Source organism: Cryptomeria japonica, chromosome 5, assembly GCF_030272615.1.
Source record: "Cryptomeria japonica chromosome 5, Sugi_1.0, whole genome shotgun sequence".
In the NCBI taxonomy this organism is placed as follows: domain Eukaryota; kingdom Viridiplantae; phylum Streptophyta; class Pinopsida; order Cupressales; family Cupressaceae; genus Cryptomeria; species Cryptomeria japonica.
The window spans coordinates 608,491,725-608,635,903 of NC_081409.1; the positions used below are offsets into that span (position 1 = coordinate 608,491,725).

The 144,179-nt window shown below is 35.4% G+C and overlaps 1 protein-coding gene across 1 annotated transcript; it reads right to left on the reverse strand.

Moving 5' to 3' along the window:
• Positions 1-2,825: 2,825 nt before the first annotated feature.
• LOC131875992 (uncharacterized) lies at positions 2,826-97,987 on the reverse strand. Its single transcript, XM_059220747.1, has 3 exons — positions 97,759-97,987; positions 77,005-77,244; positions 2,826-3,064 (listed from the first exon to the last, which is right to left on the reverse strand). Exons 1-3 carry the CDS (start codon positions 97,985-97,987, stop codon positions 2,826-2,828), a joined length of 708 nt encoding a protein of 235 aa, XP_059076730.1.
• Between the last annotated feature and the right edge of the window lie 46,192 nt (positions 97,988-144,179).

Here is a 144,179-nt window from a genome sequence, read left to right on the forward strand (position 1 = left end):
ATCAAAATGTTGTCATTATCAACCTTAAAATATAGATTACTGTCAAGAGTACCTTTACAAAATCCCAAATTCATCAAATATTTGTCCAATCTAGCATACAAGCTTTAGGGGCTCGCTTAAGTCCATACAGTGCATTCTTCAATCTGCATACCATCTCTCCTTCATCTGATAATGAAAATCCTTCTGATTGTTCAATTTAAACTTCCTCCTCAAGATCACCATTCAAAAATGCTGACTTGACATCCATCTGATATACTTTGAAATTGTTGTAAGTAGTGTATACAAGCCGCAATCTAATAGCTTCAATTCTATCTACCAGAGCAAAAGTCTCCTCATAATCAATAACTTCCATTTGAGAACATCCTTTACACACCAATATTTCTTTGTTTCTTACCACTTCACTGACTTCATTCAGTGTATTCCAAAATGACCATTTAGTACCAATCATATTCTTGCCTTTAGGTCATGAAACAAGCTCCCATGTGTAATTCTTCTCAATCTAATTCAAATCTTCCTCCATATCTTTTATCTAATTATCATCCTTAGAAGATTCAACAACATCTTTAGGTTCAATCTTGGAAATCAGGCATACCTTTTCAGTAACAATCCTTCTCCTAGTCATCACACCTTTATTTTTATCACCAATAATTTGATTTTATGAATGATTCAATCTCACATACCTCGAAGTCTTTTGATTGTTTTGATTCTTAGGTTCTTGAACTTCTTCACCAACAACAACAATATCTGGAGTAACTATCTCTACCAGAGCATTATGCTTTAGGATCGCATTCTTGCGGGAATTGAAATAACATCCTGATCATCAAACTCATATCTGTATGCTTTGATCTGATTTCCATGACATTCATCAACCTTCACATTTGCACTTTCCACTATCTTCTGCAACCTCTTATTGTAACATCGATAGGGCTTTCTCTAAGTAGAATATCCCAAAAAGATTCCTTTATCACATCTTGCATCAAACTTTCCTATATCCTCATCTCTTTTGGTATAACATTTACTTCCAAAAATTCTGAAATATCTAACTATATGAAAATGAGCAAACCATAACTCATAAGCAGTCTTACCGATATCACCTTTTATATGCACCTGTTTTAATGTGTAAACAACAATGCTAATAACTTCTCTCTAAAAGGTTCATGAAACATCTCCTTCAATCAACAAGTCCTGGAAGCATCCGAAATGGTTTTGTTCTTTCTTTCAACAACTCCATTCTGTTCAGAGGTTCTAGGAGTAGATAATTGTCTTTTAATTCCATTCCTTTTACAAAATGAATCAAAGTCATCGGATGTGAATTCTTGTCCTCTATCAGATCTTAGGCATTTCAACTTCAATCCTATCTCAGTCTCCACCTTAGCTTTGAATATGTTGAATTTCTCCAATGCTTTTTATTTCTCCCTTAGAAAGGTAACCCATGTCATTCTAAAGTAGTCATCAATCACCAACATGAAATACCTATCACCCTGCATTCTTCTCACTCTTGTAGGACCACAAAAATCAGTATGAACAAGATCTAATAATCCATTAGATATATACAACTTAGTCTTGTCACTTCTGGTGAAGTGTCTTCCGGTTATGATAAGTTTCCATCAATGACAACACCATCATTTCTCACTAGAGTGTAGAATGCCAACAATCTCCCCCTTTGGCATTGATGGCAACACTCATGAGAAAAATCCAAAAATCTATCCCAAAAAGTGAAGTCCGAAATTTATCCAAAATTTTACCAAAAATGTATGCTCCCCCTATGCAGATGATCTCCTCTGATAACCATTTTTCTTTTTCCTACTACTCCCCCTTTGACATCAATGACAAAGTTTGTCAAAATTGTCAAATGAGTGCAGTTTTTAGCTTGAACTTTGTAACCGGTTGGTTACAATCTGGAATAAGTTTGCTAAGACCAAATTCAAGCTTTGAATAAACCTATTACTGTCCTTCATAGCTTCCTCAATTCTCTGAATTGTACCAGTGAGATTATGCATTTGTTCTTCTGGTGTCTTTTGACCTTGAATTAGTGCCTTAGAGATTTCTTTCCTTAGAGAGATAAGGTTATCTAACTTAGGACTTAGTTTGCACTTAAGCTCTCTGGCTTTTCCCTTTATCCTTTCCTTCTCTTTCTCTAACTTCTCCAGTTTTTCTTCAAATCCAACAATTTCTTTCTCAGTAACTGATATAGGTTTAGATGAACCAATGATATTATCAACTATATCATCTATCTCCTTTTGTACTGTGCTTATTTTCTTACTAATGTCAACTGTCAACAAATTTGTCTTGCAAGTATCTCTATACAGTTTCTTGTACTCCAAAGTTGTCTTATTCAATGCCGGTAAAAGTGAATTGATGTGTTCTCTGCACTTGTTTATTGCTTCCTCAAAGAATTTTACTTTTTCTTTTTCCATTTTCTCCTTGAATGTTTCCTCATTTATTTGATCAATTGTTAGTATATTACCAGTACTATATTTAGACAATGTGTCTAACTGACTCAAAGAATCCTTATTATCTACATTGCATTTGGGTGCAATCATCTTAGGAATAGGAATTGTGTCATCAAATGCCTTATAGGCCAATGCATTACAATCTGCTATTTTCTTTATTGAATCCAAAAGTACTTCAATCACATTGGTGGGTCTAAAATTTGTCAGTGAAGTACTGGATGTCTGCCCAACTAACTTTACAATCTCAATGCTTTCAATGTGAGTAACTACTTTGCTTTTCTCGACCTCTGGTGGGTCAGTCTGTGTTTGCATTTCCACTAGCAAAGGTTTTAGTTTCTCTGTGGTTACCGGTTTCATTATCTCAATGTGTCCCTATGACTCTGTCGGTTTCTCTGCTTGTTTTACTATGTTATCTACTACCGGTATCTCCATTGGTTTTTCTTTATTCTCTGCTGTCGGTATCTTAGTTACTGTCTCTGCAGGTTTCTCTATGCTTGCATTGGTATTGTTAGTAACCATTTCACTAACCAAGGGTTCCTCTGAATGCTCAGTTTGCTTTGCTTGTACCCCAATCTCAATGTGTTCTGCCTGTGTTCCAACCTCAATATTATCTGCAGTTGCTCAATGTTTTCAATGTTAGCAATATTATTTTTCTCTGTTCTTTCCTTATCAACTACACTGTTAACCTCCTGAGTGTCTATGTTCATAGTGTACAAAATTTCAGACTCAGGGTTTGTATCCTCATGTGGTGTATCCACATTCTTAGTAGCCAATGTACTATCAGTCTATACCGGTGGAGTAACCGAAGGTGGTGGTAGGTTATCAATTACTTAATTGTTTGGTAGTCAACCTACCTTGCCTTTCCCCTTGTCTCTATCCTTTTGATAAACCTTGAAAGTTTTCTTAGGTCTGTTCAACTCTTTCTATTTTTCCTTCTTAACAAAGAAGATATCCCACTTGTCAGTTGTTTCTTCTAAAATTTCATTAACCCTACCAGCCATTAGGCTCACATGCCGATGTTCGCTTGAAAAAACTGACCTATTAGCTTCACTGATCAATTCATCAATTTCTTCAACAGATTTGACCAGATGTACAACTAGAAGTTTCTCAATTTTAATTTTCTTATCTAGCTCCATAATTGCTAACCTCTTAGGATCTAACCGCCTATATAATTCACTAGGCAAATCATCTACAACTTCTAATAACACTTTCTTATATATGTCAAGATGTAGGATGATGCTATTCTCTTTACTTTCTTTCTCTTCATTAGTGAATGTATCATATACTTTTCTCACATTGGATAAGTTGCCATCATCAATTATTTCATTCAGTAAGTTGTCCAATGGTGGTGTAACTTGTTGCTACTTTTTCTTCTTTGGTGTCAATTTCTTTTCCAGTGGTCTCATTGCTTGTTGTTTCTGCCTTGTTGTTCTTGTTTTCTTGGGAGGAGGAGAGGGCACTGGTGAGGTTTTTCTCTTCCTATCAACTCTTTTAAACTCAACAGGAATTTCACTGTCAGAGGATGTACCAACCAGTGAGAGATGTGCCTCTGGTTGTAATCCTTCTAAGTCACTTTCCTTTATTCTTGTTATGTTCATGATGTTTTCTTTTATTTCCTTAACTTTTTTTGATGCATTTCTTATGTATTTTTCTCTTCTCTTTCTCTGTTTTAATGTCTGTATACCACTTTCTATTGTTTGTACATTTCCAAAAACCTTTTCTTTCGGTTCTCTAGGGGCTTCTAATAGGGATTTTGCATAAGTTTCAATGATATTTACATTTGCCTCATACCCCATTTCTGTTACCCATACAGATCTAGGAATAACTGCCTCCATCCATATCTCATCCTTCTTGATTACAAAACATATTTCCTTCTCATATTTATCTACAATACTTTGTGGTAATCTCTCTCTTGTTTTCATTTTTGCTTTGAATGTTTTGAAATACTCTGTTATATTGTTATCCTTATCAATGCCCATACCAGTGAAGATTTCTAACAGTTGTTTGCCTACCGGTATATCATAACCAAAGTCTTTCTTACCAATACCGGGAACCTCTTTTGTGAGATACAACATCAAACATACCAAGAGATTGGCAAAATGAAAAGTACCTTTCTTGTCTCCTTTGATCTTTGTCAGATTATCTATTAACTCATCCTTTAACCACTCACATACATCTATCTTTTCATCACTATTGACCATATCATATGCACTTTTAATACAAAGACTGGAAACCGAGTTGAGTCAGTTTGTATGTGTGGTTTTATAGCCTAAGATCATGCTTATAAATCTGACATTCTCATCTTTAACATCATTAGCTCTCAGGGATCTGCTATCATAGGTTGCTCCTGTTAATGTCATCACTGTGTTATTAGGAACCTTTTTAGTTATATCTGGCCTGCTACAGGTGGAGGGTAAACCAGTCACTGCCCTAACTACTTCTCTGGTGATTTTACAAATAGAATCTAGCCAAAAGAATTCTCCATGATATCTGGTAATGACAATTCTTACTACCTCAAGAAAATTAGGGATGTCCAAGATTTCCACAAAACCTAAAGTTTTAATAACCTTGTGTTCGGGTTTTACATTTCCATTTTCATCACAAATAACAGTTTTAAACATTTTCAATATTTCTTTTGAACCTAATTCCTCAATATGGCAATGAATATAAATTCTAGGGTCTTCAGCATATGCAACACCTTTTGGAATTTTTGAAAAAGCTCCTAGGGAATCATCCTATTTCTCTATCTCAGGGATAATCTTAAAAATGGGTCTAGGGGTGTTTAACTACTTCCACAATAGTAGGGTTTGTAATAAATTCTGGAGCAAAGGAGGAAGCCATTGATAAATACCTTAATCTTCCTGATAATGGTGTAGGTCTCGGGGACAACTGAGAGGGGGGGGGGTGAATCAATTGTCCAATAAATTCAAACCAAAATCTTATTAACCAATTTATTGCTTAATACCGGTAAGACAGTTAATTGTGCTGGTAAACAATGTTAACAGGAAATGCTATACCGGTAAGAATTAATGCATGAAACATAAGCACAAAGTCAATCACAACACATGACACAAATATTTGTACATGGAAACCCTGTAAGGGGAAAAACCACAGTGGGAAACTTCACCCACAATCAGATGATACTACTGTAGATAGTAAGTGTACAAAGAGGGGTCTGCACATGCAGAAAGGCCAACTGCCTAGAGCTCATTGCTCAAGCACAAATGAGAGTCACACTGACTACAGTTGGATGGTTAAATCCAATGAGAATGTACTGCACAAAATAGCATCTTCATATGCTGGATTCAGTACCGGTGTAATGCTGATATGCTTCTACAAAAACCTAGCTTCACCTTCAATTGATGTCTTCGTGTATACCTCTACTTAATCTCGCATATACCTTCTTACAATTCTTTTCCACATTCCACATCTGATCTTACAAATAAGATCTTACATTTATACCATACCCTAAGACCAATTTTAGTAGGTCGGCTCTACAAGATATTACAATAAATTTTTTTACAAATAATACAATATCTGATGCAATAACCGATTGAACATGTTGGCTTTAATGCATTTACAACAATAATAAATCATCTCCATAGTGTGCCATGCTGATTTGGAAAAGATAAACCTGCCGATGTAACCCTAGATAACCTGGACCTATTTGCCGGTAAAAGCAAATATGCAAATAAGAATATACCAATGATATTACTTCAAGGAAAAGTGTCCACATGATGTCTTCGACATTACCAAGTGTCTTCCATGTCATTGTATGTACCGGTGTACATTATATCCTGCCGGTTAACCATATACCGGTGATTGTTTGAGCATTTTACTGATTACCGGTGAATGTTGCTGGATCTCCAAAGTAGGTGTATTTAGCAGGTGTTGACATCAATGACAAAACCATACCAAAATACCAACAAATTGTTTGAGTGCTTGAAATAAATTACTTCACTTCTTCGCTTTGGATGCCTTCACTCAGATTTTGCACTCTCAGGAAGTTTGAATGCTCGGTGAATTGAAAAAGAGGGAAAATCACTAATTTATAATGTCTTTTCCTCCAACAACCGCAATAAATGCTCGCCAGTTAAATGAAACTTAACACATCTACGGGTAGAGAAGAAGTCCATCTTCTCACCATCAACCGAGGGTAAACTTGCATGATTTTCAACTTGCTGCAATACCCCCAAGGGTTACTTTTCAATTGGATGAAGAATCTCTTGCTGGTGGAGTAATACTATGTTCTACCGATGAAGGAATAGTCTCATCAACATTCCGATCTCTCTTTCTAATCCATTGTCTTGAAAATTATTGGTTTACCTCATCAACCTTCTCTTTGCCTTTCAAACTGGGTCCTTTATTGTTTGCCGGTGAAGTCTTGCTTCTACAAAATTTTGCAATATGTCCAATCTTGTTAGAAGCATAACAAGTCACATTGTTTTTCTGAATAACCTTTCCATATCCTATGCTGGTTTGTGTTCTACATTGATTAGATAAGTGCCCAAATCTTCCACAAACATAACATCTTACATTCATTTTGCAATTTTTTGAATTGTGACCAATTTTGTTGCATTTGGAACATTGACCGGTGGGTGCATTAATGTTTTGATTGTTTCTAGATCTACATCATTTTTCTTTATGACCATACTTGTTACAGTTAAAGCATTTCCCATTAAATTTGTAAGCATTAGGTTGTCTTACCGATTTACTGTGATCATGATTGTTTGCAGTACCGAAACTTTCTCCAACTTCAAATCCAAGTCCATAAGTATCTCCATTAGGTTTCTGACTTTTATGCATACCATCAAGTTCCTCTGAACTTTTCTTGAATTTCTCTTTATGTAGATTTGCAGTAGCCAGCTCATTTTCCAGAAATCCCTTTTGTCTCATAAGTTCAGTTTTATCATGTTCCATGTGAATCAAACCTATCTTTAACATATCATTTTCATGACTGAGTCTTAGATTTTCATTTCCAGCATCATTGAGTCTCCTAGTCGAGTCATCTTCATTCTTCTTTTTGTCTTCAATATCTTTACAAAATCTCATAGTCATGTCTTGCATTTCATTCCTTAAAGTCATATTTTCTTGCCTCATCTTGCTTACAAGATCATTAAGAGTTTCCTTTTCATCATCATTACTCTGCATCTTCTCATGAAGTTCTTTTCTCTTATTTTTGGCAATAGTGAGATTTTCTTGAAGTCCTTGAATGAATTCCTATGTAGTCCTTAGATCATCTTCAAGTTTGATATTTTTCAACTTCTCTACATCATAGTCCACAAGAGCTCCTTCTAATTGCTTTCTTAAGTTCTCAATCTATACCGGTGTCTTAATCTTCCTCAAGTTGTTAGACTTTTGAAAATAGAGGACTAGGATCTAATACCAATTGTTAGGATTGATGATAGTCCCAAAGATATTGAGAGGGGGGGGGTGGGTGAATCAGTATCTAACTGGTTAACAGATTCTTTAACCTTATTAAGTATTTTGCATTCCAAAATAGTGTACCGGTAACAAGAATTAGTGCAGTAAATATGAACAGTAAAGACAACATAGAAAACACACCATAACACAAGATGTTTAATGAGGAAACCCGACGTGGGAAAAACCTCGGTGGGATTTGTGACCCACAATATTCACTTACTGTCTAATGAATGGATATTACTTACAAGAGGGGCCTACACATGCATGAAGACCAACTGCCTAGAGCTCACTACTCAATCACAAAAAGAAAGTCTCACTGACTTACAAAATGGATTATGAAAATCCAATATAATGTACTGCTATGCTAGGTTCAGTACCGGTTTAAGCTCATACAATAACCATAAACCTTATACAAAATCTGCCTTAATATTCGCTCATCACTTCTACCATCTATGTCCATCCATCACTATTACAAATGATTTACAAAATCTCATACATATATGAGTCTTATTATAATATGCCATTTCGGCTTTACAAAAAGATATTTACAATTAAATACAATAAACAAAACTTTATTCTTGTCAGCTGGAGTGCCGGTATACATTGTTGTCGCTGCCAGTGAAGTGTCTGCCGGTGCCGATGACTGCCAGTGCTGGTAAGTTGCCATCAATGACAACACCATCATTTCTCACTAGAGTATAGAATGCCAACATTTTTTTCCAACTGCCATTCTTTACATACCGAATTAGAAGGCTTCACAACCTTAGTCAAATATCTAACAAATTGAGTAGAACTTATTCTTATCATGCAGTAAAAATGAACATGACACATCCTCCTATGCCATAACTAGCTTTCATCAATCTAAGCAATCAACTTTTCTCACCCAACATTCAAGTCAAAGATATTACCTTTTGTCTTTGTCCCTAATGCAATCTCTATACCGGAGGCATTTAGAATCTTGCATTTACCATTCTTGAATTGCAAATCATATCCCTTATCAACCATTTATCAAACACTCAAAATATTATGCTTCAATCCTTCAACATATAGGACATCATCAGTATTATGCTTACCATCAAAGGACATCGAACCTCTACCATAAATCACACAAGATTTATCACTCAAATCTTATTATAGCACCATCATACCTTTCCATATTCACAAATTTTCTTTTATCACCTATCATATGATGTGAACAACAAATTTCAATTACCTATTCATCTTACTCTTCAATCTTAGTAGCCAAATATTTCTCCTCAATGCACCTTGTAGAATTCACTGGTACCGGATCATCTTCCTTGATAGTAATAAATACAAATTTATCTTTCAAATTCCCATTCTCAGATTCCTCATCTGTCACACCTCCATCGGTAGAATAATAACATCTCTTTTGATATATTTACTTCTGATTAGGCTTATAGGGATTATCATACATATCATGCTTCTCATATCTATCATTCTTATCAAATCTATCATGCTTATCATTCTTATCATATCTTGACATTCTTTCAGGACACCTAGAAGAAAAATGTCCTATCTTATTACAAGAGAAACATTTCAAAGGCAACTTTCCATCATACTTACCAGTTCCCTTAGGCAATCTCTGAGCAATAAGTGCTTCAAGCTCATCCAACTCTTTTTCTTGTTCTTCCATCTCTCTCATATCTCTTTCATATCTTGAAACTCTAGATGAACTCTCTCCCAGATCATACTTCTACTTCCCGAATACATAGGCTTTAAATGCAGTCTCAGATTTACCATGTGATTCGCCAAATTTACTCAGCTCAAATGCAGCAAGCTTCCTAGCCAACATGTCTCTTGTTATAGTAGTCACACTTCGGATCTCATCAATAGCAACTGTAGTCACACAAATCTATCCATTTTAATTAAATGAATATTTCGTATTTATTTGATTAAAAATCCACTAGCCACCAATTAATTAAATTAATATTTAATTAATTTATCCCCAAACATTCTTCTATTAATTAAATAAATTATTCAATTTATTTTAATTAATTCATTAAACCAAATACAAATCAATTAAATAAATAAAATCAATTTATTTAATTAAAATCCCCCTTTTCCTCTTTTAAATAAATTAACATTTATTTAAATCATTTTAAAACCCCCCCCACTTGCATTTTCCTACAAATGCAACTTGCACATTTATTGAAATAAATGAATTTTTATTTTAAATAAAATCCTATTTTCCCTCACCCACCAAATCCACTTGCAAAATCTAATCCTCTTCTAGATTCTTCTAACCCCTTCCTAATTAGCCTAATCCATCCCCTAAATATTGTCACATTCCTAAGCAAAATGGAGTCACTTCTCAAAGCCTCAAAGTCTTTGATAACCATTAAAGGCTTTCAACCTTCAACCACTTAATTCCTCAAAGTCTTTGATAACCATTGAAGGCTTCCAACTTTCAACCACTTAATCCCCAAAGTCTCCAATAACCATTAATGGTTAATTCAACCCTCCCACATGGTTAAAACATTTGTTTTGACTCAATCTCTACCCAACCCAAGGGTCTCATCAAGCATTTAATGCTTTGACCATGATTATCTCTTAATCATTTGCACAAAGGTTTATCCTTGCATTAACTCCTAATCCAGTGGGTAATCCTAATTTAGGCTTGACTCTTAGCCTTTAGATAACCATGAGGTCTTCTCAGGCCTTTAATGCCTCCAACCTCTTCTCTCAACCCAATCTTGTGTTGACACTTGTCACTATTTTATTGGTGCCAATTGTGCACATGGATCCCCAACTTTCAAGCTTGACCCTTGATTAAACCTTTCAATCCTGGCCATCCATTGCTCCATTTTTCCTATAAATAGAGCCCATTCTTTCATAATCCAGATCCTGAAAACTTGTAAGCATTTAGACTATAGCCATTTTAGAGACCATTTAGCATAGCATAACTAAATCTTGTCTTTTTGGTAAAATCAATCATTTTAGCATTAAAAATAGCTTTTCATTTCATGTTTGGAGCTATATTACAAATCTCAATCCTCCATAAGCATCCATAGTGCAAAAAGCTGCTGAGAGCTACACTATTTTGGAACTTGGAGAGGAGAGGAACAAGGGAGAAGAAGCTAAGGCCATGCTAAGAGGCAGTTGGAGATGTCTCATGATCATTTGTTCTATTTATTAGATATATTTAGCATGTCTCTTTTAGTGTCTCTTTTGGAATGCCTTCATGTGTTTGGTTTTTGATTGATTAACTCTAACGTCTTGTGTGTTTTGTGTTGTTGATCATAAACTAACATTGTGTCATTTAGGAGGGCATCAACAACAACTTTATCTTGTAAGGAGGCAATAATCTCAACATCTTAGCAACAATTTCATCTTCTTCAAGATTTTCATCGGCACATCTGATATTCATAACAAGTTCATTTATTTTAGCCATAAAGGATGTTATGTTCTCATCTTCTCCCATCTTCAATGTCTCATACTTTCCTTTCAAACTCTGCAACTTAGCAACTTTAACTTGTGCATCTCCTTCATACAAGGTCTCTAACGTTTTCTAGATCTAATGTATAGTTTGAAGTCCCATCACATTAGTCATCTTTGAATTAGTTAAGGCACTCATCAATGCTTCCTTAGCTCTTATGTTATATTCAACATCCTTGATCTCAGCAGCAGTAATCGGACCATTCCAAGGAACATTGTAGACATTCTTTGTAAACTTCCAATAATATTCTCCAATACACTTCAAATGAATTTCCATCTTATACTTTTATACAATGTTGTTAGATAGATGAAATAATCGGAAGACAACTAAGAGGGGGGGGTGAATTAGTTGTCTTAGATTATTGGAACATTAAGCAATTAAAAATTTAATACCGGAACCCAATGGATCAATACCGGAATGCATAAACCAATTACCAAAATAGCAGATAAACCAATTAAGCATAAACAATAATCAGAGAATAAATAACATCCACATGACACCAAGATTTGTACGTGGAAACCCGGTAACGGGAAAAACCATGGTGGGAAGCCTACCCACAGTCAAATAATACTTCTGTTGTAAGTATGTGAATTACAATTGAGGGGCTTGCACTTGTAGGATGGCCAAAATCCAAGAGTGCATTGGTCATCACAAAAGGAGTCTCACTGACTACATAGAAATCTAGACTACAATTCAGAAGAAAGAATGAACTGCAAAGACAACATCTCCTATGCCTGAGTACAGTTTCAATTAAGCTCAATGCTGGAGGACTAAATCCTCTTACATAAACCTAACTTGATCACCAATGATAGACCAAATCATTTGCTTGAATGATTATTACATTATTCTCTCACTACTTATCTATGTCCTTACCACCTCTAATCTACAATGAGATCTTACATCACATATATACAAACCCTCAACCACAAACAATAAGGTCGGCCACCAGACAATAAAAAATTATATAAATACAAAATTTGTCGGCCATAGACCAAACAAATAATATCCAACCCATAAGACATCCCAAGAACATATCGAGAAGTCCAATCCACACATTACATTAAGTCGGTCCATAACCTAGATAAACCGGGACCCAATTTAGGTCCATATACGCTAAGGAAACGATCCCAATCAACCAAATCTCAAAAATGATCACCATTAGCATCCTGAATCTCCATTAGAAGTCACACCAACACCACTTATGCATAACATCAAAGATCTTCAATAAAGCTCTGCCGGTGAAACCCTCACCGAAACAACGAACTAAGATTTCTAGCATACAGGATAGCATCTGATCACTAGAACAAGACCAACCGACTGAACATGAATCTAAGTAGCATGAATAAGTCAATTCCATAACCTAGAAATACTAGGGCATATCGGATCTAATCCAACTAGAAACCAAACAATCTACTGAGACTAGAAGGGTGTTGGTAAAGCAACCAAAATAGCTGGTGTTGCCATCAATGAAAAACCATCAATGCAACACAATCAATTACTCCAAATGGCCAAAAATCTCCCCCTTTAGCATTGATGGAAACACTAGAGGTGAACAACATACAAGTGCTAAGAAATGCCAAACAAATCTCCCCAATGGAAGATAACCAACAATGTCCCATGCAAAGATATTGAAATGAAGTTTTGAAACAAGGACCGAACTCCTCCCGTGAATGATATCTCTGTAAAGCTTCACATATATCTCTCCCCCTTTGACATCAATGCTATAAATCTAACAAAATTATCAAAGGAAAAACCAAAAACCACTGAATCACAAGGCTAACTACTCCCCTTGAGTAGTAGCATCCCCACATCAATCTAGAATGAATGATATATCTGATAATGCATCCTGGACTGATGCCAAAAAGAATCAATCGATTTTCTACCGGAGGGGCATAAACCCCTAATCTATCTTTGAGGTACTCAAATGATTTTTTAGGCAAAGGTTTATTTAAAATATCTACAATCTTCTCTTTGACCTCATTCTCTTCCACCTTCTCCTTCAAAAAGTTATACTTGTTAGATATGTTCTTTGTCTTAGAATGAAATATCAGATTCTTTGATATGTCAATAGCAACAAAGTTATCACAGTGAATAACTACCAGTCCAATGCAATGCACTTTAATGTCCTTCAACATTTGCTTCATCCATAGAACCTATGTATAGTTAGTAGCAGTAGCAACATACTCAGCTTCAGCAGTAGATAAAGAAGTACATGATTGTTTCTTGTTGATCCATGAAACCAACTTCTTTCCAAGAAAGAAAGCTCCATCAAAAGTGCTTTTCCGGTCATCAACATCACCAACCCAATCTGCATCTATATATGCACATATAGTAAAGTCATCATCCTTAGGGTACCACAAACCATATTCAAAAGTACCTTGTAAGTATCTAAAAATTCTTTTCACAACACTCTCTGTTGGCATGATTGGCATAATTGACGCAGATGAGTTGATGACGGTACCGATACAAGAATGATGATGACATAATCAGTTATTTGTGTTGTCATTGATGCCAACCTATGTCAATTAATGTTTGATGATGGTTATAGATGAAATTTGATGTTTGAATTGTTGGATAAGTAATTTGGTCTACCAAATTTAGAATTTGTAAGTTTGACAAGGTTTACCGACAAGATTGAGAATTAGGACTTCAACCAGTAAAAGCAAAGATTTTGATGGAATCGGTAAATCAGTGATGGTTGGAAACTTGTGGTTTGAGACATAAGCTTTTATGATGGATTTGTGTATGTGACTAGAACATCATCCTATGTTGATTACCGGAAGGCATGTTTTGAAATTCTAATGGAGTTGTGCTAGGGTTTTAGTAGGGTTTTAGGACCGGTGATGAATTCACTCAATAGGTGATTTTCGTGATGGGCTGTGAATAATCAACAGTTAATATTGCATTGTAATTTGTTTTAATGATTTGTATATTTATCTCTTATGATATGTATTGTATATTCAAGATGTAATTAGTTTTTTATGGCTGACTTAGTTTTTATGGCTATTTAGGGCAATGCAACTGATGTTTTATGTGTCGGTGGCATTAGGAGAATGAGTTAAGCCATCCCAAAGAAGATAGAGATCTGCTTGAGTGTTACAGATTGTGAAGCATAACTATGATAATATGATGAAACTATAAGGATCCGGTCAACTATTGAGAGGGGGGGTGAATCAGTAGATAGAAAAAAAATGAAACTTTCACCAAACTTAATTCCAACTTAGAAACAACTTGCTAAACTAACTGGTTGAGACATTGTATCAAAAAATGCAACTGCACTCTCAAAATTTACCAGTTGACCAAACACATCAATGATACAATGTAACAGATTTGAAACTCACATACCATTTAACCAAAACATTAAACCACTTTAACAACATTAGGAATAGCTCATTTCAGATCATTTACGGTTATCTAAACATATCTAAGTGGATTTACCAGTTAATCATATCAACCATACCAAAAACATCCACAAAATCATTCACCACTTGACACAATGACTTTACACATGGAAACCCAAATGAGAAAAACCCTGGTGGGGATGAATACCAACAAGTATTTTGAACTCTTCTAGAGTTCACCCTATTAGGAGACAAGCCTTGTTAGAAGCTTATTTAATAATGTCTTGTTAAGAACAAATCCAATTAGGGACCACCCGGTTAAGGGATTGACTACAATACCCTATTAAAAGCAGTACCTTGTTAGGAGTAACCTCGGTAGAGGATTTAAAATCCAAGCTAATGGATCACTTGGTTAGAGGATTTAAACAACACCAAGCTTGTTAAAGCTTACCTTGTTAAGGGATTTAACAGTTGTAATGGTTAGAGAACAACAAGTTCTTTTTCGATCTGGAAATATCAGTGCCTTGCTTAATCAAATCCTTTTTTGCTCCTATCTACCTTCACAACATTCAACAGACACTCCTTCTGGTTTGACAACAATCACACTACCACACTTAACCAAATTTCCAACACAATTACAAATAACTCATCGACCTTAAATACAAATACAATAGGTCGATAACACAACACAAAACCTACAAATATCACAGAGATTACAAACATATCGGTTCAATCATAACCGTTAGATTACATAGAAACCAACTACACATTGTTCTAGACAACTTCAACTACTCCTAGATCACCACACATTGGATCGTATAGCTCATCACACTTTTTCCACTTCAAGCTATGCATTTTCTCATTCCTAAGATAAATAGTTATCTTCACACGCTAAAACCACTTTCAAACTCATCACGTGCATCATGCATACGTGGTATCTTCATCTCCGATCATCATTTGATCATAGATCATCAAACCGATTCTTCAAGATTCATCGGTTAGGGTTCTTCTTATCAACAGGTTAGTGTTATCAGTTAATCACTTTTCTTCAATAACAATATCAATACCAACTTCATTCACTTCTTTACTACTGGTTGCACTATATCTCCATTACCGGTTGCTATTGACATCAGTGCAATCTTCATGCAATGCCAACAATCTCCCCCTTTGGCATTGATGGTAATACAAATATCAATACCCTTTGATTGTGATGATTGAGAGTAAAACACATACATGGGTATAGGAATCCTAGTTTACATTTTTCCCACATACTCTCCTTCAATTGTATCCCCATGTCTTCAGCTGGTAACTGGCTATTCGGTCATATACAATTATTCTCCCCCTTTGACAACAATGCCAAAGTGAAGGTTAACCATTCCATTCTTCACCGATCTACAACTAGTTTCTCGCCCTGTGGAGTAGCTCCACTCTACACCAATCCATCTTCAAGATTTACAATAAGCTCTAGGACTGATGTCTTCCACATCTTTTTAATTGTCTTCATGTAGGGGTACAACTGCTAACTTACCTCTAAGATACTCAAATATAGCCTTAGGTAGAGGATTAGTAAAGATATCTGCTAGTTGTTCTTTAGTAGATACATGCTCTAATGTCACATCTTTACTTTTCACTTTGTCTCTCAAGAAATGATACTTAAGCTCAATATTCTTTGTCCTAGCATGCAACACTAGGTTCTTAGAAATGTTTATCGCATTGGTGTTATCACAGAAAAATCCTTACTGGTTCTGATATCTTCAACTTGATACCAACCAAAATATGTTTCATCTAGATTGCTTGGGGACAATTCATATATGTTGCAACATATTCAGCTTCTATAGCTAATTGAGAGATAAAACTCTGTTTATTGTTGCTCCAAGTTATTAGTCTTCCTCCAAGAAATAATGCTCCTCTAGTTGTACTCTTCCTATCATCAACATTGTCTGTTTAGTCTGCATCTGTATAGACTTTTAAATCAAAGTCTTCTGCATATGGATACCATAATCCATAATCAATTATGTCTTTCAGATATCTGAAAATTCTTTTGGTCACTACGATGTGTGTCTCCTTTGGGCTTTTCTGAAATCTGGCAACCAATCCTACTGCATGAGCAATGTTCGGTTTGCTGTGGATAACATAATGTAGTTTGCATATCATGGAACTATACTCCTTTTCATCAACTGATGCAAAATCATCCTCCTTAGACAATTTACAGCCTGTAACCATTGGTGTTCCAACTAGTTTACATTGTCCCATTCCAAAAGTCTTCAACGCTTTTTTCACATATTTGGACTGTGTGATGAAAATACCTTTCTTCATCTATTGGATTTGCAGACGTATGAATTTTTTTATTTAGCTACCAGTGACATCTCTAACTCATTCTTCATCTCATTAGCAAAATCATGACACATATCATCAACAAATACCTCGCTTACCAGTATGTTATCTCCTTGTGACTTGAGATCTATGTTACTATCTTCACTGGTTCTCTGAAAACCTATCTTGACCAAGTAAGAGTTTAATCTTTCATACCATGTTCTTGGTGCTTGCTTCAATCCATACAATGCCTTATGTAATTTTCACACCATGTCCTTTTCTACAGTTAAAGCATAACCATCTGGTTGTTCAATGTAGAATTCTTCTTCCAATACTCAATTTAGGAATGCTGACTTAACATCCATCTGATATACTTTGAATCCTCTATATGCCACAAATAAAAGTATAGTTCTTAATCCTTCCAATCTTGCAATTGGTGAAAATGTCTCACCATAGTCTTCACCTTATTCTTGTGCACATCCTTTGTATACCAGTCTGGCTTTATTTCTGATCACTACTCCATCTTTATTCAGTTTATTTCTGAATACCCATTTTGTACCTATTACATTCTTGTTCTCTGGTCTAGATACTAGTGACCAAGTATTGTTCTTCTCTATTTGGTCAATTTATTCTTCCATAGCCTTGATCCAATCTTCATCTGCAAATGCTTCTTTTGCAGTTCTAGGATCAATGGTGGAAATCATACAAGAGTTCTCTCTAAGCCTTGTTCTTGTTAGCACACCTACATTCATGTCTCCAATAATCTATTTTGGGGCTATGATTGAGCCTAACATACCTTGGAATGACATGATCTTGATTTCCAAGCTCTTCTTCTTCTTCACTTTTTTCTTCTTTTGTTGGACCTCCCTGTTCCAGTTGAACTGGGGCTTCTCTGTTATGTTCTTCAACTTCAAGCTTCACTAGTTCTGGTTCCAAAAATAGTGTGTAAGGTTCTTCTTCTTCCTTCTCCTCACTGGTTTCTCTTGATTTCTCAGAAACTCATCAACTCGTACATTAACACTTTCAATGATCTTCTTGGTTCGGTTGTTGTAACACTTGTAAGATTTTCTCTTGGTGGAGTAACCAAGAAATATGCCTTCATCACTCTTGGAATCAAACTTACCAACATAATCACTTCTTTTGATAAAACATCTGCTACCAAAGATCCTAAAGTAACTGATATTAGGTGATCTGCCATACCAGTACTCATGGGGAGTTTTATCCTTACCTCTTTTAACTGGTATCTGGTTCATTGTGTAAACAATCGTGCTGACAGCTTCTCTCCAAAATGTCTTAGCTATACCTCCTTGAATTATCATATTCCTAGCAACTTGAACAACTAACCAGTTGTTCCTTTCTATAATACCATTTTGTTATGGTGTCCTAGATGCAGAAGTTTGCCTCTTAATTCCACTGTCTTCACAGTATCTAGTGAAATCCATGACGTAAATTCACCACCTTGATCAGTTCTTAAGCACTTTATCTTCTTTCCACTTTCATTTTCAACTAAGGCTCCGAATGCCTTAAACTTGCTAAATGCTTCTGTCTTATCTTTCAAGAATGTGACCCACATCATCCTTGAGCAGTGATTGGTAAATATCACAAATTACCAATGACCTTGAATATTTTAGGATTCCCAAAGATACTGAGAGGGGGGGGGGGGGTTGAATCAGTATCTGACAGGTTATATAATTTTCTCAACTTATAACATGAAAAATATATTAAAATCGTGTACTGGTAAACTAGAAATAATATAACAAATAAGAATAACAACCATAACATGAAAAGCACACCATAACACAATATTTCACGAGGAAACCCGGTGTGGGAAAAACCTCGGTGGGATTTGTGACCCATAATATTCACTTATTGGCCAATAAGAGAATATTACTGCTTACAATAGGGGCCTGCACATGCAGGAAGGCCAAGTGCCTAGAGCTCACTGCTCAGTTACAAAAGAAGTCACACTGACTTACAAAAATGGATTATACAAATCCAATGTCTTGTATTGCTACAGATTAGCATCTGCTATGCCAGATTCAGTACCGGTTTAAGCTCTGCTACATACATAAACCCTTAACCTAATAATTCACACATTAGGTCTGCTAAATTCCTTTTATCAATCGCCTATTAAATATCTACAATGATCTCATATATATATGAGTCATATTACAATCCGCCATGTCGGCTTACAAAATATTTTACAATTAATTACAAAATATGTCTATACAAAATTGTTGTCGGCCAAGATGTCGGTATTCTTTCTTTTTGGTGCCGGTGTTCTGTATACCGGTATAGAGTCTGTCGGTGTGGTGCCTGTGTTTGCCGGCCAGTATCATATGATTGTAAGGTTGCCATCAATGGCAATACCTTCAATCACCTACAATTTCTCATTGGAGTGTGCATTTGCCAACAATCTCCCCCTTTGGCATTGATGGCAACACTCATGAGAAAAATCCAAAAAGAATATATCCAACAATGGTTTGCCAAAATTGTCTTATCAAAACTGTGTGCCCAAAAATGTGTGCTCCCCCTGAGCTGACAATGTCCTATTCTGATCATTTTTCTCACCACACTACTCCCCCTTTGACATCAATGGCAAAGGTTGTCATTCGTTGTCAGTGGAGTGTGGTTCCTGCCTATATTTTTGTAACCGGTGGGTTACAATCTGAAATATATCTGCCAAAACCAGATTTAAACTGTCGCTAAATCTTTTGCTTTCCTGTAATGCCTCTTTTGTTCTCTGAAATGTATCAGTGAGTATGTGCATTTTCTCTTTCGGTGTCTTAAGTCTGGGAACCAGTTCCTCAAAAATTTATTTTCTTAAAGAAATGAGGTAGTCTAGTTTTGGACCAAGTTTACATTTTAAGCTCTTTGCCTTATGCTTAACTTTCTCTTTGTCCTTTTCTAACTTATCAATTTTCTCTTCTAGATCTACAATTTTCTTTTCTATCTCCAAAAATGAATTGGATGTACCTATCAGATTGTCAGCAACATTGTTTATTTCAGTTTGAGTTATGCTGATCTCTGAATCTATATCCTGTGTCAAGATGTCTATTTTGCAAGTATCCCTGTACATTTTCTTAAAATCCAAAATTGTTTTTCCTAGATCCGGTAATAAGGTGTCCATTTTCTCCTTGTTCTTCTTCACAATTTCCTCAAAGAATTTCTCTTTTTCCTTAATCATTCTCTCCTTAAATGTGTCCTCATTTATTTGATCAACTATCAAAATGTTGTCGGTGATGAATTTAAACAATGTATCTAGTTGACCTAAAGAATCCTTATTATTTACAATGCATTTTGGTGCTATCAATTTAAGAATAGGGATTGTATCATCTATAGCCTTATAGGGTTGTGCATTGCACTCTGTGATCTTATTTATTGAATCCAATAAGACCTTTGTTACATTTGTAGGCCGGAATTCTGACATTGAAGTACCAAATGTCTGCCCAACTGCTTTCACAATATCCATGCTACCGGTTGTAGTAATCACCTTGCATGATTCGACCTCTGGTAGGTTAGTCTATGTTTGCATTTCTACTAGCAAAGGTTTAGGCTTTTCACTTTTAGCCGATGGCACTGTCTTTGTCTGAACTTGTGTCTCAACCTGTTTCTGTTCTAGTTTCTCCATCTATGTCTCAAAGGGTTTCTTTGAGCTCTCAACAATTCGTTTCTCTGTCTGTGTCTCAGAGGGTTTCTCAGATGTAGTCTTTGTATGCACTTCTGGTTTCTCAGTTTTTACCTCTACACTGTCCATTTCCGGTTCTCCTGATTGTTTTTTAGTTTTATCTACTAGTTCTTCTAATGTTTTACCAATGGTGTCCTCTACCGGTTGCTCTGTTAGAGTAGGTTTTTCTGTGCTCATTTTTAAAGTGTTATTAACCTCAACCTCAACATCTGTAGCTGGTGACTCAGTAGTCACTTCTTCCTTGTTATCATCAGTGGTTTCTCTATCAACCACAATATTTACTTCATGTGTGTCTATATTTACAGTGTACAAAATTTTGGACTCAAGATTAGTATCCTCTAGTGGAGTCTCCATACTCTTAGTGGCCGGTTGACCATCTGTAGTATGTGCCGGTGGAGTATTAGTAAGAGATGGGAGCACATTATCAGTTATTTTAAGGCTTGGAGGTCCACCTACATTACCTTTTCCCTTATCCCTTTCCTTTTGGTATACTCTGATAGTCTTGGGTCTTAGTAACTCTTCCTGTTTCTCTTTTTCTACAAAGAATATGTCCCATGCATTTGTTGTTTCCTCAAAGACTTCATTCACTCCACCTGGCATCAGTGCTACATGCCAGTGAGCGGTTGAAAACACTGTCCGGTTAGCCTCACTGATTAATTTGTCTATTTCATCAGGCGAGTTAACTGGATGCACTGCAAGTAATTTTTCAATTTTTATTTTCTTATCCAGCTCAACAATGGCTACCCTTCTGGCTTCTAATCTTCTATACAAATCATTTGGTATTTCATCAATAATTTCCATCAAGAATTTCTTGGAAATGTCCACGTGTAAAATTACACTGTTCTCTATGCTTTCTTTGTCATTAGTAGATAGTGCGTTGTACAGTTTTCTAACGTTTTTCAACTTTCCATCTTCAGTTATTTCACTTAAGAGTTTATCTAGTGGAGCAATATCTTGTTTTACCTTCTTCTTCTTCTTCTTCTTCTTAGGAGTTAACTTCTTCACTGGAGGCCTCACTGCCTGTTGCTTTTGTCTTGTTTTTCTAGGAGTGGGTGAGGGTACCAGTGAGTGTTTTCTTTTCCTTTCTACCCTTTTGAATACCATTGGCATATCAGTCTCAGAGGAATTTCCAACCAGTGAAAGATGAGCTTCCAGTTGAAGTCCTTCCGACTCACTTTCTTTTATACTAGTTTGTTTCAAAACATCTTCCTTAATTGCCTTTGCTTGTCAGGTTCCTTTCCTTACTATTTCTTCAACCTTCTTAACCCTTTTTCTTGACTGAATTCCACTTTCAATTGTTTCTGCATTTCCAAAGACTTTCTCAGTGGGTTCCTTTGGTGCTTCAAGGAGGGATTTTGCATAAGTTTCTATGATATTATCATCTGTTTCATAGCCCATTTCAGTTACCCAGATAGTTCTAGGGACAACTACCTCCATCTAGATTTCATCTTTCTTGATTACAAAACATATTTCCTTCTGATATTTATCTACAATTGCCTGTGACAGTCTTAGTCTTTTTTTCATTCGAGCCTTCAATGCTTGAAAATGCTCATTTGTGTTTTTCTCTCTGTCTTCTCCCATATTGTTTAATAAATCCAATAGTTGCTTTCCTACCAGTATATCAAAGCCAAAATCTCTTCTACCAATACCGGGTACTTTCTTAGTAATGTACAACATTAGGCAAACAAGCAAATTTCCAAATCTAAAGGTTCCTTTCTTATCTCCTTTAATCTTCTTTAGATTGTCTATCAATTCATCTTTGAGCCATTCACACACATCTATTCTAGCATTATCATTTACCATGTCATATGCACTTTTGATACATAGGCTAGAAACTGAGTTCAACCTATTTGCATGTGTGGCTTTGTAACTTAAGATCATACTGATAAATCTGACATTGATGTCGTTTACATCATTTACCCTTAGAGATCTTTTGTCAAAAGTTGCACCGGTTAGTTTCATCACTGTGTCATTTGGGACCTTCTTTGTTCTGTCAGGCCTGCTACCGGTGGAAGGTAACCCTGTTACTGCTTTTACTGGTTCTTTGGTGATCTTATGGATGGAATCCAACCAAAATAATTCGCCATGGACTCTCCTTAGAACTATTCTTATTACATCTTTGGGAAAATCAAGAATGCTAAGAATATCCACAAAGCCTAGGGTTTCTATTATCTTGTGTTCCGACTTGACATTACCATCTACATCACAAATCACAGACCTATACATGTTTTTTAATCTCATCATCACCTAATTCCTCTATATGACAATGTATGTATATCCTAGGGTCTTCAACATATACTACTCCCTTAGGAATTTGAGAGAATGCACCTATGCTATCATCTTTCTTCGCTATTTCAGGAACCATTTTGAAAACAGGTCTAGGGCACTTAATAACCTCAATCAAAATAGGGTTTACAATAAATTTAGGAGTGGATGAAGAAGCCATACTTATAAATACCTCAATCTGCCTTAAGGATGAATGCTTGGATGAACTGCTTCACTTTTTCGCTAAGGATGTCTTTGCTTTGAAATTTTTGCGCTCTTGAAGATTTGAATGCTTGGTGAATGAAAAAGGAGCCAAAACACTTGCTTTATAATGTTATTTTCTCCAACTACCACATTTAATGCTTGTCGATTTAAGTCACAACTTAACTCATCTGCCGGTATAGAAGTAATTTGACTTCTTACCATCAACCGAGGGTATAATAGCATGTTTTTCAATTTGTTGCTAAACCCCCAAAGGATTTTCCTTCAGTTAGATGAGGAGTCTCCTGCTGGTGGAGTGTTACTCTGTTCTACCGGTGGAGGAGTATTCCCATTAAAATTTTGATCTGACTTTCTGATCCATTGTTTTGAGAATTCTTGCTTTACCTCTTCAACCTTTTCTTTACCCTTCAAACTAGGACCTTTGTTATTTGCCGATGATGCCTTACTTCTACAAAATTTTGCAATATGTCCAATTTTGTTACAAGTATAACAAGTCACATTGTTTTTCTGAATAGCTTTCCCATATCCTATGACGGTTTGTGTTCTGCATTGATTAGATAGGTTTCCAAATCTTCTACAAACATAACATCTTACATTTATTCTGCAATTTTCTAAATTATGACCAACTTTGTTGCATTTAGAACATTGACCGGTGGGTGTATTAGTGTTCTGATAATTTCTAGATCTACACTGATTTGCTCTATGACCATACTTGTTATAGTTAAAGTATTTCCCATTACATTTGTAAGCATTAGGTTGTCTTACCGGTTTAATATGATCATGATTGTTTTCAGTACCAGAGCTTTCACCAATTTCAAAGCCAAGGCCATTTGTATCACCATTAGGTTTCTGATCCTTCAGCATGTCAACAAGCTCTTCTGAAATTTTCTTGAATTTCTCTTTGTGTTGATTTGCAGTAGTCAGTTCATTCTCCAAGATTCCTTTCTGTCTCATGAGTTTAGTTATGTCATTTTTTGTATGCATTAGATCTGTCTTCAACATATCATTTTCATGATGGAGTCTTGTGTTTTCATTTCTAGCACCATTCAGTCTTCTAACCAAGTCTTCTCCATTCTTCTTCCGATTTCCAGTTTCTTTGCAAAATCTCATAGTCATATCTTGCATCTCATTCTTCATTGTAGTGTTTTCTTGCCTTAGCTTGTTCACCAGATCATTAAGAGTTTCCTTTTCATCTTCCTCATTTTGCATCTTCTCACAAAGTTCTCTTCTTTTATTTCTTGCTATAGTGTAATTTTCTTGAAGTCCTCGAATGATATCCTGTGCAACCTTCAGATCATCATCAAGTTTTATATTCTTCACCTTTTCTGCATCATAGTTTGAAAGAGTTGTTTCCAATTGCTTTCTCAAGTTTTCCATCTCTACCAGTGACAAGATCTTCCTCAAGCTATTAGGCTTTTGAAAATAGAGGACCAAGCTCTGATACCAATTGTTAGGATTCCCAAAGATACTAAGAGGGTGGGGTGAATCAGTATCTGACCGGTTATATAATTTTCTCAACTTATAACATGAAAAACATATTAAAACTATGTACCGGTAAACCAGAAATAATGCAACAAATAAGAATAACAACCACAACATGAAAAACACACCATAACACAATATTTCACTAGGAAACTCGGTGTGGGAAAACCTCGGTGGGATTTGTGACCCATAATATTCACTTACTGGCTAATAAGAGAATATTACTACTTACAATAGGGGCCTGCACATGCAGGAAGGCCAAGTGCCTAGAGCTCACTGCTCAGTTACAAAAGAAGTCACACTGACTTGCAAAAATGGATTATACAAATCCAATGTCTTGTACTGCTTCAGATCAACATTTGCTATGCCAGATTCAGTACTGGTTTAAGCTTTGCTACACAAATAAACCCTTAACCTAATAATTCACACATTAGGTCTGTTATATTCCTTTTATCAATTGCCTATTAAATGATCTACAATGATCTCATACATATATTAGTCATATTACAATCCACCATGTTGGCTTACAAAATATTTTACAATTAATTAGAAAATATGTTTATACAAAATTGTTGTCGGCCAAGATGTTGATATTCTTCCTTTTCGATGTCGGTGTTCTGTATGCAGGTGTAGAGTCTGTCGGTGCAGTGTCTGTGTCTTCCTACTGGTATTATATGATTGTAAGGTTGCCATCAATGAAAATACCTTCAATCACCTACAATTTCTCATTGGAGTGTGCATTTGCCAACATAATACTCCTAGTCCTCATTGGTCAACAAAGGTCGGTATGAACCAAATCTAGCAAATGTTCTGCTAAGAAATATTTGTTCTTGAAGGGCTGAGGATGTCATTTTCCCTAACTGACATTCCTTGCAGAAAGCATTCACTAGTTTTTCCAACTATGGCAAACCTCTTACTAATTTGGACTTATTGACTTTTACAATGTTATCTAAATTTACGTGATAGAGTCTTCGATGCCAAAGCCAACTATCTTCTACTTTTGCAATTAAACAACTGTTGACTTTAGAGCTTAAATGAAACAAGTTACCTTTGGGTCTATTTCCCAGTTGCAATCAGCTCACCTTTGCTTCCATAAATTAGACTCCATTCTTGAATTCCAGTGGGTAACCTTTTTCATTGAGATGAGGGACACTCAAAAGATTGTGTTTCAGTCCTTCAACCCAATAGACATCATTTGCATTGCTTTTACCATTCAAAGAGATGGATCCTTTTCCTTTCACCATGCAGGGTGAGTCATTCACAAATCTCACAACACCTCCATTAAACTCTCTCAAATTAAGAAACTTACTCCGGTCACCAGTCATGTGGTGTGAACAACCATTGTCTATATTCCAGTCATCAAAAGTATCCATGCGAGAGACTAATGCCTTCTAATCTGATATCTCTTCTTTAATAGCAACAAAGACAATGTCCTCATTTGCATCTTCTTTAGATTCTTGATATGTAATTCCTCCATCCATTGCAATAAGACAATCTCTTTTACCTTTACCTTTATAATTCTTGTACTTCTCCTATTTTTGCTCATTATCTCCATTAAGACAGTTAGCAGCAATATGTTCAATCAGGTTACATGCAAAACACTTCAAAGGTAATTTATGTTTGTACTTACTAGTACCTCTGGGTAACCGCTTGGCCAACAATGCTTCAAGCTCAATCATACTATCTTCATCATCTACCTCTTTGTTTGATCTAGACTTATGATTGTAGCTTACCACTTCTCTTCTTTTCCTTACCGGCGGGGTTGAAACTGAGGCTCTAAATGAAGATTTTGATCTCTGAACACTTCCATCAAAACCATTTAATTCAAATGCAGTTAATTTACCAATGATGGAGTCAAGAGTTACCTTTGTTTTATCAATAGACTTGAGTTCCTAAATGGCTATAACTCGGATAGCATAGACCGGTAGAAGGGTTCTGAACACCTTGCTAACAACTATGGTATCCTCCAGTGTACCTCCAACACTTTTGATCTCTTCGACTATCTCCTTGATCCTCTGACCATATTGTTGAATGTTTTCTCTAGTCGCCATCCACATATCATCAAATTTACCTCTCAAACTCTCTTCTTTGAGAATCTTAGCATGCTCATCACCACTATAGATGTCTTCCATTTTCTTCCATACTTCATAGGCAGTCTCCAATCCATGAACATCAACATACTCTAAATCAGACAAGGAACTAATAATGGCCTCCAATGCTTGATTGTTCTCTTGTTTCTCCTTCTTTTGATCATCTGAGAAAATACCACTAGGCAAGTTATATTTAGTAACAACATATGCCCAATATTGACTTCCTAAGCTCTTGATATAGATCTTCATCCTATCACTCTAGATTCTATAGTTTTCCCTATCGAAATTCTGACCTTCTTTCTTCATCATGTTCTCCTAGATATTTTCCTCAAGATGTTAGGCTTAAACACAAGTGGACCTGAAATGCTCTGATACCAATTGATAATATGATGAAACTATAAGGATCCGATCAACTACTGAGAGGGGGCCGAATCATTAGATAGGAAATAAACTAAACTTTCACCAAACTTAATTCCAATTCAGAAACAACTTGCTAAACTAACTGGTTTAGACACTATCAAAAACAACAACTGCACTGTCAAACTTTACTGGTTGACCAAAACATCAATGATACAATGTAACAGATCTAAAACTCACATACCATTTAACCAAAAAATTAAAACACTTTACTAACATCAGTAATAGCTCATTTCAGATCATTTACGGTTATCTAAACATATATAAGTGGATTTACCAATTAATCATATCAACCATATCCAAACACTTCCACAAATTCATTCACCACCCGACACAGTGATTTTTCACGTGGAAACACAAATGCAAAAAACCACGGTGGGGATGAATACCCACAAGTATCTTGAACTCTTCTGAAGTTTTCCTTGTTAGGAGCCAAGCCTTGTTAGCAGCTTATATAATAATGTCCTATTAAGAATGGATCCAGTTAGGGACCACCCAATTAAGAGATTGACTACAATACCCTATTAGGAGTAACCTCGGTAGAGGATCTCAAATCCAAGATAATGGATCACCTGGTTAGAGGATTTAAACAACACCGAGCCTATTAAATCTTACCTAGTTAAGGGATTTGACTATTGTAATGGTTAGAGAACAATAGGTTATTTGCTAATGTGGAAATATTCTTAGTCGGATCCTTTTCTGTTCCTATCTTCCTTCACAACATTCAGTAGACACTCCTTCTGGTTTGGCAAAAATCATAGTACCACACTTAACCAAATTGCCAACACAATTACAAACAACTCATCGACCTTAAATACAAATTCAATAGGTTGGTAACACAACACAAAACCTACAAATCTCATAGAGATTATAAACATATCAGTTCAATCATAACAGTTAGATTGCATAGAAATTAACTACACATTATTCTAGACAACTTCAACCGCTCCTGGATCACTGCACATTGGATCTTGTAGCTCATTATGTGTTTTCCACTTCATGCTATGCATTTTCTCATTCCCAAGATAAACACTTATCTTCACGCGCCAAAACCACTTTGAAACTCATCACGTGCATCATGCATATGTGGCATCTTCATCTTCGATCATCATTTGATCATAGATCATCACAATCGATTCTCCAAGATCCATCAGTTAGAGTTCTGCTTATCAACAGGTTAGGGTTACCGGTTGATCACTCTACTTCAATAACAATACCAATATGGGTTTCCTTCACTGCTTTACTACCAGTTGCACTATATCTCCATTACCAGTTGCTATTGGTATCAATGACAACACTATACTTCATCAATGAAATCTACATGCAATGCCAACAAACTGGATTTGATTTAAAATGTTGAAAGTGCAAAGTTATAGATCATTTTTTACTGTTGTTCCCTAACAGTTATGATAGCATAAATCCCTTAACCGGGTAGGTCCTAACAAGCCTTTTTCATCTAAGTCCCCTAACAGGGTAGATAGCAAAAGAGTGTTTAAATCCTCTAATCAGGTTGATCCTAACAGATCATTAAGCTCCTAGCTAGAGTGATAGGCAAATCCCTTAACCAGGTGACTCCTAATAGGGTCTGCTCCTAACCAGGATAAGCGCCTAACAGGGCATACTTCAAAAGAGTAGAAATTATTGTGGGTACCAATTCCCACCATGGTTTTTCCCATTTGGGTTTCCACATCAAAAATCTTGGTGTTTATATGTGGAATGTTTTTTAATGATGTTTACGTTTACATGCATTATTTCTGAGACACCGGTTATGATATGTCATTTAAATTTTATTAGAGATAATCGGTACTAATAAGAAATGAATAGATAAACAACTTGATTAGATTGATAATATTGATTAGTTGAATAATCAAATTGGTATGACTGATTAAGAGATAAAGATGTTGATAATTATGATAGATGGTTTTAGCAAATTTGATTAAAAGGTTGTTAGATCTGATTGTAGAAGTAAAGATATCTGTTAAGAAGTTTTAGATCTGATTTTAATTGGATTTGAGTTCAAAGTTTAAGTTATTGTTAATACTGATTCATCCCCCCTTCTTAGTATTAACCAGATCTTCATAAGATTAACAATTAGTATTAGAGCTTTGGTCCTCTGTGTGAAAAAAATCTTAACCGCTTGAGGAAAAGATTCTGAGGAAGACAAGATGATGAAGAAAGAGGGTCCGAAATTCAACATGGATAACTATAAGATTTGGAAAGACATAATGCACATATATCTCAAAGGTCTTTGTGCTCAATACTGGAAACATGTTGAAATAACATATGTGGCTCCTACTACTGCTCCCTTGACACCAGATGAACTTAAAGATCAGTAGGAGAACATGAAAGCCTTTGAAGCTATTGTAAGTAATTTATCTAATTTTGAATATATTGATGTTCAATGATTGGAAACCGCACCTAAGGTTTGGGAAAATTAGAATCAATTCATGGAGGAGATGAGCATGTACAAAGAGAAAAAGAGGAAATCTTGATAGGAAAATTTGATGATATGAAAATACAAGAAGGATAAAATATTGCACAGTATGGTTAGACAATTAAAGAAGTTGTTGGTGGTATAAAAGGTGTTGGTGGTAAAATTGATGATGATGTGGTGGTAAGTAAAATTCTCAGAACTCTTCAACCTCAGTATACTATTAGAGTATCAAAAATCCAAGAACTGAGATCCATTTCAAAGGATAAGGTAGTTGTTGACTCTTTGATTGGTAAGCTTACAACCTTTGAGTTAAATAGTTTTGACAATAGTGTGGGAAAATCTACTGAACCTTCTTTTAAAGCTTATCTTACTGGTTCATCTGCTAGAAAAGTAAAGAATGCATGTCTAAGGCATGAGTGCAGATCTAGTCGTGGAGGTAACCGGGAAAGTGAAGACAATGAAGATCAAGTAATGGAACTTGAAGCACTGCTAGCCAAGAGATTTCCAAGAGGGACCAGTAAGTATAAAGGAAAGCTACCTTTAAAGTGTTTCTCTTGTATTAAGATTGGTCATATTTCTACTAACTGCCCTAACACTGATAAGAAAGATAAGTTCATGAAATTCAAAAGGAAAGGCAGAAAAGACTATTATGTTGCGGTGGATGAAGGTGTGACTGATGAAGAATCTGAAGATGAAGATGACAATGAAGAGATTGTGTTTGTAGCTATAAAGGAGGAATTGTTTGATGAGAACGCACTGGTTTCTCATGTAGAAAATAGCAATGGATGGATTATAGACAGTGTTTGTTCACATCATATGATCAGAGATAAGAGTAAGTTCTCAACTCTTAATGAATTTGATGGAGGTGTTCTTAGATTTGGAAATGACTCTCCTTGCATGGTGAAAGGTAAAGGTTCTATTTCTTTGAATGAGAAGAATAATATTAATGATTTTTTTTGGGTTGATGGTCTGAAACATAATTTGTTAAGTGTTGGACAACTCAATGATAAAGGTTATTTGCTTGAGTTTAATGGTGGAATCTGCAGAATTCTTGGAGGAAATGGTGAACTGATTGCTACCAATAAACAAACAAGAGGTAACTTATTTCATTTAAATGCTAATGTCTCTAGTTGTCTAGTTACAAAAATGGAAGATAACTGGTTATGGCACAAGAGATGTTGTCATATGAATTTTGATAACTTGGTGAAGGTAAACAAGTCTAGTGTTGTGAGAGGATTACCACATATTGTTAAATCCGATAATGTGATATGTAAAGACTGTCAAATTGGTAAGATGAACTCTATTTCATTTAAGAGAAAAAAGTGTTCATCTAAAAATATTTTGGATTTGGCTCATACTGATCTTTGTGGTCCTATGAGAACAAAAATTTCATGCTTTTTACCAATAATTATTCTAAGATGATGTGGGTTACATTCCTAAAAGAGAAATCTGAAGCCTTTAGTAAATTTAAAGCATTTAAAGCTCTAGTTGAGAATGAGACCGGTAAAAACTTGAAATGCTTAAGATCTGACTGAGGAGGAGAATTCGCATCTGATGAATTTGTCAAGTATTGTGATGAACAGGGTATCAAGAGATAGATGTCTGCTCCAAGGACACCACAACAAAATGGTGTATAAAAAAGGATGAACAAAACAATTGTTGATGTTGCTAGAACAATGTTATTACAAGGTAATATGCCTAAGATGTTTTGGAGAGAAGTGGTCAGTACTACAGTCTACACATTAAACCGGATACTTACAAAGAAAGATAACAATAAGACACCCTATGAGCTATGGTATTGTAACAATCCTTGTCTTAGTTATTTCAAAATCTTTGGAAGTCAATGTTTTATTAAAAAGGATAACTACACTGGTAAGTTTGATGCAAAATCTGATGAAGGAATATTTCTTGGTTATTCTTCTAAGAGCAAAGCATATAAATGCTATAATAAGAGAACTAAGAGAATTGTTGAAAGTATTAATGTAAAGGTGGATGATTTGTGAAATAAATATGAAGGATCAAGTAGGTTTGAATCTGAAAAAGATAACAATGAAGAAAGACTGGTGATCTTTGAACCATAAGCATAGTATAATGATCAACCAGAAAATGCAGTATTAGGTTCTCAACCGGTAAGTGAGGACAGTGATGAAGAAAGTATTGAATTGATTGGTGAATCAGATGAGGAAGATGCATAACCAACGTAGACTATACCTAGATATGTGAGATTAAATCACTCTCAGGACCAAACAATTGGTGATAAGAATGCAGGTGTGCAGACCAGGAGGAAGTTTAGAGAAAATTCTTGTTTGATCTTTATAGTGGAACCCAAAATAGTTAAGGAAACACTAAAAGACGATAACTGGGTGAAAGCAATGAATGAGGAATTAGATTAAATAGAGAAAAATCAGACATGATCACTTGTTCCTAGACCGAAGGACAAGAATGTGATTGGAACTAAATGGGTCTTCAGGAATAAGTTAAATGAAGATGGAAAAGTGGTAAGAAATAAGGAAAGGTTAGTTTGCAAAGGATATGCACAGGAAGAAGGTCAAGACTATGGTGAAAGTCTTGCACCAATTGCAAGATTGGAAGTAGTAAGGATGTTCCTATCATTTGATGCATATAAGGTATTCAAATTCTACCAAATGGATGTCAGGTAAACCTTTTTGAATGGAATTCTTGAAGAGGAAGTATACACTGAACAATCAGAAATTTTTTCCTTGACCGATGATAAGGACATGGTATGTAAATTGCATAAATATTTGTATGGTCTAAAGCAGGCACCGAGAGAATGGTATGAGAGATTACATGCACATTTGATCAAGACTGGATTCTAGCGTACCAGTGAGGATAGTAATATTTATCAAAAAATGATGGAGACAAGATGCTAATAGCTGAAGTATTTGTAGATGACATATTTTTTGCTGGAAATGATAATATGAATATGGATTTTGCTGATGAGATGAAAAAGGAATTTGAGATGTCTCTGATCGGTGAAATAAAGTTCTTTATTGGATTACATATCCAACAACTAGATGGTGGTATCTTTATCTGTCCAAAAAAGTATATTAAAGAGGTGTTGAAGACTTTTGGCATGGAAGACTGCAAACCGGTAGGAACACCGATGGTAACAGGCTACAAGTTGACAAAGTAAGATGATTCACCTGATGTTAGTGAAAAATAATACAGGTATATGATTGGTAAACTACATTATGTTGTACATAGCAGACCAGACATTTCTCATGTTGTTGGGTTAGTTGAAAGATTCCAAAAAGAGCCCAAAGAAAGTCACTTGATGGCTATTAAGAGGATTTTTTGATATCTTAAAGGAACATTAGACTATGGATTATGGTATCCCTGCAAAGGAGATTTCACTTTATATGTTTTTACTGATGCAAATTGGGTAGGATATGTCGTTGATAGGAAAAGCACAAGAGCTTCTCTACTTGGAGGAAGACTTGTAGCATGGACAAGCAAGAAAAAAACTTGTGTTTCTCAAACTACAACTGAAGTTGAGTATGTTGCTGCATCCATGAATTGCACGCAGGCCATATGGATGAGACATGTTCTAGAAGGATTCAAGATAGATATTTATGAATCATTGACTATCTATTGTGACAATACGAGTGCAATAAATATTTCCAAGAATCATGTACTTCATGCAAGAACCAGGCATATAGATCTGAAGTATCATTTCTTAAGGGAAAGAGTTCAGGAGAAGTAGGTAAAGATGAAGTATACAAAAATTAAAGATCAATTAACTGTTATCTTTACTAAACCCTTTCCAAAGACTACTTTTGAGTTTATCAGAAGTAAATTAGGGGTTATACCCCTACACCAGAAGAACTAAGATGCTGAAGTTGTATCAATAATGTGGATTTCATGTTTATTCTTCACTAAGGATTGATGAAGATGTGGTCTACTCCATAGGGGGAGTGACTCTGATATAGTATGATATGAATTATAGCTTTGATCAGATTGAAGTGAAGTGATACATTTTTGTTTGGCATTTTTTCCAAAGGGGGAGAAGAAAAAGAAATCAAATAATTAGTTATGGGAGAAGAAAAAGAAATTTGATGATCAGGCTTGAGGAGAAGAAAAGAAAGAGAAGACTAGCAGATGCAGAGATCGATAGTTAATGTTCTAAGATGCAGACAATTGGCATATATGATCTCATGATCCTCTAACTATATATCTGATTGGTGTTTCCATCAATGCTAAAGGGGGAGATTGTTGGTATGATTGGCATAACTGATGCAGATGAGTTGATGACTATACCGGTAGAGGAATGATGATGATATGATCAATTATTTGTGTTGTCATTGATGGAAACCTATGTCAATTAATGTTTGATGATGGTTATAGAAGAACTTTGATATCTAACTTGTTGGATAAGTAATTTGTTCTATCGGATTTAGAATTTATAAGTCTGACAAGGTTTACCGACAGGACTGAGAATTAGGACTTCAACTAGTAAAAGCAAAGATTTTGATAGAATCGGTAAATCGCTGATGGTTGGAAACTTGTGGTTTGAGACAATCTTTTATGATGGATTTATGTATGTGACTAGAACCACATCCTATGTTGATTACCGAAAGGCATGCTTTGAAATTTTGATGGAGTTGTGCTAGGGTTTTAGTAGGGTTTTAGGACTAGCGATGAATTCACTCAACTGGTAATGATTTTTATTTGACAGTGATTGGTGGCAAATCTACATGAAGAAGATAACACTACACAACCTGCGTGAATAATTTGAAATGTGTTTTGGCGTGGAAGATGGTATAATTTCTTGGGAATGTGCAAAGTGCTTAGCGAAATGTTCTAAGGGTTTGACTTCTGTACAAATCACATTTTTGTGATGGGTTATGAATAATCAACTATTGATATTGCATTGTAATTTTTTGTAATGATCTGCATATTGATCTCTTATAATTTTTATTGTATATTCAAGATGTAATTAGGTTTTATGACCGACTTAGTTGTTATGGCTATTTAGGGAGACACAAATGATATTTTATGTGTCGGTGGCATTAGGAGAATGAGTTAAGCCACCCGAGAGAATATAGAGATCTACCTGAGTGTTGCAGATTGTGAAGCATAACTGCATCTGATTTAGCAAGCTGAAAGTGCAAAGTTCAAGATCATTTTTCATTGTTGTTCCTTAATAGTTACAACAACATTAATCCCTTAACCGAGTAGGTCCTAATAGGCCTTTGTCATCTAAGTCCCCTAACAGGGCAGTTGACAAAAGAGTGTTTAAATCCTCTAAACAGGTTGATCCTAATAGATCATTAAGCTCCTAGCTGGAGTGTTAGGCAAATCCCTTAACTGGGTGACTCCTAATGGGGTCCGCTCCTAGCCAGGCGTATTGTAAGCTCCTAATAGGGTGTACTTAAAAAGAGTACAAATTATTGTGGGTACCAATTCCCACCATGGTTTTTCCCATTTGGGTTACCACGTCAAAAATCTTGGTGTTTATGTGTGGAATGTTTTTTCATGATGTTTATGTTTACTTGCATTATTTCTGAGACACTGGTTATGATATGTCATTTAAAGTTTATCAAATATTACCGGTACTGATAATAAAGGATTAGATAAAGAACTTGATCAGATTGGTAAGATTGATTAGTTGAATGATCAAATTGGTATGACTGATTCAGAGATAAAGATGTTGATAATTATGATAGGTGGTTTTAGCAAATCTAATTAAAAGGTTGTTAGATCTGATTGTAGAGGTGAAGATATCTATTAAGAAGTTTTAGATCTAATTTTAGTTGGATTTGAGTTCAAAGTTTAAGTTATTGTTGATACTAATTTACCCCCCCTCCCTTTTCAGTATTAACCAGATCTTCATGAGATTAACACTCTCATGATTATCTCTAGGATCACTTTGATATATTGATGCAATACAAACAACATTCATTATGCCAGGCCTAGTCTGAGTCAAATATAGTAGACCTCCAATCACAGACTTGTATCCTGTAGGATTTATCGGTGCAGATACATCTTTCCTTGACAATTTGTCACTGGTAACCATTGGAGTACTTACCGGTTTAGAGTCTTCCATACCAAATCTCTTGAACAATTCTCTAGCATGCTTAGTTTGATAGATGAAAATACCTTTATCAGTCTGACTAATCTGCAAACCTAAGAAAAATTTCATTTCCCCAATCATAGACATTTCAAATTCTTTCTCCATATTTTTAGAAAATTCCATACACAACTTATCTTCACCTCCAAAAATGATGTCATCAACAAAGACCTCAATAATTAGTATATAATCATTAGTCACTTTATAATATAAATTACTATTAGTATTACCTTTAGTGAAACCAAGCTTCAAAATATATTTATCTAACCATGCATACCAAGCTCTAGGTGCCTGTTTCAATCCATATAAAGATTTCCTTAACCTGCAAACCATGTTTTTATCATCTAAAAGTGAAAAACCATTAGGTTGCTCAATATAAACTTCCTCATCAAGATCTCAATTCATAAATGCACACTTAACATCCATCTGATAAACCTTGTAGTTCTTATGAGCATCATTGGCAAGAAATAGTCTTACAACTTCAATCCTAGCTACCGGTGCAAAATTTTTACCATAATCAATTCCTTCCTTCTAGGAATATCCTTTACAAACCAATCTAGCTTTATTCCTTACACCTTGTCCATCCTCATTCAATTTATTCTTAAAAAACCCATTTAGTTCCAATAAAATTCTTATTTTTAGGCCCGAGAAATAAAGTCCATGTGTTATTCTTCTCAATCTGATGTAATTCTTCTTCCATAGCTTTCATCCAACATTTATCTTTACATGCTTCAATTACTCATACCAGTTTAACTTGATAAATTAAACATACCTCATTAGATGCCAATCTTCTTCTTGTCATCACTCCATTGTTTTTATCCCTAATGATCTAATCTTCTAAATGATTCAACCTCACATATCTAGGAGTCTTCTGCTTCTCTGTTCCTATTTCCTGTTCTTTAGTTACTGTTGAATTTTTTGAGACCGCCGGAGTAACTAGCTCAACATTATGTTCCGGTAAAGCTGCTACTGGTTCAGATATAATCATTTCCACTGTCAGTTCTTGCTTGTAAACTCTGATTTGACTTCTATTTAGCTCATCCACCTTGACATTAGTGTTGTCCACAATTCTCTGCAATCTCTTGTTATAACATCTATATGCCTTGCTTTCATTAGAATAACCAAGAAATATTCCTTCATCACATCTAGGATCAAATTTGCCAATGATAACATCTCTTCTGATATAACATTTACTGCCAAAGATTCTTAAATACTTAACTGTAGGTGTATTGCCAAACCATAATTCATAAGGTGTCTTACCGGTTTCTCCTTTGATATGTACTCTTTTGAATGTATAAACGTTTGTGCTCACTGCTTCTCTCTAGTAGATATGAGGTAGATTAGCTTCCATCATCATTGTTGTAGCAACATCCAAGATAGCTATGTTCTTCCTTTCCACAACTCCATTTTGCTGATGTGTCCGTGGAGCAGAAAATTGTCTCCTTATACCATGCCTCTCACAATATTTATTAAACTCACTAGAAGTATCCCAACCAGAAGGAGTAAACTCTCCAGAAGGTCCAAAATTTTCAAGCTCAAAAGCAAATAGTTTCCCAACTAAAGTATCTCTGTTGACAGATACATTAGCCATTGTTCTCAATTGATTAACAACAGTAGCCTTCATTTTGTAAGCCGGTGGTAGGGCTCTTAGTACTTTAGAAACAATTTCATCTTCTCTCAGAGTTCCACCACAACATTGAATTCCCATAACAATCTCATTTACCCTTTCCATGAATGCAGTAATCCTTTCATCTTCTTCCATCTTTAATTTTTCATATCTCACCCGGTAACCATCAAGTTTAGCAATCTTGATAGTAGGGTCACCTTCATTAAGAGTCTCCAACTTGTCCCATATAGCTTTTGCAGTAGATTTCTTAGTTAATCCCATAATTTGTTCATAAGAAAAAGCACACAAGAGGGCTTCTCTTTCTATACAATCATTCTCAAGCTCCTTATCTAGGTTTGCCGGATTAAAAGAAGTTATACCATTCTATGTGATTTCCCAAAATTCCTTGCTGAGACATGTGAGATGAGTCTCCATCTGAATCTTCCATACTCTGTAATTTGTTCCATCAAGCCTAGGAATTTCTCTTCGAAAGATAGCAGCAGATGAACCAGATGAACTTGAATTATTAGTCACCATAGGATCTGATAACTCAATGATGAACCACTAGTACCAAACCGGTACTAAGAGGGGGGGGGTGAATCAGTACAAACACAAATATAGTCCAAAACCGGTTTGACAACAAATACTCCAAATGACTGATAAATAGGGATACCAGTAAAACAGAGTGCAACCGGTAACATCCAGTATAGCTCAATCAGTCATGAACCGGTCACTCAATAATCTTTTCTCTTAGCTCAATACCACATGATCATTATATTCTCATGCATAGACTAGTAAACTTAACCATCAAATCTTCACAATAGTGAGTTCAATATGTTTTATAGACAGGCATAAAACATAGAACCTTCATGTGCTTAACAAATAAAATAGAGCATCACAAGACAAAAGCATTACACATGACACACATATTTTTCACGTGGAAACCCAACTGGGAAAAACCACGATGGGGATGAATACCCACAAGCTACTTTTTGAACTCTTTAGAAGTCCACTCTATTAGGAGCCTTGTTCAGTTAAGGACATTACAATAGGTTTTGGTAGGAACCGATCCTGTTAAAGGATCACCCGGTTAAGGGATACCCGGTTAAGGGTTAAACCCAGTAGGGTCACCTTGTTAGAAGATTTTAAGAACTCAATAGCTGAAAGGATCTCCTAAGCTTCTCTAGCTTCTTAGAACTCATTAGCCTCGAATTACCCAGTTAAGGGATTTGAAACAAGCCGGTTAAGACCACCCGATTTAAGGGATTTTGAGTCAAGCCAGTTAAGGCTACCCTGTTAGGGGATTTTACAATTGTTGAAGTGGTTAGGGATCAATAGGTATTACAATGATCTATTAACAACACTCAATGCTAATGCAGATCCGTTTAGGCTCCTCTTTTCCTTCTGCACATTCACTTTGCAGGTATCTCTCCTCTCCTTTGGTCTGGCAAGAATCACGTATCACTTTCCTTAGATACACACTCACAACTTTTGCCAACAACCTTAGACAGAAACCCAACATCGACCTTATATGAAACATACGGGTCAGTAGCAAAAACCCTAAATCCTAAACCTATTAGGTTGAGCAATTCAAACGGTTCGATCCTGACTGTTGAATCATACTGCGTTAAATGCACCAGTCTTGAATTGATCTCAAGACATTCTCCATTGTCCATTATCCATTGTTTTCATGGCGGCTGATAAACCATCACGCGTTGTCATTGTTTGACAGACTTTGCACATTCCTGAGGTAGATAGGAATAGTCATCTTCATGCAAGATCCTTCACACACATAAAGCTTACGTGGAAACATGATCTATCCTCCATTATACTGCTAACTCATCACACAAAGATCACCGATCGAGTCACACAGACTTGAGGTACTCCAACCAGAAACCCCAAAGTGGAAGCTGCCTACCAATTGGTAGTCATATAGTGCTTCCATGTGCTAGTTCCCATAACTACATGCCGGTTCACTTTGAACAAATATGCCAATTCACTTTGGCATATAAACCGGTTCACACATATGCCGGTTCCTCTCTCTTCACTTATCACATGTGCCGATTCACACTATGTCTCATATTGACATCAATGACAACATACAATATCATTATGTCTTCATGCCGGTTCACATAAGGCTCATGCCGGTTCACATAATGCGAACAGGATCTTCCTCAAGCGGTTAATCTTCTATAGAGAGCACCAGAGCTCTAATACCAATTGTTAGATAGTTCAAATAACCAGAAGACAATTGAGAGGGGGGGGGTGAATCAATTATCTTATATTACTAGAACATTAAGCAATTAAAACTTTAATATCGAAACCTAATAGATTAATATCAAAATGCATAAACCAATTAAGAATACTCAACAATTAGAGAATAAATACCATCCACATGACACCAATATTTGTACGTGGAAAACCCGGTAAAGGGGAAAATCATAGTGGGAAGCCTACCCACAGTTAGATAATACTTGTGCAGTAAGTATGTGAATTACAATTAAGGGGCTTGCACTTGCAGGAAGGTCAACAACCTAGAGCGCACTACTCATCACAAAATGAGTCTCAGTGACTACATAGAAATCCATACTACAATCTGGAAGAAAGAATGAACTACAAAGATAACATCTCCTATGCTTGAGTACAGTTCTGGTTAAGCTCAATACTAGAGGACTAAATCCTCTTACATAAACCCAACTCAATCACCAATGATCGACCAAATCCTCTACCTGAATGATTATTTCATTATTTTCTCATTACTTATCCTGTCCTTACCACCTATGATCTACAATGAGATCTTACATCATATATACAAACCCTCGACCACAAACAATAAGGTCGGCCACTAGACAATAAAACAATTACATGATTACAAAATATGTTAGGCAGAGACCAAACAAATAATATCCAATCCATAAGACATCTCGGAAATGTATCAAGAAGTCCAATCCACATGATAGATTAAGTCAGTCCATAACCTAGATAAATTGGGACCCAATTTAGGTTCATACACGCTAAGGTAATGATCCCAATCAACCAAGTCTTGAGCACAATCACCATTAGCATCTTGAATGTCCATTAGAAACTGCACCATAACCACTTATGTGTAACATCAAAGATCTTCAATAAAGATTTGCCGATGAAACCCTCACCAGAACAACAAACCAAGCTTTCTAGTATATAGGATAACATCCAATCACCATAACAAGACCAACTGACTGATCATTATTCTAAGTAGCATGAATAAGCCAATTCCATAACCTAAACTACCAGATCATACCGGATCTAATCCAACTAGAAACCAAACAATCTACCGGGACCAGAAGGGTGTCGGTAAAGCAATCAAAATAGCTGATGTTGCCATTAATGAAAAAACATCAATGCAACACATAATAAATTCCTCCAAATGACCAGGAGTGTAATTATTTCCATCAAATCTTAGACTCTCTTTCCTAAACACAAAGGTTGCCATCCCAAATCTCCTCAAGCGGTCAAGCTTCTTCTGGAGGATCTAGCTCTGATACCAATTGTTGGCAACAACAATGAAGAAAATTGAGAGGGGGAGGTGAATCAGTTTTCACTCGATTAAAAAATGTAAGCACAATCTCATATCTAATCAATTGTAGAAAGAATAAAGATAAACACAATAACAACAACACACATAACGCCAATATTTTTGACATGAAAAACCTGGTCAAGGGAAAAACCACAGTGCAAACCTACCTACAATGAGATGATACTTTGCAGTAGTATATGTAATTATAACAATGGGGAATGCACATGCATTCAGGCATACTACCTAGAGCTCATTTCTGAAAATACCATGACCTGGAAGGCTACAACCCTTAGGGAAGGTTCACTACCTTACAATGATATTCGAACTACGATCCAATTGAGATGAACTGAAAGAATAGCATTTTCTAATGCTTAATGACAATTTCGGTTAAGCTCAATTGTCTACCATACAACACACTCTTCTCAATACACCACACCGAAAGATGAATTCACTTATTCACACATACACCTCTCTATGACAATGCAAACCCAACAAAGACACCCAATTTACATGAACATAATGTTGGCCATTTGGTGGAGTTGATTATGTGTTAAATTGATGTTTTGTCATTGATGCCAACACTAGCTGTTTGGATGCTTTACCAACACCCTTTTGGGCCCGGTAGGTTAAGTGGTTTCTAGTTAACTTGGATCTGGCATGATCTGGTAGACTTTGGTATAGTCTAATGGTGGAATCAACTTGTTCATGATACTTATACTCATATTTGATCAGTTGGTTTTGGGCTGGTAATAGGATGCTATCCTGCTTACTTAGAAGATTGGTTTTTGGTTTCGATGAGGGTTTCACGGGCAAAGATTTTTAATGGAGATCTTTGAAAAATTACATAAGTGGTGTTGGTGCAACTTATGATGGGGTTTCAGGATGCTGTTGGTGATCATGCTTGAGACTTGGTGGATGGAGATAATTGTTGAAGCATATGGACCTATACTTGGTCCCGATTGGTCTAGGTTATGGACCGACTTTAATGTAACATGTGGATAAGACCTATTGATGTATTTACAAGATGTCTTATGTGTTGATATTTTTTTTTTGGTCTAAGGCCGACATGGTTTGTAATTATGTAATTGGTTTATTGTCTGGTGGTGACCTGATTGTTTATGGTCGAGGGTTTGTATATATAGATGTAAGATCTCATTGTAGATCATCATGGTTAATGTTAGAGGTCATGGTCAAGGAATGTAATGTGCAAATAATGTAATATCATTCAGGTAGAGGAATTGATCGATCATTGGAGATCGAATTGGGTTTATGTACGAGGATTTATTCCTCTGGTATTGACCTTAATGGGAACTCATGTACTCAGGCATAGGAGATGCTATCTTTGGTAGTTCAACACTTCTTCGGATTGTAGTCTGTATTTATATGTAGCTAGTGAGGCTCCTTTTGTGATGAGTAGTACGCTCTAGTTTGTTGGCCTTCCTGCAAGTGCAGGCCCCTCAATTGTAATTCACATACTTACTACAAAAGTATTATTTGACTGTGGGTAGGCTCCCCACCACGGTTTTTCCCTTTACCAAGTTTTCCACATACAAATGTTGGTCTTATGTGGATGACTTTTATTTTGTGATTATTGTTTATGCTTAATTAGTTTAATTGCTATTCTGGTATTAATGTTTTTAGTTTCAATATTAAAGTTTAAATTGATAATGGTTCCTATAATCTGTGACAACTGATTCACCCCGCCCCCCCCTCTTAGTTGTCTTCCCGTTATTTCAACTATCTAACAATTGGTATCAGAGCCTTGGTCCTCTCTGCATAAAGCTTATCCGGTTGGGGAAGATCCTATGGCGACTCACAGATCAAGTTCATCTAGTTCTTTTGAAGCTATCTTTCGAAGGGATATTCTGAGGCTTGATGAAACAAATTACACAGTATGGAAGATTCAGATGGAGACTCATCTGAGATGTCTTGGAAAGGAGATTTTGGAGATCACATAGAATGGTGTCACACCCTATAATCTGGGATCTAGAAATCCTCCTCCAGCAAACCTGGACAAGGAGCTTAAGAATGATTGTAGAGCAAGAGAAGCCCTCTTGTGTGCACTTTCTGATCAACACATAATGGGATTAACCGACAAATCATCTGGAAAGGCTATATGAGACAAGTTGGAGACTCTTAACGAAGGTGACCCTATGGTGAAAATTGTTAAACTTGATGGTTATCGGGTGAGATATGAAAACCTGAAGATGGAAGAAGATGAAAGGATTAATTTATGGAAAGGGTAAATGCGATTGTTATGGGAATTCAATGCTGTGGTGGAACTCTGAGCGAAGATGAAATTGTTTCTAAAGTCCTGAGAGCCCTACCATTGACTTACAAAATGAAGGTTACTGCTATAAATGAGTTGAGAACAATGGCTAATACATCTGTCAACAAAGATACTTTGGTTGGGAAACTATCTGCTTTTGAGCTTGAAGACTGAACCTGCTTTTCATGCATCTACATCTACAACTGGTAAGCAAGACTGGAAAACTTTATATGCAAAGGAGTTGGAATATATCAAAAGAGAAGATGATGAGTTTAAGCAATTTGAAGCACTATTTGCTAGAAGAGTACCTAAAGGACTAGTAGGAAGTAAGTATAAGCACTATTTGCTAGAAGAGTACCTAAAGGACTAGTAGGAAGTAAGTATGAAGGAAAAGCACCTTTTAAATGTTTTGCATGTAATAAGATTGGTCATTTTGCATCTAGATGTCCTGAAATAAATTCAAGATTTGAAGAAAGAGTTAGAAGATAATTAAGCCTAACACTAGATATCAGAACAAGTATAAGTATAAGAAAAATAGAGACAAATCATGCTACATAGCGGATGACGAAGGCATTACTGATTCAGATGATGAACCGACAGAAGACTCTGCTAGTGGATCCAACAATGGGAAGGAATGGGTGTTCCTGGCTATCAAAGAAGATGATTCAATACTGGAAGAGAATGTACTTGAAGAGAAGGCACTTACTGCTAAAATTGAAGGCAAGGATGAATGGGTAATTGATAGTGGTTGTTCACATCATATGACTAGAAATAGAGGGAAGTTTATGTCTTTGCAAGAATTTGATGGTGGTCTAGTTAGATCTGAAGATGACAAAGCATGTATGATCAAAGGAAAATAAACTATATCATTGGATGGTAAGAACAATACTGATAATGTTTATTATGTTGAAGGTTTAAGGTATAATCTTTTGAGTGTAGGACAATTGGTGGATAAGGGATTTCAATTACAATTCAAGGATGGAAAATGCAAAATCATTACCAGATCTAGTTTGGAGATTGCAACCAGTACACAGATAAAAGGTAATATATTTCATTTGAACTCTGGTGAGAAGACATGTTTGATTATACAGATTTATGAGAGTTGGCTATGGCATAAAAGGCCGTGTCATGTGAATTTTGATTGCATTGTGAAGATCAGTTCAACTAAGGCAGTTAGGGATATACCTAAGATTATGAAGCCCTATAATCTGGTATCTAAAGAATGTCAAATGGGTAAATAGGTTAGAACCTCTTTTAGAATTATACAAGATAAATCAAATGATGTTCTTGATCTTATTCATACTGATTTGTGTGGCCCTGCTAGAGTCAAAAGTTTTCACGGCGATAGATATTTCATGCTAATCATTGATGATTATTGTAGAATGATGTGGGTTACATTTTTGAGAGAAAAATCTGAAGCATTTGAAAAGTTTAAAATATTTAAGGATAAAGTGGAAACCAAGACACGATTGAAGATTAAATGTTTGAGATTAGATTATAGTGGAGAATTCGCATCCGGTGAGTTTAATAACTTTTGTGATAAGCATGGTATATGAAGACAATTTTTTGTTGCTTGGATACCTCAGTAGAATGGAGTTGTGGAAAGGAAAAACATAATTATCTTGGATGCTGCTAGAACAATGGTGATAGAAGCTAGTCTACCTCATATCTACTAGAGAGAAGCATTGAGTACAATGGTTTATACATTCAACAAAGTACATATCAAAGGAGAAATCGGTAAGACACCTTATGAGTTATGGTTTGGCAATACACCTACAGTTAAATATTTCAGAATTTTTGGTAGTAAATGTTATATCAGGAGAGATGATATTATTGGGAAATTTGATCCTAGATGTGATGAAGGCATATTTCTTGGTTATTCTAATGAAAGAAAAACATATAGATGTTATAACAAGAGATTGCAGAGAATTGTGGAGAGTGCTAATGTCAAAGTAGATGAGCTAAAGAGAAGTCAAATAAGAGTTTATGAGAAGAAACCGACAGTGGAAATGATTATATCTGAACTGGTAGCACCTTTACCTAAACAAAGAGTTGAACCAGTTACTCTGACAACATTAGATAATTCTACAGTATCTGAAGAATGGGAAAGAGGAACACAAAGTTAGAAGACTTCTAGGTATGTGAGATTAAATCATTTAGAAGATCAAATCATTGGGGATAAGAGCAATAGAGTGATGACAAGAAGAAGACTGGCAACTAATGAGGTATGTTTAATTTCACAAGTTGAACCAATATCAGTAATTGAGGCATGTAAAGATGAATATTGGTTGAAAGCTATGGAATAAGAATTAGATCAGATTGTGAAAAGTAACACATGGACATTGGTTCCCTGGCCTAAAAAATAAAAATATTATTGTAACTAAATGGGTTTTTAGGAATAAATTGAATGAGGATGGTCAAGTTATAAGAAATAAGGCTAGATTGGTTTGTAAAGGATATTCTTAGAAGGAAGGAATTAATTATGGAGAGACTTTTGCACCTGTAGCAAGGATTGAAGTTGTAAGATTATTTCTTGCCTCTGCTTCTTATAAAAAATACAAGGTTTATCAGATTGATGTTAAATGTGCATTTTTGAATGGGGATCTTGATGAGGAAGTTTATATTGAGCAACCTGATGGTTTTTCACTATCATATGATACAGATATGGTTTGCAGGCTAAGGAAAGCTTTATATGGATAGAAAAAAACACCTAGAGCTTGGTATGCAAGGTTGGATAAATATCTTTTGAATCTTGGTTTTACTAAGGGTAGTGCTGATAGTAATTTATATTATAAGATCACTGAAGATGATATACTGATTATTGAAGTATTTGTTGATGACATTATATTTGGAGGTGAAGATAAGTAATGCATAGAATTTTCTAAGAATATGGAGAAGGAATTTGAGATGTATATGATTGGTAAGATGAAATTTTTCTTAGGTTTGCATATTACTCAAACTAACAAAGGTATTTTTATTCGTCAAACTAAATATGCTAAGGAATTGTAGTAGAAATTTGGTATGGGAGATTCTAAACCGGTAAGTACTCCTATGTTTACAAGTGAGAAATTGACAAGAAAAGATGTTTCTGCATCGATAAATCCTACAAGATACAAATATATGATTGGAGGTCTACTTTATTTGACTCAGACTAGGCCTGCCATTATGAATGTTGTTTGTATTTCAATATTTCAGAGTGATCCTAGAGAAAATCATGAGATGGCAGTAAAAAGGATTTTTAGATACTTGCAAGGTACATCAGAATATGGCTTATGGTACCCTAAGGATGATACCTTTACTTTATGTCCATATATAGATGCTAATTGGGTTGGAGCTGTTGATGACTGGAAAAGTACTTCTGGTGGAGCTTTCTTTCTTGGAAAGGAGTTGGTTTCATGGTCAACTAGAAATAGTCATGTACTTCTTTATCTACTGCTGGAGCTGAGTATGTTGCTGCTGCTACTAACTGTACATAAGTTTTATGGATGATGTAAATGTTGAAAGATATAAAGGTGGATTGTGATGCACCGGTAGTTATTCACCGTGATAACTCTGCTGCTATTGATATATCAAAGAATCCGGTATTTCATTCTAAAACAAACCACATATCTATCAAGTTTAAGTTTTTGAAGGAGAAGGTGGAAGAAAATGAAGTTAGACTAGTTTATGTGAATACTAAAGAGCAGATTGCAGATATTTTCACTAAACCTTTGTCCAAGGAATCATTTGAGTACCTAAGAGACAAATTAGGAGTTTTTGCCCCTCCGATAGAGACTTGATTGATGCGGTTTGGCATCAGTCTGACATGCATTATAAGAGATACTATTCATTCTGGCACTGATGTGGGATGTCACTGCTCAGGGGGAGTAGTCAACTTTGTGATTCAGAGGCTTATATTTTTGCTTTGATATTTTTGTCAGATTTTTGGCATTGATGTGAAAAAGAAAAAGAAAGGGGGAGAGATATTTGTAAAAAAAATTTAAGAGCTATGTGTGAGAATTTTTTGGTTTTCTTCCATAGGGGGAGACTTGTTTGGCATTTCTTGGTACTCAAATGTTTTTCACATCTTATGCTGCCATCAATGCCAAAGGGGGAGATTGTTGGCCATTTGGTGGAATTGATTATGTGTTGCATTGATGTTTTGTAATTGATGCCAACACTAGTTGTTTGGATGGTTTACTGACACCCTTCTGGTCTCGATAGGTTAAGTGGTTTCTGGTTAACTTGGATCCAGCATGATCTGGTAGACTCCGGTATAGTCTGATGATGGAATCAGCTTGTTCATGATACTTATACTCATATTTTGTCAGTTCATTTTGGTCTGGTAATAGGATACTATCCCACTTTCTTAGAAGATTGGCTTCTGGTTTCAGCGAGGGTTTCATCGATAGAGATTTTTAATGGAGATCTTTGATGAATTGCATAAGTGGTGTTGGTGCAACTTCTGATAGGGTTTTGGGATGTTGTTGGCGATCATGCTCAAGACTTGGCAGATGGAGATCATTGCTGAAGCATATGGACCTATACTTGGTCCCAATTGATCTAGGTTATAGACAAACTTTAATGTAATGTGTGGATAAGACCTAATGATGTATCTCTGGTTTGTCTTATGTGTTGATATTATTTGTTTGTCTAAGGCCGACATGGTTTGCAATTATGGAATTGGTTTATTGTCTGGTGGTCGACTTGATTGTTTATGGTTGAGGGTTTGTATATATAGATGTAAGATCTTATTGTAGATCATCATGGTTAATGTTAGAGGTCATGGTCAATGAATGTAATGTGCAAATAATGTAATATCATTCAGGCAGAGGAGTTGGTCGATCATTGGAGATTGAATTGGGTTTATGTAAGAGGATTTAGTCCTTCAGTATTGAGCTTAAACAAAACTATACTCAGACATAGGAGATGCTATCTTTTGTAGTTCAACACTTCTCTGGATTGTAGTATGTATTTATATGTAGTTAGCGAGGCTCCTTTTGTGATGAGTAGTGTACTCTAGGCTGTTAGTCTTCCTGCAAGTGCAGGCCCCTCAATTGTAATTCACATACTTATTGCAGAAGTATTATCTGACTGTGGGTTGGCTCCCCACCATGGTTTTTCCCTTTATCGAGTTTTCCATGTACAAATCTTGTTGTTATGTGGATGGCTTTTATTCTGTGATTATTGTTTATGCTTAATTGGTTTACTTTATATTCCGGTATTAATGTTTTGGGTTTCAATATTAAAGTTTAAATTTCTAATGGTTCCTGTAATCTATGATAACTGATTCACCCCCCCCTCTCAATTGTCTTCTGGTTATTTGAATTGTCTAACACATAACACCTATTTATACAAATCATCAACCTTGACTACAAGGTCAGTGAAACCCTCAACACAATCATAAAATTACATCACACGATACATAAATCAACCATTAGACCAATACAATATCATGATGACATAGCATGGACCCAAATAAATCTCCTGGAACACACACCATTACCTGAAATCTTGCCAAGATCAACTACAACATGTTACACCACCTAAAATATTGCATAACATGAAGAATACCACGGGACCCATAAGGTCTTCAAGAACGCGCACAATGATCAATGCGAACCACCAAAAGAAATAGGACATGATTAGGAAACACCAACAAGAACGTTAAAATCATTTGCAATAGCTGCACCAACATCACTTAACCAAATCTTCATCAATCAACACGCTAACACTCAAGAACACTTTAACAACAACAACTCAGACAAGAAAGATAACTTCTCGAGCACGAAATTATGAACCATTTGAAATGAAGATACACATGAACATCCTAAATACTCTCCCAAATCTACAACACACAGTATAATTATACCTGAGCACAACGGATCAAACACCAGAACACTGCAACACTGAACACTGAAAAGCCAATCCCCATACCGGAATCCACAACTCAATCAAATTACCACACAACATCATGAAATCAATAAAGAATGAAGTATATCCAGTTGATTCAACATAGAAAATAGATAAACCAACCAGATCAACTCACTACAATCATCGGATCACCAAACAACTCTCTGCAACACCTAAACACAAGAATATGTTGACATCAATGCCAACAACATATCCTAGCAGCACCAATATCCAACACTAACATTCCATTTTTTTTTAAAATATAGATTTGTAACACCAATATACAACCCTAGCAATTTGTTTTATAATGTTTTTTTGTAAAAAAAATTATTGTTTTGAAGTCAAACCAAATATAATTTAGAGAAAATTGTATGACGTCTCACATAACTTGTTTTGTATGCATCAAAATTAAGTTTTTTTTGTTGGAACAAGGATATCAATACCCAATGCTCAAATTCTTAAATTTTTAGTATTTTTTAGTAATTTACTATTTTTCCTCATGTATAGAATAGAGAGCTATATCAAAAGCAAAGAACTTGATGTTCGGTGAAAGAAACAATATATACATAATAAAACCAAAATATATTAAAATTATACTTGTTAAAAAGCTTGTTTCAAGGTCTACAATCCTACAACTTGGTTTGTCAAGTTGAATCCATTTGCAGGTCCAACCCAAGTTTTGAAAGTTAAAATTTTGAAGAAAATTTAAGAGGGAGGGTGGAGAGGCCTAGCTAAGGATATTTGTTCAAAGGTCCTTCACATGAAGATTCCTTCGAGTGAACATGTTATCTTCACTCAAAGGTATCTTCAAATAAAGGTACCTAAAATCAAAGGTACTTTTCATCTGTAAAAATTTATTACAACCTTCAAGAAAAGGTAAGGACCTTGATTTCAAGGTCCAACAACTTTCATTCAAAGGTAGACCTTTGAACGAAGGTGTTTGCCAAAATAATTTCTCTCCACTTGAAAAAGGTTGATGTCTCAAGTTCAATGGGAACCAATATTGTATGATGACTTGTATGTAACAAATATAGTTGATCACTTCTTCTCAATGCTATGTTGTAAGGCCCTTGGAGTGTATCATAAATTAGCCACCTCTTTTAAGGATACATTCTTAGGTTTTGTAATTGTTGGCAATTTTTGTGCCAATCCTTGTAGAGATCAATTCTGAGTTTTTCAGCGTGACTAACATGTCGTGTTATCGTACTCAACAGAGTTAGCTACTTTGGAGCCATTTTGGCCACGTCCTTTGTCGATCATCAATTTCTAATTTTTTACTAAACGCTCGAGCCAGTCAAATCACTTAAATTGCACCGACTGGAGGGTCCTTGTCCATGGCAGGTTGACTCCTTTTATTTCTCGCAAATTTGTTTTGTAAAGGCTTCTTTCCATTTGCAAAATGGTGAACAGAAGGTATTTTTTTACCATTTTGCAGTGGTCGGATGATGTACTAGGGTCAACTCTACAAAATAACGAAGACCTTATGGTTTTTGCAATTTTACCAATGTTCAAACCGATGGCGGGGTCCACCCAACATCACAAAGGAAGATCCTTTGGTAGGAAGGTGACAGTACGATGACAACTAGAAAGTCAAGCTCATTGTGTAGGCCATGTTCCTAAATTTTTTTTTGAGATAAAGAGGTCGTTGTGGGCCCAATTTTGATAACGTGGCGAAAGAAGGGCCAACAATGTAAAGTGGTGCAAGAGCACCTAATAGGTCCTTATGGCACAATGAGGTCAAGTTGGTACAAGGTCAATGGTTTTGTGTTTATTCTATGTAATAAGGTCAATAATGACCATTTATGATGTAATAAGTGTCTATGAGTCCATTTGTTAAGGTTTTGAGTCCTAAAGTTGTAATATTGACAAAATTGTCAAAAGTTGTCAATATAGTGCAAGTATGTGAAAATGAGTCATGTAAGGGAATTTATGATGTAAAAGGGTTTATTTGATTTATTTGGACCTATTTTAATCATTATTGGGTCATGGAAGTCATAGATAGGGTCTATGTTTAATTTGGAGCAAAAATTGTCAAAGTTGATAAAAGTGGTTAAGCAACTTTTGAGTTTGTAAGGGGTAATTAGACACGGTTTGTCCAAAATAGGTTATGAGGGTGGTTGTAACCATATAAAATCTTGGAAGGCATTATAAAATCCTTGTACACATTTGGAGGTGGTTGTTTTTTATATTAAAAGAAGCCAAAACTAGGGGGCTGACCCAGATAGAGTCACATTAACAGCAAAAGAACAACTGTTAGAAGAAAAACAACAAAGTCACAGCCTCCTAAAAGTTTCCTCTATCAAAAACCTTAAACATTCTAACCATATTAATGGATTTTAATAGAGTCATAGTAAGCAGTAAAATATGCCACATAGGACTAACGATAACCAACTTCAAGATTAACCAGTAAAGATTATAATCATAACTAAAAACACTAAGGCCACCGAGGCCAGCTAAAAACTCAAAAACCACCAAGTAGAAAACATTCCTATTTCTTTTTTCCATGACTAATCTCGGGTAGGATCCTCTTAGCCCATTCTTTGGTGAGAAATTTAAAGAGATCTTTGTAGTCCTCTTTCTCCTTTCATTTTCCTTTGTAAGTGTTCTCCTACAAAAGACAAAGGGTGGTTGCAGTGTTGTGCATGACTTTTAGCTCGAATTTGGTGACCTCATGAAGCCTTTTTTCAGTGAAATCCACTCTGCTGACAATTTCTTGCATTTTCTCATTAAGGGCATCCACTTTCTTTTCAGATTCTAGTAGCTTTCCATTTGCTTCCTCCTTGATACTGCTAGCTTCCTCCATAATAACCATTTTCTTGATCCTAAGGGTAGGGGATGGGGATTTGGCTCGGGACTTGGGTTCAACAGTTGGGTTCATAGAGTTGTTCGGGCTTTCAAAGACATGGGTAGAGATTTCATGATGAGGGACCTAGGTGGAGTGGGACGGGGTCACTTTTCCAGATGGGTTGGTATCATTACCTGCATTCTCAGAATCACTCGTGTCATGGGATGAGGAGGGTTCCATTAAGGGTTTATCTTTTTCAGGGGGTTTGTACGCTAGTCTCATAGAGTGATGGGGAGTGTTAGATTCATTAGTGATCTCCACATCACAGTCAATTTTATGAATTCTCACCTTCTTGGGCTCAAAGGGTTTTGAGTCCTCTGAGTGGCAAGAATGTTTTTTTATTTTCTTGCTAGAGGAGCCAGGTTTGAGAAAAAGAGTAGGCTTTTTTTTAGGATTAGCAATGGCCATTAGCAGGGACTAGCTTTCAGGCACATTTTGGACAGTAATCATGCGGGGGGGGGGGGGGGGGGAAGAGCCAAGTGAAAATTATATAGGTGAAGGATAAGACCTTGATGGAGAATAGTATAATCGTTATTTTTCTTCTTTTCTTCAACAAACATCTTACACATTAGCATCCATAGAATGCAGTAGAAAAAATAAAATAAAAATAAGATCCCTATTCCTAAGACGATTGAGAAAAGGAAGGTAGTAATAGAAAACCCCATAACACCTTATCCCATGACAATGGAAGCTCCTCATGATTGAACCCACCAACCCACTTCATAGGGTTCTCACTATCGTGGAAGAATTGATTCAGACTAGTGAGAACCATCACCTGAGCTATAACCTCCTCATTCACTTCAAACAAAATGCCACCTATACTGACTCTTCTATCCACCTAGGAAGCCACAAAATATTTAGATAGTCTCTCGTCATTGCCTTTCATACACTCCATGAACTTATCTATCCCTCCTTCTGTGCACACAAACCAAACCGTCAGCCTAACTTTGAAATCATCTGTTTTATCTGGTTCAAGTCTTAGTTTGTCACCCCCGATACCCACTTCCTCTTGCTTAATGATAGTAGTGAGAAGTAGGGAAATGGAAATACATAGCTACTCAAGAGCCAAAGTAGAGTCTAGAAACAGACCAAGCAAACTTTGAAATAAGGTAGCGCAATAATCATCGTGATTATTGCAAGACGTGTTTAAACAAATCTCCCAAGCCTGAGATCTATTCAACTCATGTGAACCATCAATCCACCCAATGTTACTTAGACAAGACAAGTTGTTGCCTTCATCACCACCAATGTCATTCGTCTGGATGATTAAAAAAATACTGCCTTTGCCAATATCGGTACTCTGCAAAGAAATAAAATCATTATCCAATCCCCTTGATTTATTTTGGGAATGATGAGTAGGCCATATGCTTCCACGTGGCATATCCACCTCGCAATTGGTGAGCTTTGACTTCAAATTCAAAATTTGATAATTTATTATCCTCATCAGATTACAAATGATTAAGAGGTAAAGGAGAGGGGGAGAAAACATTTTTAGCACTTAACCTTTTCTCTCTCCAAGATCTCATTGGTGATCACTGGCAGCGGATCAACATTCCTCCAACATCGTAAGCCTTCTTGCAGCATGTCGACAATAGCCATGGAGGCGGCAGATGGATTCCCTTCTCTGTAAATATGGCGGATAGTGAAACTGTCAAGGTTAGCTAGTAGCATTCTGACATCCCTCAATATAGCTTCCACTTTCCAACCCGCCGCACTTCTTCTATTGACACCCTCCACAATTATTTTTGAATCATCTTCAATTTCAAGTTGTCTGTTACCTATAGCAATGGTGAAATTCCTTCCCCATAAAAGGGCTATTCCCTCGACTTGGTTGACAGTATGGTTCCTCAAGTTTCTAGCGAAGGTGGCAATAAGACCACCTTGATGATCTCTTATAAAACAACCTTCGGCTTGCTAATTATTGTGGGCTGCCCCATCAAAGTTTAATTTGTGCCATGAGGGACTTGAGGCTTTCCATTTGTTAATTTTTCTGTTGATCTTTTTAGTCTTGTTGAACAATTTAAACTCTGGGGGGAGTTTCCAATCTTTAGCAATCCTCTAGTCAACTGGGTTAGGGGGGTTGGAGGGGGTTTTCCGTCTAGTCACCGATATATTATCCATAATCATCTTGAAGCAACTATTAAAAACATTATCTGGGGAGTTTTTCAGCATCTCTGAAGATTATGTTATTCTTTTCTTTCCAAACACTCTAGCATATATGAGGAGGGATTTGCTTCCAGAGCTATATAACAAGGAGGTGGTGAGAAGGTGATGACCATCCATTCACGAACTGGTGTATTTCACCACGGAAAACCCATTCGAGGTCACATTTTTGAAGGATAATGGTCCACAAGCATCTAACAAAAGGGCAGAGGATAAACAGATGGTTGATAGATTCCTTGTTAGATTTATAGAGGATACACTTGTTAGGTAATTGGAAGCCCCTTCTCCTTAAGTTATCCCAAGTCAATTCTTTTCCATGCATGAGAGTCCACCAAAAAAAATTAAAACTTTGGTATAAGTTACGGGTTCCAAATATTTTTCCAGCATTCCATATCCCCATTGAATCTCAAAAGTTGTCTGTAAACAGGCTTGACCGAGAAATCCCCAGATTGAGTCCCCTTCTAGATGAATTTACCCTCTTGGGAAGATAGAGGTATATGTGATGTGTGCATGAGGGCCTAAAGTTCCAGAGCTTTAGGCAAGAGGTCAAGCCAATCAATGAAGATCAAAGAGATGTTTTTCCACTTTTCTCTTCTCGACATAATGTAGCCAGCAATATAATCACCAAAATGGTACTTTAGGATGTACATTAATTGGTAGAAGTGGGTTTTAGCCAAAGCTTTATCTTCCAGCCACGTATCCTCCCAAAATTTGATCATTCTTCCATTTCCAATCTGTCATTTCAATTCTTCAATGATAATAGGTCTAAGCTTAAGTATGTTGTTCCATAATTTAGATCTAGGAGGTAGGCCAATTGAATTCTAGAACTGTTCCCTTTCGAAGTACTTAGCTTTGATAATGTTACACCAATCTGCCTACCCTTTAGCTAAGTTCTAGCCCATTTTGGCAATTAAGGCCTTGTTCAAGATATTTATCTTTTTGATACCTAGACCACCCATAGTCTTAGGCAGGCAACCAGTATACCAATTAACTAGTGAAAGCCATTTCTTTTCTTCCATGCCAGTCCAGAGTAAGGTTTTTTGAATCTTCTCAAACTTCTCCCCTGTAGAGCCCTAAATTTTGAATAGGGAAAGGAAAAGGAGGTGGCTGTTGTTCAATGTATTGAAGGAGAATATCAATAAAATTTGTGATTTCCTGCACTTTCTTGTGTGTTTTAGATGTAATAGTCTGATATCAATAGTTTTTCTTGTTGAAAACTTATTCATTTGCATCAAGAAGCAATTGAGAATGATAGAGGGGTGAACCCCCAACATTTTGGTCTTTATTTCATTATTTTTCATTAAGTTTTGAGAGAGATCTACTAATTCTTGTAAAGTACTGTCAAAACCCTACTAGGGTAAACAATGAGGTTCTAAAATGTATTGCACCTCAATTCCACATTGATCAAAGGCCAAATATTGGTGGAGTGGAGGGAACTTGTATATATATATTTTTTAATTTTCTTGTAGGGATCCATGAATGATTGGCACGTGCAAACAAGTTGTAGAGTGACTAAAATTGTGTCTCAGTTAGAGTATAACAACAAGAGAAGGGTGTAAATGATGAACCACATGCAAAGGGGTCATTGGGAGTGAGGGAAGGAAGTGTGGAGTGTGTGAAGGGGTTATTGAAGTGTTTGAAGTGGTTGGAAGCCAAGGAAACAACCCAAAAGTACAAACACATTTACTGTTCCTGAATAATAGTGAGTACATTAGTTTCTCAATGCAACAAGAACTTGTGTTTGCATGAATGAATGCTGGTTTATTTTGTGGCCAAGGTCTGGAGGGGTGTAGGAAGGCCCTATTGAGTACCTAATAACCTTTGAAGGCATTGAGAAGTGGTATGGAAGACAAAGTCTATGATTGTCTCTACACTTAGTTGACTGTCTTAATTTGACAGTGATAAAAACATCTCCATTTTTTGTGCAAGATTGAGTGAGTGTTGATGAGAGAGAGTGGAGAAGAAATGAGGAAGGTCTACGAGGTTCTTTGAATTCTTGTGTAGTGTGTGAAATCCCTTGAGTGAGGAATGATTTATGTCAACACGACTATCCTAAATGAGTGTTGTGGCTGTCTAGACCAGTATCGTCACACCAGTATTCATTATGAGTTCTTGGGAGGTTGGATGGGTAGAGTGATAAACTTATAAGGCACTAAGAGGGGGGGGGGTGAATTAGTGTAAGCAAAAACAATAACACAATTTTGATCACTACTTTAAATAACTTAAAGCTTAATAAACATAAAAGAAATATCACCACATAAGCTAACACCTAATATATCAAGCTCCACATAACACAAAGATTTATACGTGGAAACCCAAAAGGGAAAAACCATGGTGGGAGTTAATACCCACAAGATTCACTATCTGCAGAATAGAAATCTTTGACCAGTTTAAGTCTTACAAATATGCTTGGTTAGGAGAAGACCCTGTTAGGAGTCACCCGGTTAAGGGATTTACCTTAGCCCTGTTAAAATATTTGCTCTATTAGGAGCAACCTTGAAAGAGGATTTAGACTCAAGTTAATGAGCTACCTTGTTAGGGTATTTACAATTTGAAGCTTGTTAGGACCTCCTGGTTAGGGGATTTGATTGTTGCAATGGTTAGGAAAACAACAGTAAAAATGATCTGCATGTAGCACCTCTATGCTTTATAAGATCCACTTCAGTTGCACTCAGTACATCAACAACACATCAATACAAATCTTCTATGTTTACCGCACAATCAAATTCTCAATATTCGCTTATGATCTTGTACAACATCTCATAACTCATCACACTTTTTATAAGCATCAAGTTAGTCGGCTACTAACCTTGGAACAATTTGCTAGGTTCATTGAATCTAGAAAATATTGCACTACACACTTTACTTATCTCGGGCACCGACATAATTGTGTCGACTTGAATTTCATCATTAGAATACTACCTGCAACATGTTAGTTTCACAAAATTCAAAGGAAATGCTACAAGAAATCCAAACTCAACCAATGAAACTACATGAAATGAATATTAAAATAAAAACATTATTTTTACCTTCATGATTTAAGTCTCAGTATGTCCTAACTCCATTGTTCCTGGTTGTAGATGATGTGCTCTTAGACAAGCACTAATGGCTTCCAAGATGGCATGTGAAGAGTGGACTGATAACTGATAGTTAACTGATACTATGATATACAATGCTAAATGATTATGCTAAATGAGAAATTCTAAATTATTATGATAAATTGCTATTTTTTATTTGCTTCAAGATTAAAACTCATGGATGCATAATTTTTCACAAATGGTTAACTTGAAAACTCACTTGAAGACTAACTCTTTCTCAACTCAAACTCCCTCATTTATAGACTTTGAGAGGATAAGATGATGTGGCCTAGATCAATGGTCATGATCATATTTGCATATTTGGATGGCTATGAGCAAAGTTGAAGGTTGAGAGAAAGGGGGAAGGAGAAGACAAGTGTCACTCATCTCACCTTGACTGGGTTGCTGACTAAGTGAATCTAGGGATGGTTGGAGAATATTTAGGCATGAGTGGACAAGTGGAATCAAGTCCTTCTTAAGATGTAAGGATTTTGGAGAGAATATAGAAGAAGGTTAAGAAATATGTGTACGTACACAATATTTCATTTATTTTGGGAAGTTGAAGATACATGGCTAATAAATGTTTATTCATTTTAATTTTGTTGAATTAATTTAGCCACATGATGGATGAGCTCGCAAAGGAAAGATGAAGTGGAGATGGAAGGATGAGTTGGAAAAGGGATTAAATAATTTAAGAAATCATTTAATAATTGAGACTACAGGATAGAAGAATAATCATTAAATATTAGATATTTAATTAATTGATTAGAGGAAAAGGATAAATGAATGAATTAATAATATATTTTAATTAAATTAATTAATAGAAGGACGTGAAATTAAATAAATTAATCTTTTCAAATTAACTATTTAATAGAAGAATAATAATTAAATAAATATAAAATATTTATTTAATCGGTCATAGCCATTTTTATTTTTATACATTTTGCCCCTCTTTGAAATTATTTCAAGAAAACATTGTTTCAAAGATTAAATTAAGTCTCGATAGTGCGCCTGATGGAGATAAAAGTCCTGATTGTGTGCCCCCTCGAGAGATTGATCGTGAAATTATTGAAATTTTTTGATAAGCGATTAATCTCACGATAATTGAAAATATCCTTCAATTAAATTCATTTACAAAAAATAAATAAAATTACCCCATTTAATAGCATTAATTACCTTTCCAAATGGTAAATATAAAATTAACCAAAGGTAATTTTAATTTCATTTGCATCCTTGTTAGCTTGTGAAGAGAATTGTCTTTGGTGAGGTGGCAAAATGGTGATCCCATTTGAGAACCATCGATTTGAGTGTGTTAGACGATATCAATGACCTCCTAATTATGGTTATCCAATATGTACCTTTTCCCAAGTTGTTTTACAGCTTGTCGTACTATTTTCCATGTTTTCGGTGTGTGTGAGGCTATTTTTTTTTTTTTTGATTTTCAGCTTTATGTTTTAATGCTTTCATTTTGCATGTTAGCGTGTTTGATTGTTTTAGCACATTTGTTGGTTTTGTTCACACCTTTATGATTTATGTTAGCGCCTTTGTAAAGTTAGTGCTTATGCTTTGAGTTTTTGTGCATATGTTAAAAAGTGTAGTGCATTTGACTATTTCATGCTTTTGTTCCTTGGGTTAGTGCTTTTGCGAAAAAAGGTTCACGCATATGTGTGTTTCAGCACCTGTGTTCAATAGAATAGCATTTTATTAAAAAGATTAGCACTTTTGTTTCAGATGAATTTGTTTGATGTTGTTTATGTTAAAATTCATTGAGACAATGATTGGATTTAGGCATTTTGATGCGCAATTATGATTGATAGGTATTCGAATGATGTCTTGATTGATAGAAATTTCATAATGTTGCTTGATAGGATAAACAATTGATTGATTTGATTTGATTTGATTGGTAAATTTATAGATCAACTCTAAGAAACTGGTGCAGTTTCTGATGAAGAGCATAATGGAGTTTGGTTGAACTCATTGATTGATAGAAAACCATGATTGATAGTTTTAGATTGATTTGATAGCCTGATTTGCTTCATTTGAAAAGATGTGTCAATTATTGATGTGATATAGTAGCGATGTCTTTGATTTGATAGATAGATGAGTGATGATTGATAGAAATTAAATTCTCTTGTTAAATAGGAGAAACTCGATGTTCTCCAATGTTGGGAGAAATTCCTGGCTATGCACCACTTAGTGTTAGAGGTTACACGGGCTGAGATTACATTCCTGCCGATTATGCCACTTGTTATATATGCTTGATATTACCTATAATAGGGGATTGTTGACTACCTTAGCAGAAAGATGGCATAGCAAGCATAACACTTTCCACCTACCCACTGGTGAGATTAGTGTGATGCTCAAGTATGTGTACAAGATTCTTCACATCCCTATGACTGGTGAGTTAGTCCAGTATGATTTTCAGGATCGTGGAGGGATAGAGGCTTACAAAGCTGTATTTGGTGATGAGAGCATTTCTAGAGGAGAGATCCGATGTGAGGATATGATAATGTATTACGAGACTCTCCTTGTGATTCTTGCAGGTTTGATTGGTGGATTCATCTATCTAGATAGGAGATCTCAAGGTTTTGTTGTTGGTTGGGGTGAGATTCTTTAGAGCATGATGCAACATCAGACTCAATATGCTTGGGGTGTGTGCATTCTTGCTCATTTGCATCATGATCTTCATTAGGTTGTTTTTTATGAGAGTGCTAGTATGCCAACATGATGCACACTTTTACAGATCTAGTGCTAGGAGCACATTGCTATTACTTGGCCTATTCATCATAGAGTTCATGGTGAGAGGCAGCCATATGTTTATTTATATGCAGGTATCCTTACTCAACTTAAGCTGGGTAAGATGGAGTAATGGTGTTGGGTTATGGATTCACTAGATAGTGCTATTTGGAGACCGTATATCGACTGTGAGCCATGGATGCATGATGCACATACATTACCATATATTATGCAAAGTAGATATCTCATTGGTTAGACTCCATACATTATTGAGTGACACTTCATTAATCGCATTTTGAGACAGTTTGGTATCATTCAGCACATGCCTACTGGTGTCACGATATATGCACGATGGTACAAGGATAGGCGAGATTGGGGACTGTCTTTGTCCTTTGAGATAGCACGTGCAAAGTTTTTTTCTACTCCTAGGGTGGCTTATGATTTGAGATTACACATTCTAGATCCTGGGGTTATTGTAGATTATGCTCAGTACATTCTTGCACACTTGTTTCCTTGGATTACCGATCCAACAGACCCTCCCCCCAACTCATGAGATGAGGAGGATGATTTTGATGATCCCATCATTAGAAGACGGAGACAAAGACGAGATCTTATATCTTCTCAGGAGGCTGGAGATGATGGAGATGAGGGAGGAGATGGAGGTGGAGGTGGTAGGAGACCCGGACAGAGAGGAAGCCGATTGAGAGTCCATGGAGGACCTTTTGGAATGGTTGGTAGGATTGGGAGACCACTTCCCATTGGTGGGAGAGATGCAGGATGGATTGGGAGGGATACCGATAGGGAAGGAATGAGATTAGTGAGAGGGTTACCCTCAAAAGGAGGAGGCAGGATTACTGGACTAGATGGGGGTTGCGGGAGAGGAATTGATTCTGGTTAGATTCAGCCAGACCATAGGGTTATTGCAGATCATGGTGGAGAGGATGAGGATCTAGAGGATCATGTTCCTTTTATTAGATGACGGGTTCAGAGAGATACTCGGGCTGATATTCCAGCAAGTGGACAGGGAGGTGGAGATGAGGGGATTGGGGGTCATGTTCCTCAGTAGGATGTGCCAAAGCAAGAGACCTTGTAGAGTCTCAGAGCACAGATAGATGATCTTAGAGCATAGGTACAAACACTCATGATAGAGAGAGATAAGGTTGTTAGGAGACAACATGATACTCAGGGTCTCCTTGATCACATTCAATAGGTTGGATTTGACACTCTCTCAGTTGATACCATTAGAGAACTATTTCAGGCTAGGAAGGAGACATCACACTGGAGATGATTATATGAGGATTTAGTCATAGAGAGCCAGAGGGTAGGAAGCTATAATACCACTGTGAGGATGGATACTAGTAGCGGTGGAGTTATGGGACCTCCTCAGAGGATTGGTGATCGTGTGAGACAAGCATCTAGAGGATCTTCTCACCCACAACCACAGAGATGGACAAAGTTAGGTGGTAGTGGTATAGGACAACCTTGACTTGATTTATATTTATGAGGCACTTGTATTTTTGATCCGATGTCATTGTATACTTGGACATTTTATTGTTTTATGATGATCTATATGCAAACATGGACTCTATATGATGATGCAATGATGAATGCTTTTGATTTTTCAATTTTGATGATCATGGATGCAAATGAAAATTATTACTAACTTAAATGATGCAAATGCAATGATCTATATGGGAATGCAATTGAATGTTGATTTTTGTATATTTTTTATGTGTATGCATATAATGATTTGAAAATGCAAATGATCTACATGAAATGTTTTTGATTTTGATGATTTAAAAATGCAAATGATGATAAATGAATCTAAGTGCAAAGATGCAACTAAATGATCTTAATGAACTTCAATGATAATGTAAATAATAATGATGATATACTACATGATTTTAAATGAAATGTACTTAATGGAAGGCAAACTAATGCAATGATTGAATGCAACTAAATGAAATGGATGATGATTAAAATGATTCTAAAAAATGAAATGAATCTACAATGATCAAATGCAAATTGTTTTTTTGTTTGTTTGTCCAAGTATACTCAATCTTTATTTATGACCGTTGATTTATGAATGAAATGATATGTTTATAATGCAACTGACAATGAATGCTTATAATGCAGATGAATAATGAGCTAACTAAAATGATCTAACTAAAAATAACATTGCCATTCTTCATATGCTATCTTGTAACAGTGCTTGATTTCGTCATTGAGCTTTAAAATGTTGTAACAAAATACAAGCAACTTGACATAAAGATTCAAGCTGACCTGAGTATTTCTTGCGTGCATTTTGATATAGAAAGTTTATACAAGCAACTTGATATAATGAATCAAGCTAACCTGAGTATTTCTTGCAGAACAGAAAAGGATCATCCCCTTTCATGCATGACTCAAAACGTCCTCCTTGATCTTTTGCCGATCATATCCTTAGACAAGTACATACCTTAATAAGAGATAAACAACAAACAACAATCAAAGAAAATAATCATGCCCCATCATAGCTACTCTAGTCATTGACATCCTTGAGTCGCATAGAGTACATGATTAGCAATAAAATCTAGATATAAACATTGAATCTTGTATGTCATTGACATGTTCTCATGGTCATTAACTGATTTAACCATCTTGATGAATGATCATTGATATTTTGTTATTACTTGCTGGTTGAATCTTTGTTTCTTGAGTTTCACAATTTAGTTGTTACAAAATGCCTTGATCTTCGTTGCTTTGTTGCTCGTAATGTGTCTCAAAATCCTAGATGTTTTTGGTTTTTCTAAATTTTCTGAATGTTTTGGATTTTCAAAGATTCAAAAGATCACCTTAGCAAAAAGAATTAGGATTTTACCCCCAGTGGAAACAAAACTTTATTATGGGTGTACAAATTGATCAAGATCCAAACCATGGTGGGATACAAATGTAGATTGATTGATTTTGATAAAATTTAAGACAGTGACTATGATAAGTATTGAAAAGATTGATAACTATTGGTAAGCTGCATATTTTCTACTGATGGTTCAGAGCAATGGATGTGAAAGATGAAAAATGGATGAGCTAGATAGATGGAAGTGGTAGATGCGAAAGGATGGAGTGGATAGGTGCGCAAAGTGATCTCATAGATGGAAGAACTCACTTTTTAGATAACGCTTATTTACCAGGTTTTCACTATCTAAATTTATTGCATTTTTTCCATATATTTATTTTATTTTTTTTGTTGTTTTATGCTTTTTAGGGATTTTCTACTCTTCTGATTTTTACTGATTTTTTCAGGACTTTATATGCATTTTATTGATTTTTTCCAGGACTTTATATCTCAAGCATAACATTTTTTGAGATGGATAGAATTGATAGGTTTATCAAACCAATCACCTTCAGGGGTAGATAACTTGTATGCTCCTGAGCCATATGTTGCTACTATGACAAAACGACCTAGCCAATTTGGATCAAATTTACCCTTCTTTTCTTAGTCTTGCTGATTTCTTGGATTATCCCTTAGAACTATATCTCCAATCTGAAAAATATGTGGCTTGACTCTGTGATTATAACTTCTTTCCATTCTTTGTTGATATACCTTCAAATGATTTGTTGCATTTTGGCAACATTCCTGGATGAGCTCAAGTTATTGAAGTCTAGAGAATCGTTCTTCTTCTTCTGGTATAAGACCTTTCAAGGAAACTTATAGAGAAGGTATCTCTACTTCTTATTGGTAATATAGCTTCTAATCCATAGACTACGCAATATGGAGTTTCCCACGTTGGTGTGCGGATACTGGTTCAGTATGCCCGAAAAACAGGATTTAGCTGAATGTGTCAATCTTTTCCAGCTTCATTGACTATTTTCTTCAAGATTTTCAGGATAGTTTTGTTTGATGCCTTAGCTTGACCATTTCCTTGTGGATAATATGGAGTAGAAAACCTATGTTGGATATGGAATTGCTCACATAGTTCCTTCACATCTTGATTCTTAAATGATCATCCATTATTAGTGATAATGGTCATAGGAACTCCATAGCGATAGATTATATAATTCAAGATGAATGATGATACTTGTTTTCCTGTCACTTTTGTCAAAGGTATTACTTCAATCCATCTAGTGAAATATTCAGTAGTAGTCAAAATGAACTTATGTCCATTAGAGGATGAAGAATTTATCTTACCTACCAAATCAAGGCCCCATTGATAAAATGGCCATGATCCTACCATAGGATATAATTCTTGTGCTGATGCGTGGATGACATTCCCATGGATCTGGCATTGTTTATATTTCTTGGCATATGTGAATGAATCTCTCTCCATAGTAGGCCAATAGTAACCCATACAAAGAATTTTCTTACCTAGTGTTAATCCACTTGAGTGTGTGCCACAAATACCTGCGTGAAATTTGTTAAGAACTTTCTCTGATTCTTCTTGTTTGAGACATCTCAATAAAGTGCTATCTAGACCTCACCTATATAAGGTATCAGCAATAATAGTATAGAGAGATGACTGATGGATAAAAATTTCTTCTCTGATTGTAGGATAGGTTAGGAGGAAGGATATTCTCTTTTAAGTACTGATAAGTTTGGCCATATAAGGATTTACTGGTTCCCGATATATGGCAAATCATGTAGGTATGTTGGGATTGAATGGTAGGGGTTAAGATATCTTCCACTAGGAATTCGTAACGTTGTTGATTCTCCTGATTTTGCAAGAGAGATGCTATTGTAGCCATTGCATCTTCTTCTTTATTCTCATTTCTTGGGATCTGAGAGAATGATACTTCTTCAAAGTGCTCTTTAAACTCTTCTACCAACTGTTTGTAGGGCATGAGCTTGTCATTTTTAGTTTGATAATCACCATTTATTTAGTTGATGATAAGTTGTGAATCACCATAGACATGTGATTCTTTGATATTCCATTCAATAGTCATTGTGAGACCAATAGTCAATGCTTCATATTCTTCAGTATTGTTTGTGCATGGAAATCGCAGTCTATATGATTTTGGAATTGTGTGTCCCTGAGGTGTGATGAACAAAATTCCTGCACCTGATCCATATTGTGTATAAGAACCATCAAAGTACAACTCCCAAATTTTGTACTTATTGTCAGAATGTCTACATCAACAAATTCAATGTGCAATGGTATGTCATCTTGTAAAGGTGCTTCAGCTAATTGATCAGCAATGACCTATCCTTTGATATCTTTTTGATCAACATATTCTATATCAAACTCACTTAGTACCATAATCCACTTTGCCAGTCTACCTATCAAAGTTGACTTGTTTAGCAGATACTTTAGTGGATCTATCTTTGCTATCAGTTTTATATAATGAGTTAGCATATAATGTCTCAACTTCCGAGTTGCAAATACAACTACTAGGCATGTCTTCTCTATTAATGTATAATTCAATTCATAGCCAACAAGTGTTCTACTGATGTAATACATTTCTCTTTCTTTTCCTTCTTCATCATGTTGTGCTAGGAGAGCTCCTAATGATACATTTGTTGCTGAGATATAAAGTAACAATGGTTTCCCTTTGATTGGTGATACAAGTATTGGAGGATTCATGAGATATTCTTTAATTTGCACAAAAGCCTCTTCACATTTCTAATCCCATTTGAATGGAACGTTCTTATGGAAAATATGAGTGAATGGATGACATCTATATGCTAATTGAGAGACAAATCTTCTGATTGATTGGAATCTTCTTTGCAAAAAATGCAATTGACTTATGTTCCTAGGTGACTCCATTTCCATGACAGATTTGACCTTTTTTGGATCTACTTCAATTCCACGAGCTGATATAATGTACCCAAGAACTTTTCCAGAGGTTACTCCAAATGCACATTTCTTTGGGTTTAATGTTAACTGATATCTTTCAAGCCTATCAAAGATCTTGCCCAAGATGTTCAAATGTTCTTTTCTTGTATGAGATTTTGCAAGTATATCATCTACATAGTCTCCCATAAATGTATGCATCATATCATGGAAAATTGTTTTCATAGCTCTTTGATAAGTTTCTCCTACATTCTTAAGCCCAAATGGCATAATATTCTAGTAGTAAGTACCCCATGCACAGGTGAATGTTGTCTTTTCTTGATCTTCAAGGGCGATTCTTATTTGATTGGATCCTCAGAATCCATCCATTAATGAAAACATCTCATGTCCTTCTGATAAGTGCACAATTATATCAAAGTTGGGTAGTGGAAAATCATCTTTGGGACATGCCTTGTTCAAATCTCTAAAATTGGTGCAGACTCTTATGCTTTTATCTGGCTTTGACACTGGAAGAATTCTTGAAACCCATTCTAGATAGGCAACAGGTCTTATGAAACCCACATCTGATAGCTTCTTAAGCTCAACTTTTACAAGGAGAGCGATGTGTGGATGCATCTTCCTTAGCTTTTGTTTAACTGGTTTTTCTTTTAGATCGACATTGAGATGATGCATGATAAATCTAGATTAAATCCTTGCATGTTTTCAAAGGACCAAGCAAAATTTATCTGTTTGTGTGTAAAGAATTATATGTATTCTTTCCTTTCTTTATCTGATAATGATGTAGTAGAATGAAGTATCTTAGGATCCTTTGGTGTGCCAATGTTTATTTATTCTGTTGGTTCTATTAGAATAGCGGATCTCTCCTAAAAAATACGTAGGGAGGATGTCAAACTTTCCATCTTCTGGCACCTCGAACAGGTTTTCAATGTCAGATACATCCTTTATTTTTCCTTTTGATTGATCTAGTGTTGCCTTAAAATGGTTTTCAGCACTAGGTCTTTTTCCTTATTTTATTCAATTTGCAACTGCAAAGTTTGGCATTCTCTAGGCTTCAAGAAATGTTACTTGATTCCATGATGGAAGATATATTAGGTGTTATGGGTTCGACAACATTAAGATACACAGCTAAGTTATGCTCATTGGAAAAGACATCCAATTCAGTGTTTTCTAGGTTATCCCAATCAATTAGTTCTGGATGAAGAAGGGGAAAGTCATAATCATCATCATTGTTAGGTGCTTCAAGTTTCATGACATAATAGTCACAATCTGGCATAGAGTAGGTAATGTCATAGATAAAACGATCTTGAGGGTAGTCTTTCCCAATTGTTCTCCAATCAGTTCTAACAAAATCTGTATTGGTATTTTGTAATTCATGCTCAAATGATTCTTCATTTGATGTTTGTCCCTTACATGAATGGATTATATCAACACACACATCTTTAGTACTGCAAGTTCCTTCTTGATTAATTTCAATAGATTCATTTGTATTTTGAAGTTGACATACTTGTGTACATGATATAGAGGATTCTTTTTCTAGCTTCTGTCTTCTCTCGAACTCAACTTCTTCTGGACTAATAGTCACTCCTACTTGACTATCTCTTAGTTCTTCTATGGTTCTTGCATACCTTGGTACATATATGATATGTTAGATGCTTGATCAATATCTGTTTGTGTTCCTTATGGCATTACTTGGTATTTTTCATCCTCTTTCTTTTGTTGTCTTGTATATGCCTCTTTTCTCTGGATTATGAGTTCTTCTTGTCTTCTTTCTAACTCTATCCTTTGTTTTATAAAACACAAGTCTTCATTTGTGATAGTTGCTTTCTCTTCATTCTTTTCTTCACTTGATATACTAGTTGATACATCTGGACCCCATTCATATTCATTTGAATCTATCTCTGAACCATTGTCTAGGACTACACCATTGTACCATACAGGAATATTGTATGGTGCAAATAATTCTCCGATTTCTGTCATCTCTTTTTTTACTGCTTCTAGAATATCTTGTTCAGATTTAGCATTTGCTCGTATTCCTTGAACTTGTTTACAAGATTGTTCTTCTCTTTTGATTGCAAGTTCTTCTTGATGTTTCTCATGTTATTCTTGTTTTTTCTTTTTGGCTACTATTTCTACTGCTTGATATAGCTTTTCTTTCCATTGTTCTTCTTTAGAGACTAATTTCTTTCTCCACTTTGGCTATTGATAATTATGTTGCTTTTGATTTGATTTTAAATATCCAATTCCCGATTTATCTTCTTTAGATTGCGAGTGAGGACAAATAGGTTCTAAAATACCTTGATGTCGTTTGCCAATTGATCATTTTCCTTCATATCCCATTTTTTGTATGATCTTATAATCATTGCCATATTGCTCTATGGGAATATTGTTTTTTTGCAGTTGTTGCTATAGTTTCATTCTCATCTTTGTATAACCAACCAATAATTTCCTTGTCTTAATTTTCTTCTGCAAGTGTTCCAGCTCTAACAAATGCTCCATTAAAAATTTCTTTTGATTTTTCTGAGATCTGTGGTTGGGTATTTGTAGGCTTTCCATATGATTTAGGTGAAAGTGGAAAATTATGCAAAGAATATTTTTCCATTCCTTCATCATTTAATTTGAGCTTTTTCTCGAAAGTTTCCCATAACTTTTCTTGAATTTCTTTGGTAGGATATACTAATTCTCTGTTATGTGGAACTCTTGTATCTTGTCTTGGCTTCAAATTATTACAATTTTGGCTTGAGTCTGTAATTATAGTGACCTCTTGTCCCTCATGAGGAAACTTTACAAATTGGTGATATGTAGAAGGTATTGCTTGCATGTTGTGAATCCATGGCCTTCTCAAAAGAATGTTATAAGAGAGATTCAAATCTAGAACTTGACATAATGTATTCCTTTCCACAAGTCCTATTTTGATTGCTAACACCACAGTTCCTTTACAAGGATTATTCTCTTCATCATAAGCCTTAATGGTTATTTTCTTCTTTGGATCTACTACATGTTCAAAATATCCCAAAGCCTTTATTAAACTTAATGCACAAATGTTTAAGCCAATTCCACCATCTATGAGTATGTGTTTGACACGAGTTTTATTAATGGTAACTTCAACATGTAAGGGAGCATTGTGAGGATGTTGCAAGGATGCACCATCATTTTCAGAAAATGATAAGCAATGAGGGGCTATAAGGTGTCCCACCATGTTTTGGAACTGATCTAAATCCAAGTCCTTAAGAACTGTTGTTTCCATTAGAGCTTTTTCTAAAATTTCCTTATGCATAGGTGAAACTTTGAGAAGTTCCAAAATTGATATTTGAGCAGGTATTCTTTGCAATTGTTCTACTAAGTTATATTATCGTGAAGTGGAGGTTGATTCATTCATTATAATTGGAAATGTGACCTTCGCTTTGCTTCTCGTAATAATGTTGATTGGTTCTGAAGGTGTGTTATCTTTAACAATGATGACATTTACCACATCTTCATATGTATAAGTGTAGTTCAATTTGGCTTTGTCTTTGTCATCTTTTGATTTAGATTGTTCACCTTTTTCATAGTTTGGAAGAAGAGTTTTGAAGGCTGGGTGGGATTCGTTTATCTTATGAATATCCACTATGATAGTTCCATTATCGATTATTTCTTGGATAAGATGTTTCATTATTTGACAATCATTAGTTTGGTGTCCTTTGTGTCAATGGTAATTGGAAAAATGATTGTCATTCCAACAATTTGGTTATATTTGTGGTTCATAACTATTAGGACCTGGAGGCAACCACAATCAGATGATACTACTGCAGATAGTATGTGTATACAAATGGTGTCTGCACATGCAAAAACCCCAGCTGCCTAGAGCTCACTGCTCAATCACAAGAATGGGAGTCTCACTGACTACAATTGGATGATTAAATCCAATGATAATGTACTGCTCAAAGTAGCATCTCCAATGTTGGATTCAGTACTGGTTAAGCTCTGATTATCTCCTTCAAACCTTCCTTGAATCTTCAAATGTTGTCTACGTGAGTAACTCTACTTATATTCGTATATACCAAATATCACAACCTTACCATACCATATTACACACCATTTCCTTAATCTCACAAATAAGATCTTACATATATACCAAAACCTAAGACCAAATGTGTAGGTTGTCTCACTAACAATATTACAATAAAATCAATTAAAACAAGTCAAGATGTGATGCATCATGTGGGATCAACAACAATATTAATTAATTAAACCATCTCCATAACGTGCCATGTTGATCTGGAATAGATAACGCTTGTCGGTCCATAACCTAGACCAATTTGTCGGTAACAACAAATATGTCAACCCGATTAGACCAATAACCCAATCATCAAAACCAAGTGTCCAAACCATGTCTTCGACATAACCAAGTGATCTCCAGATGATAACAATTGATCCTCAGTGTCAGTGAACAAAATAACCTGCCGGTCAACCAAATACTGGTGACTGTGCATAAGTCACTGAACTTGCTAGTGAACATAACCAAAGATCTCCAGAAGGATAAGTGTTGATAAGTGTTGACATCAATGACAAAACCAATGCAACACATCCATAATACCAACAATAACTTCTTACTTTTGGTAAAATAATCAATTTTTTTGCAAGAAGAGTTTTCAAAGATGATTCCAAGGGTTCTCCAATGTTTGTGAATTTCTTGCGAGGATTGGAGAATAAAGATTTGGATTTATTGTTTTCTTGATTGTTATTACTTGGGATTTGACTTGATAGATTAAAGATTAGTTGTTGTTTCGTAGCATTACTATCATCATTTCCTCCATTGATGGCATTCCTATTCTTTGACCAAAACTTGGATTTGTCCTTGTTGTTATTGTTGTTGGTGTTGTTGTTGCAAGAATTATTGTAAAGCTTTAGCTCTCCTTTCTTTACCATCACGTCTTCTATTTTCAGACCATTCTCAATCATCTTGGTGAAAGAAGGAGGACATTGCATTTTTAGACGATAACTCATTTCGCTGATAAGATTATCAATGAATATGTCCATCTTTTCTTGACCAGGTACATCTCTTGGATACCTATTAAACATTCATTTCCATCGCTGCAAGAAGATCATAAAAGATTCACCATTATTTTGTTTAACATTGCGTAAATCCAGCATTGTTATCTGATTCCTTACATCGTAGGAGTATTATGAAATAAACCTATTCACAAGTTCTTCAAAAGATTTGATTCCAACTAGTAATCTGGAGAACCATTCCATTGATTGTCTATTTAAACTCATAGGGAATAGACACATTAGGTAAGTTTTATCATGTGAAAATTCTATAGTTATAGTACAAAAGCCCCTAATGTGATCTTGAGGATCAAATTTATCGTCGTATTTATCATATTTAGGGATCTCGCAATGTTGTGGAAATGGTATCATATTCAAACTTTTATCAAAATGATATGGGCAGATATCTTCCAATGAATACTTCTTGGAGATTCTTCCATTTTGCATATCTTTTAGATGTTATTGTAGAGTTTGCATTTACTGAGTGAGATTTAACAATGGATTATCCATACGGTTTCTCCTTGTCTCTTCGTAAGTTCTTCTATCACTATGTTCTCTTCTTGTGTCATCATGTTCTTTTCTTGTTTCTTTGTCACTTTCTTTGTTTATATCTTTGTTATTTGGATCATTTGTGTTTTGAGTATTGCTTGTCTCTGCATCTTGTTTCAAGCCTTCTATGTTAAAGTTGTGTGGCGATTCAGCTCCTGATTTTGCCAACATCAAAAGATATTTTTCTTTTTGCTTTGCTAATATTTTTCCATTAGTCTATCAAATTTGAAATCTTGCTCAAGGTCTCTAATGGTGTTATTGACTACTTCTTCATCAACGGTTGTATACCCAAAAGTTTGGAATGTTGAAATATCTTCTTCTTCCATTTTTTTTTGTTGTTTTCTGAGTTGTTCGTATTGAGATCTAGTCCAAACTGACATGTGATTGTTTTGAAATTTTTGAAGTTTTCTAAAGACAATTCAATAGGTGATTATTGGTTTAGGAAGATATGCTTTGTTGATTTTACCACTATTGTTTGTTCGTTGTGATAAAGCATCTCTTTGTTGAAAATCACGTCCTTGCAAAATTTCCCCATCAAATTTTGTCCTGCAACCACGTAAATAGTGACAAAAACGGTGTAGGAATGTCCTATGTTTAAATAAGATCTTGCGATTGATATACAAGAATCTTATCCTTTTCTGAGTAGCTTTATAACTAGGTTTTCTTTTCTGAAGGTGATACTTAAGATTCATACAAGCATATGATAGTTTACAAGTTTGCTTGATTCCAATGTGAGCGCAATTCTGATTTTGATATAACCTAGGTTCAAAATAGGAAAGATATATCCAAGGTAATGAACACAAGGTAGATTGATCAAGTTTTGTGATAGAGGATTTGATATATCCTGATGAGAAACTGACAATGATGTTGATTTTTGCACTTAAGATGTTTGAATCAATAGCTTGTTGAAAGTTTTATGCTTATGGAATCCTTTTTGGAAATAGCCTGTTGGATTGGTGACCCAGTTATCGAACTAGTTTGAAAATGTGTGATAGTTTAAATATAATTCTACTCAAGAAGCATTTTGATACTGACTTTAAAATTTTGGTTTGATATGCTTTGTTTTAGATGTGAAAAAGCCTCTGTTTTAACCTTTTTTGGTCAAAAGTGCTAACTTATGGGATAAAAATGCTATTTTGTTACTTGAAAGAGCTACTTTGACTATGTTTCAAGGAGTCTTTTCAAATTTTTGAGAAAGTTGTTGGATTTTTGCTGTTTTTTAGATGATGAATTTCTTCAAATTTTGACCATTCTAAGCATGTTATAGACGTAGAAGACACAATGTTTGAAACACAAAATGCACAAGCATGTACAAATCTTATGGCAGGCTGAGACAATAATTGTTGAATCTCACATGGGGTTTCTCCCGAGGCTATGCTATTCAAAGTGGATATTTAGATGCTTGACCCCACTGGCTCCACCCTTGACACTCACTTCTCTAGGGAATCCAAGCACCAGTTTCCATGAAAACTCCTCATGGAAAACCTTATATCTCTACTAAGAATTGTATGTGTGTGAGCCACTTCAAAGGTTCGACCTCATGTGCCAACAATTAGAAGGATTTTAGCAACTAGTACAAGTGGTTTTTAGTAAAGGTTTTCGGTCATGTGGCCATACATGCAACACTTTCAGCTCTGTAAATACAAAAGGTTCCCAGCCTATAGAGGTTACGCTCCATAGGGATTATGGGGAAACATAGTATCGGTATGAACTTATCAGCACATGTTGCTTGTGACTTTCATCACAAATATGATTTAATTAGAGTAGATCGAAAGGAATCGGTATTATCCCGTTTCCACTTTGGGTCGTTCCCCTCTCACTAGCCCCCTCAAGGTAGCTCGGGAAGGCAGGCCCTCCAAAGGTTACACATAAAAGAAAGTAGGTCTAGTTTTCTGATCACCGTATGAGGGTGAGAGAATACTTACCTACTACTTCATCAAGCACAAAAAACACAAGTTTATTTTAGCCTTCTAAATTCTATGTGCAACTACTTTAAAGAAGTCACTCAAAATGCAAGTTGCATGCTGTCAATTTATCCCCTTAGTTAAGCTAGATGGGCAAGATATGATGTGTTACTTTCCAAAATAATACTTTTAATTAACTACGTGAGGAAATGCATGAAATTTTCTTAAAAACAACCCTACACATAGATATGTCAGTAGTTTCAAATTTTTTAATTCTTGGACATTCGGACCCGTGGGAAACGTTTGTTGCAAATAAAAAGGTTGTCCTAAAAAATGTGTTGTCTTTCACCTCAAAAGCGCTAACCTAGAGGACAAAAGAAAGAACCTGTGATACAAAAGCGTTTCTCTACAGATTAAGAAGCGAGAAATCACTGACAAAAGCGCTAACTAAAATGACACATGCATTAACCTGTGAGACAAAAGCGCTGCTCTGAGGATTAAATGCGTTGATTTGCAGACAAAAGTGCTAACCTAAATGCCAAATGCTCTACCCTGCAAGACAAAAGTGTTGTCAGAAGTCACACAGGCGTGAATCTGGATTACAGATGCGTTAAATTTGGTTTTGTAAGAACTAAACATGATATTAGAAAGATATATGCGAGGCTCTAGCCCCATGGTGGGCACCAAAATGTATCAACTTGAATTTCATCATCAGAATACTACCCGCAACATGTTAGTTTCACAAAATACAAAGGAAATTCTACTGGAAATCCAAACTCAACCAATGAAACTACATGAAATGAATTTTAAAATAAAAACATTATTTTTACATTCATGATTTAAGTCTCATTGTGTCCTAACTCCACTGTTCCTGGTTGCAGATGATGTTCTCTCATTCAAGCACTAATGGCTTCCAAGATGGAATATGAAGAATGCATTGATAACTAATAGTTAACCGATACTATGATATGCAATGCTAACTGATTATGCTAAATTTCCATTTGCTATTTGCTTAATGATTAAAACTCACAGATGCATAAGTTTTCACAAATGGTTAACTTGAAAACTCACTTGAAGACTCACTTGAAGACTAACTCTTTCTCAACTCAAACTCCCTCATTTATATACTTTGAGAGGATAAGATGATGTGGCCTAGATCAATGGTCATGATTAGATCTGTAGATTTGGATGGTTGTGAGAAAAGGTGAATGTTGAGAGAAAGGGGGAAGGAGAAGACAAGTGTCACTCATCTCACCTTGACTGGGTTGCTGACTGGGGGAATCTAGGGATGGTTGGAGAATATTTAGGCATGGGAGGACAAGTGGACTCAAGTCCTTCCTAAGATGTAAGGATGTTGGAGAGAATATAGAAGGAGGTTAAGAAACATGTGTGCGTACACAATATTTCATTTATTTTGGGAAGTTGAAGATAAGTGGCTAATAAATGTTTATTTATTTTAATTTTGTTTAATTAATTTAGCCACATGATGGATGAGTTGGCAAAGGAAATATGAAGTGGAGATGGAAGGATGAGTTGGAAAAGGGATTAAATAATTTAAGAAATCATTTAATAATTGAGACTATAGGATAGAAGAATAATCATTAAATATTAGATATTTAATTGATTAGAGGAATAATTAAATATTATATATTTAATTAATTGACTAGGTCCAAGGGGTTGAGCTTAGTTGGTTAAAGCATTGAGTTCTGAATGTGGAGACCCATGTTCAACTCCCATGAGGGACACCTTTGTATAGAATTCTAAGTTGTGACTCTTGGTCTTCCATTGTTGTTTAAAGTGGATTTCTAAGTTGTGACCCTTGGTCTTCCAATTGTTGTTTCTAGTTTGGTGCTCGAAAGGAGCTAGTATTTGTAATAAGTTTGCTCGAAAGGAGCTGGTATTTGTAATAAGTTTGTAACGTGGATGCTCAAATGAGAAAAAATGAGCTTTGTGATTCTACGATACTTAATACAAAAAAAATAAAATTAACTGACTAGAGGAAAAGGATAAATGAATTAATTAATAAAATATTTCAATTAAATTAATTAATAGAAGGACATGAAATTAAATAAATTAATCTTTTCAAATTAACTATTTAATAGAAGAATAATTATTAAATATTTATTTAATCGCTCATAGCCATTTTTAAGTGTATACAATAACAACTAAAAAACAAAACATTATGTGTATCTGTTTACCGATCTTAGTGACTTTGTTCTACCGGTTAGTTGTTCTTCATGATCGACTACTCTGTACAACATAACTCGCTCATCTTGTTGAATATGCCATTGTGGTATGAAACAGAGCTACCTGATACAATCTCCAACACTCCTACGAAACCATATCACCTAACTCTTCATTGATTGCTCATACTGATTTCTTTGAATACAACTCTATTCCTGTTTATTGGTTGAAGTCATATTTGTCGGTTCACTGACAAACAGTCTCCTCTACTGGTTATGCTTTACTGGTTGGCCTAAAAGACTTAGATGGCTATCAAAACGTAGTTGCCATCAATGACAACATAAAACAAGTCATCAATCAACCTATTACATCAAAACATCATCATCAAGGCAAAAATCTCCCTCTTTGGCATTGATGGCAACAAATTTTTTTTTCTAAGTGTGCAATAAAAAAATTGACTCTACTCATGACACATACTCCCCCTTATTAAGTGCATGCTATTAAAAAATTTAAAAACATAAATACTACTACTCCCTATTAATATTCAATATTTTGACTTCACTACTACTCCCCTTTGACGACAATGGCAAAGGTAAGCAAATACATGGAAGATAAATGCAATATACATCAAATTTGCATTATCATATATAGATATAAAAGTTCAAAATGTTTTACAATGCCATCTTAGAAAATGCATCTCCAAAATGAGACTGTAATTGCTTCAAGGCATTGTGCCAAGTCTCCAAAAGAGTGTCTATTATCTCAACATGTGTTCTTATCTGGCAATCCAAGTCTTCCATGGCATCAATTGTACTCATCTTAGGAGTAGCTATAATAGCTTCAGTTTCCTTGTAGCCTCTCTACAAGATTTCAATCTTAAGGATAAAAAGTGTTTGTATCTCCTATAGTGACTTAGTCCTTTTGACTTGTTTATTCTCATAAGCTTTTAGATTATGTTGAAGTTCAACAACCGATCTTCCATAAGTTATAGCATAATCATTTAGGGGGCTAAATGATTCACTTAGAACTTCAAGTTTCTTTTTAGTTTCATGTTTCCTTTTCATCAGATCATCACAAAATAATGAAAACTGTGCAATAGTGGATAGGATTTTACCTCTGGTTTCAATTGCATCTTTAATATGATCTTTATTAACCGTAAGAGAAAATTTGTGTTTATCAATATCATTCATCATCTACTCTATTATCTTCTTCTTAAATTCCTTTTCCACATTGAAATAAGTTGCATCTTCAAAAAATTTCATTTCTTCTCCAGCATCAACAACCAATTGACCTAACTTATCAATTGGTGTAGATGGTCTATTAGTGTCTGTCTCTGGTAATAGCCTAGACAAAATCTCAATTGCACATTGTATAGTTTGAGCTTCCTTTTGTTGTTCCTTCATTCTTTTCTTCTTAGCTCTAGATTTCATGGAAATTGCAATCTCCATTAGTTCTGTAGAACTCAATGCATCCATATTGATGGGTCCTTGTATACGTAATGCATCATCGTCCTCCTCATCATCAATTTTTGGCTTAGAAGTAGGTGTTAAAGGTATCACTTTAGGTGATGGTTTGACTGATTTCAATTCTTCGTCTTCTTTCTTTTCTTTTGTCTTATCCTCTTCCTTCTCCTTCTCCTTTACCGGTGGTGTCTATGTATCAACTGTTTGAGTGATCATAGGTGGCTATTGCTCATTCTGCTTTTCTTCTCATCTCTTTGGTTCTTGTTCCCATTGTTCAGTCATCTGAATACCTTCATCCTGTATATCCTCAATGTGATATTTCTTTTCCTCCTCAGTACCAGTTACCTTAACTTTTGTATCATCATATGAATTTATAACTGTTTCATTTTGTACATTTACCAGTTTTATCTTTTCTTCTTCATCTACTGGTTGGTTCCCCATAACAATCTCATCAAGTGAAAAATCATCAATATCTATATCATCTGGGAGATCTTTTGTCTTAATCTTCTCCGGTTGCTCTTCTTCCTCATCTGGTATCAACCCCAAAAATTTCTTCAGAATTTGATCAGTCTTAGCATGTACTGACTAAGTTTCACAAACTAATAACCTTGTCAACATTTTCTTAGATCTAAAAGATGATTTAGCCTTTGCAAGAATTTCATCTATCTCCTCCTTTGTGGCTTCAGGTTGCAAGTTTTTAAGAATAAATTCAATACATTCTCTATCTTGTTTTATGGTTGATAGCCATCTAGCATCAAGCTTATCATACAAAGAATTTGAAATCTACCCTTGCAATTCAATTAGGGATTTACTATATTTATTGATCATAAAAACAACTGCATCCTCTATCTGCCTTTGTTCATCCTCACTAAACTTATCATATAGTTTATCTAAACCCTTAACAACACCATATTTCTTAATACTTATTAATAGCTTTTCAAAAGATGTAGGCTTAGCTACCGGTTTCTTGACGGATTTAACAGTAGACACTCCTACAAGCTTTGACTTTTTGCCACTAGCTCTCAGAGATTTCTTCTCACCTTCTGATTTAGTTTCTTCTTCATTATCAACTGTCAGTTTCTTTGCTTGCTCGTTTTTCCTCTTCCCTATAGTTACTGGTGCTTTAGGTGCATGGGGCTCAATGACTTTACCTTTTCTCCTGAATTGTATCTTGGAAGGTTTCTCCTTGTTTTTGTCTATATGTTTCTCCTTCTTAACCTCAACACTTCTTGTGTTTGTTGGTATTTGGAGGAACTAATTATGTGTTGCATTGATGTTTTGTCATTGATGGAAACACCGACTGTTTTGGTTGTTTACCAATTCCCAGTAGGTTTTGATAAAGTGGTTGGATTATGATATTGATCTGGTATGTTCTAGTATTATTTCATTTGTGGAATTGATTTGGGTCTATCATTCATGCTATTCAGATGTGTATCATGATCAGTTGGTTTAGGATTTGATGACTCGGGAGCTATCATTTGTTCTTGTAAGCCTTTTGGTCACCGATAAGGGTTTTACTAGTAGAGCTTTGTTGAAGATCTTTTGATGCACGTTATAAGTGGTGTTGGTGCGGCTTCTAGATGGATTTTGGGATTCTATTGGTTATCTTTTTTGTGTTCCTGTTGATCGACGATGTTGGATTTGGTTTATGGCAACCTATTTTGGGTCCGGTGCTATCTAGGTTATGGACCAGTTTATGTAACGTGTTGGAGGATGGTCCTGTTGCATTATCGACTGGATTTAATGATTGGTTTACATTGTTTTCGGCCTAACCCGACTTGGTTGATCATTTTATTGTGGTTTTATGTTATGAATTTATTGTATTATCTTTTAGGTGGTCAACCTAATTGTTTAGGTCTCGGGTTGGTATAAATATGATGTAAGATCTCTTTGTAGATCATGGTAATGGGATATAGGACTATCTATGTGCAAATAATGTTGTAATCATATACAAAGGTTTTGGTCGATCATAGGTGATCAAATTGGGTTGGTAAGAGAGGTTTAAGACCTCTAGTACTAAGCTTAACCGAAACTATTCTCAGGCATAGGAGATGCTATCTTTGTAGTTCACTCTTCTTTCTGGATTGTAGTCTGGATTTATTTTGTAGTTGGTGAGGCTCTTTTTCTGATGATCAATGCACTCTAGGTTGTTGGCCTTTCTGCATGTCCATGCCCCTCATATTGTAATCACATACTTACTGCAGAAGTATTATTTGGTTGTGGGTAGGCTTCCCACTGTGGTTTTTCCCTTTACTGGGTTTTCCATGTACAAATCTTGGTGTCATGTGTTCTAGATGGATGGTAATTGTTCTATGATTTATGCTTATGTTTAGTTGCTATATCAGTCATTATGGTATTTGGTTTATGTAGCCTGGTATTGAGTTTATGTGTTCCGGTAATAAGGATTTGAATGCTTAAAGTTATGTAATCTATTGAAAAATGATTCGCCCCCCTCCCCTCACAGTTGTCCTCTGGTTATTTGAGTTGTCTAACAATTGGTATCAGATCTTGGTCCTCTCTGCAAAAGCTTAACCACTTGAGGAAGATCCTATGACATCTAGTAGTTCAAGTTCATCAAATGCATCTATAGCTGTTTTTCGGAGAGAATTTTTTAGGCTTGATGGAACAAGTTACAGGGTATGAAAGATTCACATAGAGACTCACCTGAGATGTCTTGAAAGGAAATTTGGGAGATCACTGAGAAAGGTGTAACGTCTTTGGGTGAACTCACAATAATGGTTCCCACTTTTTTGCCACTTTTGACACTGAGATGTACATTTTTAAAATAATCTTCAACTTCTGAGAACTATAACTTTTAAAATATTAAAAATTTGAAGATGATGTAAATTAGTGATTTCTAGAATTTTGTTTATATATTCTATATACATTTTTTTCAAATTTTTTTGAAGGATTTTTAAAAAAAATTTCCATCTCCCTCGAAAAGTAGTTTTTTACAACAAACTACATTTTTTAAGAGTGATGTGCCTCCCGAAACGCATAACTTTTTTTCTATAAATGATAAAAACTCAATTCTTTCGAATTTTGGTTTGTAACATCAATAACCAGAGCTTGCATTTGGTTTTATAGTAATATGTTCAATATTTTTCATTTTATAAAGTTTTGAAGTCCGACTAGTCATAATTCAAACATAGGTTTACGTTTGAACACATAACTTGTTCTATATAAATCGAAATTCAATTTTTTTTTTTGTTAGAAAGAAGACATCAATACCAGGGGCATAGATATTTTTCTGATTTTTTTTGAATTATTTTCTTATTTTTCCCAATGCGTTGAACAAAGAAGTTCATGTTCGGTGAAAAACCAATTTTCCATAAAATTAAAAAAACAAGAACATAATAAATTCAAAATATAACAAAATTATACTTGTTGGAAAGCTTGCTTCGAGTACTACCATCTAATATTTTTGGGTTATCAAGATTATTTCATTCGTGCTTTGAACCAGAGCTCCGAAGTCATTAGTTCTTCAGAACTCTGAAATTTTTTGGGAGAAACCTTTAATTTGAGGGTTCGAATGAACACCAGTTCGAGCGAATTGGGTTCGCTTGAACCCAAAAGGGTTTGAGCGAACCCCCATTCGCTCGAACCAATGAGCTCGATTTTGGCATGCACATTTTTGTAACTGTCATGTTCGAGCGAACCCAACAATTTTTAACTGTCGGCTTTTGTTCGAACTCTGGCCGACGCATTTTTTGTTTTTTTTTTCATTTGTGGAGTCGTATAAATGTCCATAATTTTTTTTCGTTTTTTATCACCCAAATGATTAAAATAATTCGCATTTTTGGATGAGAGAAGACATTTGAAAATTATTTTGAAGGCAATAATTTGAAGGTTTTTTGTAAAAGCATGGGGAACAAGAAGAGAAGGCAAAATGAGACTTCAAGGAATTATCCTCCCGAAATGGAAGAAAGATATCGAGAACAAAGAAGACAAAGATATCATGATGCAAGTATGTATTTTTAATTTTATTTCTATTTAATTTAATATGTATTACGTATCAATTAATTAGAATTCAATATTTTTTATCTAATATTTTTAATGAAAATTAATTTAAAATATCTTAATTAAATTAATTGGAAATAATAGGATTAAAAATAATTTTGTTTTAATTGGAAAGCATAATTAATTTGAGATAATACATGTGTATTTGCAAATTTCAAATTCCATCAACTTGCTTCTTGTGTAATTGCATTTTTCTCGTATATAATTAAGTCATTTATAATAGATAAGACCTATTAAGTCATAAAATTAATAAGCCCTATTATGTCATAATTTCTAGGTTCTAAATTATATATATTGAATATTTAATCTACATGTGTACAAGTAATTTCATGTGATAGGTCCTTTAATATCACATAATATATCTGTCTTAAGGGTAGTTAAGTATATTAATTGTGAAATGTTTTTTCAAATGTGGTCATATTGATTTTAATAATAAGGCCTATTAGGACTATTACATTGATTATAGGTCTTAAATGTGACATAAATTTATAACCTATTAAACATGTTGAATAATTTAGGTGAACTATTTATATTCAACTTCACGTACATGCAAAAACATTTCAGATTAGGAGGTCTATTATGCAATAATAGGTCTTAAATATACACACATGTGACAAATTATAGTCCACTTACATTATGGTCCATAACAAATTAATATGAGGTCACCTAAGTTATCGTATGCATGCATCAAAATATTTGTACTTTTAATTTTCAAAATTGGAATTTCTAATTTATCAAAATTTTATTTTATGTGTTAAATTAGTGCTCAAAATTAGAGATTGAACTTTAATCCTAACCTGAGAATAAATTGAACTTTAAACCTAAACAGGTAATTTAATTAGAGTTATAACAATAAGGTCCTGAAAGTAATTAAATTTAATAAACCAAATTGAATGGGCTAATTTTAACATGTATTTAGCTTTAAGCCAAATTCACCCCTATTCTTAATCCTAATTGAATAGTCTCTGATTAATTCCAGAACCTTACACAAACTCTTAAATTATGTGCAGAACGGGCAAACAAACCTGTTGAAGAACACAATATAGTTGATGAACATAGGGAGGAGATTGTCCAAGTTGAACCAATGGAGACCTTTGAAGGAGAGGGGTCAGGCTCCTTACCTCCTACCACTGATATGGATGAGCATATTGTGGATCTAGCTAAACAGGTGAAGAGAAATATTTCTTATAAAAATTTAGATCATTTACTTGAAATGGATGTGGATGAGTTGAAACGTCTCAGTGAAGAACCTAGACATACTAAAAGGAGGTCAATGAATAAAAGTGGAAAAGAATAATGTCGCATTTCAACAATCTTGATACTACACTAGAAAAAGCTCAATTGTTATAAATTGTACTTACTCATAAAGACTTAATAGATCCAATGAAATTGTTGGGTATAGATACAACAAGTCAAAAGAGGAAATCTTCTTAGCTACAAAAATCTATTGTTGATAATGTTAAGAAAGGTTTGGTGAACATTGGTAAAAAATCTTGAAAACTATATAAGACCATTTCAAGAAGAGTGATGTTGATATCTTTAGTAAATGAAAGATTGCCTCAAAAAAGACAAATCTCTTCACTGTCATCTGAGTTTGGTTTTAGTAGAAGGACAACATCTAAATATGTTAAAAGGAGAAAGATTTTGGATGATACTGCCTCAGAAGGGAATTGGGCAATTATGTGTAGAGCTCCTCATTCTGATAGAATTGAAGATGTTGTTAGGAACTTTGTGACAAGTTTTTGGAATGATAATACTCGCCATTCATCAAATAGTAGAGATGTTATCAAGCAAAGGATTGGTCCTGATTGTTATGATCTCGATGTAAAACATTGGATAGACACCACAAAACATGAATTGTATGTATTGTTTACTAAAACAAACCCTCGTATAAAGATTGGACAAACCATGTTTGAACGGTTAAGGCCATATTATGTGAAGTTAAACAAAGTTTTTGAAACTTGTTGTTGTCGTTATCACATTGAATTTGACTTGTACTATCAGGTGTTTCAAAAGATTAGAGAAGATAATGATGGTTATGAAAATGCTCCTCCTAAATGAACAAGTCAATTCATAGCATCCATCTTATGTGATAAATCAGATGATAATGCAACCAGTTAAATAAATTGCATAAGAGGAATTTGTGGAACATGCGGGGACTTGGCTAAATTGCCTTTGAGAGATGAAGATACTGACACGAGGAAGATGGTAAATTACAAGAGTTACAAGTACAAAAAATTTGAAACAAAATTTGGAAAGGAATCTACAAGACTAGATTATGTAGAAGAGGAAATACCTATTGGAACATTTATGGAAAATTTTCGTAAGTTGATAAAACCATACATATGCCATGGTTTTTTTGCCAAGTGGTAAGCATAACAATTTAAAATATTAAGAGACACTTTCCCACTTGGAACTATTCTATCTGTAGTTGACTTCGCAGAGAATTACTCTTTTGCACATCAAAAAGAAATTCAATCAGAGTATTACTTTTCAAAGAAAATCACTATTTTTGTGCATGTGTGTTATCAACATGCACAGATGAATTTGGATGGTGTTGATAGTACATTTGAAAATCTTGTCATTAAGAAAGAGTACCACTTCTATATCAGTGATGATAAGGAGCATGACACACTTTTTGTACAACATTGCTTTAAGAAGTTTTTTAAATATTTGAAAGATAGAGGCATAACAATAGTTAAACATTTTGTTTGGTCTGATGGATGTGCGGCACAATTCAAATCTTCGAGGCCATTTTATATACTATGTAGATATCATCAAAATGACAAAATACCACATGTTTGGAGTTTTTTTGAGAGTGGTCATGGAAAGGGTGAACATGATGGTGCAGGAGCTTGTATCAAATGTGCTCTAAGAAAGCATCAAATAAAGTACACAAGAGAACGTATAGAAAATGCACATGATGTTGTTGAATGGTGTAAGAAACACTTTGAGCAACCTAATTATCCTGGGGAATCATCATCGAGAACATACAAGCTCATTCCATATAGAGTGTTTTGGGAGATAACCGGTACGTGTTCTCTTTTAGTATTTTATTTAATTTTATTTAATTTAACAACTTGATCTACATGTACATTCTTGTACACATGTACATTTTGTAGACGTGGATAGAAAATCAATGCATGGATGCAAGAGTGTGGAGAGGACAAGATCTTTGCATTGTGTCATGAGTATAGATAATCGCCCATGGACATTATACACTAGGGATTATTCATGTTTTTGTTCTGAATGCATTTTTGAAAACTATGTTGATTGCAAGAACCAAGAGCTTGGATATGTTAGTGAATGGAAAATGGTTCCACTAGATGTTTCTGACACATACAAGGATTCAAATGAGGATGAAAAATTTGAAGACATTCCTTTGATTTCTGGTGATTACAATCATATTTCAGGATTGATTAAAAAAGGTACATACATGATGTACACATGTAAACATTTCCTTAAAAATGACATATAACTTAGAATTTATTTAACTTGTGTCAAATTGCAGGAGATATTTTTGCAGTCATAGCAGAAGATGGAAATATAGAAGTTGTTAGTTATTATTTATTACGTTGCATAGAAGAGAGAAAGAAGTTATCAAAATCTGAGATGAGTGATGGAATGTCATTTCCCACAGGTTTGAGTTCTGATTTGAATATGTGCATGCACAAATCGCTTATATGAAATTTTTAATTTCTCACGTTTCTTATATACATGTACATGCAGGATCAGTTGTAGTGCAAGGGACATATTTCAAACAAGTTAAAATTGTTCAACATGGGAGTCATTTCACTGAATACCAAATTGACAACAAGGTATATCAGTATAGTCAGTTGGTCATTGCTGTTGGCCTAATTCCTCAAACAGTTCCACGTCGAGGGCGGTCTCAAAAGTGGAGACTAGATAGTGAAGATCATGACAAAATATTAAGTGTTATTGAAGAGCGTTGTGAACCACTTGATGTGGTATTAACTATATATACATTTAGTAATCCACCTAAATTGAACCACTTGATGTGGTATGAACTATATATACATCAAGATAAATTCTAGATCTCAAGTAACTTGAACATTTGAAACTAAAGGATAAATATTTTTTTAAGTTTATTTATACATTATATCAAATTAGGATGTATTTAAATGTACATGTTTAATTGTATGTAATTGTATTTGTATTTAATTAAAAAATGCATATTTAAAATAGAATGTAATATGTACATTTGTAAAATTGATATTTAATATGGAATTAGGACATGTACATGTTGTGAACTATTTAACTACAATATACATACCTAGAAGCTCACATACCTACAATATACATACCATGTGAACTATTCAATACATGACCTATTAAGTTTAGTTTGTTCATTTCATACATACTCTTTTGTTTGAAAATCTTGAAACATGTATAATAAATCATACTCTTTTACATTTGAAAATCATTTCATGTATTTAAATCTAATCTAATCAAACATGTATAAATCTAATTAATACAATCAAGATAAATTCTAGATCTCAAGTAACTTGAACATTTGAAACTAAAGGATAAATATTTTTTAAGTTTATTTATACATTATATCAAATTAGGATGTATTTAAATGTACATGTTTAATTGTATGTAATTGTATTTGTATTTAATTAAAAAATGCATAGTTAAATTAGAATGTAGTATGTACATTTGTAAAATTGATATTTAATATGGAATTAGGACATGTACATGAATTGTGAACTATTTAACTACAATATACATACCTAGAAGCTCACATACCTACAATATACATACCATGTGAACTATTAAATACATGACCTATTAAGTTTAGTTTCTTCATTTCATACATACTCTTTTGTTTGAAAATCTTGAAACATGTATAATCATACATACTCTTTTGTTTGAAAATCATTTCATGTATTTAAATCTAATCTAATCAAACATGTATAAATCTAATACAATCAAGATAAATTCTAGATCTCAAGTAACTTGTTTTGAAACTAAAGGATAAATATTTTTTAAGTTTATTTATACATTATATCAAATTAGGATGTATTTAAATGTGCATGTTTAATTGTATGTAATTGTATTTGTATCTAATTAAAATATGCATATTTAAATTAGAATGTAATATGTACATTTGTAAAATTGATATTTAATATGGAATTAGGACATGTACATGAACTATGAACTATTTAACTACAATATACATACCTAGAAGCTCACATACCTACAATATACATACCTATGTAATATACATACCATGTGAACTATTCAATACATGACCTATTAAGTTTAGTTTGTTCATTTCATACATACTCTTTTGTTTGAAAATCAAACATGTATTTAAATCTAATCTTAATCAAACATGTATAAATCTAATATAATCAAACATGTATAATCTGATCAAACACAAACTATGTATAAAGTATAATCTAGAGTCTAAACTTCGTTGTACATGCATGAAATATACAATCTAATCAAACATGTATTTAAATCTAATTAATCAAACATCATGTATAAATCTAGAATATAATCAAACATGTATAAATCTAATATAATCAAACATGTATCAAACTTATAAAGTATAATCTAGAGTCTCAACTCCATGTATAAAGTATAAAGTATAATCTAGAGTCAAACACAAACCAGGTATAAAGTATAATCTAGAGTCTAAACTTCATGTACGTGCATGAATATATATAATATGAAAGTATATAAAAAGATAAATGTAAATGAGCTATAAAGTCTGGAGCAAATCAACAGGGATCATGTCGGCTACGAACTGAGCGACCATATGAGGGGGAGTCCTACAAAAGTAGAATTTATTTAAATATTAAATATAATATATCTATCTCTCTAGACGTGCATGTACATCAAATATATGTATCAAAAACCATAACTAACCTGTACACTAACAGCATCTACAGAATCTCTCCTACGCACATGCTTAGAGCTCAAGGAAGGAGTGACATGAGCTAACTATCAATTTAAGGATTAGTCCACAATCAATTTAAATGATCTACAAATTAAAACTTAGAACTCTAGATTATTTATTAAACATGATCTATATATATAGATTGATCAGGTACAAATTTGCAATGTATGTATACATATCTTCTAAAAATTTAAACGCACATGTACATGTACATACCTGTGTATCACCTGGAGTAGGCTGTATAGTCTGATCCTATCTCGTGATCATATCAACAACATCACTCGTGCCTGCATATCTCTATCTAGCTATATGTATCATTGAGGAGTGCAAGGGGCTAACTAGATGAGTGGGCATCGTGGATGAAGTGTCTGACTGTAGTAGCATGTCCATAAATCCAGTATGGCTCAAATCTCTCAGCTGATCCTCAAATGAGTCCAAACCCTCATCTATGATATGTACCTGATCAGCTCATATCTCCTCAAATGAATCTAATCGGCCCTCATCTGTGATATGGAGCTGACCAGCTCGTAGCTCCTCCTCTGCAGCAACATATTGATCTGTAGGTGGGTCAGTGCCTGGAGCATGCATAGAGTGATGAGAATGTTGTGACTGCCTCGGGGTATGCATCGATGCCGCTGTAGCCTGACCATCTCTAAGAATCTCCTCTCTAACATCACCCAATGGTATCCCAAGTCAAGATGAAACAAAACTATAAGCATGTAGTAGGTCCTCGGCTAAATACTGTGACATCTGTACATGTCTACTACCTCCGACTATAGCTGCTACCTCATCTGGGGAGGGGATGCTAGCAGAAATATACTGATCATCTGAATCTGAAGCCCCCCCATGACTGGAAGATGCATGATCTATGGATGATCGCGAATGTGGTCAACTCATCATATATCTGCCCACCCTGTCAGAAGATATGGTGGCTATTGCTGATGCAATATGTCCAATCCTATCAATTGCTTCTCTCTAAAAAGCAATCACAACGTGATCCGCTATGGGTGCCATGGCTGGGACTACTGCAGAAAATCTCTGGCCAACAAGGTCCCTATGTCTAGGCGGAGCTCTATCATGCCTACGATATGCATCTCTATCAGCAATCCTGCCCCTCCCCTATCCATAATATCCCAGAATATCAAGGTAGTCTGGTTTCATCTGACAATGAACCTCAGCAAATACCTGTTGGGCAAAGTATAATGGAATTTGGTCGTTATTAGGATAACGACCATGGGCTGCTAAGAATCATGGGTAAATCAGTGATGCAACCTATGGGTCGATACATCTGGTAACCTAATATCCCCTCACCGTACTCTTCTCCTGATATTGTGGGAAGCATCTCTCCTTGATGGTCTCCTTCAAGACCACCCCCACCACATCAGCAAAAGAATGAGGACCCCTCACCTCACTCCTCAACTATCTATATATATCCTCTATAACCTCAGGTGAGAATGAGGTATGAGATACTAAGCGGTCCCTCAATGTCCGCAAACTGTAAAAAATGGACGTGCACGTACTCTTGTACACACCATCAGTACAAGGGTCATCTAGTATGGCCCTCAACCTATGCAACTCCCGATCACTGTAATGAAAAATAGTAGCAATGTCAAGCAAGGGGGGATCCTGCTGTGGAGGATCCTGTTGTGGTGGCTCCTGATGTGGAGCTTGCGCAGGTGGATCCTGATCAGGAGCCTGCGAAGGTGGATCCTGATCAGGAGCCTGCGAAGGTATATCCTGGGATGCCATCTATCTAGGTACATGTCATAAAGTTAAAATAAATACGTAAGTAGAGAGAGAGAGATATCATTTTCATGAGAGAGAGAGAGAGATTATATACAAATAAATCTTCATGAGAGATAGAGAGATCATTTTCATTTTCAAAAAATACATGTAAAAATTTCAAATATTTCAGTGAGAGAGAGATCATTTTCATTTTCAAAAAATACATGTAAAAATTTCAAATATTTCAGTGAGAGAACATATATTTTAGATCTAGAGATAACATATATTTCAGAGAGATAGAGAGATCTAACACGTGTACATATTTAAATCTTTGACATACATAAAAAATTCAAGAATAGAGAGATCTAACACATCATATATTAGGACACTATATTATCCTAAGGGGAATGTCATATGTATAGTAGGATGTTATAAGGGGTCATATGTGACCTACTAAGGGGTCACGCATGTGTCAATGCATGCATGACCCCTTGGGACCACATACGACCTCTTAAGACACTATGTGATGAACTAAGGGGTATGTTGTTCACACTAGGATTTTATAAGGGGTCATATGTGGTTCTAACCACATATGACCCCTTAGGACACTATATGATCTTAAGGGGATGTCATATGTATAGTAGGATGTTATAAGGGGTCATATGTGACCTACTAAGGGGTCACGCATGTGTTAATGCATGCTAACCCCTTAGGACCACATGCGACCCCTTAAGATACTTTGTGATGGACTAAGGGGTATGTCGTTCACACTAGGATTTTATAAGGGGTCATGTGTGGTTCTAACCACATATGACCCCTTAGGACACTATATGATCCTAAGGGGAATGTCATATGTATAGTAGGATGTTATAAGGGGTCATATGTGACCTACTAAGGGGTCACGCATGTGTTAATGCATGCGTGACCCCTTAGGACAACATACAACCCCTTAAGACACTATGTGATGGACTAAGGGGTATGTCGTTCACACTAGGATTCTATAAGGGGTCATATGTTGTTCTAACCACATATGACCCCTTAGGACACTATATGATCCTAAGGGGAATGCCATATGTATAGTAGGGTGTTATAAGGGGTCACGCATGTGTTAATTCATGCTAACCCCTTAGGACCACATACAACCCCTTAAGATACTATGTGATGGACTAAGGGGTATGTCGTTCACACTAGGATTTTATAAGGGGTCCTATGTGGTTCAAACCACATATGACCCCTTAGGACACTATATGATCCTAAGGGGAATGTCATATGTATAGTAGGATGTTATAAAGGGTCATATGTGACCTACTAAGGGGTCACGCATGTGTTAATGCATGTGTGACCCCTTACGACAACATACGACCCCTTAAGACACTATGTGATGGACTAAGGGGTATGTCATTCACACTAGGATTCTATAAGGGGTCATATGTGGTTCTAACCACATATGACCCCTTAGGACACTATATGATCCTAAGGGGAATGTCATACGTACGGTAGGATGTCATAAGGGGTCATATGTGACCTACTAAGGGGTCACGCATGTGTTAATGCATGCGTGACCCCTTACGACAACATACGACCCCTTAAGACACTATGTGATGGACTAAGGTGTATGTCGTTCACACTAGGATTCTATAAGGGGTCATATGCGGTTCTAAGGGGTCATGCATATGTTATAACACATGCATGACCCCTTAGGACCACATATGACCCCTTATGACACTATGTGATCCTAAGGGGAATTTCATATGTATATTAGGATGTTATAAGGGGTCATATGTGACCTACTAAGGGGTCACACATGTGTTAATGCATGCGTGAGCCCTTAGGACCACATATTCAACCCCTTAGGACACATAGGAAATGTCATATGTATAGTAGGATTTTATAAGGGGTCATATAAGACCTACTAAGGGGTCACACATGTGTCAATGCATGCATGACCCCTTAGGACCACATACAACCCCTTAAGACAGTATGTGATGAACTAAGGGGTATGTCGTTCACACTAGGATTTTATAAGGGGTCATATGTGGTTCTAACCACATATGACCCCTTAGGACACTATATGATCCTAAGGGGAATGTCATATGTATAGTAGGATGTTATAAGGGGTCATATGTGACCTACTAAGGGGTCACACATGTGTTAATGCATGCGTGACCCCTTAGGACAACATATGACCCCTTAAGACACTATGTGATGGACTAAGGGGTATGTCGTTCACACTAGGATTTTATAAGGGGTCATATGCAGTTCTAAGGGGTCATGCATATGTTATAACAGATGCATGACCCTTGAGGACCACATATGACCCCTTATGACACTATGTGATCCTAAGGGGAATGCCATATGTATAGTAGGATGTTATAAGGGGTCCTATGTGACCTACTAAGGGGTCACACATGTGTTAATGCATGCGTGACCCCTTAGGACCACATACGACCCCTTAAGATGTTATGTGATGGACTAAGGGGTATGTCATTCACACTAGGATTTTATAAAGGGTCATATGCGGTTGTAATGGGTCACGCATGTGTTAAGACACTATTTGATGGACTAAGGGGTATGTCATTCACACTACAATTTTATAAGGAGTCATATGCGGTTCTAAGGGGTCACGCATGTGTTATAACACATGTGTGACCCCTTAGAACCATGTATGACCCCTTAGGACACTAGATGTGATCCTAAAGGGAATGTCATACATGTACACTACTATGTTATATGTGATCCTCTATGACCTCCTAAGGGAATGTATAGTGTCATACGTGGTCTTAAGGGGTCATGTTGTGCATGTAATAGGATGTGAAAATGAGTCACATTGTAGAGGAAATTTATTTTGTCTAATTTGTTTAAATTTGTTATCTAAATTTTCTAATGTTTATTTAAATTAATTTTTCTAACATTTTTCTTTTTTTGCTAATGTTTTTCTAAGTTCTGATTTACTACAGGTTAGTTTTCTATGTTTTTCAGAACAATTTTTTAAAATGTTGAAAAAAATATACATCTATACAATTATGTAATTTTAAAAACAAATTGACACATTTCAGTCAAAACATTAAATTATCAAACATTTTTCTAAAATAATGAAAAACAATAAATTATCAAACATTTTTCTAAAATGTTGAAAAACAATAACTATATACAATTATTTAATTAAAAAAATTAATTAACAAACAAATTATTTACAAATTTAATAAAAAAAGACATTATTAAACCAAACAAAGGGTTATTTTGTGCACCTGATATAATAAAGGTCGAAAACTGAAATAGGAAAGATGCTAACTGCTGCAGACAAAGCTCGGTGATGTGATGCTGACGACTAGTTTGATCCAACCCCCACCAGACAAAAAAAGTCAAATTTGATAATGACCTTTTAACTGTCATTTTCGATATTTATAAATTTTTTAAAAAACCCTAACCGCAAAGGGTTCGAGTGAACCCAAAACTCACCCGATGTTCAAGTGAACCGAAGTCAAAAGTTGGGTTCGCTCGGACTCCCAGGGATAGTCCGAGCGAACATTGTCATTTTGCTCAAACACGGGGAAAATCGAAATTCCCACTTTCACCAAATTCCTTCATTTGCAAAAGTGGGAACCAGCTTTGTGAATTCACCCCTTTTAATCTGACATCTAGTAATCCTCCTTTGGTAGGTCTAAATAAGGACCTTGAGAATGATTATAGAGATAGAGAAGCCCTTTTGTGTACACTTTCTGATCAACAAATAATGTGACTAACTGACAAATCAACTGCATAGGCTATATGGGATAAATTCGAGACTCTGAATGAAGGTGACCCTACTATTAAAATTTCTAAACTTGATGGTTACCGGGTGAGGTATGAGAACCTGAAGATGGAAGAAGATGAAAGGATTACTACTTTTATGTAAAGAGTTAATGAGACTTTTTTGGGAATTCAATGTTGTGGTGGATCTATGAACGAAAATGAAATAGTTTCTAAAGTAATGAGAGCTTTGCCACCAACTTATAAGATGAAGGATACTGCAATTAATGAGTTGAGAACTATGGAAAACACCCCTGTTAATAGGGACACCTTGGTTGGAAAATTATCTGCTTTTGAGCTTGAGGAATTTGGACCTTCTAGAGTTGTAAACTCTGAACTGGCTTTTCATGCATCTACATCATCTATCAACAAGAGTGATTGGAAAGCTTTATATGTGAAGGAACTAGAGGATATGGAGAAAGAAGATGAATATTTTGAGAAACTTGAAGCCTTATTTGTTAAAAGAGAACCTAAAGGACTGACAGGAAGTAAGTATTAAGGAAAATCACATTTTAAATTCTTTCCATGTAATAAGATAGGTCATTTTGCATCTATATGTCCTGAAAGGAAGTCAAGATTTGAAGAAAGAGCTAGAAGATCTTTTAGACCTAACCATGATTATCAGAACAAGCATAAGTACAAGAGGAACAAAGACAAATCATGCTACTTTGCTGATGAGGAAGGTGTGACTGATTCTAAAATGAACCGACACAAGATTTAGCTAGTGGATCCAGCAATGAAATGGAATGGGTATTTTTGGTTATCAAGGAAGATGATCCGGTACCTAAAGACAAGGACCTTTCTCCAAAAATTGAAGACAGGGATGAATGGGTAATTGATATTGGATGTTCACATCATATGACTGGAGATAAAAGGAAGCTCTTATCTATGCAAGAATTTGATGGTGGTTTGGTTAGATTTGGAGATGACAAAGCATGCATGATAAAGGGAAGAGGAACAATATCATTGGATGGTAAGTATAACACTCATAATGTTTATTATGTTTAAGTTTTAAGGCATAATCTTTTGAGTGTAGGAAAGTTGGTGGATAAGGGATTTTAGTTACAGTTCAAGGATGGAAAATGCAATATTATCAACAGATCTGTATTGGAGATTGCAACCGGTACACAAACTAAAGGTAATATCTTTCATTTGAACTCTGGTGAGAAGACATGTTTGATTGCACAAATCAATGAGAGTTGGCTATGGCATAAGAGGTTGTGTCATGTGAATTTTGATTGCATTGTGAAAATCAATTCTACTAAGGTAGATAGAGATATACCTAAGATTGTAAAGCCCTATAATCCAGTATGTAAGGAATGTCAAATGGGAAAGCAAGCCAAATCTTCTTTTAAGAGTATACAAGACAAATCTAATGATGTTCTTGATCTTATTCATACTATTTTGTGCGGTCCTACTAGAATGAAAAGTTTTTAGGGTGAGATATTTCATGTTAATCATTAATGACTATTCAAGAATGATGTGGGTTACTTCTCTAAGGGAGAAGTCTGAAGCATTTGAAAAAAAACAAAAAAACTTTAAAGCTAAAGTTGAGACAGAGACAGGATTGAAGATTAAATGCTTAAGGTCATATCAGGGTGGAGAATTCACATCCGGTGAATTCAACAACTATTGTGAGAAGAATGGGATAAGGAGACATTTGTTTGCACCCCAGACACCTCAACAAAATGGAGTTTTGGAAAGGAATAACGAAACTATCTTGGATGCAGCTAGAAGTATGATGATGGAAGCTAATATGCCTCGTGTCTATTGGAGAGAAGTTGTATGAATGATAGTATACATATTCAATAGAGTTAATATCAAAGGAGATATCAGTAAGACACCTTATGAGTTATGGTTTGGTCATACACCGACAGTAAAGTATTTTTAGAATCTTTGGTGGTAAATGCTATATCAAAAGAGATCATTCCATTGGAAAGTTTGATCCTAGATGTGATGAAGGAATATTTCTTGGTTATTCTAATGAAAGCAAAGCATATAGATGTTATAACAAAAGATTGTAGAGATTTGTGGAGAGCACAAATGTCAAGGTGAATGAGACGAACATAAGTCAAATCAGAACTTAAATGAGAGAGAACTGGTAGTGGAAGTGATCATAATTAAACTGGTAGCACCTACATCGGAATAGAATGTTGAACCAGTTACTCTGGTAGTATCATAAAATTCAACAATAACTGAAGATCGGGGCAGGGGAACTGGAAAATCAGAACAATCCTACATATGTAAGGTTGAATCATTCAGAAGATCCGATCATTGGAGATAAAAACAAAGGAGTGATGACAAGAAGAAGGTTGGCAGCTGATGAGGTATGTTTTATTTCTCAAGTTGAACCAACATCAATAATTGAAGCTTGTAAAGATGAATGTTGGATGAAAGCTATGGAAGAAGAATCATATCAGATAGAAAAGAATAGCACATGGGCTTTAGTTCCCCGACCTAAAAATAAGAATGCTATTGGAACTAAATGGGTTTTGAGGAATAAATTGAATGAAGATGGACAAGTTAAGAGGAATAAATCTAGATTGGTTTGTAAAAGGTATTCTCAGAAGGAAGGACTTGATTATGATTAAACCTTTGCACTGGTAGCTAGGATTGAAGCTGTGAGATTATTTCTTGCTTTTGTTGCACATAAGAACTACAAGGTTTATTAGATTAATGTTAAGTGTGCCTTTTTGAATGGAGATCTTGAAGAAGAAGTTTATATTGAGTAACTTGATGGATTTTTACTTTCAGATGACAATAACATGGTTTGCAGGTTAAAGAAATCTTTATATGGATTGAAACAAGCCCCCAAAGCTTGGTATGCAAGACTGAATAAATATCTTTTGAAGCTTGATTTTACTAAAGGTAATGATGACAATAATTTATATTATAAGATCACTGATGATGACATATTGATTATTGAAGTCTTTGTTGATGATATTATTTTTGGAGGTGAAGATAAGTTGTGTATGGAATTCTCTAACAATATGAAGAATGAATTTGAGATGTCGATGATTAGGGAGATGAAATTTTTCTTAGGTTTGCAAATTACTCAAACTAATAAAGGTATTTTCATCTATCAAACTAAGTATGCTAGAGAGCTATTGAAGAAATTTGGTTTGGAACATTCTAAACCGGTTATACTCTGATGGTTACAAGTGATAAATTGACAAAGAATGATGCATCTGCATCGGTAAATCCTACAAGGTACATATCTATGATTGGAGGTTTGTTATATTTGACTCAAACTAGACCGTATATAATGAATGTAGTTCGTATTGTATCAAGATATCAGAGTGATCCTAGAGAAAATCACGAGAGTGCGGTGAAAAGGAGTTTTCTGGTATTTGGAAGGAACAACTGAATATGGTTTGTGGTATCCTAAAAATGATGACTTTACATTATATGCATATATAGAAGTATATTGGGTTGGAGATATTGATGACGGGAAGAGCACATCCGGTGGAGATTTCTTTCTTGGAAAGAAACTTGTTTCATGGATCAGGAATAAACATTCATGCACCTCTTTATCTACTGCTAAATTTGAGTATGTTGTTGCTGCTATTGATTGTACACAAGTTCTATGGATGAAAAAAATATTGAAGGATATAAAGGTAGATTGTAATGAATCGATAGTTATTCACTGTGATAACTCTGTTGCTATTTATATAACAAAGAATCTGGTATTTCATTCTAAGAAAAAACACATATCTATCAAGTATAACTTTTTGAAGGAGAAGGTAGAAGCAAATGAAGTTAGACTATAGTAAAGAGAAAATTGTAGACATCTTCACTAAGCCTTTGCCTAAAGAATCATTTGAGTACTTCAGAGACAAATTAGGGATTTTTGCCCCTCCGATAGAGGCCTGAGTGATGTTGATTGGAATCAGTCTGGTATGCTTTATCAGAGCTATTAATCATTCTGGATTGATGTGGTGGTGCTACTACTCAGGGAGAGTAGTCAGTTGTAAGAATCAAAGGATTTATGACTTCTCTTTGATATTTATGTCATATCTTTGGCATTGATGTCAAAGGGGGAGGGGTATTTTGGTGAAAAACATAAGGGAGAGATATATTCATTAGGGGAGTTTGGTTCAGAGCTTCATTGCTATATCATTTTGTGGGAGATTGTTGGTTGTCTTCCATAGGGGGAGACTTGTTTGGCATTTCTTGGCAATTGGATGTTTTTCACATTTAGTGTTGTCATCAATGCCAAAGGGGGAGATTGTTGGCATTTAGAGGAATTGATTATGTGTTGCATTGATGTTTTGTCATTGATGGTAGGACTAGATGTTTTGGTTGTTTCCCAGTTTTCGGTTGGTTTCGGTAGAGTGGTTGGATTATGATATTGATCTGGTATGTTCCAGTATGCTTTGGTTTGTGGAATTGATTTGGATCTATCATTCATGTTATTCAGATGTGTATCACGATTAGCTAGTTTGGGATTTGATGACTCAGAAGCTATCATGTGTTCATGTAAGCCTTTTGGTCACCACGAAGGGTTTTGCCGACAAAGCTTTATTGAAGATCTTTTGATGCACCTTATAAGTGGTTTTGGTGCGGCTTCTAGATGGCTTTCGTGATGTGTTAGTTATCTTTTTCGTGTTCCTGTTGATTAATGGTGTTAGATTTGGTTTATGGCGACCTATTTTGGGTCTAGTGATATCTAGGTTATGGACCGATTTATGTAACATGTTGGAGGATGTTCCTGATTCATTACCAGTGGGATTTAATGATTGGTTTACATTGTTTTTTGGCCTAATCCGACTTGGTGGATCATTTGATTGCAGTTTTATGTTATGAATTTATTGTATTATCTTTTAGGTGGCTAGCCTAATTGTTTAGGTCCCGGGTTGGTATAAATATGATGTAAGATCTCTTTGTAGATCATGGTAATGGGATATAGGACTATCTCTGTGCAAATAATGTTGTAATCATATCTAGAGGTTTTTCTCGATCATAGGTGATCGAATTGGGTTGGTAAGAGAGGTTTAAGACCTCTGGTACTGAGCTTAACCAAAACTGTTCTCAGGCATAGGAGATGTTATTTTTGCAGTTCACTCTTCTTTTCAGATTGTAGTCTAGATTTATTTTGTAGTCAGTGAGGCTCCTTTTGTGATGAGAAGTGCGCTCTAGGTTGTTGGCCTTCCTACATGTGTAGGCCCCTCATACTGTAATTGCATACTTACTGCAGAAGTATTATCTAACCGTGTGTAGGCTTCCCACCATGGTTTTTCTGTTTATCGAGTTTTCCATGTACAAATCCTAGTGTCATGTGTTATAGATGGATGGTAACTATTCTATGATTTATGTTTATGTTTAATTGCTATATTAGTCATTCCGGTATTTGGTTTATGCATTCCGGTATTGAGTTTATGTGTTCTGGTAATAAGGATTTGAATGCTTAAAGTTTTGTAATCTGTTGACAACTAATCCCCCCCCTCTCACATGTCTTTTGGTTATTTTGGTTGTCTAACAGTCTTCATACCAGTGTTGGTAATGGTTGGGGCACTGGATGCTCCTGCTTTTTTAGCTTCATATTTTTCTCTAGCCTCTTATATTGCCTCCTTGGTAAAACCTTGTTGCTCAACAAATTGCTCAACTTCCTTTCTCACTTTCTTAGCAATTATTGGTTTTCTTAACTCTGAGTGCACTAGTAAATATTTCTCTTTATAGGTTCCAAACCTCTCAATAGTAGTATCTATCAGTTGTGCTAGCAAGTATTTAGCATGACCAACCACAAGATCTTCTTCAACTTCATAGCCCATAGGCACTACCCAAGTTGTCCTGGGATCAACTGTCTCCATCTAACAGGTGTCTGTGTCAACCAAGAAAGAGATGGTATCCTCATATCTACTGACAACCTGTGCTGGTATCCTTTCTCTTGCATGCATCTTTTTCTAAAAATATTTGAAATAACCTCAAGCAATTTTACCAAAATCATTACCCAACATCTTGATGTTGTTCTTCATCTATAACAATGTTGGTGTATCCTTAGACCACTGAAAATAACCGATACCAGGAAAGAAATTCTAAAAATAGAAGAAAAATTTAACAATCAGTTTCCCAAAGTTAAACTTTAGTCTTTTGTCTTTCTGTATGGATTCAAGATTGAGCACCAACTGACTTCTCAATGCCTCAGACAAATCATAATCAACATTTTTTTTTATCATCTAGTAAGCAGTATGGATGGCTACAACAAGGATGTTGTTCATCCTTCTAGAATGATAAACCCGATATCCTATGATCATTGAAGAAAATTTTACTGCGGGATCATCAATCTCATTAACACTCATAGCTCTTCCATCCCATCATGACTTGGTTTGATCAGCAACATCATTCTTAGGAAATAATCTCAATCCTGGAACTTCACTGATGGAACACAATCTAGTTACTCCATGAATCGCTTCTTTGGTGATCTTATGTGGTCGATGAAGCCACATAAACTGGTCATGCACAACTCAAAACATATCTTACAAGATCATCTTCAAAATCATCAATAGAATTTAGTGCATGGTGAAAACCTTTATCAGTAACCCTCCTATATTGTTCTTTCAATACTCCATCCTTGTCACACATTACCCTATATTGATCAAATATAGAAAAAATATCAAGATCTTCCAACTTACAATGAATGTATGATCTAATATCCTTTACATGCAAAACTCCATATGGGACTCCGGGTAGGGCTCTAGCAGGATCGGTTTCAATGGATTTAAAAGGGTGCCTCTTAGACTTTGGACAAGGCCTTACTATAACATCTACTAGATGTGGTGCATCGATCTTCAAAGATTCATACTTAGAAACATATAAATACCTTTTAACACTTCCAAAACTAGGGTTTCAACACTAAGAATACACTTTCAACAATTACCGATCGTAGATCACTCCAAATCTTCTGTTAAACTGATCAAATTTTGCTCACACATTCTCTTCTCTGCTCTCTTTGCTCACTATGTGCTCTCAAGAATGCAAAGTGACAAATGATATTCAAAAAGTCTTTTTATTTTCTCAACCACATTAAATGTTATTCCCGGTTGTATAAACAAACAAACCCTAAAACACCATTGAATATTCTATCGGTTTCATCATAAAATCACTTCACAATATCATAATGCATCAAGATATGCATATTTATCTTACCGAACACCATATAAGGGGGTTCAGAAATGGATTTGACATTAAGCTCCCCCTAAGCTTTTTAATAGCTTAGTTTGTTGGTGATGAGTTCTCCACACTAGGTGAAGAATTAGGATGTTCTGATGGTTTTTCATCACTCTTCTTTTTCTAGATCTTGTTCATCTCTGCTCTAGTCTCTTCCACATCAACTTTCTTCTTCCCTTTCTAGTCAACAAATTGATTAACTGTTGACTCATTTTAGCTATACAAAATTTTACAAGGTGTATATTTATGTAAGAGGGTGTTCCGATAAGGGTTTAGGGTTTCAGACCGGCATAGATAGAGGTTAACCGAAACTATTTTCATGCATAGAAGATGCTATCATTGTAGTTCAATCATTTCTCTGGATTGTAGTCTGGATTTGCATGTAGTTAGTGAGGCTCCTTTTGTGATTGAGCAGTGTGCTCTAGGCTGTAAGCCTTCCTACAATTGCATGCCCCCATATTTTGTAATATATTTTCATGTGGCCAATGGATTCATATTATGGGTCACAAATCCCACCATGGTTTTTCCTCTTTGAGGTTTTCCATGTATAATTCTTTGTGTTATGATATTGATTTGTGTGATTGGCTTGTTGATTTCTTTCTTCTTTCAATCTTATATGTACCGGTATACCAGTTGGTGAATGCATGTTTTAATAAGGTTAAAATTTATTATTCTCATAGAACACTAATTCAACCCCCTCTCCCAGTGTTCTTCGATTCCAACAATTGGTATCAGAGCCTTGTGCCTCAAAGGAAGTTTAACACTTTGAGGGTGATCTTGAATCCAGAATCCATGGATATGAGTTTGGAGAAGCAACTTGAAGTAGCACTTGAAGATCATGATGTTGAAAGGATGAAGAACTTGAAGTTAGAAGATGAATTAAATTCTGCCCAGGAATTCATTCTTGTCCTATAGGACAGGTTGTCATCTGTTTAGGCTAGGAGGAAGGAACTTTTGTAGAGTAAGGATAATGAAAATAAATATGCCCTTAATGAGAGATGTTAGAAGGTGAGTCGGGAGAACACGTTCATGAGGAATGAAATGCAAGCCTTAACTATGAGGTTGCCAAAGGAGATTGATGACCAGAAGAAGAAGGAAGAAAATCTTGTTATATCTCTGAAAGACAAATTTGAGGAATGTGGTAGGTTGGTTCATGAGAATGAGATGTTGAGAATAGACTTAGTACAATCCCTGAGTAATGAACAATAACTTGAGAGAAATAATAATTTTGAGAGATGATCTGACTACTGCAGTTGAGTATAAAGAAAAATTCAAGGCTAGTTCAGCTCAGCTTGATGAGTTATTGAAAAGTCAAAGACGAAATGGAGATTCTAGTGGACTTGGATTTGAACAAGGTCAGAGTTTCGATACTGCAAATGAAGATCAAAACCAGAAGGCACTGGTAAGGCAGTTTAATGCTTATAAATTCAATGGTAGATTCTTTGTTTGTAATAAATTTGGTCACATGGCTAGGCAATATAGAAATAGAACAAATTAGAACTATAATTCTACTCTTGGTCAATGTTCTAAATGAAATAAGTATGGTCATAGGAAAAAAGATTGTAGAATGAATGTTAAATGTTATACATGTGGAAATTTTGGACATATGACTAATCAGTGTAGGTCAAGCAATTATACTGGTTTTATCAAAGCAATTCAAAAGAAAAATGTTACATGCTATGCATGGAATGAGGTTGGACACATAGCTGTTCTGTAGAAGTAGAAATCCACCGGTTAGAAATGAAGATTCAAATGAGAAAGGAAAAGAGAAGGGTAATGAAATCCGACAAGATCATATGAAGAAATGGGTCAGGAAGATAGAAGACCAATCAACAGATGGAAATGCACTAGTTACTCAACCAACTTAGTAGGTTGCTCTTGCATCGATAGAAAGTTCATCCGGTAAATGAGGCAGATGCTTTAGGGGTAGGAAACATTCATGATGATACTGCTTATGCCCCGGGAAAAGGTTTTGGAAGATGTTCTAGACATTGGAGATACTTATTCGACATGGAGATGTTAGACTGAGATCCAGTATCTTTCACCGGAAGTCATTCATATCAATGATAGATTAGGGTTTCTTGGAGGTTAAAAGGATGAATTCACTTCATTTTTTATCACTTTGCATTCAAAGTGATTCAAAGCAAGTCTAAGGCAATTTAGTGCAATCAATATCTTCTTGAGCAATTTCACCAGCGATCAGAAGAGTTATTTAGGATTTTCATCGACAACTATTCACAGGTATTTATCTTTCATCATGGAAGCGGGATCATCCTTTGTTCCTAATTTTATTGAAAATCCTACTATTGTTGAGGTCAATCACCATGCTAGGTCAATTTTCAAGCAATGCTGAGATATTGCCACTTTGCATGATTCGGCTGGCGCATTTTCCCATGTCCCAAAAGGAGTCGTATATATCGAAGATGTAAGAGATTACATTCACTGTCATATTGAGGATTTGGGAACCAGTGATATTAAGGGAATTTACATGAGCAAGCTAATGGGAGATTTTAGAAAGATTAAGCCCGAGTATTAGCATATTGAGTATCTAGGGTTTATCGGCATTCTGGATATTCTAGAATTTGAAGATGAGATTGTCAGATATGTTTTAAGCAGAGTGCATGGAGAATTTATCTGGTTGGACAAACCGTATAAGATCTTGAAGGAGGCCATCTGCGCAATCATTGGTTTACCATAGGTTGGACAATGTCCAGAGAAGAAGGTTTCTAACGATCATGTCAACAGGATCATCGACGCAACATTGGACAAGCGATCAATGAGGGTTAGCACTATCACTGATAGAGATATCAAATTTGGAAGCATGATTATTGGTTACAAGGTAACTCAGTCAAACCGTCTTAATTCAGTTTCTAGCTCCTGCAGTTATGCAACAAATAAGATGATGAGGGAAAATGAGAATTTAGATCTCTTTAGATGGATGTTGGATGAACTGTTAATTAACCTAGGGAAGATCAAAGGAGAGAAAAAGGGAACATTCTGGTATGGTAATCTTATTGTCTGTTTGATGTTTTTTTTCATTAATGAAACTCCCACTTCTAGGAAAATACAATGGGCATTTGATATCCCGGTAGGGAGGCAACTGAATCAATCTATTACGAGTTTGGGTAGTCAGCGAGATGACAAAGTATGGGGTTACTTTAAGGAATTCCAGAAGGCTATGAATTCTAGGGAGAGGGTTCCAAAGCACATTGTTGAGGAATAATCAATCGATATATGATTCATGGTCAAGAAAGATGAAACTTTGATGGAGGCAGTCAAGCCTCAGAAGATTTGGATTGAAGAGATGGATTATGAAGTTGATGCACAAATTCTAGATGCTTATGCTTGTTGGTATTTTGGATATGTTGATATGGTATTGTCATTAATGTCAACAATTGTCAACACTTGTCAACCTTATCAGCACTTGGAGATCTTTGGTTATGTTCACTAGAAAGTTAGTGACTTATCCACAGTCACCCGTATTTGGTTCACCGATAGGTTATACTGTTCACCAAAACTTGGAATGACTTGGAGACTACTTGGTCATGTCGAAGACATTATTTGATCACTTGGTTTTGTTGATTTGGTTATTGGTCTATGCGGGTTTGCATATTTGTTGTTACCGGCAAATAGGTCCAGGTTATGCACCGGCAAGCATATCTATTCCAGATCAGCATGACACGTTATGGAGATGATTTGTTATTATTGTAAATGCATTGAGCTGACATGATGCATTTCTTATTGATTCATTTGTAATTGATTTTATTGTAATATTCTTAGTGATTCGACCTATTCAATTGGTCTTAGGTTATGGTATAAATGTAAGATCTCATTTATGAGATTGATATGCGATAAGGAAAAGGATTGTAATAGAATATATGTGAAAATAAGTAGAGTTATACACACAGACATCATTTGAAGGTTGAAGGAAGGTTTTTGTGAAGACAATCAGAACTTAACCGGTACTGAATCCAACATATGAAGATGCTTTTTATGCAGTACATTATCATTGGATTTAACCATCCAATTGTAGTCAGTGTGACTCGCATTTTGTGATTGAGCAGTGAGGTCTAGGCAGCTGGCCTTTCTGCATGTGCATACTCCATATTGTATACACATACTATTTGCAGTAGTATCATTTGATTGTGGGTAAGGTTTCCCACTGTGGTTTTTCCCCCAACAGGGTTTCCACGTACAAAGATTTGTGTTATGTTGTGGATGTTATTGTCTTTCTGTTTCATGCATTAATCTTTACTGGTACTACAATTAACTGATAAAACTGTCTATCAGCATAAAGTTTGGTTTACCAACATTAAGCATTAAGTTTTGGTTAAGTTAATTTTGGTTTGAATTTATTGGACAACTGATTCACCCCTCCCTCTTAGTTGTCTCCGGCACCTAACAATGCTAAGTTGCTAATTGATACACCTATTGATGAAAGTATAAATTTTTTTGGTAGTTGAAACTCAGTTTAACCGGAAGAAGAGGGAGAAGCAGCAAGGAAAGGCAAGCAAGTTTGTGGAACAAGTATCACACGACACCAAGGCATTAATTGATGATGTTCCGGAAAAAGGAAGGAAGAGAAAAGAACTAGAAATTATTATTGAGCCTATTCCATCAAAATCTGGATTTGATGATGACACCCCCTTAGCATTCGAGAGGGTATTAAGGAAGAAAGTTGAAGAGACTAAGGTGGAAGAAAAGAAGCAATTGGTTAGGAAAGTTACAATCAGGGTATCGACACAGATTCGAGCTCCAAAAGAAACACCTTCTACCCCATCCGGTACTAGAAGAAGGAAGAAGATGGATGACATTGATCTGGCACTTGTCACCCATAATGTAACTATTATTCTACCCAAGACGTGTGTAGAATTAGTAGATGAAATAACTAAAGATGGTATGTTAAAAAATGTACAATTTTATTATGAGTATTTGGATGATGACGAATAGAGAGAAGTTCAGAAAGCAATTTTATTATATTTGGATATATACAAGAAAGCCTTGTTATTAATTGAAACTCAAATACTGGCACAGTTATATGATAAATTAGATGCTAGAAGATTCTCCACAATGGAGGAGGACAAGCATATAAAGATTCAAGACTTGTTATCTATTGTGCAACTATTAATCCAGAGGAGTTGGACAGGACACTTGAGGTTGTAGACAGAAAAATTTTTCACAGCAAACATAGAATAATAAGTTTTATGTTAGGTAGGCTTAATGAGATAGTCACTGAGACCCACAAGGAAAGGGTTCAATTTGTTTTCTACAAACCATGGTTTTCATACTTCACCGAAGGCTAAAATAGATACTAAATACATCCCAGTTGAAGGGAAAGGTAAAAGTATAATGGATACCAAGTCTACAATTTTGAAAAATATTAAGATATTGGATATTGAGCCCCTGATAGAATCGAATGTACAGAACACTTTGACAATATTGACAAATATAGATATATCGACAGACTTAGAGAGTGTACAGGTTGCTAATTTTAAGGACAATAGTCCTTTGGATTAGAATGTAGAGGTTGGAGACCTAGTTCATAAGGAGGAACAGACAGTTACTGATACTGCACCAAGTGGTGAAGCCACCAGTGCAAGTGACAAAGCTATAAAAGTTAAACCATCAGAGGAGAAGAAAGGAGAATCCGACAGGGAACCAGTAGTGAGCCCATTATCGTTGTCAATTGACACCTCATGGGTTGAACATAAAAACATTACTGAGATGAGTTCTACTGAGCTCATGATGATGGCTACACAGAAAATGATGAAGGAAGGATCTATGGACAAAGGAGTTATTGATACGTCAATCATAGTATTGCATAAACTTGTCTCAGAGTGCAAATTTGACAAAGAAGCAAGCCCATTCAGCAAGCTTAAATTAATCACATAATACATTTCAAAGGAGTTTTAGTCTATACAGTAGATATCAAACCGACAAGCACTGGAAAGGTTTACATAGGCCAAGAGAGAAAATTTTGATCAGATGATTGAGTTGGAGAGGAAGGAGATTAATGATAAGCTGAAGTTGATTGATAATGCATTAAGGAAGTGTACTAATATCTATAGAGTATGTTGTAACATAGTCTTACATTCAGCATATTTAGATAAAAGTATCAAGGATACTCAGGAGGATATTGTAGGTATATTCAATTCTTTTGACGGTTCACATTCATTGACTAAATCTATTGATGGGCAGATTTTGGCTTTGGAAACTCAAGTCTTAGCTCTTGAGAGGGATAAAGATAAAATTATAAGGAGAGCTACAGGTCTTAGAGGATTGGTGAGTCCCCAGTTGGATTTATTAAGTGTACATAAGGAGTGTATAGATTTGGTTGGTAAGCCCACATCGATAGAACTTAATGAGAAAGAGTCATATGCCCATATGCTAAATGGACTTGTATCTATTTCTGACACACTCAAATCAAGATGGGATACCTATCTAGAGATTTTGGAGAAAGCCTATCGGGAAATCTTTAAATATATTCAGCTCCGGTAAAGTATTTTGGGATATTCTTTGTATAGCCTTTTCATTCTTCATCCCGGTTTTTGGTATTTTTTTTGGCATTGATGCCAAAGGGGGAGTATAGGTGAAAATAATATTCTTGGCATTGGGAGATATGGAGATATGGATGCATGGAGTATTTTGTATTGATCGTGATCTCAGATGAATATTCAGCTCAGGGGGAGTAGTCTCAGGATGAAACCGGCATATGGAAACCACTATCATTTTTCACATGAGTGTTGTCATCAATACCAAAGGGGGAGATTTTTGGCAATTGAAACTCAATTGATTGGTTTCAATATGTTGTCATTGATGGAAAAATTTCCTTACTTCATATTTTGGTTTGGTTGATTACTGACAGACACTTCACCGTCACCGACATCAGTAGGTATCTTCATCGGTTGGAAGGAATTCTTTGGTTACCAGTATTGCAGGCCAACATGACTTTATCAAGTCTCAGGTGTTGGAGGCCTAAATCATTTTGGCGGATCCAGCATCGGCAATTGATTTTAATATTCATGTATTTATGTAATTGAACTGACATGTATATTCATATTGTAATTATCTTTGTAAGCCGACATAAGGCATGATGGATTGTAAAGGGGTATATAGGTTAGTTGGTTAGATCATTTTTGTAATATGTAATGATATGGATATGTAGTGTAATGGTGATGTGGAATATATGAGAGAGATCATGTATGTGAGGATATTTATGTAAGAGTGTATTTCAGTAAGGGTTTAGGGTTTCAGACTAGAACAGACGGAGCTTAACCGAAATTGTTTTTAGGCATAGAAGATGTTGTTATTGCAATTCAATCATTTCTCTAGATTGTAATCTAGATTTGTATGTAGTCAGTGAGGTTCCTTTTGTGATTGAGCAGTGTGCTCTAAGTTGTAAGCCTTCTTGCAAGTGAAGGCCCCTATATTTTGTAATATATTTTCATGTGGTCAGTGGATTGATATTGTGAGTCACAAATCCCACCATGGTTTTTCCTCTTTGAGGCTTTCCACGGATAATTCTTTATGTTATGGCATTAATTTGTGTGATTGGCTTGTTGATTGCATTACTTATTTCAATCTTATATGTAGCGGTATACCAATTGGTGAATGCATGTTTTAATAAAGTTAAAATTGATCATTCTGGTAGAACACTGATTCACCCCCCCTCTCAGTGTTCTTGGATTCCAACATCATTGACAATGGTACATTTGATAACATAGTTTAATTGGAAATGGTAGAAAAAATAAATTTTCCAAGGATACCTCATGAAACACCTTACAAACAATATTGGGTAAATAATGATCAGTATGTTGATGTTAGGGAATAAGAATTTGTGGATTTCCAAATTGGTCCATATTATGATACTATACTTTGTGATATTATGCCTTTAAGGGATTGTCATTTGATCTTGGGTAAAGTTTAGCATTTTGATAGACATGCATTACATGATGGTAGGAAGAATACTTAAATCATTGACAAGGATGAAGAAAATTTTGAGATGACTCCATTGCAGGATGTTGAGGCATCAATGAAGACAACAAGGATACATTTTATTGGAAAAAGAGAGTTAATAAGGCATGAGGAACATGAGGATGAAGAAGAAACAAAGATGAAAGCTACTCTAAAGCTTGAAGGTGACAAGGTAGCATGTGTGCAATAGGTTGATGATATGAGGATTAGACCTAAGTGGAAAAGAAGAATGGAGAAGTCCACGAGAAGGAGCATGAGGGTGTGCAAGTGAAGAGTCCATTGATAGGAAATGGAGCATATGAGTCAGGTGATGCAAATGTTTGTGGATCAGATGAGTCAAAGATGTTGACAAGAGGAGAAGATAAAGTGATTAAGAGTGATAGCTTGTCGCCAATGACAAGGCAAGGAGGGCCTAGTGGGGTCATAGTGGGAGATATAGTTTGTTTGCTGACTGAGAAAGTGGGGAAAGAGTTGTATGACACAAAGAAAGAAGGATTTGCTGACATGATTACTTATATGTCAGATATTTCAGTGGTAGAGGTAAAGTCTACTATGAGTTTGGGAGATGATGAAGCAACAAGGACAACACTTAGTCCTTTGGAAGTTGATGAACAACTAGAGTTTGTTGATGTAGTGTGTTTTTAGTGTGATAATAAGGTAATGAGAAATATAAAGTGCCTAGTACAAGGCAAGTAGATGGAGAATATGGTGAGCCAAGGCAAGTGGCAAGAGTTTGACAAAGAGTTTGAAGAGGTTATTGAGATAAAGAGAGTTGTGGTCACCCAAAGTGGTGAAGAGGAAGAAGTAAAAATAGTAAGTGAGGAAGAGGTCTCTAAGGTGAGTTAAATTAGTGAGGATGATGAGAAGTTGAGGGTGATTGGGCATGAGAAGGCTAAAGAGTTTGTGTGGTCTCCAAGTTAGATGGAGAGAGGATATGTTGATTTCAAGATAGTGAGTTATCTTTGGATGGTGAGGCCAATTTATGTTGTTCTAACATGGATTCCAAGCATGAGAAAGTTGATAGTGCATGTGAAGAGAAAAGGTAACCGACAGAAGGTATTGAGAACTTGTTGTTTCTTCTTGATTTTGTTTATTTTGCTCATGAATGCTAAGCCAATGGTAAAAATGAAAGAGTATAGTCAAGGTGAAAATTGTTTTACCATCAATGGAGTTGAGGGATAGGTTAGAAATAGATGGAAGAAGGTATATCAAAATATAGGAAGACAAATCCATGTTGCTAGAGCAAGAATCAAGGATTCTAGTGACAAAGACAATATACAATTTTAGGGAGAGGACAAGTATAGACCCAAGGTGAAGATTAAACTAGTACAAGGACTCAGAGGTTTATTTAATCTAATTTGTTTTGCAGATATAACAGTTCTAAGAGACTTGGAAAACTTTCAAGGTCAGGAGTATGGTGCAATAGCACCTAATAGGTCCCCATGGCACAATGAGGTCAGCTTGGTACAATTTCAGTTATTTTGTGTTTATTCTATGTAATAAGGTCAAAAATGACCATTTATGATGTAATAAGTGTCTATGAGTCCATTTGCTAATGTTTTGAGTCCTAAAGTTGTAATATTGACAAAATTGTCAAAAGTTGTCAATATAGTGCAAGTATGTGAAAATGAGTCATGTAAGTGAATTTATGATGTAAAATTATTTATTTGATGTATTTGGAGCTATTTGAATCATTTTTTGGTTATGGAAGTCATAGATAGCGTCTATGTTCAATTTGGAGTAAAAATTGCCAAAGTTGACAAAAGTGGTTAAGTAACTTTTGAGTTTGTAAGGGGTAATTAGACATGGTTTGTCCAAAATAGGTTATGAGGGTGGTTTTAACCATATAAAATATTTTAAGGCATTATAAAATCATTATACAGGTTTGGAGGTGGTTGTTGTTCAATGTATTGAAGAATAATATCAATAAAATTTGTGATTTCCTGCACTTTATTGTGTGTTTCAGACGTAACAGTCTGATATCAATAGTTTTTATTATTTAAAACTTATTCATTTGCATCAAGAAGTAATTAATAATGATAGAGTGGTGAACCCCCAATAGTTTGGTCTTTATTTCGTTCTTTTTCATTAAGTTTTGAGAGAGATCTAGTAATTTTAGTAAAATACTATTTAAACCCTACTAGGGTAAACAATGAGGTTGTAACATGTATTACACCTCCATTCCATGTTCATAAAAGGCCAAATATTGGTGGAATGGAGGGAAATTGTATATATTTTGTTTTTTCTTTTCTTGTAGGGATCCATGAATAATTTTCACGTGCAAACAAGTTGTAGAGTGACTGAAAGTGTGTCTCAGTCAGGGTATAACAACAAGAGAAGGGTGTAAATGATGAACCACATGAAAGGGGGTCATTGGGTGAGTGAGGGAAGGAAGTAAGTGTTAGATGAAATGAAATTCCCATAGACATTGAGAGGGAGGGTGAATCAGTGTCTAATCGGTTATTGCAATATTTGAACTTATTTACAACTTTGTAACTTAAATTAATGTACCGATAAACAAGCAATAGTGCAGTAAAGAGAAATAGCAGAGACAACATAAATGCACACCATAACACAAGATGTTTTGGCGATGAAACCCAGTAAGGGAAAAACCTTGTTGGGATTTGTGACCAACAATATTTACTCATTGGCCAATATGAATAAATATTACTTACAATAGGGGCTTGCACATGCAGGAAGGCCAACAACCTAGAGCTCATTACTCAATAGAAGAGTCTCACTGACTAAAAAATGGATAATTAAATCCAAGATAATGTACTGCTCAAATTAGCATCTGCAATGCTTGATTCAGTACCAGTTTAAGCTCTATCAGAAACCATAACCAAAACCTTGTTGGTGAATGAAATTCACTCACATAACCTATTTGCCTTATTACAAAATCCTTTCGCTATCTTCTACATAATATTGTTCTATGCTATATCAAAAATGACCTATAAGATCTCATACATATATGAGTCTTTACAATACATCATGTTAGCTTACAAATAAGTAATTAAATTTACAATACAATTCACATAAATAAAACTTTGTCTCATGTCGGCCTGAGTGTCAGTATACTTCATTGCCTATATAATCTGGATGTCGGTGAATGTGCCTACTAGTGCTGGTGTATGATGATTGTGTTGTCATTGAACCTATACAATGCCAACAATCTCCCCCTTTGGCATTGATGGCAACACTCATGAGAAAAATCCAAAAACTGTTGTCCAAAAATGAAGTCCAAAAACTAATCCAAAAAAAGGTGTGCTCCCCCTGAGGAAGTGATTTCTTCTGTACATTTTCCTCCATATATTTTTCTCCATACTACTACCCCTTTTACATCAATGATAAAGGATGTAAAAAATAATCAAGCAATACAAGAGTTCTATCTCATAGCCTGTAACCAGTTATGTACAAGTTGAAAAATGTCTGCCAAAATTAGATTTAGGCTCTGCATGAATTTATTATTGTCAGAAATAATGGTTTCTGTCTGCTGGATCATGTCAGATAGATAATGCATCTATTTCTCCAGTGACCGTTCTCCTTGAATTGTTGCCTTTGATAGCTCAACCCGCTAAGTTATAAGATTGTCCAATCTAGGACCAAGCTTGTTTTTCAGCTCCCGGGCCTTCAACCGTATCCTTGCTTTTTGTTTTTCCAAATTTTCAATCTTTTCCTCATAAACTATCATTTCTTGTTAAAAAATAGAGGTAAGTTCCAAAGAACCTATCATATTATTTGCTATGTCATCTATTTCCTTCTGTGTTCTCTTAATTTCCTCATCAATGTCTTCAGTCAGGTGGTGAGGCTTGCAAGCTTCTTTATACAAATCCTTATACTCCAAAATTGTTGAATTTAGTACCGGTAATAAGGAATCAATGTGCTCATTACAGTCTTTGATAGTATTGTCAAAGAATTCTCCTTTTTCTTTATTCACTCTTTCCTTAACAGTTTCCTCATTCACCTTATCTACATTTAGAACATTTGAAGCAATAAATTTGGACAATGTGTCCAATTTACTCAAAGAACCATCAATATGATCTATCTTACAGGTCAGTGCAATCATCTGCAAAATAGGCAACGTATCATCAATAGCCTTGAATGCCAAGGCATTGCAATCAGTTATCCTCCTTATGGAATCCAAAAGAACATCAGTCACATTTGGAGGTCAGAAATCAGTAATAGATGTGCTTGGTTCAGTAATAACTTTCCTTTCAACTGATATTTGACCAATTTCCTTAACAATTTTCTCCTTGTTTCCATCATTTGTTTCCTCTTTATTTATAGTTTCTGTCAGTTTCTCACTCTGTGTTATTACTTTTGCTTCTGCTATTTTTTCAGTCTATGTAAGTACCTCTACATCTGTCGGTTTCTCAGTCTCCAGTTTCTTAGCTTCTGTCGGTATTTCAATGTTCTAGGAGTTAGCATCGTTAACCGATGACTCAGAGATTTTAATGTTCTTAGCATCAGCTGACTTAACTTCTGAGGTATCCTTATCCATAACAATATTAAAATCTTGTGTATCAACATTCATAGTGAAAAGAATTTTAGAATCCGGATTAATGTCATCATAGTGTATGTACTGATTTATCTGAAGTTTTTGGTGGAGTATCTGGTGTTGGTGGAGGAAGGTTATATGTGACCTTTATAACAGGTATACTACCAATTTTACCTTTACCTTTGTCCTTTTGATATACCTTTGTAAAAGTCTTGTCCAATTTTTGTCTACACTTTTATTTTTTCTTTTCTTTTTCAACAAAAAATATATCCCAATTGTCTACAGTTTCATTAGCTATCTATTTTACCCTCCCAGCCATGAGGCTAACCTATCGGTGACCACTCACAAAAACTGTTTGGTTGGCTTTAGTAATTAGTTCATCAATTTCTTCTTTGGAATTTACAGGGTGAACAACCAACAATACCTCAACCTTTAACTTTTTATCTAGTTCCATTTTTGACATTCTTTTTGCTTCTAATCTTATGTATAAGTTGTTAGGCAGATCGTCTATAACCTCAATCAAAACTTTCTTGTAGATATCAAGATACAAAATAATACTAGCCTCTATAGTCTCCCTGTTAGAATCCTTCAAGGAATGATAATATTTATTTACATTACTGAGATTACCTTCTTGTGTTATTTCATTGATTAATTCCTCCAGTGTAAGGGTATTTGGTGCCTTATTTTTTTTCTTCTTAGGAGTTATCTTTTTCTTAGCCTCCCTTACAGCTTGCTGCTTCTTCCTTAATGTTCTAGTTCTTTTGGGAGAAGGAGAGGGTACCGGTGAATTTTTTTTCTTCTTCCTTTCAACTCTCTTAAAATCTATTGCCTTGCCACTATCTATATCTGAAGAAGTGACAACTCATGAAACATGGGCTACCAGTTCCAATCCTTCCAGTTCACTGGCTGAAATACCGCTTATGTTCATCACATTTTCTTTTACTTCCTTAGCCATCTTGGATGCATCTCTGGTAAAATTTTCTTTTCTTTTTCTTTGCTTCTACATCGAAACAACACTCTCAATGGTTTCAACACTTCCAAAGATTTCTTCAAATGGTTCCTTAGGTGCATCATGAAGTGTTTTAGCATATGCTTCAAGAATATTCAGATCAACTTCATAACCCATTTCTATTTTCCAAATAGTTCTAGGAGTAATAGCTTCCATCCATGTTTCATCACGTTTAATTACAAAATATATATGCTTGTCATACTTATCCACAATGCTCTATGGTATCCTTTCTCTGGCTTTCATTTTGGTATGGAAGTTTTTGAAATAGGTTTTTACCATGTCATTATTGTTTGCACCAATGTCGGTAATAGCTTCGATGATCCATCTACCTATCGGGATGTGATATGCAAAGTCCTTATGACCAATGTCGGGTATCTCCTTTTTGAAGTAAAGCATTAAACACAAAAGCAAATTCCCAAAACGGAATGTTCCCTTCTTATCACCCATAATTTTCTTCAGATTATCTATCAACTCATCCTTAAGCCACTCACAAATGTCAATTCTAGCATTGTTTTTAACCATCTCATATGCACTATGAATACATAAGCTAGAAACAGAGTTTAATCTAATTGCATGAGTCACTCTATAACCAAGTACCATGCTCACATATCTCACATTTGCATCAGTAATATCATTAACCCTAAGAGATCTGTTGTCAGATGTAGCTCTGGTTTGATCCATAACACCCTTGTTAGGTATCTTCTTTGTTTTGTCGGGCTTAGTACCGATTGAGGATAAACCAGTAACTACCTTAATTTCTTCCTTGGTGATTTTAAAAACAAAATCTAGCCATATAAACTCTCCATGAACTCTGCTCAGTAAAAGACATACTACCTCATTCAGAAATTCAGGAATGTTCTAAATTTCAATAAATCCTAAGTCTCCTACAATCTTATGCTCTGGTTTAATCACACCTTGTTCATCAGTTATAACATCGTTGTATATGTTCATCAAATCATCCGACCCTAAATTTTCTATGTTGTAGTGAATGTAAATTCTTGGGTCTTCGGCAAAAGCAGCTCCCTTCGGAATCTTAGAGAAGGCTCCAATGGAGTCATCTTTCTTTGCGATCTCGAGAATGATTTTAAATGCAGGTCTAGGGTGCTTAATGTTCTCTGCCACATTAAGGTTTGCAATAAACTCAAGTATAGAAGATGAAGATGCCATTTCAAAAGATAAATACCTCTTACTTGAAATCTTTGAATGCCTAAAAAATACTTTGTTTCTTCACCTTTAGGATTCCTTTGCTCAATTTCATGCTATTTGAATGCTTGGATGCTTGGTGGTTTGAAATGAGGGTTTTTAGGTGCTTTATAATCAAAATTTTCTCCAACAACTGCATTTAATGCTTGTCGGTTAAGTGAAATCTTAACATATTTGTCGGTAAAGAAGAAATTTGTCTTCTTACCATCAACCAAGAGTAAAATGCATGATTGTCAACTTGCTTCCATACCCCCTAAGGATTATTCCTTAGTTAGATGAAGAATCTCCTATCGGTGGAGGGTTACTCTGTTCTACCAGTGCAGAGATAGATTCATCAACTCTCTGATATTTCTTCTTAATCCATTGTTTTAAAAATTCTTGCTTTATTTCGTTTACTTTTTCATTTCCTTTCTCATTAGATCCTTTATTGTTCGCTGGTATAGTCTTGCTACTACAAAATTATGCAATATGCCCAATCTTGTTACATGCATAACAAGTTACATTATTCCTCTGAATAGCTTTTCCATATCCTTGACCAGTTTGTGTTCTGCATTGATTAGATAAATGTCCAATCTACCACAAACATAGCATTACACATTCATTCTGCAATTGTTTGAATTATGACCAACTTTATTGCATTTGGGTAAATTTGTATTTTGATTGTTTCTAAATCTGCATTGATTTGCTCTATGACCAAATTTGTTGCAATTGAAATATTTCCCATTAAATTATAAGCATTAGGTTGTCTTATCGGTTTACTGTGATCTTGATTATTTGCAGTCCCAGAACTTTATCCACGTTCAAATCCAAGTCCAACTATATCTCCATCACATTTTTGTCTTTTTAGCATGTCATCAAGTCTTTCTAAACTTTTCTTGAATTTGTCTTTATGTTCATTTGCAATGATCAACTCATTTTCTAGAATCCCAACTTGTCTCATAAGCTCCTCTTTATCATGTTGCATGTGAATCAGATTTGTCTTTATCATATCAATTTCATGACAAAGTCTCAGATTTTGATTACCTCCATCATTAAGTCTCCTAGTCAAGTCTTCTTCATTCTTCTTCACATCTTCAATATCCTTACATAGCCTCATGGTCAGATCTTGCATTTCATTCCTCATGTTATTGTTCTCTTGTCTCAACTTCTCTGCAATATCTCTAAGAGTTTCTTTTTCATCATCATGTTTATGCATTTTCTCATGAAGTTCCTTCCTCTTGTTTTGTGCTATAACCAGGTTCTCCTGAAGTCCTTTAATGAATTCCTGGGCAGTCCTTAGATCATCTTCAAGTTTGATATTCTTCAATATTTCTTCATGAAAATCTTCAAGATCTCCTTCCAACCGCTTTCTCAAACTCTCCATCGGTACCGATTTCAGAATCTTCCTCAAGTTGTTAGGCTTTTGCAAATAGAGGACCAGGCTCTGATACTAGTTGTTAGATGCAATGACAGTCCCATAGACACTGAGAGGGGGGGGGGGGGGTGAATCAATGTCTAACGAGTTCTTGGAATATTTGAAGTTATTTACAACATTGTAACTTAAATTAATGTATCGGTAAACAAGCAATAGTGCAGTAAAAAGAAATAGCAGAGACAACATAAATGCACACCATAACACAAGATGTTTTAGCGAGGAAACCCGGTAAGGGAAAAATCTCGGTGGGATTTGTGACCCACAATATTTACTCACTATCCAATATGAATAAATATTACTTAGATTAGGGGCATGCACATGCAGGAAGGCCAACAACCTAGAGCTCATTACTCAATAGAAGAGTCTCACTGACTACAAAAAAGATAATTAAATCCAAGATAATGTAGTCATTAAATTAGCATCTACAATGCTTGATTCAATACCAGTTTAAGCTCTATCAGAAACCATAACTAAAAACCTTGTTGGTGAATGAAATTCACTCATATAACCTATATGCCTTATTACAAAATCCTTTTGCTATCTTCTACATAATATTGTTCTATGCTATATCAAAAATGACCTATAAGATCTCATACATATATGAGTCTTTACAATACATCATGTCGGCTTACAAATAATTAATTACATTTACAATACAATTCACATAAATAAAACTTTGTCTCATGTCGGCCTGAGTGCTGGTATGCTTCATTACCGGTGTAATCTGGATGTTAGTGAATGTGCCTGTCGATGTTGGTGTCTGCCGATGTCGGTGTACGATGTTTGTGTTGCTGGTGAACTTGTACAACCTATTACTGATTGGTTGTCATCAATGACAATATCAACCATTCTCATTGAGTGTAGAATTCCAACAGTAAGGAGTGTGTGAAGAGGTTATTCAAGTGTTTCAAGTGGTTTCAATCTAAGGAAACAACTCAAAAGTACAAACACATTGATTGTTCCATAATGATAGTGAGTACATTAGTTTGTCAATGCAACAAGAACATGTGTTTGCATGAATGAATGTTGGTTGAGTTTGTGTTCAAGGTTTGGAGGGGTGTAGGATGGCCCTATTGAGTCTCTAATAACCTTTGAAGGCATGGAGAAGTGGGATGGAAGACAAAGTCTATGACTATCCCTGCACTTAGTTGACGATCTTAATTTGATAGTGATAAAAATATCTCCATTTTTTGTGCAGGATTGAGTGAGTGTTGATGAGAGTCAGAGTGGGGAATAACTAAGGAAGGTCTAGGAGGTTCTTTGAAGCCTTGTGCAGTGTTTGAAAGTCCTTGAGTCAGGAATGATTTATGTCAACATGACTGTCCTAAATGAGTGTTGTGGTTGTCTAGACCAATATTGTCATAGCAGTATTCATTGTGAGTTGTTGGGAGGTTGGATGGGTAGAGAGAGTCAGGTTTGACCATGTTTAGAAGCTTTTGGGGGATGACAAGAGAGTATGTGTGTTTGTAATAAACCATTGGATATTGTGAGTTAGTGTTGGTGGAAGAGTGGAGGTCCTTATTGGAGGTAGGCTAGGATGAGTGACCATAAAAGGATTTGAAGGTATTTGAATGCTTTAGACCATGGATGTGGGTCCAAGATGGTTGTATATTTTAGGAAGAATGTGTGTGAGGGGTTGATCAAGGGTTTCAGAAGATTGAGTGAATTTTGGGCTATTGGAGCCTACTGAGTAGTTTGAGAAGTAAAAGAAGGGTTTCACCTATTGGATGGGTAAGTTGGGAGAAATATCTTTCTAATGTGGTTAAGTGTCTTTGGATGCTCTGCATCTGAAAGGCATTCATGGTTTCACAAAGCTAGAAAGTGAGGGCAGGGCCCAACCCGTGAAGTTGTGAGCTCAAGCAATGGTAAAGGCTAAAGATAAATGCTAGGTTGCAAGATGGCAATAGCAGCTAGAGAAAGGAAAGGTGGCATCAGTATTTCGTAGTGATAGGAAACTAAAGCATTCTCAAGCCTGCAAAATAGAGATTCCATGTGACTAATATAGTTTGTTAGTCAACATGTCTTATTAGTCATCGCTATTTCACATGGTCAAAACATGAAGACTTTTTTAGTGTTGTCAAGTAGTGATAGATAGGTGTACCCAACCTTCCACGCGACACATCTATAGTCGTGGATTTTTACTTAAAGAGATCAATCAACGACCATGTTTTCAACTTATTTTTTGAGCCCTTTGGAGGGCTATATGTGCGTGTTTTGGATGATCTGAGGGCTGATTTTCAAACTTGCAGGTAGGTAAAAATTTAAATCCCTTTTGCAGGGCAGTTGGCGACCAAGCAATCGAAACTCAGATTGCAATCCTAGTTGGTACTTAATACCCTACTAGAATTATGTTCAACCACCAACAAAATCTATCATTACTCCATATATGACCTTGTAGCTCATTCTCAGATGCCACCCATGCTCTTTCAATGCATTTAGAGGACTTTTTAGGACTCTGTAGGTGTACTCATGCCCTTTCTACACAACGTTATCTCCCTGATTCACAGATAGTGTGTTTCTTCCTAGGTGTGGAATGGATTTTTTAGACTGTTTCACACACCCTCAAATCGGTCCTTGATCTGATCCTCCTTCTTTTGATATTTTGTAACCTAACCCTAGGTGAGGGTTAGGGTTTCGCAACTGATCAATCTCATATATGCCTTAACTATAAAGGCAAATTTTATAATTTTCTTAGTATCTTCTCCTATTTTCTCTTGCAGAATTCATGTTCTTCTGCATTTTGCATTGCCTCTATATGAATAAAGTTAGCTACATTGCCTATTTTCAATTTGCATAACTTGTGTAAAGTGTTACCTTTTTATCTAAATACATGCTTGTCTATTTTTTGAGTATATGTGGTTGTGTTAATCCCTCTTAGAACTTTATCTGTGAGCTAAGTGCAACTCCTTTTGATTTTCATAAGATTTCTAACCTTCATTCATTTTTTAAGAAACTAATTAGGATAGAAAGTTGTGCATATTCCTAGTTAATTTTTATTGACATCTTATGCAACTTTAGGTAGGAAGATGATTTTTTAAGTCTAGGTGCAAGCCTTATTTCTCCTCTTTCAAGCATCCCTTCTCTTTCTCCCCTTTCCCCATTAGATAAGTAGATTAGGTTTTATCAATGTTGGGTTGGTCCAACCCTTGCACTCAGATTGGAAAGGAAGCCAACCTTCTCTAGAGATTCAATCTCAAATCTAGAAAAGTCCCACATTTGGAGATTGATTCCATGTTTCACAAGGTTGGTGATCAAGTTTGATCGCCAAGGGTGCAAAATTTTGTGACAATAGTTCAAGCTTTCTTACTATTTGTTGATAGTTGGTGTGTTGTAATTCCCACCAAAACACCCTAGAGAAATAAAGCAACTAATATAATAATGGAGATAAAAAAAATTAAATTGTCATCTAATACAACACATATCATCATCTACAAATTACATCTATTATCATCTAATCATTACGAACATGAATCATAAAACATAAAACTAATTACGCAAGTGGAATAACATAAAATTACTATCATAGATCTCTAGGGTATCTCAACGTCATTGCTTATAACCAATCATAAACAATAGCAATCTACCCATTTCCATTACAATACTTAAGATATTCATTAACAATGCAATGTACTTAATTCCTATCTTTTAACATGAACATAAATATAAATGCCATCCACATAAACAAAATATCATTTACCAACCATAATTCCTACAATATGACAATTCCATCTACATGAATTCCTTTTAACATTAAGTACTACAACTCATATATTAAGCATAGTTTTCTTTCTAACCATTACAATTATCGATGACAATTATACCATTACAAACATCCATTAACATAAATCTACTTCATTTCAAGATAAATCCATCATAACCATCTAATGACATGATTTCATTTCTTACAAAAATAAATGTATAATACTGTCACAACCCTCCTTTATCACTCTTTGGATTTGATACAATTTTATTTTATAATTTTTGGTTAAACTATTTAAAATGATTGAATAAATGTTATAAAAGAATAAAATAGACACACACACACACACACACACACACACTTGGAGAATATAATTCAAAAAGTATTATTTTTATTTTATTTATTTCCACTCCCAATTATGGGACATGTTGTAGGAGGAATTGGAAGCTTCTAGAGGAATCTCCACCACCTTGCATGTAACTCCCCCACTAAGTTTTTAATCAATTTGCATGAGTCCAATATTGGAAAAGAATCTCTTTTTTTAATTAAATTCTCTAGATAGTGGAATTGAGGGATTTTTCTTATAAAATTATAAGCAAGTTTCAAAGAAGGGAGTTGATTATGTTTTGAAGAAAATTTCCCAAGTTTTTAGTAGTAGGATCTTCTTGGTAGCCTCATTTTCGTTGTAGGATTTGTTAAGTTATTGTTTGAAAGATTTCTCTCAAGTGGCAAGGAAGGATCTAAGGAGGATAGCTAGAAGTTTGGATTCAACATCGAACTTCGATAAGCCAGGTTCTCCTCTTGTTATTTCACATTCCCATATGAGAAAATGGTATTATCCAAAAGATAGCTTCTAGATCTTCCTTTATAAAATTTTCTTTTGTGATAATATTGAAAAGATAGCTTATTTATTTGTTTAATTGTTTTTTTTTAGAAAAGAAATATCAGATCTTGCTTGCATGTGAAAGATAGCTATTATTTGTTTAAATTTCTTAGAAAATATCAGATCTTGCTGGATTGAAATTTTAAATGTAATTCTTTTTTCTCTTACTTCCCTTCGAACAGAAAATGTTGGATAATAAGAGTATAAATCTCTCCCTGTGATATGCATTCTTGTGAATAAATCTTTATTCTCATTGTTTACATTAATATTATTATTTTTATTTCATATATCTGGTTATATAAGTCTCTATGTGCAAAAAGAGTATAAATCTCTCCCTGTGATATGCATTCTTGTGAACAAATCTTTATTCTCATTGTTTACATTAATATTATTATTTTTATTTCATATATCTGGTTATATAAATCTCTCTGTGCAAAAAGAGTATAAATCTCTCCCTGTGATATGCATTCTTGTGAATAAATCTTTATTCCCATTGTTTACATTAATATTATTATTATTTATTTCATATATCTGGTTATATAAATCTCTCTGTGCAAAAAGAGTATAAATCTCTCCCTATGTTATGCATTCTTGTGAATAAATCTTTATTCTCATTGTTTACATTAATATAATTTTTATTTCATATATCTAGTTATATAAATCTCTTTGTGCAAAAAGAGTATAAATCTCTCTGTGAATATTAAATTCCTGATTATGCGAAATCAATTCAAAGTATTTTTCCTACTTCTGTGATTTCTAATTATCTGTTTATTGCTGAAGCAAATCTCTCTCTCTCTCTCTATTTTTATTCCCTGTGAAATCAATTTCTAATTTTTTGTTTATTGCTGAAGCAAATCTCTCTCTATTTTTATTTCCTGTGAAATCAATTCCTAATTATCTGTTTATTGCTAAAGTAAATCTCTCTCTCTCTCTCTCTCTCTCTCTCTCTCTCTCTCTCTCTCTCTCTCTCTCTCTCTCTCTCTCTCTCTCTCTCTCTCTCTCTCTCTATTTTTATTCCCTGTGAAATCAATTTCTAATTTTCTGTTTATTGCTGAAGCAAATCTCTCTCTATTTTTATTTCCTATGAAATCAATTCCTAATTAGCTGTTTATTGCTGAAGCAAATCTCTCTCTATTTTTATTTCCTGTGAAATCAATTTCTAATTATTATTTGTTGAAGCAAATCTCCCTATTTTCATTTACTGTGAAGTCAATTTAAAACAATTACTTACCTCTGCAATAACTTGATCATCTATTTTATTCATGTTCTTACTTTCACAAATAAACATTTTTTTATATATTCTTTTTAAATTGCAATTTGGAATTTTTAGTAATTACTTTGGGTTAAATTTTAAGTTAATTGCTAATAATTATTTTTGTTTAAATTTTTAGTTTAATTGTTAATAATTGCAATTTAGGAAATGTTAATTCTTTCCTTAGTATAAATTTTAAGTTATTGAATTTAACTTAGAAAAATTTATAAGTATTAGAGATTATTGTGTAGTAAATTCATAATTAATTTATCCTTAGTAAATTTTATATTTGTAAATTATATTATATCAAATTCTTTTAATTAGAGTTATTCAATCCATTAAAGATCCATTGGGGCACTTAGTTGGCCTTTAGCAATTAATTCACATTAATATGATTTGAATCGAATGTCTAAATTAATCACTATTTTTGGATATGCTTAATCATGCACACAAGTTACGCTATTCTTATATCATGCAATTACTTATAGATTAATTACATTTATTGACATTATCATCTCCATGCAAGTACACATGTAATTATTAATATGCAAGTTATATTTCAAGTCATGGTTTTTATTCTACATAATTCATCAAGTAGTTATTTCAATCAATTAAAATTATGCATGTTCAATTTGTAATTGTTTTCAAGTATGATGTTTTCATAGTTTCTTAGTTAAAAAACTAAATAAAGGAAGATGGAAACGAAAACCTAATAGCGTTTGGTATATACGGTGCCTCTGGGTCATGCTTATGGGTAATGTCGTCATGTTGAACTACTGCACTTAACACCTAATAAAGCTACATCAACAACGTCTATGGCATCGTCCTTATAAATTGTTGGGGAGTAATAAGGGACACTTGGAAGTTAAAATCCAAGGGACGGGTAATTCCCCTTAGATCGATAATCTAATAAGATAATTTTTAAATGATTTTACATCCGTTGAGATAAACCATAGTAAACCCCCTTTAGGGTTGGTTAAGTAAAATGCTTTTATGAAATTGATTTAATCTTGAAGAGATATTGGTGATTGACAATTTGGTCAAGAGTGACGCTCATGATAGGTGTTAGGATGTAGTTGTTAGGCCACAAACAATAGGCCATCTTGAGCCTTTGTTTAAGTGCTACCACCATGGGTACCAACCGCAGAGAAACTGTTTGGGACATTGACCCTAGAAAGGGTTGCGTACCCACTAATCAGTTTACATCAAACCATAGAGTAGAAAATAGAACTACATACTTTACGCCTTGATCTCGTGCCAAAGCGGGTATGTAGGCAGTCTTGGGACAGAGTTGTCCCTTGTACTCAGGCGTTCGTGGGTGGGGTCTAGGCTTGGTAAAGGAAGGATTGAGTAAGAATCCTATTTTGAAAGATAAAGATAATTAAATTGGAAAAAGTAAATCAATGCATACTCGGAAGGAATCCCGTATGGATTCGCTTGACTTCCCGAGGCTTTAAGCTAAATTTTGAGGTGGAATTCAAGCTTGTATTATGTTATTTAATTACTCCTAAGGACGGCGACCTCAGTGCACTTCTGTTAGAAGAGTGTAGTACTTAGTGAGTGGCTCAGGACCTGAATGGTCCCGATGAGTCTAAGTCTCTGGCTAGAGCACCTCCTATCCTGATTGGATAGATGCCTACCCCGCATGGGTAGATGCCTATCCTGATTGGATAGATGCCTACCCCGTATGGGTAGATGCCTATCCCATATTGCATAGATGAAATCTTATGTCCCGTATGGACAAATGCCTAACCTGTATGGTTAGATGCTTATCTCGGATGGATGAATGTCTAATCCAAATGGATGGATGACCAAAGTATGTGATTGAATCAAACACAATGGTTAAATTAAAAAAAAAAGAATGGTCAATTTTGTTGAGTTAATTATGGTGGGTTATTACAAATAAATCTCAATATTTATCTATACAATCATATGCCAAGTCCTAAGGCAACATCCACTATTAAAAATACATGAATTATATATCAAGAGCATAACTCTCCTAATACATAATATCATCTACATCCTTACAAGATAATTATATTACATTTTCCATCATATCATTTACATCCATCTTCTACAATGATCATCCATAAGTTACAATGAAGAAGAATCCACATCCACGCACAAAGCACCATAGAAGATATCCCAATGGAAGAAGACATCAACCACCCAACCATGTGGAACCAAAGGAACTACCTTCATGCTAGGAGATAACACAAGGTCCCAACACACACTCTAGAATTAAGATGACACCTAAGAGCCCAAGCATTACAACAATACACAAACATACACCAATCACAAGGCAATCACAAATATAAACTCCCAGAGGCATACCAACCAATCAAGATGGAAGTGAAAATCAATCAAAGGACACATGTAGGAGTGGAGTGTCATCACATGTTATCCTCCAAAACATAAAAGATCTACCCTAAAAGGCATAATCTTGATAGACATGTGGAGCCATCTCAACCTATGAGAGAACCAAGGTAGATTGATTTGCCATCGCAATGACCTTCCCAAGCTTATCCTAAAACATCCTCCCTAGGATCAAGTCTTGGGGCTCACAACTATTAATTATCTTGATTAGATGAATTTTAATTACCCAACGCATCTGATTAATTATTAATGTTATCACTTGTTTACAATAAGTAAAACTTCCCATGTGCCTTGGTGGTCTAGACTCTAAGCATCCTTACAAGGAACCTTTTAGTAGCCTATCACTTGTGACCTCGATTACCACATGAAATCCCACTCCCCATAACTTGTTCCCAAAACATCAATAACAACAAGGAGGCTCAAAGAAAAATCCAAAAGAATCCATAACAACACATAAGAAGATATAGCCATCAATATCAATCAAGAGCCTCAATGCAAGATTGTAAATCAAAATCCATCTCATGGGCAATCAAAATCTACCATAAACATGCAATAATCCTCAATGGAAAGACTTATCAACTCCTTGGATCAAAAGCAATAAAATAAACCTCACAACACAGCTTATCAACATGTTGGAGAAGCATAAACCTTTATGGCAAGGCATATCAACTCATTAGAGCATAAAACCATAACAAATACCCAAATCAGATACAGTACAATGTTGTAAAACATCAAAAAACCTCAACATAAGCCTCTGGTACAAGAACAGATCTAAAAAATTCATCATCGATAAGAAAAAATGATAAAAACACTAAAACTACATAGACTAGCGTATATGATACGCAAAGTAGCGCATATGACTAACTCTGCAGTTCATATGCCATCTCTAACAACACATTTGAAATATCATTCAGTGCATATGAAACATAAAATACCACATATAATGAACAAAAAGCACATATGATAAACATAAAAGCACATTCAATAAATAAAACAACGCATATGATATAATAAGTAGCGCATATGACCAAAGTTATAGTGCATATGATGATGAATAATGATGAACAACAAATAGCTCAACTGGTACTGAGAGGGGGGGGGGTGTGAATCAGTACATGCAAAAACTTTCTCAACAACTTATCTAGTTAACACAATACCAACTGGTTGTCACCATTACTAAACTTAACCATGGCAATGTCGATTAAATACAGTAAGACACCATATACGATAAACTAATAAGTCTAATCACTTCAAATATGATCAATACTTGATATCAACTTCACCCAAAAACATATGCATGTGGTATACTAGTAATACAATAACCTATTAACCCTGCATGCATAATCTTTCAATCAAATACTTCATAAACATCACATGAAAAATGCATAACACATAACACAGATTTTTCATGAGAAAATCCAAATGGGAAAAACCATAGTGGGGATGAATACCCACAAGCTTGTTTTAGAACTCTTTTGAAGCTCGCCCTGTTAGGAGACTAGTCCAGTTAAAGACTTTACAATAAGGTTCTGCTAGAAACCAATCCTGTTAGAGATCACCCAGTTAAGGGATGGCTATATACCCTGTTAAAGGTTGAAACCCTATTAGAGGTTACCTCGCTAGAGGATTTGAAGAAGTCAATGATCTTGAATCACTTGGTTACAGATTTTACGATAAGCCTGTTAAAGCTACCCGGTAAAGGGATTTTCCATCTATTGAAATGATTAGAAGACAACCAGGAAATCTTCTGATCTAATAACAACACTACATGCCAAGGCAGATCCTTTTCATTTCCTCTACTCTACAATCACACTCTACAGTCTTCCACTCACTGGTCTAGCAAGTATCTCATCTCTCGGATACACACACAATCATTTGGCAACAAGTTTTCAATAACAAACATCATCAACCTTATAGACAATAGATAGGTCGGTAGCATAAACCTTAAACCCTAAGTATCTTAGGTTTACAAAACAGGTGGTCGAATCCTGACCGTCCAAACATATTGCATAGAGTATTACAATTTCAAATAGATCACAAGACAATCTGCATCGTTCATTTATCACTGCTCATGGGAATCAGTAACCCATCGCACTTTCTTCTCATACCACTAAGAAGAATGATCATTCCCGAGGTAGACTTCAAATGCAGTCGATCTTCTCATATCTCAATCCTTCACGTGCACAAGGTTGATGTGGCACCTCAATACCATTCATATATCTTAGCTAACTCATCACATAGTATCACCAGTTGCATTGCACAAGTTGGATCGCCAAACCGATAACCATAGAGCTGAGACTACCAACCGGTAGTCACACTTAGTGAAACCATGACACCGGTTCACTATTTATCTTCCTACCTCTTTATACCGGTTTACTTTGAACTTTATTGACATCAATCACAACATACATAATCATCATATCAACATATCGGTTCATCATATGCCAATGATATCCACCATATGAGGTTTTAACGCATTTGCTAAGAAACAGACAAGGATAGATAAAAATTTTGGCAAGAAAATACAATCAAGGACATAATAATTGGGCACGAATAAGGACTCAATAGAAACACCCAAACACAAGAAAATAAATGAAATAAACAAATTTTTGATCCATAGACTAACATGAAATATTCACAAAACAAAGCTCCAAGATGTTCTGACAAACCTCATACAAAATAATTCACAAAGAATACAATACACCTTGATAACACTCCCAAAACCTCCAATGCCATAACAAATTCACTAGACAAGCAAAAAAATCAGATTCCAAGTAAAATAACACACACAGGAAACCCAAATCATAGAACTGGAAATCCCATTGCCAGCCATTCATGACAACTTACAACCAATAGGAAGAGTTTATTTTTCCCCAAGCTATACTTTAAACCATATATTATAAATCACATAAAATAAATTAAAACCCAAACTATATAAAATAAATGTATTTCCCAAGCCCCCAAAAATAATCTTTCTGCATATACAGTGCAAACAAGCTTTCTTAAAAAATAAATACACGGGAATAAATCTCCAACTTGGAAAATAGAGTGATGGAATGAAAATCTAATGAAGTGCCCACCAATCCAAGCAATAAGCAAAATACTCAAGCTCCAAATTAGAAATGCAGAAGAAATCTTTCAAATGGTAACCCGACACAATGCACAGGCTACGAAATAAAAAGAATTGCATTCAAAACCAAGCCTCAAAACTGGCCAATGAAAATAATCCAAAAACTAATAAATCTTACCTACCCTTCCTCATATAATATTTATTTTCTCAATACATATTTATCCAATAATGATTAACAGTAGGTAGGAAACATAATAAAGCTTATCTACCAAGTATCAAGAGAATATAGTAATAATAACACTATAACTATTATTTACTAATGCATTAATAATAATAACCATGTCCAAATTAAATAACCAAGGGTTATTTAAATAAAGCCAATTAAATAAATAAATAAGTAAATACAAATAACCAAGGTATAAATAAATAAAAGTCATTAATAAAACACTAAAATATAAAAGAAACATTATACAATAAATTAATTAATAATTAATATTTAACAATAATACCAAGTAAACAATAAATCAATAATTAATAAATAAACACTAAATCCCAAATAAATAAATTATCATATTAAACTATAATAATCCATCAATTAACTAAATAAATAAATAAACAACTACATACTCACAACCCAACAAGAACCACACCTCACTAACTAACATGGCGAATCATGCCAAGACAACTGACAACCCAAGGTAGACATCTTAAGCCTAGAGTATATGAAGGGAACTCGTGTCATCTCCAACAACTACCATTGGGATTTAAAGACATGCTCAGACCTGTGAAGCCAGGTGGAGTTGATGTCTGGTACCTGCAAATCCTGCATCCACAAGGCCACAATACAACATATACAAATATATCATAGACAAGCAAGTGATAGAGAATCACAACACCACATCATGCTCGTAATGAGTGATGTGACATCATCCCTATCACGAAGATAGTCATAGAACACACATACACATCATAATGCCAATTATCATTAATAATCATGATATAGGGTTAGTATAACCAAAATACCATCAAGTCCATAAGCAATATAATTCATACAACATAGAAAAACATATAGGATCCATCAACATATGTCCATCATATAGCATGATCATAAATAGCAAATATCACCAACCACATAGATCATCAAATAGCATGTGTCCATATTGTGTCTAGCATTATCATAAACATCTGAAATATAAAATAGAGTCATAGAGCTAATCCAAAACATCATAAATGAATCTAGAATAATCTATCAAGCATGAAACAAAAGACAAGTCGAGGAGGGACACTACATGTGTCTATCAGTAAACTCAACCTTTGGAGGCAACATTCACATACCTATCAACTCTACATAGAAGATCTACTGGTTAAGTAGACTAGAGCTCAAGACAACTGAAAAAATTGGCGTGACATTCAATTTCAAGCCTTTGGAGGCATCTTTCCTCAAGCACCTGACTTCAAACGAATTCTGGTGATCTTGGTATGTCTTTTGTTCTCTCCAATAGGGTAGATCTTTTTCCCTTCTCATAGAATTTTATGTAAACAAAGATCATCTCTTTTATGCTCCATTATGAGCTCCTATCATGGATGTAATTTCTATTCACCCCCATTCTATGGGAATGCAAATCAACCCTCCCCATTTTACCAACAAGAACAAAGTAGGACTGCTCCTAGTTTTAATACAAATATTTTTATCCCAACAACATGTGGGTATTTTCCTGGTGCTTGCCACCCACTTACCCTTTCTCAACGTTCTTATCAGCCCATTTGACCTCAAAAAAGTGAGATCGACCTCCTTGCAGAGTCTTTGTTGTCAGGGATATAAATGATGCAAAATAAGATGCAAGGTAAGATGCTAGGCTTTAGGCAGTAGTTCGATGAAATCAAACAACTCTGGGATTAACAGCAAGAGGAGGCATATCAGGCACAACAACAACAACAGTTTGAGGGCCAACAACATTAATGGGCCCCTCAAGCTTATAATTATTAATAAGAGGAGGCTTTCTATCAACAACAACAAGAATTTGAATCCCAACAACAACATGAGGCCTTCCTTGTAGAGCAACTTGCTTCTGCTAAGGAGGAAAAAATCAAATAGTTCGCGGCTCTAAAGGTCAAAATCATGTAGGTAGAGGCCTCTTCCCCACTCCCCCTAAAAGAAAAATCCCAAACTTTAGATAGGGGTGACCTCCTAAATATGTTGAGGAGATTGTCCTTGAGCAAATTCATCTTTGCAAGGATCCCATTCTACAAGAGGTATTTTATGCTCCTTATTTTCAGGAGGAGCCTTTAGAGGAACCCATTCAAGAGGAGTTTTTTGATCAATCTTAACTCCAGTTGCAAGAAGTGGAAGTGCAAAAACAACAACATGATGACTTCCTTGCAGAGAAGCTTGCTTTTGTAGGGGAGGAAAGATCAGGCAATTAGTAGTTATATTGAATAGGCTCATGGAGAGAAAATCAGAGGTGCTGCAGGTGGATGTTGAGAATGATCTGTTGCAACAACAGGCTATGGAGCAACCGACTGAGGATGAGGATCCCATAGGGCGCAGTGATTTTGCAACAAATAGCATGGAAGATGAGTCTTTCCATGAGCCTAAGGTTGGTATAATTTGTCGCCAAGAAGAAGAAAGAACATAAACAGAGAGACATCTTGAAAATTTTAAGTCTTCTTGTGAGGTATCTCACGAGCCTGAGGTTTATGTTGATGAGCTAGATATCAACACATATGATTATGATGCAAGAGCATCCCCAATCTATGAGAAATCTTGCATCAACCAAAAATATTTTCTTTTTTTTGTTCTTATTCAGTTTTGGTAGCAGATTTTTGTGTTTCTTTGAGTGTGTTCTGATAACTGGTTCTTTTTCATTATGGATTAGTTTTTTGGTTTCCAGGATTTCTATTTTTCATCATTCTAGATTGTCAATTCATTTGGATTATTTTATGGTGAGTTATTGCTTTCGGATTGGTTGTTCCTAGTTCCCGGAGCAGGTTTTTTTTTAGCTTAATGGCTAGTTGGTGATTTCCTCTCATGCAAAGTAATTTCTTGGCTTGCGGATCTATTTGGTGCCTTGCTCAATGTTATTGAGTGCTTGGCTAACCTTTCGTTCAATCTGTGCTTCTTGGTTGTTGTTGTTTTTTGGAGGATTTTTCTTTCATTCTTGGGGCTGACCTATTTGCACATTTCATTTTCCTTTCTTGGTAAATGTAATCTATTGTGGCTGACCCAGATGTGTTTCAGAGGGTATATATATTATTATATATTATCCTAGGATGACAATTCGAAGGTAATGATGATCTAGTTTCTATAATTGTATTTCAAATGGCTCTTGGAGGTTCAGATGGATTGTAATCTGGCATATAGTTTTAAATAAGGTATGTTAGCCTACATGTAACTAGATGATTACCAGATGTTCTATGATGATAATATGATGATGCAGATATCTAATTTTGAATTTTATCTATGTTTTGTTGTTGCTTCCATTGTGTTACTATTTTTGCATGATCTGGTTTGTTCTTTTTGAGGACCCACCAAGCCATGGCTGTACCAAGTGGTATCAGAGCTGGTTGCAAACCTTGAGGCACTCCTTTGGGTGAACAGATCCTGACGTGGAGGTAGGTTGTGAGTGTGTTTGATAGATTGTCTTGTTTGAGGCAATCAAAACTGGTGGTCAGATCATCGAGTTGAGGCAGTTGCATCTGAGCAAAGGAGGAGATGCTGCCAGAAGAAATTTTTTTGAGAGAAGTGGCACAAGTGAGTAAAGTTCATAAAGTGGAGGTTTTTAACTATTTTGGGACACTAAATGTGGAAGATCTGATTGATTGGATCAGAGAGTTGGACGACTAATTTGAGTTTGAGAATATTAAGGACCTGTAGAGAGTCTAGTTGGCACAGACTAAGTTGAAATGGAATGCTTCTTTATGGTAGAAGGAGTTGCAGAGAGATAGAGTTGAGATTGGTGAGATGAAGATCACCCAATGGAGGCAGATGGTAGCGTGATTGAAGGCTAAATTAATTATGGGAGACTGTGAGATGGAGTTGTTAAAAAAGTTGTAGAACTTGAAGTAGAGAAATATGAGTGTGAAGGAGTATACTGAGGAATTCTACAAGGTAATGATTAGATCTAGACATAGAGAGATGGATAGAGAGAAGGTGGCTAGGTACATAAATGGACTTCCATTTAACATACAGGATGAGATGAGTATGCTGAATATTTCTACAGGTGAAGAGGCTTACCAATATGATTTGAAGGTTGAGGAGAAAGTAAAAAGAAAAAAAAATAACCCTAGAGGAAAGCAGAGATATAAAGGGCAGATGAGTGGAAGTTTAGAGAAAAGGGAGAAGAAGAATCAAAACCTAAGTGGAATAAAGAACCGAAACATAAGACATAGAGAAAAGGGAGTAGCAGAGAATTTTTGGGCAGATGTTTTAAGTGTGGAGAAATCAGACATAGATCTTTTGAGTGCAAGCAAGGGATGGCAATAAATTGTGTGGTAAATGAGGATTAGGAAGTTACAGTTACCGGTGAGAATGTGTTGGAACCAGAGCAGGGAGAATCCCTTATGTTCAAAAGAGTCTTGATGAAGTAGAGCAGTGATACTAGACCCATCAGAGGAAGAATCTTTTCCGGACTGTGTGTAAATTTGGTGGTAAGTGTTTTAAAGTTATTGTGGATAGTGGAAGTAATGATAATCTGGTATCTGAGGAGATGGTAGAGAATCTTGGATTGAAGAGGCTTAAGAACCCTTGTCTGTACCAGGTGAGTTGGTTGCAGGATGATCAAAAGTTAGAAGTAAAATAGTAGTGTTTGGTGAATTTTAATATTGGACCTTTTAGGGATGAGGTCTTATGTGATGTTTTGTCTATGAGTGCTTGTCATGTTTTGTTGGGAAGACCTTGGAAGTTTGACAGAGGGGCTATCTATGATTGTAGAAGAAACCTAATCACTATTGAGAAGGATGGGCAAAAGTTCACATTGGATTTCTTGAAGAAAAAAGACAAGGAAGTGATAAATTTGAATCTTGAGAGAAGATGCAGTACTGGGAAGTAGGTTGCAGATGTTGCACCGAATGGTGGCATGAATTTGCAGAAGGGTATGATAGATAAGCCTAGTAGTAAGAAGGAACCAGATGGTAGTACTGTTATGGTGGTGAATTAGATCAAATATTATGCCTGAAATAAATGAGAGTTGCAGAAGAAGGAGAGTATCGGTCAGAGATAGTTTTTAGGTTTGAAGCAAGACAAGAGAAATAAAGAGAATCGGGAGTTAGAGAATCTAGTTGAGGTTCTGAAGGAGGTAAGGAAGAGATTTGTAGACAAAGAAGATATTTGGATTAGAAACAAGCATGGGATCTATATCTTGAATCCTTTTTGATGTTCATGAGTTGCCTCTCATGGAACATCTCTTTCTACCTAGGGTGTCTCCCCGGTCTATGAGCAATCTTGCATCAACCAAAAATATTTCCTTAGTTTTGTTCTTATTCAGTTCTAGTAATAGATTTATGTGTTTCTTTTAGTGTATTCATGCAGCTGGTTCTTTTTCATTGTGGATCATATTTTTGATTTTCGAGCTTTCTATTGTTCATCATTCTAGATTGTCAGTTCATATGGATTCTTTTTCGGTGAGTTATTGCTTCCAGATTGGTTGTTCCTAGTTCCCGGAGTAGTTTTTTTTTTGTAGCTTAACAACTAGTTGGTGGTTTCGTCTTGTGTGGAGTGATTTCTTGGCTTGTGGATCTATTTGGTTCCTTTCTCTATGTTCTTGAGTTCTTGGCTGACCTTTCCTTCGATCTCCACTTCTTGGTTGTTCTTTTTTAGAGGATTTTCCTTTCATTCTTTGGGTCGACCTATTTGCACATTTCATTTTCCTTTCTTGGTAAATGTAATCTAATGTGGTCGACCCAGATATGTTCTGGAAGGTATATATATTGTTATATGTGAGCCTAGGAGGTCAGTGTGAAGTTTATGAGGATCTATTTTATGTAATTGTAATTAGGATGCCTCTTGGAGGTCTAGATGGATTGTAATCTAGCATATAGTGTAAAATAGGGTATGTTAGCCTGCATGTAACTGAATGATTACCAGATGTTATATGATGATAATATGATGATGCAGATATCTGATTTTTCATTTTATCTATATTTTGTTGTTACTTCCATTCTGTTACTCTTGCTTCATGATCTGGTTTATTCTCTTTGAGGACCCATCGAACCATGGCTGCACTAGATTATGACGTATGATGGTTCTCCCATGTCCTTGAATGTGATGATGTTGAATATGAGTCCTTCCTTTTGTGTGAGGATATTTCTTTTGACATTGGGGACAAGGTGTCTAATCTTGAATATTTTACTTGGGACCAGAATACCAAGTTTGATGAGGTTGAGTAGCAGCATGTTGACCATGTAGATATTCCTTTTGTTGTTCAACTTGACAATATGATCGAGCTTCAAATTTTCCACTTTGATATATTTGAGAAGCCCCCTTATCTAGATCAAGAAAGGGATATTGTATATTTTTCATCCTCATGTGAGTTTGAGGCCTTTTCTTTTCATTTCAACTCATACCAATAGCAAGGCATCTATGATAATAGTGACTCTCCCTTGTGTGAAGAGGTTTCTTTCTCTTCTGCAAGAGTTGAATCTAATTCTAACCCACCCTCCATGCATCTTGCCTTTGTTGGTGAGAATACATTTATAGTGCCTCCATGCATTTCAAAGGCTTATTTTATGTGGATTCCCTACATCAACAAAGTAAATTGTGAGTTTTCTTCTCACCACATCAGCAGCCTATATGCTCTGTTGTATGCATACAAGATACTTCAATTGTTGTAGTTGGTTGGTAACTGAAACTATGGAAAAAAGGATATCATCTCCTTCAAAAGGTTCATCTTTAACAAAGGAAAAGGGCATCATCTGCCTCTTATTGTATCAATTTAAATATAAGTTATATTTTTCCAATTTTCCAGGAAGTGCAAGTGCACAGGCTATTCTCCAGAATGGCAAATTTTTGACATTTTGGAGGATTGCATGGGTAGCGAAGTATCTATTTTTTTCATCCCTTGACTTTGTGCCCAATGGACTATTTTAAGGAAATTTGGTCTTGCCCTAACCAGGCTTAGGGCCCCCTCCAAGTCTACAGAAATGTTGGCAATTTTTGTGCCAACCCTTGCAGAGACTAGTTCTGATTTTTAAGTGTGACTAACATGTTGTGTTAGTTAGTGTGACTAACAAGTCATGTTATTGTACTCAATAGAGTTAGTTGCTTTACATTTTAGAAAGGTGCATAACACAAGGGTTAGTGATCTGCTTTGGAGGCAGTTTGGCCACGTCCTTTATCAAGCTTTAGTTTCTAATCTTTGGTTGACTGCCCTAGCCAATCAAATCACTTAAATTCCACTGGCTAGAGGGTCCTTGTCCATGGCGGGTCAATTCCTTTTATTTCTCACTACTGGCTAGCGGGGAAAGGTTATGCTTTCATGGTTTCATGAGCTTTTTTTGTAAAGGATTCCTTCCCTTACATAATGGTGAAGGGAAGGTATGTTTTTACCATTTCGTAGTGGTCGGTTGATATGGCGGGGTCCACTCCATGAAACAACTAAGACCTTATGGTTTTCATAGTTTCGCCAATATTCAAACTGATGGCAGGGTCCACCTCGTGATATACAAAAAAATCCTTTGGTGGGAAGGTAGCAGTAAGGCGACAACTGGTAGGGTTGTCTCATTTTGTGGGCCCTGTTCCCCAAGGTATTTTTGAGATAAAGGGGTTGTTGTGGGCCCAATTTTAATAACGTGCCAAAAAAGGGTTAGCAATGTAAAGGCCTTCATGGTTTCACAAAGGCAGAAAGTGAGGGCGAGGCCCAACCCACAAAGTCGCGAGCTCAGGTGGTGGTAACATAAATGGATATCGCCATTTCATGGTGGTAAAGGCCAAAGATAAATGCTAGGCTTCGATATGGTGATAGCAAATAAAGCAAGGAAAGGTGGCATTGTTGTTTCGCAGTGATAGCAAACTAAGGCATTCTTAGGCCTACAAAATAGCAATTTCATGTGACTAACACATTGTGTGTGTCGACACATCATATTAGTCATCATTGTTTCACATGGTCAATTAATGAAGAATTTTTGAGCGTTGAAAAGTAGCGATAGATAGGTGGACCTGACCTATCATCCGACACATCTGCTACCGTTGATTTTTATTTAAAGAGGTTGATCAACGACCATGTTTTAAATGTATTTTTTGAGCCCTTTGGAGGGCTATGCACACACATTTTGGATGATCTGAGGGTCAATTTTCAAACTTGCAAGTAGTTTAAAATTTAAATCCCTTTTCTAGGGTAGTAGGCAATAAAGCGATCGAAACTCAGATTGCAGGCCTAGTCAGTGCTCGATACCCAACCAATTTTTTTTTCAACCACCAAGGGACTACACCTTTAATCCATATATGACCTTGTAGCTCATTCTCAAATTCTATCCATTCTATTTCAATGTGTTCAAAGGACTTTTGGGGACTATGCGGGTGTATTCATGCCCTTTCTGCACAAGGCTATCTCCCCGATTCGCAAGGATTTTATTTCTTCCCAGGTGGGGAAGGGATTTTTAGTTTATTTCACATGCCATCCATCTTTGATTTGATCCTCCTTCTGATATTTTGTAACCCAACCCTAGGTGAGGGTTAGGGTTTCTCAACTGATCAATCTTAGTTATGCCTCAACTATAAAGGTAATTTTTTAAATTTTCTTGGTATCTTCTCCCGTTTTCTCTTGCAGAATTCATGTTTTTCTATATTTGTAAATTTTGCCTTGCCTCTATATGAATAAAGTTACCTATCCTTGCTACTTTCAATTTGGCTAACTGGTGTAAAGATTTACCTTTTTATCTAAATGCATTCTTGTCTATTTTTTGAGTATAGGTGGTTGTGTTAATCCCTCTTAGAACTTCATTTGTGAGCTAAGTGCAACTCCTTTTGATTTTCATAAGAATCTTGACCTTCAATCATGCTTTAGGAAACTAATTAGGATAAAAAGTTGTGCATATTCTTGGTTGATTTTCATTGATATCTTATGCAGCTATAAGCAAGAAGATCCATTTTTCAGTCTAGGTGCAAGCCTTATTTCTCCTCTTTCAAGCATCCCTTCTCTATCTCCCTTTTCCCTATCAGATCAGTAGATTAGGTTTTCTCGGTGTTGGGTTGGTCCAACACTTTCACTCAGATTGGAAAGGAAGTCGACCTTCTCTAGAGATTCAATCTTATATCTAGAAAAGTCTCACATTTGGAGATTGATTCCATTTTTTACAAGGTTGGTGATCAAGTTTGATCGCCAAGGGTGCAAACTTTTGTGACAATAGTAGTACCATTTTGTTGGGATAAGGAATTGTGAATTGAATTTATATCACCTCTATTATGCAAAACATTTCAAGCTTAGTGTTGAAATAATCCTTTCCTTTATTAGTTCACATTATCATAATGGCATTCCTTGATTATTTATCAATCAATGCCTTAAAATGTTGAAACTTGTCAAAGACTTCATATTTATTTTTAAGGAAGTAAACTTATGTATATGTGGAAAATTAATCTATGAATGTGATAACATAGCTTACCTTGGCAAAGGATAGATGGGGAAAAATACTTGCTACATCATCATGAATTATCTCCAAAGCTTGTGTCACTCTCTAAGATTTTCCATTTTTACATTTTTCTTTAGGATGTCTACAAATGGTACAAGCCTCACAAAGACTCTAAGACAATGCAACTCTTTAAAATCCTATGACCATGTCTTATTGACTTGATTTCTAAAGGAAATGGTAGTTAAGGTGGCCAAACTATTCATGCCATAAATTTCTAACTCAATTTGGATGAGTAAGAAAATCTATGGGAGAAACATTAGATGCAAAATATCTAAAGGTGTATAACCTATATTAGCATTATCTACCCTTACCATAATTGTCAAATGATTATTATGAAACTCATTCATCTCAACTTTATCTAAAGAAAAATTTACTCGTGTGGCCTCTCATATGTGATTAATTTAATACACTAATAGGAGATTAGCTAAAAGTGAAGGTACACCTAGAATATTAATGGACATTCATCCAAATTTAATACACCCTCTCCAAGGTGATATTAGAAATGCTAAAAGGCTTTAAGGAAAACAAGTCAAACTCTGATGAGTCCATGTGGTGTGAGGCATCAAATTTAATAACCCAATATAGAGATGGTATGTGTAGACGTATAAAAATGACCATATTCCTAAATGAATATTTTATGTTCATTTCTCTATTTAATTAAATCCAATTTAATTAAATTACCTGCATTCCTCTATTTAATTAAGTAAATTACTCAATTAAATTCACTATACCATTTAATAGAATAAATTCATTTTATTCAATTAAAGCCCCTATCCACTTTTTAATTAAATTCAAATTTAATTAAAATAGTTATCTTAAATTGAATAAATCTAATTTATTTAATTGCAACCAAATTGAAATAAAGCAGTTTATTTTAATTAATTCTATTTTCCCTCACCCACTTGCATCCTAAACCCTCTTCCTAATTTCTTCTAGAATCCATCTAATCCTAATTAATTAACCCAAACTCATCCATTATCCCTTTTCCCTAAAATTGAGGAGGTCACTTCTCAAATTTGGAGTAAAGTCTTCTAAAAGCATTAAACTCGTTATTCATTCAACAAGCTAACTTGTTGATGTAGCATCCTAAAATTGTGACACTTGCAATTTCGACTGCATTTCGGTCTTCACGATGGCGATGCAACACGCAACCTGAATGGAGACCCTAAAACTTGCTCACGACACTGAAAACTGCATTTTTCAAGCACCCTGGCCTGAACCTCCTTGCACCCTGCTGTCCCGGGAGGTGGGACCAGAGCGCCCAGCGCCTTGGTCCCCAGGACCATGGTGCCCAGCGCCCTAGTCCCTGGGTCCTATTTTGGGCCCGGTCTCCTAAGGGGTCTCGGGTCTTTTTGTTTGCAAATTGGAAATTAACTTTCATGGTTGGCCTAAGGTTGGGAAAATTAGTCTATCAGCCCTAAATGACAAGTATATAAACTACATTTTTCTCTCTCATTTGGACAGAACAAATACATGATGAAAAAGGCGTGGAAACTATACTCAAGCATTCAAGCATTCAAGCATTCCTTCTAAGTCTCCATTCAAGGCTAAGTGTTGCATTCAAGACAAGGATTCAACCATTGAAGAGGAGATCACATACTACATGCTACAACATACAACATACAACATCTAAACCTTCGCACATAAGGATACAAACATCCTTAGAACAAGGTATTAGTACTTGTTTTACAGTCATTTACATTTACAGCTCTTGCTCATTTCTTGGTTAATTCCAAAACTGGGGTTTGACCTAAAGGCAAACCCCTAATCCCTAACCCCCCAATCGTCTTCGCTTTTCTGTGTGTAGGTTGCAGGTACGCGGCTGAAATTGAAGATCTGGAATCCTTGTGCAGAGACGAACAGATCCCCCTTCGTTTCGCGGATTTTTCGGAGGACCGTGGCGCCGGGCGCCATCGTCCTGACAACTTTTGCTCAAATTTGCAGGACAGCGCCGTATCGACATTTTACTGCTAATTCCAGGTCCGCAGCTTCATCCTATAACCCGAACTCAGTTTATAAGCGAATCTTTATGACTTTCCATGCATTCCTAGCTTAATTTCCTTAACAACATTCTTTACAAAAGTGGGTAGCCTTGCTTTCCTAACCCTTGAAATTCATTTAGCATCCAATCTTACATTGTGTGGGATTGGATCTTATGAGTTTCAACCCCTCTTTTGAATGTAAAGTCTCTCCCCTAAGTGAAAAACCATCGAATCCTAGCGAACCTCCCTTCTCTCTCCTCGGAGTCGGAAGAGGGGAGAGCAACTAGGGTTCGATCGCGATTTTCCACTTTACATTTTGGTGAACCCGACGTGAACATCCTTTCTGATTTTTCATGCTTAGATCTGAAAAAATTGATTACATTTCCATGTTTGATCTTTTGCGAAATTTTAGAGGTCATTGCATAAAAACCCTAAATTTTCTTTTTAGTAATTGAACCTGCGAAATGTCTAAATGTTAATGCCTGTTTCAGATCTGCCCTTCTATTACAAATTTTCAATTCATATTTGTGCTTTAATTCTGAAAATTAAGTGGTTAAGTGTCAAAACCCTAATTTTTGAAACCCTCTTGATTCAACCTTTGTCCGACAATTTCACTGATCAAAACATCTCCAAATCAGCTGTAACTTTGGATTCCGCAATAAAATCACAATATCTTTCATCCCTGAAAATTTGGAAAAAAGTTGCGAGGACCGTGGCGCCGAGCGCCATCGTCCCCAACATTTTTCCCGAAATTTCGGGAGCGAGATCTTACTGTATTTTCCTGCTAAAATCCAGAATTTTGGCTGATTTTGTCAATTTTAACACCTTCAAAATAATAGTCAAAGTTGGTCTTGTGATTGCTTGGATTAAGGCTTCTAAACATTTAAAAATCATTGAAATTGAAATTTTGTGTCAAAATTGTGTTCTTACTATCCTAAATCTGAAAAGTGTGTTATCATTCATTAAAAATTTCAGTGCTTTATTCAAATTCTTGCATTTTGTGACTTTTGAAATTAAGTGCTTAATTACAACAACTTTGATTTCCGCTTTCAAAATTGAATTTTGCGTGAAATTGAGTCAATTTTTAAATTTCAAAATTTGCATTGCTCTTGACATTCCCTCTAAAATCACAAAATTCAAAATTTCAGTTTCCCTCTCTTTTCAAATTTTTGCATTTTTCGACAATCTTGATAGGGTTCAATTTCGAGATTACAACTTTAATTTGGCCTATCTACAGATCGTAAAATCACTCAATTTTTTCAGATTAGCTCTAAAATCATCATACCTTTCATCCCTGCAAATTTTGAAAAAAGTTGCAAGGACCGTGTTGCACTCCGGGCGCCACGGTCCCGGGCATTTTTTCTGAAATTTCGGGAGACTGTTGTGATTGCATTTAACAGCTTAAATCCAGAAGATAGGCTGATTTTACTGAAAATTGCTACCTCTAAAATCAAAATTTTCTCTCCTTCTCTAGTGCATGAGTTTTACAACAATAAGCCCTACTTACACTATTCCCGTTAGACGAAGCCGTAGAATTAAATCTTTCCAAGGTTTAACTACTGAGGAGATGGAACCTAATTTGAATAGCCTTTTTAACGAGGACATGGGTAATTCCTCTAATCCTCCTAATGATGAAGAAGCTCTCCATGAGATTTCTGAAGAACAATTTTCGAAATTGGATAACCAATTTGACGATTTTCGACAATGGATGTCTCAAGAATACCCTGATAGTCAAGCTCTTCCTTTAATTGAGGGTCTAAAACGTATGCTTCAAAGTGATAAGAATGGAATTGATATTTTGCGTGGTATTTCACACATTGTGAATTCGAATGTGATGCCTATGAAAAGTTGTGCTGAAAATTTAGGTTATACACAACCTCCTACTCAAGTCAATCATTCTATTCCTTTGACAACTCCTATTGCTAGTATACCTACCTTTACATCAAACATAATGGCTACTTCTATACAAGATATTCCCCCTGTGATCACCAGTCATGGGGGCAATCCCTCTTCTTCAATTAACCCTATTCCTTCATTCAATCCGATTTCTTCATTCGTCCCTTCAATGAGTGTTCCTATTACATCTCCACAAATGAACATGACGCAAGGGGGCAATTCATTTAACCATTCCATTCCTCCTTGTAGTATTTCTCCTGTCCAATCATCTCCTATGACTAATTATCATAGAGTCCCACCACCTTACTCTCTACCTTCTTTCAATAACATAACACCTCCATCTCAATCTAACACATCCAATATGAACTCTTCGACTGAAGCAACCATTAACAATCTCGCACAAACTGTCTCTTCTTTACAGCAACAAATTGCCTCTATGAATCAATCTAAGTTTAGTGCGCCCACATTTGATGTTGCGAGCCCACTTTCTCTTGACATTGTTCGAGCTATTCCCCCTAAACATGTTGAAATCCCGCATTTGGAACTTTATAATGGTAAAGGAGATCCTCTAACACATGTTAAGACTTTTCAAACAGTATGTACCGATTTTGCTTATGACCAAAGGTTGCTTGCAAAACTATTCACTAGAACATTAAGAGACAAAGCCCTACAATGGTATTGCTCGTTGCCTTCTTATTCTATTACTTCTTTCGAACAACTTGCAAATGCTTTCATTCAACAATTTCAAAACAATATAAGTCCTAAAGTTACTTTGATTGATTTAATGCATTGTAAACAAGGTGTTAAAGAAAAAGTGACTGATTTCATTGGTAGATATAAGCATTTGTATGCTCAAATTTCTTTTCCAGTACCTGACAATGATATTCAAAGAATCTTTATTTCTAATTTACAAAAAGATATTCGAGACAAACTTCTGTTTTCTGAGTTTACTTCTTTCCAACAGTTGTGCGCCACTCTTCACAATTATCAACTGACTGTGAGTCAAATGGAACAATCACATCCTATGGCTCCGAGTGATAAGGGTGATAGCAGTCAACAACCATTTGGGAAGTTTAAACCGAACAGAGATTCCATCAAATTCAATGAAAACATCATCAACAACAATGTGAATGTAGCATCAGGTGTGCCTCCTATTTCTAAATTTTTCAAGAAAGAAAGAAAGTATACTCCTTTGAATGAATCATTGCATAGTATTATGAATAAGTTATTGGAACAAAATGTGCTTACTCTTCCTCCTATAAGACAAATTGATCTTGCAAAGATTACTTCACCTTATTTTGATAACAAATCTTTTTGTCAATTTCACCGTCAGCCTGGGCATGATACTGAAAAATGTTTTTCTTTAAAGAGTAAAATTCAAGATTTGATTGATAACAATACTATCTCTGTTTCTGGAGTGAATAATAAAGGCAACACATCTGTAGCTCCTCCTAACCAAAATCTTTAGATTTTCACTGATCCATTGCCTTCTCATACCTCTAATGCAATTGAGGCTAATGATTCCTCTCTCTCATCTGATGGTCTTGTGTCTATGACTCCGAATGTGATTAACTTTGTAGAGTAGCAAGAAATCCCTAAAGAACCTTCCATCACATTTGATTCTAGTGAAACCATTAGGGCACCTGATGGTCCTTTATACATAGTTGCAAAAGTTAAGAATACACCTTGCCGTGGAGTGCTTATTGATCCTTCGTGCATGATTAATGTTATTACTGAAGAATTTCTTTTTACTTTGCAATTGAATCAAGTGATATATGACAAAACAGATGTGATTGTGAAATTATTTGATGCATTTTCTTCTCCTGCAATTGGTTCTATTATATTGCCTATTGAGGTCCATAACAAATCTCTTGATGTGAACTTTGCTATTATTCCATCTTCCGAACAATTTCGTGTGAAGCTTGGCTATCCTTGGCTATCTTCCATAAAGCTATTGCTTCTCCTATTCATAAGTGTTTGAAATTTCCCCATAATGGTGAAGTTGTTACTGTCAATCATAGTCTCTTTAAACCAGCTGAAAGAACCTCTAGTGTTCCTATTGATTACTTTTGGCCTAAACAATTCCAATCTCTTCCTCCGCGAAGTGATCATCTTTTCAAATCTTATCAAAAGTGGAAAACAGATATGATCCTATCTCTAAGTGAACCTAGAGCACCTAAACTTGATATTCCTATCATTCTTGAGAAGGAAGTTCTTCCTTTGAAAGATAAAACTAATGTCTTTCCTCAAGAAGATTCTCAACCCATCCCTATGGATGTGACTATGTCTATACCTAATAAACTTCCTAAGAGTAGACCTATACCTCCTCGTCATGATGGACTTGGTCTTCTCCCTAAACCAAAAATTCCTCCTTTGTATGGAGCAGTTCCTCCTCCTTCTTTTTATAGAGAGAAGAGACCTTCTTCTTCTCCTATTATCCAGCCTAAGAGACCACAACCTAAACACCCAAGTGCTAAGGATGAGAACATTCCTCCTCCTCAGTCTTCTCCACTTCCTACTAAGACTAGACGAAATCGTTCTACACGTGAACGTCGACGAAAGCGTCGTCTTAGAGCTCAAACAGCTGCTTCTCAAACTTTACAATCTCCAAAAACACCTTCAACAAGCATTATTCCATTTTCTCGTCAGCCGAAAATTGAGCCGAAATCTCCTAAACATAAGATGCATGATGGTCTTGATCTGGTGCGAGTTAAAGATCCTATTTTTATAAATCTTGATGATGATATGGATGAAAATGTTATTCATGATGAAAATGTTACTCCTCTTGCTTCTGATAGTGAATATGAACTTGTTGATGTCGATAACCATTTATCTAATGAATTTTCTAAAGCACTTATCCTAGCTCCTAGACAAAAACAATGTGGCTCGGAACATGAACATAGCCCTTGTTTGGATCTTGTGATAGCTCCATCTGCTGTGTTGGATGTTCCTCCTCTGGCGTGTTCCCTGCCTTCCCGAAACATTGATCAGCAAGATCGGGGGGTAGATGACATGCTAGACTAGTTACATTAGCATAGCAGATTCTCTCCTTTGTTACTTCTTCTATATGTTATTTTCATTCTTCTATTTGTTGTCCTTGGTGTTGTCTACTTGAGGACGATGCAAAGCATTTAGATCTCTCGATCTCTCTCATGTTGACTCAAAAGACACATGTGTTCCCTTCTTCTAGGTGACCTTCCTTGATTGGGGAATGAAGAACAATTATGCATACTTACATATGATATATATACATGACTTATCATACAGCATACTGACCCCAAGGAAAGCGAAGTCACCTCGTGCTTTGCATTTTGTGTCTATTATCCTTGGGTTTATCTCACACTTGGGGGCTAAATCCTTGCGATAACGTGCTCCTTTCCTTTCTCATTTCTTATGTGTATCACTACGTTAAAACAATCACCCCCGGTGAGGCGTGTGCGATCGCTTTAACGTAGGGGGGCATACATCCCGTTCATATCTTTTCAAGATACTTGAAAATTTCTTGGCAAATTTAGCCTTGCCTTCAAAATTTTTGATATCTTTCTTGCATGACTCATAGTGAGGGAGCCTTACTACTGACAGTCATGGTTCTTCCTCGCGATCTTCCCTTTTACTTTGTCAATCGAAGTCGTAAGATCCTTAGTCCACTGGGGGCTTGGTGTATCTTGCCTCCTTGACGTGGTGAAAGTCTTTCAATGTTGTTTCTTTGTACTTTACCAGAAGTATGAGCATACATACTCCCGCTAAAGTGGGGGCTAAATGTAGCGTCCTAAAATTGTGACACTTGCAATTTCGACTGCATTTCGGTCTTCACGATGGCGACGCAACACGCAACCTGAATGGAGACCTTGGAACTTGCTCACGACACTCAAAACTACATTTTTCAAGCACCCTGGCCTGAACCTCCTTGCACCCTGCTGTCCCGGGAGGTGGGACCAGAGTGCCCAGCGCCCTGGT

What these genes read in the sequence shown, in the direction of transcription:
- LOC131875992 (XM_059220747.1), bottom strand. Translation starts at nt 97,987, where the DNA reads ATGGAGACAGTTGATCCCAGGACAACTTGGGTAGTGCCTATGGGCTAT. An exon ending in GCAATTTGTTGAGCAACAAG is followed by an intron (nt 77,245 to 97,758) that starts GTTTTACCAAGG and finishes GGTTGATACCAG; the next exon opens with ATGAGGAAGAAGAGCAACCG. An exon ending in TGAGGATATACAGGATGAAG is followed by an intron (nt 3,065 to 77,004) that starts GTATTCAGATGA and finishes GAGCAACTGCAG; the next exon opens with ATAATATTGAGGTTGGAACA.